We start from the raw sequence: 144,179 nt of genomic DNA on the forward strand, positions 1-144,179 counted from the left end.
GTATGAAGGACTATGAGTAGAGTTGAGCGATACCATCCGATACTTCAAAATATCGGATCGGAATGGATCGGCCGATCTTTAAAAAAAAGTATCGGTATCGCCGATGCCGATACCGGAAGTCCCATTCAAGTCTATGAGACTTCCGGTATCGGAATTGGAAAAACCCTTTCCTGCCCTTGTACAGCCTCTCGGGGTCTTACGGGCCTTCCGGGGGTCTCCGCCGGCCTGCCGGGGGTCTGTGCCGGCCTGCCGGTGGGCTGTGCGGACTGCCCGGGGTCTGTGCACCCTGTGGGGGTCTGTACCGGCCTGCCGAGGGGCTGTGCCGGCCTGCCGGGGGGCTGTGCTGATGTCCGGGGTCTGTGCAGGCATCGTCCGATGGGACTACAAGTCCCATCGGGCGATGCCTGCTACCATGACAGTGATTGACACATTAGCCAATGATGGGACAGTAGTAGTCCCATCATCCGGCTAATGTGTTAAATGTAAAAAAAAAAAAAAAAATACTACATACATACATACTACATGCATGCTACATACATACTACATGCTACATACATAGTACATATATACTACATGCATGCTACATACATGCTACATGCTACATACATAGTACATATATACTAAATGCATGCTACATACATACTACATACATACTACATACTACATATATACTACATGCATGCTACATACATGCTACATGCTACATACATACTACATACATACTACATATATACTACATGCATGCTACATACATACTACATACATACTACATGCTACATACATACTACATACATACTACATACATCCTACATATATGCATCATACATACTACATGCTACATACATACTACATACTACATATATGCATCATGCATACTACATGCTACATACATACTACATACATACTACATGCATGCTACATACATACTACATATATACTACATGCATGCTACATACATACTACATGCTACATACATACTACATACATACTACATGCATGCTACATACATACTACATACATGCTACATACATACTACATGCTACATATATACTACATACATACTACATATATACTACATGCATGCTACATACATACTACATGCTACATACATACTACATACATACTACATGCATGCTACATACATACTACATACATACTACATGCATGCTACATACATACTACATGCTACATATATACTACATACATACTACATACATACTACATATATACTACATGCATGCTACATACATACTACATGCTACATGCATGCTACATACATACTACATGCATGCTACATGCATACTACATGCTACATACATACTACATACATACTACATGCATGCTACATACAATACATTCACATGTTATATGTACTGTATGTCTATGTATGTATTGTATGAATGTATTGTATGTAGTATGTATGTAGTATATATGTGGTATGTATGTAGCATGTAGTATGTATGTAGTATGTATGTAGCATGCATGTATCATGCAGTATGTATGTAGCATGCATGTAGTATATATGTAGTATGTATGTAGCATGTAGTATGTATGTAGTATGTATGTAGTATGTATGTGGTATGTATGTAGCATGTAGCATGCATGTAGTATGTATGTAGTATATATGTGGTATGTATGTAGCATGTAGTATGTATGTAGCATGCAGTATGTATGTAGCATGCATGTAGTATATATGTAGTATGTATGTAGCATATATGTAGTATGTATGTAGTATGTATGTAGCATGCATGTAGTATATATGTAGTATGTATGTAGCATATATGTAGTATGTATGTAGCATGTAGTATATATGTAGTATGCATGTTGCATGCATGTAGTATATATGTAGTATGCATGTTGCATGCATGTAGTATATATGTAGTATGTATGTTGCATGTAGTATATATGCAGTATGTATGTTGCATGTAGTATATATGTAGTATGCATGTTGCATGCATGTAGTATATACGTAGTATGTATGTTGCATGTAGTATATATGTAGTATGTATGTTGCATGTAGTATATATGTAGTATGAATGTAGCACGTATGTAGTATGTAGTATGAATGTAGCATGTATGTAGTATGCATGTTGTATGTATGTAGCATGTAATTTTTTTATTTTTTTTTTACATTCAACACATTAGCCGGATGATGGGACTACTACTGTCCCATCATTGGCTAATGTGTCAATCACTGTCATGGTAGCAGGCATCGCCCGATGGGACTTGTAGTCCCATCGGACGATGCCTGCACAGACCCCCGAAGCCTGCACAGCCCCCCGGCAGGCCGGCACAGCCCCCCGGAGCATGCACAGCCCCCCAGCAGGCCGGCACAGCCCACCGGAGCCTGCACAGCCCCCCTGGCAGGCCAGCACAGCCCCCCGGCAGGCCGGCACAGACCACCGGAGCCTGCACAGACCTCCTGGCAGGCCGGCACAGCCCCCCGAAAGGCCCGTACAGACCCCAGAGAGGCTGTACAAGGGAAAAACAGGATTTTTCTTATTCCGATACCGGAAGTCCCATAGACTTGAATGGGACTTCCGGTATCGGAATCGGCGATACCGATACTTTTTTTTAAGATAGGCCGATCCATTCCGATCCGATACTTTGAAGTATCGGACGGTATCGCTCAACTCTAGTCCTGAACTCAGCGCATGTAACTACAACCAAAATGCTTCTGTGTGATGTGCAATATGTCAGCATTTGGGGCCCCATTTTAAACTTTGCCTTGGGCCCCACTTTGCTTAAAACCGGCCCTGATAGCGCTGACTACAATTGTCATCATTGTCACCTAGTCTTTGTGACCGGTCTGCAAACCCTGTCTTATGAGGAAAGGTTGCAGGATTTAGGAATGTTTAGTTTGCAAAAGAGAAGACTGAGAGGAGACTTAATAGCTGTCTACAAATATCTAAAGGGCTGTCACATTGTAGAAGGATCAACTTTATTCTCATTTGCACAAGGAAAGACTAGAAGCAATGGGATGAAACTGAATGGGAGGAGACACAGATTAGATATTAGAAAAAACTTTTTGACAGTTAGAGTGATCAATGAGTGGAACAGGCTGCCACGAGAAGTGGTGAGTTCTCCTTCAATGGAAGTCTTCAAACAGAGGCTGGACAGACATCTGACTGGGATGATTTAGCGAATCCTGCTTTGAGCAGGGGGTTGGACCAGATGGCCCAGGAGGTCCCTTCCAACTCTACGATTCTATGATTCTATGATTCTATGATCAGCATTTAGGTCCGCTGTCAGGCAAGGCCGTGAGGATGGTTACAGCTGCCGGTCTGTATACTCAGAGCAGTGAATGAATCGTCGTCACCCCCACCTCCATTACTGAATACCGAATACTCGCTGGGAGAATAAAGTTAATTTTCTCCCTGCTGCATTCGGCTACTTGCGGGCCTATCTGCAGTTTAAGAGTGTTATTGCTGGTGACAGTTTCCATTTAAAATATCATGACAGAAAAATTTCTATCATGATATTTTAACTGCACTGATGTCTTTGTACTCATTCACACCGAGGATAAAGTATTTTCTGTGATTGTGAAGCTGGACTCCCTCTACTACTTAGGAGTTGTCCCTGCTTTTTGGTGCCCTACCTTTTTAAACCATATTCTTTTTTTCTCTTGAGACTCTGCTTGCAGCTGCTGCATTCCTTGGGGTCAGAAGAAAGGTATATCTTTATATGTGAATTTGATCTAAAATGTTACACAGTACTTTAGCGGAAATATTTGAAAATGTTACTGATGGTTTTTCTGTAAGGTTCTAAAACAATACTCCCTCATATAATGTACAGTTGTTGCATTGATCTGGTATAGAGGTGGATAGAGCAAGCTTGAAGGCACATTGTCAGCAAGAACTTGGCACTTTCTGGAATCATAGAAGTTGCAGGGCAGATGAATTGTAACCCAGCAGTAATAGAAGCAAGTAGAGTTGAGCGACTTTTGTTTTTTTATGGTCGAGTTTCGTTTCGTGAAACCCGACTTTTCCAAAAGTCGGGTCGAGCAAGATCGGCCGATTATAGGGAAAAGTCGGGGTCATCCCGAAACACGAAACCCAATGTAAGTCAATGGGGAATAAAAGTCGGCAGGTCGGCAGTGAGAGGAGGACAGGAAACACACCTACAGTGCTCATTTGAATGCCAAAAGCATCAATTCTTCTTACTTAAGCTGGTCAACCTTAATTAACTTCATAATACAAGTTACGCACTGAAAAAAGGGGGTTATTTGGCTAAAGTTGTGGGGGGGTAGGGCTGGCTCCAGGTTTTCATGTGCCCTGGGCGAAAGAGCGCCCCTTTAACACATACCACAACTCATCATGCTCCGATACGGCAGAGAAATAGCGGTATAGTACAATGAAAAATACTTCACTTTTTACATCTCATGACGAGGCCCATCTATTTCTCCATACAGAGTCATTGGTCCCATATAATGTTTGAAACAGTATATGATGAGCTCCACATAATGCTACAGTATATGTTGGTCCCCATGGATGAAGCTCCACTGTCTTATGGGCCCAAATAATGTTCCAAACATAATGGGCCCCATTTCTAATGCTCTAGTGTATAATGGGCCCTGTAAATGCTGCTCCAATGTCTGATGTCCACCTTTGGAATGTTCCAGTGTATGGTGGGCCCCATCTATCATTCTCCAGAGTATAGTGCTCCCCAAAAATTGCTGTCCCAACATTGAAAACAATCAAATAAGTCTCCTCGCTAGGGAATCCCTGTACTAGTCTGGACTCCTCGTCGTCCCCATCTTCCATCTCACTACACAGTATTTCAACCTTGCAAGTGCTGTGATCCTGAGCAAGCAGGGGGGGCCCACTCATTGGCGACGGCACTGGCACAGGGCCCATGATAGTACGGTGGTGTGTCTGATGGCGGGTGGGCCGAACCTGCACTTTCATCTGCAGCTTCCTCTTTGTCACCGTGTAAGATGGAACTATATATGGGAAGGGTAACCTGAGTTTCATCAGGGTCAGATTCAGGCCGGGTAGCGTGCGAGGGGAATGTAGTGGTCTGGGTCAATGTACCAGCAGATTCATCGAGCAGTGGCTGGGCATCAGTGCACTTGTGTCGCCCCCAGGAGTACGGTCGCCACAGTGGCATTACCTTCCTCCTAGGGAGTGTGATGTCATGCTTGGGAGCAACGAAGGATCTCTCTAGCAGGTTAACTGATTGGGCGGCGTTATTCCCACGAGTCATGACCCTCCAAACAGCGTTCATGAAGGCAAAGTGTTTGTTTTACGTGGGCAGTATGGTTGCAAAGCTGAACCTTAAAGGAATGTCCAGAAGGGCACCACCTGAAGTGGAGCCTACGGCGTAATTTGACTCAACACGGGCAACCTCAACCATGCCAGCTACAGAACAGATGCACACATTGCAAGCTTAATTCCGTTAACGAACGAGACTCCGTCATGCCCCGCGGTCCGAGTCCGGCTTACTAGAGGGACACGTGAGGCTCTGGCTCATGAGATTGGCCAATAACTTGTGTGTCATGCCCTTACATGTCCGTGGCTGCATGTGCGCTACACTGAAAAGGCCAGCGTTTGTCGCTTACAGGTGCAGATAACCCGCTGAACAACGTTAGTGATGGGGATCACTGATTACAATTATTACTCGCGAACGATGATTTCCCAGTAAGTGCAGGTCAACCGCAGTTCCGGAATTAGGCCTAACCATCATTCCTGAAAAAAATGAAAAACTTATGTGTGCAAACCACAGGTGCTGTAGCTTGCTTAACAGCTCGCCAGCCGTTCTCACGCCCAGTATGGGTTACACGTGATTGCACAAAGGTGAGAAAGGGTACCGTATCCCCGGATAACATGTATGGATAGCGGACACATTCAAAAGATATGTCTATACATCAGGAGGCAGGCTCAGACGGTGTCAGGCACAGTATGGCTTGCAAGTGATTGCACAAAGGTGAGAAAGGGTACCGTATCCCCGGATAACATGTATGGATAGCGTACACATTAAAAAGATAAGTCTATACATCAGGAGGCAGGCTCAGACGGTGTCAGGCACATTATGGATTTGACAGCCCAGACTACACAGCGGAGGAGCAGGGAGAGGTAAAGATTGCAAATGCTGGGGCCCTGCCCAAGCAAGGGGGGCCCACTCGTGGGCGTCGGTACTGGCACTGGGCCCCTCATAGTACGGCGGTGTGTCTGACGGCGGGTGTGCACAACCACTGTCAGAGACACTTGATTGCACTATGAGGGACCCTGTGCCAGTGCCCGTGCCCAAGAGTCGGCCTACCCACCTGTCCAGGGCAACGGCACTCGCACGGTGTCGTGCGCTAGGTGGTGACCCCGGCCATGGGGGGGGAGGCAGCACAGTTAGGGAGTTTTAGAAAGTGGCATATGTTGATGTTGGACATTCAGCTGATGCAAAAGGCGAAATAGGTCAAGTCCCAGGAAGAAGTGGACCAAAGCAAGCCATTTTTCTGTCACCCTATGTGTCATCAGGGGAAGGTGGGACAAAATCCTTGGAAACCCATGCATGGTTCATTTTAATGAAGGTTAGATCATCCACATTTTGGGTTGACAGACGGGTCCTTTTTTCTGTCAGGATTGATCCAGCTGCACTGAAGACTCTTTCCGATAGCACACTTGCAGCTGGGCAAGCGAGCTCCTGTAAGGCATATTGTGCCAATTCAGGCCAGGTGTCCAGTTTAGCAGCCCAACAGTCAAAGGGGAATGACCTGTGTGGGAGAACATCGATATGGGAGGAAAAGTAGTTTGTAACCATAGTTGACAACTGCTGTCTCCTGTCACTTTCCATCGATGCTGTATTACCAGTTGTGTGAGCGGTACTTGAAAAATCAGTCCACAACATTGTCATGAAACCCCTGTCTCCAATGCCACTTATGCTGTGTGCACCATGAACACCTCTGCCAAGCTGCCCCCAGCCCGTACGGCTCGTGTGAGAACCATCACCGCTGCTGTGTGCTGGGAATGCCTCAAGCAACCGATTTACCAGAGTTGCTTGTTTATTAGCCAATATTAGGTCAAGGTTCACCTGTGGCATGATGTTTTGCAATTTGCCTTTATAGCGTGGATCCAGGATGCTGGCCAACCAGTAGTCGTCATCATTCATCATTTTGGCAATGCGGGGGTCCCTTTTTAGGATCCGCAAGGCATAATCTGACATGTGGGCCAATGTTCCCGGTGTCAATGATGCACTGCGAGTGCTGGTTGGAGGAGCACTTTCTGGCAAATCCACATCCCTCCAGTCACGCACAAACCCTGTACCAGACCTTGCCACGCCAACATTTTCACTTGCCCCACGAGATGCATCCTCCTCCTCTAAGTAATCATCCCCATCATCATCCTCCTCCTCCTCTTCTTCCTCCAACTCGTCCAGGAGAGGTCCCTGAGCAGACAATGGCTGAATGTCATCAAGGATTCCCTCCACCTCTTCCTCCTCGTCAACATTGGCTGCAGACGCCTGCTCCTTAAGGTGCGTCAAAGTTTGCATGAGCAGACGCATAAGTGGGATGCTCATGCTTAGGATGGCGTCGTCTGCGCTTACCAGCCGTGTGCATTCCTCAAAACACTGAAGGACTTTACAGAGGTCTTTCAGCTTCGACCACTGCACACCTGTCAACTCCATGTCTGCTCTCAAAGTGCCTGGCCGTGTATCCTCCCACAAATGCATTATGGCCTGCCTCTGCTCGCACAGCCTCTCCACCATGTGCAGGGTGGAGTTCCACCTTGTTGCAATGTCGATAATGAGGCAGTGGTTGGGAAGGTGGAGCAATCACTGCAGCTTCTGCATACGAACGGAGTGTACAGGCGACCGGCGGATGTGCGCGCACAGTCTTCGCACCTTCTGGAGCAGGGCTGTTAACTCCGGATAATTTTTGAGGAAGCACTGCACCACCAGGTTCAAGGTGTGAGCCAAGCAAGGTATGTGGCTGAGTTTTGAAAGGGCTATGGCTGCCACAAAATTACGGCCGTTATCACTAACTACCTTGCCTGCCTCAAGATGTACACTGCCCAGCCATGACTCAGTTTGTCGCTTCAAGTACTCGGCCAGCACCTCGGCGGTGTGTCTGTCGCCCAAACACATCATCTGCAACACAGCCTGCTGACGCTTTCCACTAGCTGCTCGATAGGGGGACACCTCGTGTGCAACAGTGGCAGCTGCAGATGGAGTGCTCGTACGACTGCGCTCTGTGGACGAGCTTTCGCTTCTGGAGGAGGAGGAGGAGGGTGGAACGCCTACAGCCAACTGTTTCCTATACCGTGGGCTAGGCAGCACTGTCCCACCACCGCTGTCCCCTGTGGACCCTGCATCCACCACATTAACCCAGAGCACAGTGATGGACACGTAACGGCCCTGGCCATGCCGACTGGACCATGCATCAGTTGTGAGGTGCACCTTTCCACTCACTGACTGCTTGAGTGCATGGAAAATGCGGTCTTTCACATGATGGTGGAGGGCTGGGATGGCTTTGCGAGAGAAGAAGTGGCGACTGGGTAGGTCATAGCGTGGTACTGCATAGGCCATGAGTTCGCGGAAAGCTGCGCTTTCCACCAACCGATAGGGCATCATCTCAAACGAGATTAGTTTGGCAATGTGGGCGTTCAAACCCAGTGTACGCGGATGAGAGACTGAGTACTTTCTTGACCTACTCATAGTGTCTGGGAGGGTGAGCTGGACTTGAGAGCTGCATATGGTGGAAGTAGCGGTGGACAGGGCGGACTGAGAGAGGGTTGATGATGGTGATGGAGTTGGTGTTCTTTCTGATGGCCTAGATTCAGTATTTCGTTGATATAACAGTGGGATTCCCTGACTGCTGTGGCCTTGCAACGACACCTCAACATTTGCTGCTGTGCTAACCGGTGGGCTTACAGTGGGGGAAACAATGTAGCGTTGCTGACTACCTTCTTTGTGATCAGTTGCACATGTGGCACTTGAGGTTTGTTGTGTCCACGCTTGCAAGTGCATGCTGGTTAAATGTCTAAGCATGCAACTGGTATTCAAATTTTTCAGATTTTTCCCTCGGCTAAAGGTCTTTGCGCACTTTTTACAGATAACGTTGGCCTGATCATGAGGATTTTGTTCAAAAAAGTGCCACACTGCACTCTTCCTACTTCGGCAGACATTTTGCGGCCTAGCACGCTGTGATGTTTTGACCCTCTGGACAAGCTGTCCAGCAACTCTTTTGATTTTTGGAACCTGTCTTTGGAGTGCTCCGGGACTGCCAGATAACAGCTGTTGCGATGTTTATGTCTGCTGTGGATGCTCCTCATCTGAGCTATTGGAAGCAGCACCCTCTTCCCCCAATGGATGCCAATCTGGGTCAACAACTGGGTCATCCATCACCTCCTCTTCAATGTCATGTGCACCTTCCTCTGTTGTCACCGTGTATGGTGTATAGTGTGCGGGAAGGGGCACCTGAGTCTCATCAGGGTCAGAATCTGGCTCTGCACACTGCGAGGACAATGTAGTGCTCTGAGTGAATGTACCAGCAGAATCATATATCAGCGGCTGTGCATCAGTGCACTCCATGTCAGATTCATCTTGGCCTGGGTAATTCACCATTTCTCTTGATAATCCAGGCATGGTATGTGAAAACAGCTCCATGGAGTAATCAGTAGTATGGCCTGCGTCATCCTTCAATCTTGGTTGTGGTGAAGGACACAAGGAAAGGTGTGGTTCATGAACATGAGCCTCCAATGACGACTCAGTGCTTTTACTTTTTACAACTTCAGAAGAGGAGGCGATAGAGCTGGAGGCTGAGTCAGCAATGTAAGACAAAACTTTTTCCCGATGCTCTGGCGTTAAAAGCGGTTTGCCAACTCCTAGAAAACTAAGCCTTCGAAGCCTTATGGAGCCAAACGATGACGCAGGCTCAACACCTCCTGCATTCGGTCCTATTTTGCTTTTGCCACTACCATCAGATCCACCACCAACACCATCATTACCAGCTGCCAACCCCCGCCCAATTCCACGGCCTCTTCCACCAGCCTTCCTTATTTTTGGTAGAAATGTAGACAAAATCCTACAAATTATATAGTAATGTAAAACAAGGTACAAGGTGTCTATAGGACAGGGGAGATTTAGATTTTCTGCAGACACTTGTGGACACTGGACACTTGGATTGTGTGAGGCCCACTGAATATCACAGTGCTATGTCACAGGCTCGATGGCACAGGTGTGAAAAAAGTAACTACAGGATAAGGGAGATTTTGAATTTCTGCAGACACTTGTGGACACTGGACACTTGGATTGTGTGAGGCCCACTGATTATCACAGTGCTATGTCACAGGCTCGATGGCACAGGTGTGAAAAAAGTGACTACAGGATAAGGGAGATTTTGAATTTCTGGGAGATTTTGAATTTCTGCAGACACTTGTGGACACTGGACACTTGGATTGTGTGAGGCCCACTGAATATCACAGCGCTATGTCACAGGCTCGATGGCACAGGTGTGAAAAAAGTGACTACAGGATAAGGGAGATTTTGAATTTCTGGGAGATTTTGAATTTCTGCAGACACTTGTGGACACTGGACACTTGGATTGTGTGAGGCCCACTGAATATCACAGCGCTATGTCACAGGTTCGATGGCACAGGTGTGAAAAAAGTGACTACAGGATAAGGGAGATTATAAATTTCTGCAGACACTTGTGGACACTGGACACTTCGATTGTGTGAGGCCCACTGAATATCACAGCGCTATGTCACAGGCTCGATGGCACAGGTGTGAAAAAAGTGACTACAGGATAAGGGAGATTTTGAATTTCTGCAGACACTTGTGGACACTGGACACTTTTGGATTGTGTGAGGCCCAATGAATATCAGAGCGCTATGTCACAGGCTCGATGCAGCAGGTGTGAAAAAAGTGACTACAGGATAAGGGAGATTTTGAATTTCTGCAGACACTTGTGGACACTGGACACTTTTGGATTGTGTGAGGCCCAATGAATATCAGAGCGCTATGTCACAGGCTCGATGCAGCAGGTGTGAAAAAAGTGACTACAGGATAAGGGAGATTTTGAATTTCTGCAGACACTGGACACTTTTGGATTGTGTGAGGCCCAATGAATATCAGAGCGCTATGTCACAGGCTCGATGCAGCAGGTGTGAAAAAAGTGACTACAGGATAAGGGAGATTTTGAATTTCTGCGGACACTTGTGGACACTGGACACTTTTGGATTGTGTGAGGCCCACTGAATATCAGAGCGCTATGTCACAGGCTCGATGGCACAGGTGTGAAAAAAGTGAATTGTAGAATTGGGCAGAATAGGAATCTCCCTAGAGTGTAGGTCTGTAAGAACGGAACAAGTCCTCCACTTATCCTTCCACAGTGACACACAGATAGCTTCACTGTGGCTGTGATAACAGCCGTTACACGGTACTGTGTGAGGAGCGTACACCACTGTATGGTGTGAATAAATGCACGCTCAGTACCTTAGCAGGACAAAAAAAAAATTGGGATTGCTTTTAAAAAAGCAGTTTGCAGAGCAGTGGGGAAACAGCAATGCAGCTGTCAGGAAGCCTTAGAAGGCAGCCTAACAACCAACACCGCTGATCCACCACAATATAGCCTCCCCTTGCACTGCACACACAGTGACTGGTGTGTTGCACAGGCAAAATCGCTAGCAGCAGAAGCAGTTTTTTTGTCTTCTTCCCTGCCTAACGCTCTCCCTACAGAATCAGCAACCTCTCCCTATGCTAAGATCGGCAGAAGTAAGATGGCGGTCGGCGTGCACGCCCTTTTATAACCCCTGTGACGCCCACCAAAGCAAGCCAATCACTTGCATGCCCTTCTGAAAGATGGTGGCGACCCCTGCCTATGTCATCACGTTGCCCACAGTGTCCGTGGATCCTGATTGGCTGAAAAAGAGCGCTAAACAAACTTTTGAAACGCTACTTTGGCGCGTAAGTCGCCGACCTCGTGGCTGACCTCATCCTAGGGTCGGGTTTCGTTTCATGAAACCCGACTTTGCCAAAAGTCGGCGACTTTTGAAATTGTTCGACCCGTTTCGCTCAATTCTAGAAGCAAGTATAAAAAATATGGACAGAAGGTGGAGCAGACCAAACATAAAAGCTCAATCCTAATACTCAGGTGTGTGTCAATGGGCTTTACATAGGACTGGTAAATGATGTCATGGATCCATGGTGAACAACCTGCAAAACCCAACATGGAGCACAACAGAGTGCAAAGATTCCAGGAGAAGGCAGAGAAGCCAGGAAACCCGGGACAGGTATACCCCCTTAGAGCCCCTCCAAGATGACTCAGTGACAGCAGAAAGAGAATGCTTAGTATGATATCTATTGAGCATGATTGGGGCATCTATGACCTCTTTAGGCACCCAGCACCTATTCTCAGCACAAGTAATTTCACAGTCCAGAACTTGCCTGAATTTATGCTCCTTAATTGGATCAGAAGTAAGAGCAAGGACTGTTTTGACTGATGAAGAGGACCTGTTGGAGGGACCTGTTGAAGGTCATAACACGACCTGCAGATGGAGTGTTGGAAAATTAAGGAAGAAGCAAGGATACATTCAGGTTTGGAAATGATATCTGTGGAAGTTTCTGTGAACACAGAAGAACTGTAAGAAATTAATATAGGCATGAGTAATTTATTTTTAGTGTAGGAAAGCATTAATTCGAGGGTGATACCTGGCTCCTTGTCTAGGGTGTGAAGTTCTCCCTGTTTCACCTTTAGTTTGGAGCAATTTGTGCAATTATGATCCCATTCACCACAATACAAAGTCTGCCAGTAAGGAGACAGGATCTTTCAGCTGAAGATAATCTGTTCCGGTCAATGGCCAGGGTTTCCAATTTAGCCATTCTGGAAGGAGATTTTGAAGATGTTTCGGAATGTGAGACATGGGAATCAAGTGTTTTTTCTTCTGACCGTTCTTTAAAATGCAAGTCCACTGAGGTGGCACAGAAAATCAAGTCATCAAGGGGGAACAGTAAATCTCTACCAGCAAGTTCATCATTGGTCCAACTGGATAAACCAGCATAAAAAACAACCAGGAGAGTGTCATTGTTCCATTTAAATTAAACAGACTGGTTTCAGAACTGGATGGCATAATGTTCCACAGAGCTAGTCCCCTGTCTGATCCCCAGCAGAAAATCTGCAGTGGAGTAGAAACAGCCCAGTTTATCAAACGCTTTATGGAAGGCAGAGAAAAGATGGTAGAGAAAGTATCATGGGGTCATCCCACTCCCAAAAGCACATACCAAAGCGTCACAAGGCAGCAAAAAAAATATATGTCACTTTGGACAGGTAAAAAAATACTGCTGAGGACCTAATTAAAAATGTACAGTGCTTTGGTTGATACAGCCTAAGCAGGTCTTAATGTAGTCATCAAAACGTGCAGGAGTGGGCAAATATGGAGATGTCTCTCGGGCATAATGATGCATGTAAGTATTAGGCTGTTGCAGATGTTGAGAAGCTGGTAGAAAAATTGTGGAAATCTGGGAGAGTGTGTCTACACAGGTTGTGAGGGTATGTGCACACGATAAGTAAGCACTGAGGGTTGTGCGCTGGGTACTTCTGCGGCTCACCTGAAGAGATGGACATGCTGCGTGTCTTTCCAGACCAAGTCTATTTATCTTGCAGAGACGCCAGCCTCCGCAAGATAAATTTCACCCGTACACTGTATTGGACTCGATGAATCCGCACGGTTTAGTGAACACATGTGGATTCTTGCGATCAATATCCGGTATGTGCTGCATCCAAAGTGCTGCCAATTACTGAACGAGTGCACATACTCTGAAATCCCGCACAGCCCCAACAATTTCACAATAATTTATGACTTGCATCACCAGTCCAGACATAGTCTGGAGATTCTATTAAAGCTTACCAGGTCCTCAAGCCGCAGGTGTGGATGGGCACAGAGACCCCAGGCATTGATGCAGCAAGTTCGAGGGCATAAGGGCAACAAGGACTTGTAACTCTGTAATTTCAGGAACCGCATTATTAGTGAAGTGCAACCCAGTAGAAATCAAAGAAAGTAAACACAGTATGGACAGAAGGTGGAGAACATAAAGGTCTTGAAACTCAATCCTAAGACTCAGGTGTTTGGGTCAATGGGCCTTAACCCTTTGTCATTCAATGACGGATATAACCAACACTGGACGCCTCCTCCATCATCGGAGCCCTCACCATTTCCGGAACATCACAGCTGATCTGATCAGCTGTCATGTGCCCCTAAAAGCCACAGGTGGAATCACGATCCACCCGCGGCTGTTAACATGATAAATGCCGTTGTCAAACTCTGACAGCGGCATTTAACATGCATGCGCAGGAAACACGTCTTTAATGCCACCCATTGGTGCCCATGTAACATGACCGTGGGTTTCCAATGTGTTGGCATGACAACTCAGTGTCTGCAGGAGACCCCTGTGATTGTCATAACCGGATAGCTATGAGCGCCGCCCAGCGGTCAGCGCTCATGGCAAGTGAGAATGTCTGCTACATACAGCAGGGCTGCTCTATGTAGCACAAGATACCGGATGATCGCAGCTTCAAGTCTCCCATGGAGACTATTAAAACTAGTAAAAAGTAAAAAAATGCTTTTAAAAATATAAAAAAATAAAAAATATAAAAGTTCAAATCACCCCCACATTCGCCCCATTCAAAATAAAACAATTAAAAAAATCCTATAAACATATATTTGCTATCATCGCATTTAGAATCGCCCAATCTATCAATATATAAAAATAATTAATCTGATCGGTAAATGGCGTAGCGAGAAAAAAATCAAAACGCCAGAATTAAGGTTTTTTTGGTCGCTGCAACATTGCAATGAAATGCCATAATGGGCAATCAAAAGATCATATTGACATCAAAATGGTATCAATGAAAATGTCAGATTGGGATGCAAAAAAATTAGCCCTCACCCAGTCCAAGATGCAGATGCTACTGGTCTCGGAAAATGGCAATTTTTTTTTTTTTTTTTTTTTTTTACAAACTTTGGATTTTTTTCACCTCTTAAATAAAAAAAAAAGTACAACTCGCTCCACAAAAAACAAGCCCACACATGGCCATATTGATGGAAAAATAAAAAAGTTATGGTTATGGGAAGAAGGGGAGCAAAAAATAGAAACACAAAAATGGAAATACTCCTGGTCCTTAAGGGGTTAAATTGGTCAAGAGAGATGATATCATGAATTCACAATTGGCAACTTGCAAAAAACTACATGGGTCACAATAGAGGGCAGTGAACCTAGACAAAGGGAGAGGAGCCTTGGATACCAGAAACAGGTGAGTAACAGTTTGATAATTACTAACGTAGGTATATTAATAAAAAATGCAAGATTGCTAAGCTATTGATTAATTTATCTAAGGAAAAAGGCTGATATGATCAACTGGATGCCTGAGGTAATCCATGTCTTCAATGATATAATAATGGACCACCCCTCAGGGCCAGGGGTTACTCAGGAAGGGCGGGTCAGGCTCTTTTAAAGTGGAAGTGTCACGGTGGTAGTAGTGACCCGGTCTGTGGCCCTGGGTGTCCAGTGTAGATGGAAGTTCAATGAGGGGGAAGATGGTAGGATAATTATAGGGAAAGGGGAATCGTGACACCACCAGTAGTATTCAGCTAGGGTAGCCGACGCTGCTATACAGACCCTCTGGAATGGTGGTATGGCAGCAGAGATGGTGTAGCTCTCCACGGGCAGAGCTGTTTCCCAGGGCAGCTAGGATGTTGCTTGTGAGTTGGTGACTGTGATGTTATGTGCGATGTTAAGCAAGTGGGACGCGAATGACACAAATGACATAGTGAGGTGCAGTTTCACGGCTTTTGCTCACACTTGACCTGTGCGCTCAGGTGTCCCACTTAGCACTGTGTCCTCCGGGTAAGGGGTCCAGCCAACTCCCAGTTAATTTGGGAAACACCGTTCTAGGACTTCCTTTTGTGTTTTCCTCTCTTTCTGGTTGCCTCCCTGTGCTGGTCTTTCCTTTCCTCTCGCCTAGCACCTCCACAACAGTGTCCCTAAGCCAGCAGCCTTTGACCTTGCCAGACGACGTGGGTCAGACCCTGAGATCCTCTACCTTGTCACCTTTTCAGGGAATTGATGTGGATGTGGCTGAAGTACTTGCAGTCACCTCAACCTCCGGCTTGCCAGCTGAGTCTGTCTACTTCTCCACTGGGCTCAGGGGCCGATACCCTCACTGTGACCTAGTCCTTCCAAACTGGATTGGGCCTCATGGGTGGCTACTGCACGTCCAGTGCCCCTCAGGACTCCTTCTGTTCTCTCTAAGCTCCCTTTTAGTTCTTCTTCCTTAACTCAGGTTCTGACTCCTCTTACTCCTTCGCTGTCCCGTCACCAACTGACAACTTTCTGGAAAGAGCTATCTACCTCAGGACTAGCTCCTCCCACTCACTCTCTGATTGGATACACTCCTTGTCACACCATCTCCTTAACTCCTCCCTGTTCTCTACCTTTCCCCACTGACTCCCCAACACCCTTTCCTAGCCAGCCTGGGATGAGGCCAACCTTCCAAAGGGTACACCCAGATGCCCTGACTGAACTAGCGTGTGTTGGGTGCAAGTGTTGAAGTCCCAGGTGGTGCTCCCTCCTTACCTGAGCGTGGGATACCACACCTCTGGATGAGGTGCAGTACCTCTGTGGTGACCAGACCCTCAAGGGCGCCACAAGAACACTGAAGCTTTCAGAGCGAAACGCGCACTGGGTGTGGTGGGCACCTTGATACCTACACATGGAGGTAAATATGCATTGCCTCATTTGATTTTTTTGATATACTGCCTGAATCTAGTATCACCACTGGGTTTTATAGCAGGTAATTTATGACACTCTTTCTGTCAATTAGTTGTCCCTGTTATTTGCAGAGGTTTATCTTATGTTTTGTCCACTTGGGTATTGTATTATGTTTACAGCACATGCAGTTTAATAATATATCTATTACTATATGAATAAATTATTTGTATAGATACTTTACTCTTGTAGGGATTTAGGCATTTGATACACTCATAACACTAGTATGTTGTTTTGCTAGATCCAGGTGTTCCCACCTTTTTTCTTGTCCTTGTGTTCCATGTAACCCCTCTTGTGCTTTTTCTGTGGAGATGCATTTATGACTATGACTGTATATTTTAATATATTGAAATAAATATATATATTTTTTAGTTCATCTTAGAAGTGTTGTTCTATTTGGTGTGTTTCTCATGTCTTCAATGAGTTAAAAAAAACATTTTTCAACGAACCCTGTATTGGTTCAGCCCGATCTAGAACATCCTTTCATTGCGGGGGTAGATGCCACTGAGGTTAGTGTAGGACCAGTGCTATCACAAGGTAACCCATCTCCATCTCTTACACAACTTAGTCCTTAGGCCGGGGTCACACTTGCGAGTGCAATGCGAGAAACTCGTGAGTCTCTAGCATCAATACCCGGCACTCGGACCGGAGCATTCAGCTGCATAGAAATACATGCAGCCGCACACTCCGGTCCTGAGTGCCAGCGGCAATGCCGGGTGTTGATGCGAGAGACTCGCGCGAGTTTCTCGCATTGCACTTGCAAGTGTGACCCTGTCCTTACACTTTCTTTTCACAAAAATTTTCATCTGCTGAGAGGAATATATACATCATTAATCCTGAATTATCAACTTTCTCGTAGGTACTAGACATAAAGTCATGCTTATCACTAAACACAAAAAGAAATTACTTCTCTAAAATTCACCAAAAAACTGAACACAAGGCAATATAGATATGATTAATTATTTTATAGGTTTCATTTTGTGGTAACATTTATATCTGGTGGAAAAAATTGTTAAAGCTGATGCTGGTGCTAAGATTTGAATGGCTTTGTTAATGCCCTTCCAGTAGTTCTCTATTGCAGGGCACGACCAAAATATATGTGATAGAGTGCCTTTAAATTTTTGGCTTCTCCAGGACCAATGAGTTTCGCTCAGGCCCAAGTAGTACAGGTTTTCTAGTGTTTTGTACTGTCTAGAGAGAATTTTAAAAGCATTTTCTAATAGGAGTACACACTGGGAAAAACCAAGCAAATTTTTTAAAATTGAGCGAAACTCTTGTGGAGATTGAAATATTTTTAATTTAGCTTCCCAAGAGGAGAGATATAATGGTTTAAAATGCATTTTAAGGTGAATGGTGAATGAGATTAGCATATATCTTGGAGATTATCTTAGGAATCGGAGATTGTAATTTTAACAGAAAGTCCACCCACTGCCAGTATGGCGTTGGTCTAGGAAGAAGTTTGGCTTTTGCAACGATATGTTGGAGGTGTTGCTTTGGGAGAAAGTCAAGTGGACGGCTCCGCACTATTGTTATGCATTGTTCCGCACACAAAGTCTGTTTGTTTACTAGATGCGAAGTTGGCCATAGATTATAGTCATCCTGGTAGTTAGGATCTAATAAGCACGGAAGAACCTTAATTGGAATATTGTCTAAAAAGTAGCAGTTGGGGGGCAATTTAGTATAAGAGACCATCTAACTGGTAAAGTAGTTGCTGTGATCTCATCTATTTTGTCAGCTTTTGGGTGCTTGCGGTCCAAAGTAATTTTGAGGCTTCGCTTACTAGCAGGGTCAATTCTAAATTTATGGCAAGGTTCTTTGTGGCCCCTTTGGACAGCTTTATCTATCTAGCTAGATGAATGGCCTGATAGTATATAAATAGGTCAGGTAGACCTACATCCTTCGGGAGGGTGAGAGTTTTGTAAGGTAATCTGGGCTTCTTGTATTTCCATACGTATCTAGAGATGAGTCTTCTAAAAGAGAGAAAGAAGGAGCTAGGAAGTCATATGGGTACCATGTTCATGACGTAGAAAATCTTTGGGAAAATGTAGGATTTGATGATATTGATTTTACCCAACCACGACAGGAATCGGAAGTCATATGACTTAATCAGATTACATAATTTTTCCAATAAGGGAGGGAAGTTGTGATGATACATTGAGTGGGGCTCGTTAGTGACAAATATGCCCAGATATTTAAGTTTTTCCGATGGCTAGTGAAAAGGGGTCTCTACTTTAAGTTTAGAGATATCCGAACATGCGGCAGTAATGTTTAAGGCCTCGGATTTTTTCATATTAATTTTAAAGTTGGAGAGTATTCCGAATTCTGAAAAAATATCCAAAAGTTTTGAGAGGGCTGTGGTGGGTTTGGAGATCAGCAACATGAGGTCATCAGCAAAGGCGGCTGTTTTAATTTCTAGAGGTTCCATAGATAGACCTTTTATGTCCTCGTTTTGCCTGATTTTTTGAATCAGGGTCTCCATTACTAGGATGAAAAGGGTTGGGGAAAGGGGGCAGCCCTATCTTGTCCCATTACCTATCCCAAAGGAGGCTGAGAGTTTGCCATTAACCCTGACCTTGGCAGTTGGTCCTGTGTAAAGTGTCATGATGACCTCTATGAAGGGGGGCGGAAAGGTGAATTTTTGTAAAGCACAGACCATGTAGTTCCAACCAATTCTGTCAAAAGCCTTTTCAGCATCTGTGGACAGAATGGTTAGAGTTTTCTTTGAGTGCTTTACATAGGATATAGCTTGAAATAGTTTTGTGGAATTATCCTTCCCCTTTTTCCCTTTCACGTAGCCTACTTAGTCAGGGGTACTAGTTTCTCTAGAACTATATTGACTCTAGATGCCAGTATTTTGGCCCATAGTTTCATGTCAGCATTGAGCAATGAAATCGCAATGAAGTTGCAGCAATGGCTTTCGTCTTTACCTTCCTTTGGGATGACGGTAATGAATGCTTCTAATGCCTGTGGAGTGGGGGTGGCACCAGCAAGAAATGAATTGAAATGGTCTACCAAATAGGGAATTAGAAGATTAGAAAATTTTTTGTAATAGATTATTGGAAACCCGTCAGGGCCCGGAGCTTTCACATTCAGAATAGATTGAAAGGTATATTTAAATTAACTGACTGTCACTTTAGAAAGAAGTGTCAAACAATCAGTTGGGTTTATTGTCGGTAGGGCAAAGGCTTGCATTCTATCAGAGGCATTCGTGCTATTTTTCATAGGGTCAGGAAGAGCTACAGTTGTGGCCAAAAGTATTGACACCCCTGCAATTCTGTCAGATAATACTCAGTTTCTTCCAGAAAATGATTGCAAACACAAATTCTTTGGTATTATTATCTTCATTTAATTTGTCTTAAATGAAAAAACACAAAAAGAATTGTCGTAAAGTGAAATTGGATATAACTTCACACCAAACATAAAAAAGAGGGTGGACAAACCTATTGGCACTGTTTGAATAATCATGTGATGCTTCTCTAATTTGTGTAATTAACAGCACCTGTAACTTACCTGTGGCACCTAACAGGTGTTGGCAATAACTAAATCACACTTGCAGCCAGTTGACATGGATTAAAGTTGACTCAATCTCTGTCTTGTGTCCTTGTGTGTACCACATTGAGCATGGAGAAAAGAAAGAAGACCAAAGAACTGTCTGAGGACTTGAGAAACCAAATTGTGAGGAAGCATGAGCCATCTCAAGTCTACAAGTCTATCTCCAAAGACCTGAATGTTCCTGTGTCTACCGTGCGCAGTGTCATCAAGAAGTTTAAAGCCCATGGCACTGTGGCTAACCTCCCTAGATGTGGACGGAAAATAAAAATTGACAAGAGATTTCAACGCAAGATTGTGCGGATGTTGGATAAAGAACCTCGACTAACATCCAAACAAGTTCAAGCTGCCATGCAGTCCGAGGGTACAACAGTGTCAACCCGTACTATCCGTCGGCATCTGAATGAAAAGGGACTGTATGGTAGGAGACCCAGGAAGACACCACTTCTTACCCCGAGACATAAAAAAGTCATGCTGGAGTTTGCCAAAACTTACCTGAAAAAGCCTAAAACGTTTTGGAAGAATGTTCTCTGGTCAGATGAGACAAAAGTAGAGCTTTTTGGGCAAAGGCATCAACATAGAGTTTACAGGAGGAAAAAAGAGGCATTCAAAGAAAAGAACACGGTCCCTACAGTCAAACATGGCGGAGGTTCCCTGATGTTTTGGGGTTGCTTTGCTGCCTCTGGCACTGGACTGCTTGACCGTATGCATGGCATTATGAAGTCAGAAGACTACCAACAAATTTTGCAGCATAATGTAGGGCCCAGTGTGAGAAAGCTGGGTCTTCCAGCAGGACAATGACCCAAAACACACTTCAAAAAGCACTAGAAAATGGTTTGAGAGAAAGCACTGGAGACTTCTAAGGTGGCCAGCAATGAGTCCAGACCTGAATCCCATAGAACACCTGTGGAGAGATCTAAAAATGGCAGTTTGGAGAAGGCAAATATCAGGGACCTGGAGCAGTTTGCCAAAGAAGAATGGTCTAAAATTCCAGCAGAGCATTGTAAGAAACTCTTTGATGGTTACCGGAAGTGGTTGGTCGCAGTTATTTTGGCTAAAGGTTGTGCAACCAAGTATTAGGCTGAGGGTGCCAATACTTTTGTCTGGCCAATTTTTGGAGTTTTGTGTGAAATGATCAATGTTTTGCTTTTTGCTTCATTCTATTTTGTGTTTTTTCATTTAAGATAAATTAAATGAAGATAATAATACCAAAGAATTTGTGTTTGCAATAATTTTCAGGAAGAAACTGAGTATTATCTGACAGAATTGCAGGGGTGTCAATACTTTTGGTCACAACTGTAGATTATACATCTCTTCATAATATTGCTGAAACGTCTTGGTGATATCATCAGAACTAACCACTCTCCTATTCAAGCTAGTATAGATATGTTTTATGAAGTTTCTTTCCTTTTGTTTCTTTAGAAACTGTGAAGTAAGCTTACAGCCCTTGTTACCATGCAAGTAGAATCTATGTCTGCTTCGCAATTACAATTTGGCAGAATTAACATTAAGCAGATCCTTTAATTTGTTACGGAGAGAGGCAAGTTCCTCAAGGACTGACCGGAACCCTGTGGTCTTATGGAGGTGCTACGTCACGTTGATTTGGTGGGGAATAGAGTGAATTTCCTTCTCTCTTTGTTTTCTTATATGGGAGCTTCATGCGATAAGTTCACCTCGAAGGACGCCTTGTGTGTTTTCCATATAATTGGTGTGACCCTATCCTCAGTAATGTTTTCACCAAAGAATCTAGATATGGAGACTTCTAGAACCTCAATGTTCCTAGAGTTTTCAAGCAAGGATTTGTTTAAATGCCACACCATGGTGGGGCAGGGTAGTGTGATGTAACCTCCATATAGAGGGCCATGGTCTGAAATCATAATTGAGTCAATATGGGTAGCTTTTATTAAGGGAAGAGCTCGTGATTGAACAAAGAGATAATCTATTATGTGGTATGTATCATGAGGGGGAGAATAAAAGGTATAATCTTTAGTTGTAGGATGAGCAATTTGCCAAGGATCCAGTAAGTTGAGGGAGCCTAATATGTTCATAAGTCACCACTAGTGTTGAGCGATACCATCCGATATCGTGAAATATCGGATTGGATCGGACCGATACCCAAAAAGTATCGGATATCGCCGATTCCGATACCGGAAACCAATGCAAGTCAATGGGACAAAAATATCGGAATGAAAATAAACCCTTTCTTTCCTTGTAGGTTAATTCTACATGAAGGAAAACAGCTAAGAATAATGTAGAATGTATTGGGGGAGGTGGAGGAGACATTAAAGGCATAGAGGTTTAGCCCAATCAAATGGAATAGCAGGAATTATTTTTTTTTGTTAAGACGTTCGGAGTTAAAAAGATATTGACTATGTTAACCTTTTTTAGATTTTGTCAGATATGCATGTTTCACTACTTCTATGCTCTTCACCTTCTTTTTACTTCTCCCACACTTTCTACTTCATGATCCTCAGCAGCAGTAGCATCTTTTTAATCATCGTCTTCTTCACCTTATTCATCTTTTTCTTCACCTTCTTCCTATTATTCTTTTTTTACTTTCTTCATATTCTTCTTATTCAACTATTATTCTTCTTCATATTCTACTTCTTCATCTTCTTCCTATTCTTCTTCTTCATCATATTCTTATTTGTGACAGGCATTCCTGTAGTTGTTATCTATAAAAGTTTGAAGCTTACACCTTCCGTTCTGCCTGTCACAAACGATTTACAACAGGATTTGTCCGCGTTCAGTTTGGCCTGCAGCAGCAGGCATTTTCCAGGGGCACCACGAGGAGGAACGGACTAACCCCCATACACTGCTTAGTCTTCTTCTGCTTATAATTTAGATAATATCTTTTGCTCTGATTTTTAGTCTTATGCTTAATTTTCTTCTGCTTTTTGTTCTTCTGCTTCTTGGTCTTCTGCTTCTTGGTCTTCTGTCCCTTGTTGTTCTGTATCTTGGTGGTTGTCTTCATGTTCTTTTTCCTCTTGGTCATCTTCTTCAGGGTCATCTTTTTGGTCTTCTTCGGGGTGGACTTCAGGGTCGTCGTCTTCAGGGTCATCGTCTTCTTCGGGGTCGTCGTCTTCTTCGGGGTGGTCTTCAGGGTTGTCGTTTTCAGGGTTGTCGTCAGGGAGATCCAGAGTGATTACCAAAAACCAATTTAAAAAGCTTGAACTTAGAAATGTAGCAGAAGGTACAAGAAGGCTGAGGAACTGCTGAGAATCAGCTGACAGTACTGGAACTCGGATGGGTAGCAGAAGGAACAAGCGCCACTGGCACTACCGAGGACCAGCTGATGGTACTGGAACCCGGTTACTAAGCAGGAGGTACCTGTACCAAGGACCAGCAGATGTTGCAGGAACTCGGAAACTGAGAAGGAGGCACCTAAGCCAAAGGCACTGCCGAAAACCAGCTGATGGTACTGGAACCCGGAGGGGTAGCAAAAGGAACAAGAGCCAATGGCACTACCGAGAACCAGCTGAAGGTACTGGAACCCGGTTACTAAGCAGGAGGTATCTGTGCTAGAAAGCACTACCAAGGACCAGTAGACAGTGATGGAACTCGGATACCGAGAAGGAGGCACCTAAGCCAAAGGCACTGCCGAGAACCAGCTGACGGTGCTGGAACCCGGATGGGTAGATGAAGGAACAAGAGCCAATGGTACTACCGAGGACCAGCTGACGGTGCTGGAACCTGGAGGGGTAGCAGAATGAACAAGAGCCAATGGCACTACCGAGGACCAGCTGATGGTACTGGAACCCGGTTACTAAGCAGGAGGTACCTGTGCTAGAAAGCACTACCAAGGACCAGCAGACGTTGCTGGAACTCGGATACCGAGAAGGCGGCACCTTAGCCAAAGGCACTACTGAGAACCAGCTGATGGTGCTGGAACCCGGATGGGTAGCAGAAGGTGCCCATGAAAAACAAAGTTGCAAGGCGGCGAGCCCGCCACAGTTACCGAAACCCACTATTCTACAGTGGGTGCTTGTCCTATTGGCACTACGGAACCAGCCTTTATTGCCAGATCCCGCAGCCCACATAGGAAGCACCTAAACTGCAGGCACCATAGTGTCGGCCTACCCGACTGCAACACGACAGGACAACGTATTGGTGGAAAAGTGATGTTGACACTACCCGGAAACAACTGGCGTGCTGGAACCAGGCTTGGCAGGAGGGCATACCCATGCCAAAGACACTGCCGAGAACCAGCTGACGGTGCGGGAACCCAGATGGGTAGCAGAAGGAACAAGAGCCAATGGAACTACCGAGGACCAGCTGACGGTGCTGGTACACGGTTACTTAGCAGGAGGTACCTGTGCTAGAAAGCACTACCAAGGACCTGCAGACGTTGCTGGAACTCGGATACCAAGAAGGAGGCACCTAAGCCAAAGGCACTGCCGAGAACCAGCTGATGGTACTGGAACCCGGAGGGGTAGCAGAAGGTACCCATGAAAAACAAAGTTGCAAGGCCGTGAGCCGGCCGCAATTACCGAAACCCACAGTCCTACAGGGGGTGCTTGTCCTATTGGCACTATGGAACCAGCCTTTATTGCCCGTCCCGCAGCCCACATTGGAAGCACCTAAACTGCAGGCACCATAGAGTCATCTAACCCGACCGCAACACGACAGGACAAAGTTTTGGAGGCAAAGTGACAATGACACTACCCGGAAACAGCTGGCATGCTGGAACCAGGCTTGGCAGGAGGGAGTACCCGTGCCAAAGACACTGCCGAGGACCAGCTGACGGTGCTGGAACCCGGATGGGTAGCAGAAGGAACAAGAGCCAATGGAACTACCGAGGACCAGCTGACGGTGCTGGAACCCGGTTACTAAGCATGAGGCACCTGTGCTAGAAAGCACTACCAAGGACCAGCAGACATTGCTCGAACTTGGATACCGAGAAGGAGGCACCTAAGCCAAAGGCACTGCCGAGAACCAGCTGACGGTACTGGAGCCCGGAGGGGTAGCAGAAGGTACCTCAGAAGAACAAAGTTGGAAGGCCGTGAGTCGGCCACAGTTACCGAAACCCACAGTCCTACAGGGGGTGCTTGTCCTATTGGCACTACGGAGCCAGCCTTTATTGCCAGATCCCGCAGCTCACATAGGAAGCACCTAAACTGCAGGCACCATAGAGTTGGCTAACCCGACCGCAACACGACAGGACAAAGTTTTGGAGGCAAAGTGACAATGACACTACCCGGAAACAGCTGGCGTGCTGGAACCAGGCTGGGCAGGAGGGAGTACCCGTGCCAAAGACACTGCGGAGAACCAGCTGAGGGTGCTGGCACCCGGATGGGTAGCAGAATGAACAAGAGCCAATGGAACTACCGAGGACCAGCTGACGGTGCTGGAACCTGGTTACTAAGCAGGAGGTACCTGTGCTAGAAAGCACTGCAAAGGACCAGCAGACGTTGCTGGAACTCGGATACCGCGAACGAGGCACCTAAGCCAAAGGCACTACCGAGAACCAGCTGATGGTACTGGAACCCGGAGGGGTAGCAGAAGGTACCCATGAAAAACAAAGTTGCAAGGCCGTGAGCCGGCCGCAGTTACCGAAACCCACAGTCCTACAGGGGGTGCTAGTCCTATTGGCACTCCGGAACAAGCCTTTATTGCCAGATCCCGCAGCCCACATATTAAGCACGTACAGTCATATGTAAAAGTTTAGGCACCCCTATTAATGTTAACCTTTTTTCTTTATAACAATTTTGTTTTTTGCAACAGGTATTTCAGTTTCATATATCTAATAACTGATGGACTCAGTTATATTTCTGGATTCAAATGAGGTTTATTGTGCTAACAGAAAATGTGCAATCTGCATTTAAACAAAATTTGACCGGTGCAAAAGTATGGGCACCCTTATCATTTTCTTGATTTGAACACTCCTAACTACTTTTTACTGACTTCCTGAAGAACTAAATTGGTTTTGTAACCTCATTGAGCTTTGAACTTCATAGCCAGGTGTATCAAATCATGAGAAAAGGTTTTTAAAGTGGCCACTTGCAAGTAGTTCTCCTATTTGATTCTCCTATGAAGAGTGGCATCATGGGCTCCTCAAAACAACTCTCAAATGATCTGAAAACAAAGATTATTCAACATAGCTTTTCAGGGGAAGGATACAAAAAGTTGTCTCAGAGATTTAACCTGTCAGTTTCCACTGTGAGGAACATAGTAAGGAAATGGAAGAACACAGGTACAGTTCTTGTTAAGCCCAGAAGTGGCAGGCCAAGAAAAATATCCGAAAGGCAGAGAAGAAGAATGGTGAGAACAGTCAAGGACAATCCACAGACCACCTCCAAAGACCTGCAGCATCATCTTGCTGCAGATGGTGTCACTGTGCATCGGTCAACAATACAGCGCATGCATAACGCCTTTTTGTATGACCAAACAACTCAATCTTTGTTTCATCAGTCCACAGGACCTTCTTCCAAAATGTATCTGGCTTGTCCCAATGTGCTTTTGCATACCTCAGGCGACTCTGTTTGTGGCGTGCTTGCAGAAACGGCTTCTTTCGCATCACTCTCCCATACAGCTTCTCCTTGTGCAAAGTGCGCTGTATTGTTGACCGATGCACAGTGACACCATCTGCAGCAAGATGATGCTGCAGGTCTTTGGAGGTGGTCTGTGGATTGTCCTTGACTGTTCTCACCATTCTTCTTCTCTGCCTTTCTGATATTTTTCTTGGCCTGCCACTTCTGGGCTTAACAAGAACTGTACCTGTGTTCTTCCATTTCCTTACTATATTCCTCACAGTGGAAACTGACAGGTTAAATCTCTGAGACAACTTTTTGTATCCTTCCCCTGAAAAGCTATGTTGAATAATCTTTGTTTTCAGATCATTTGAGAGTTGTTTTGAGGAGCCCATGATGCCACTCTTCATAGGAGAATCAAATAGGAGAACTACTTGCAAGTGGCCACCTTAAGGCCACCTTAAATACCTTTTCTCATGATTTGATACACCTGGCTATGAAGTTCAAAGCTCAATGAGGTTACAAAACCAATTTAGTGCTTCAGGAAGTCAGTAAAAAGTAGTTAGGAGTGTTCAAATCAAGAAAATGATAAGGGTGCCCATACTTTTGCACCGGTCAAATTTTGTTTAAATGCAGATTGCACATTTTCTGTTAGTACAATAAACCTCATTTGAATCCAGAAATACAACTGAGTCCATCAGTTATTAGATATATGAAACTGAAATAGCTGTTGCAAAAACCAAAATTGTTATAAAGAAAAAAGGTTAACATTAATAGGGGTGCCCAAACTTTTACATATGACTGTAAACTGCAGGCACCATAGAGTCGGCTAACCCGACCCCAATATGACAGGACAAAGTTTTGGAGGCAAAGTGACGTTGACACTACCCGCAAACAGCTGGCGTGCTGGAGCAAGGCTGGGAAGGAGGGAGTACCCATGCCAAAGACACTGCCAGGAACCAGCTGGTGGTGCTGGAACCCAGGGTAAATACTACAAACAGAAGGGAGACAGAGGCCTAATTGGAGCAAGTTTAAAATCTGTAGTTGGGTGAGTGTGGACAAAGCAGGAGAAATTGCCGGACACACAGCTGGGGATCAGCTGACATTACTGAATCCCAATAACACTGGAGCATATGTTGACTTTGCAGATTGCACTTCTGAGCAGCAACTGGCATTGTTGGAGCCCAGGGTCAATCAGGGTGTAGGCTGAGGCCTAATTGGAGCAAGTTTAATATCTGATGTTGTGTGAATGTGGACGGAGCAGGAGATATTGCCGGACACACAGCAGGGGAGCAGTTGACGTTACTAAACCCCACTAAAACAGGAGCTAGTGTTTTTCTCTGTGAAGACGGCACTTCTGAGAGCAACTGGCAGTGTTGGAGCCCAGGGTCAATCAGGGTTTAGACTGAGGCCTAATTGGGGCAAGTTTAATATCTGATGTTGTGTGAATGTGGAGGGAGCAGGAGATATTGCCGGACACACAGCAGGGGAGCAGCTGACATTACTGAACCCCACTAACACAGGAGCTAGTGTTTTTCTCTGTGCTGACGGCACTTCTGAGCAGCAACTGGCAGTGTTGGAGCCCAGGGTCAATCCGGGTGTAGGCTGAGGCCTAATTGGAGCAAGTTTAATATCTGATGTGTGAATGTGGAGGGAGCAGGAGATATTGCCGGGCACACAGCAGGGGAGCAGCTGGCGTTACTGAACCCCACTAACACAGGAGCTAGTGTTTTTCTCTGTGCAGACGGCACTTCTGAGCAGCAACTGGTGGTGTTGGAGCCCAGGGTAAATCAGGGTGTAGGCTGAGGCTTAATTGGAGCAAGTTTAATATCTGATGTTGTGTGAATGTGGACGGAGCAGGAGATAGTGCCGGACACACAGCAGGGGAGCAGCTGACGTTACTGAACCCCACTAACACAGGAGCTAGTGTTTTTCTCTGTGCAGACGGCACTTCTGAGCAGCAACTGGCGGTGTTGGAGCCCAGGGTAAATCAGGGTGTAGGCTAAGGCCTAATTTCAGCAAGTTTAATATCTGTTGCAGACTACTACTGATTTTAAACGTGCTCCAATTAGGCCTCTGGCTCCACTCTGTTTCTAGTATTGACCCTGGGCTCCAACACCGCCAGTTGCTGCTCAGAAGTGCCATCTGTACAGTCAACACTTGCTCCTGTGTTAATGGTGTTCAGTAACGTCTGCTGGTCCCCTGCTGTGTGTCCGGCAATTTCTCCTGCTCTGTCCACATTACAACTACTAGTAGTTGAAATACTTACCTCTCCCTGCTCCACCGCCATGACGTCTTCCGCGTTTCCTGACAGTGATATTCTGATCAGAGAGCGCAATGACATCACGTCTGTACGCCCAGACTAGTACAGAGATTCCCTAGCGAGGAGACTTATTTGATGAGACTTATTTAATTGTTTTCAATGTTGGGGCAGCAATTTTTTGGGAGCACTATACTCTGGAGAATGATATATGGAGCCCACCATACACTGGAGTATTCCAAGGGTGGACATCAGACACTGGAGCAGCATTTACAGGGCCCATTATACACTAGAGCATTAGAAATGGGGCCCATTATATATAGAGCATTATTTGGGCCCATAAGACAGTGCAGCTTAATCCATGGGGACCAACATATACTGTAGCATTATGTGGAGCTCATCATATACTGTTTCAAACATTACATGGGACCAATGATTCTGTATGGTGAAATATATGGGCCTCATTACTCTGTATAGCGCACTATGCGGTGGCCATAATACTGTATGGAGCAAGATACTGTCCGTTTTCGGAGCTTTTGGAGAATTTAAAATGGATATCAGTCATGAGATGTAAAAAGTGAAGTATTTTTCATTGTACTATACCGCTATTTCTCTGCCGTATCAGAGCATCATGAGTTGTGGTATGTGTTAAAGGGGCGCTCTTTGGCCCAGGGCACATGAAAAACTGAAGCCAGCCCTACCCCCCCACAAATTTAGCCAAATAACCCCCATTTTTCAGTGCGTAACTAGTATTATGAAGTAAATTAAGGTTGAAAAGCTTCAGTAATAAGATTTGATGTTTTTGGCATTCAAAAGGGCACTGTAGGTGTGTTTCCTGGCCTCCACTCCCTGCCGACTTCGCTTCCCCATTGATTTGCAATGGGTTTCGTGTTTCAGTCGGCCTTCGACTTTTCACAAAAAACGGCCAATTTCGTTCGACCCGCCTTTTGCGAAAGTCGGGTTTCATGAAACCCGACTCGACCCAAAAAAAGGCAAAGTCGCTCAACTCTAGTGGGGAATATTAAAAGAAGCCTAGCATGCACCTTGCTCACGGCAGAGTAATAAAAATCACATCGCTGCATAGGGCACGAAACTGACGTTCTGACCCATAACTTTCACGGTTCTAGCACCCCCAGAAATTGAGAAATGAATTACTTCTAAATAGTATGTCATAACTAATGCATGTTTGGTTTTGAATTATTATATTCAATGAACTACAAAAAATGATACCATGTGCTTGTCAATACGAGTTACCCTTGGTGAGATATAATCATTAGAAGTTTTTAGTTAGATTGCAACTTAGAGAAATGGGTCCTGACCCTCTCCAGACTGCCCCTTTTGTGATGTAACCGACCCTAGGCTATAAGATATCACTCCCATTAAATTCTTCAGTTGAGCTGCAGAGTTCATGCTGAAAGGACCCACCAGATGAGTGGCAACTTGTGGCTGGCTGCCCTTCCTGTTGTGAGTTCATTCTCTGGTTCACCAGTTGTGAGTTCTCCTTTCAGACTCCCTCTGGTGGTAACAGGAGGTAGAGAGGCTGATTTGATTGGTGGAAATCTGCCACCTGAGAATGAGGATGACGATTGGATCTCAGGAGTCTCAGACTGGATTTAAGACAGCCAACGCCCTATTCAGTTGCTGGTGATTCCTTCTGGCTTGTCAGCTCTTGGTTTTCAGCTCTGTTCCAGTCATCTAAAGCTAAGTTTTTCTGCTAATGTTCACACTTGATTTTGTTGGTCTATTCAGTTTTTTGGTGTGGTCAGCCAGCCCCTGCTGGGGGCTGCTGAATTTCCACTCTTATTTATCAGTATTTTGCCAATTGGCTTTTTGTCCCTTACAAGTTCGGTCTCTTTTTGCTCTGTCTCAGAATATTTCAGAGTGCTGATATAGTGGGAGAAGTCTAGTGACTTCAAGGTTAATTTTGCTATCAGAAGTGTTGGACATGATTTCTGTTTGACCTGGCCAAGGTACAGGCCATTTATGATTGGGTTCAGCCTACTTCTTTGAAGGCCCTCCAGAAGATTTTGGGTTTTGCTAATTTCTATCGTAAATTTATAGGTAATTTTTCTGGTATTGTCAAAACACTGACTGATCTGACCAAGAAGGGCGCTGATGTGCTGAATTGGTCTCCTGAGGCTATCTCAGCATTTCAGGAGCTTAAGCAGAGATTTACTTCAGCTCCAGTTTTACGGCAACCTGATGTCTCACTTCCATTTCAGGTGGAGGTATATGCTTCTGAGATTGGTGCAGGAGCTGTTTTGTCCCAAAAAGACCCTGCGACTTCTAAGATGAATCCCTGTGCCTTCTTTTCTCGAAAGTTCTCCCCATCTGAACACAACTATGACATGGGGAATCGGGAGTTGTTGGCCATGAAGTGGGCATTTGAGGAGTGGAGACATTGGTTGGAGGGAGCTAGACATCAAGTTGTGGTCCTCACCGATCACAGGAATTTGATTTATCTGGAGTCGGCCAAACGCTTGAATCCTAGACAGGCTAGATGGGCCTTGTTTTTCATGTGTTTTAATTTTGTGGTCTCTTTTCTTCCGGGCACTAAGAATATTAAGGCAGACGCCCTTTCTAGGAGTTTCTTTGCCGATTCTCTTAGTGTGACCGAGCCTACTACCATCCTCGGTGAGGGGGTAGTTCTTTCTGCCATTTCGCATGATTTGAGACGCGCCCTGGAGAAATTTCAGGAGGATAAACCTGTGCGTTGCCCTATGGGAAAATTGTATGTTCCTGACCAGTGGAAAAAGAGAGTGATGTCTGAAATTCATTGCTCCGCATTGGCTGGTCATCCAGGTATTTTTGGTACCAGAGATTTGGTGAGTCGGTCCTTTTGGTGGCCTGCTTTATCTCGTGACGTCAGGAATTTTGTACAGTCCTGTGGGACTTGTTCTCGGTCTAAACCCTGTTCTCATTCTAGTGATTTGCTGATGCCCTTGCCGGTGCCCAAGAGGCCATGGGCCCATATCTCAATGGATTTTATTTCTGATCTTCCTGTCTCTCAGAGAATGACCGTTATCTGGGTGATTTGTGATAGATTTTCGAAGATGGTCCATCTTGTACCACTCCCAAAGTTGCCATCTTCCGCTGAGTTGGTGCCCTTGTTTTTACAACAGGTGGTTCGGTTGCATGGGATTCCTGAGAATATTGTGTCCGACAAAGGAGTCCAGTTTGTTTCCAGATTCTGGAAAGCCTTTTGTTCCAATCTGGGAATTCAGTTATCCTTCTCCTCCGCGTTTCATCCCCAGACCAATGGACAGACTGAGAGAACAAACCAGACCTTGGAGTCTTATTTGAGATGTTTTATATCTGCTGATCAGGATGATTGGGTCTCATTTTTGCCCTTGGCCGAATTCGCACTGAACAATAGAGCTAGTTCTGCCACTTTGATGTCATCCTTTTTCTGTAATTTTGGGTTTCATCCTCGATTCTCTTCAAGGCAAGTGGAATCTTCGTCCTGCCCAGGTGTGGACACTGTGGTTAAGAGAATGCAGCAGATATGGGACCAAGTGGTGGATAAGTTGTCACTCTCTCAGGAAAAGGCCCAGCGATTTTCCAACCGGCATAGGACCATTGGACCCCGGTTTAAAGTGGGTGATATGGTTTGGTTGTCGTCTGAGAATATTCCTATGAAGGTTGCATCTCCTAAATTTAAGCCAAGATTTATTGGTCCTTATAAGATTTTGGAAATTCTTAATCCTGTTTCATTTCGATTGGCTCTTCCAGTTACGTTCAAGATCCATAACGTATTTCACAAATCTCTGTTGAAGAGGTTTGTTGAGCCAGTGGTTCCTATGGCAGCACCTCCTGACCCTGTGTTGTTTGAAGGCAATGTGGAATATGAGGTAGAGAAAATATTGGATTCTCGTTTGGTTAGACGGAGACTCCAGTATTTGGTCAAATGGAAGGGTTATGGTCAGGAGGATAATTCTTCGGTCTCTGCCTCCAATATTCATGCCAATAGATTGGTTTGTGCCTTTCACCGGGCCCATCCTGATCGGCCTGATGGCGTGGATGAGGGTTCGGTGACCCCTCCTCAAGGGGGGGTACTGTTGTGAGTTCATTCTCTGGTTCACCAGTTGTGAGTTCTCCTTCCAGACTCATTCTGGTGGTAACATGAGGTAGAGAGGCTGATTTGATCGGTGGAAATCTGCCACCTGAGGGTGAGGATGACGATTGAATCTCAGGAGTCTCAGATTGGATTTAAGACAGCCAACGCCCTATTCAGTTGCTGGTGATTCCTTCTGGCTTGTCAGCTCTTGGTTTTCACCTCTGTTCCAGTCATCGAAAGCTAAGTTTTTCTGCTAATGTTCACTGTTATGATTGAGTCACCGTAGGAGGCAAAAACAGAAATGCTAGCTAAGTCCAGAAAACCAGAGAAGTTGGCAGCTATCGGATTGTAGACCCCTGAACCTATCAACACAACTAGCAGTAGCCGTGGGGGGTTCCTACAATGCCCTAGACCCCTCGATCACAGCCGGAGAATTAAATAGGCCTAAAGAAAGAAAGTGGAAATCTAAACTGCCCCAGAGCAGACCCCAAAGCAAAAGGCAGCCCCCAACATATAATGACGGTGAAGCAAGATGAAAACACTAACACAGACAGAAAGATAGACTGAGCAAAGACGGGGCCCAAGCTAACTAGATAGAAAAGGACAGGAAGGCTGCTGTCTGCAATCCGTGAAAAACCCTATGAAAATAAGAGCCAACAGACTGACAGTGAAAAAGGACCTGAAGACGCTAGGCTTCAAAAAAGTTATGTCAGTACTCAGGAATATTCTGAAGACAGAGCTACACGCAAAAGGAGATTCAGCTCACCCCAGCAGGGAATGGCAGAATACAGAAAAGCAAGGAAAACAAAACAAAACATAAATGATAACAGGCAAAGCAGAAAACTTAGCTTTAGAGAAGCAGGAATCAGACTGGTGTCCTAGAAGTCCACAGAGAAATCACCCACAGGGCAGAAGGGCGTCGGCAGCCTTATATCCAGTCCGTGACTCCACTCAGCCAGTCATCCTCATTAGGCTCAGGTGTCTGATAATCAGGCTCATTACCTTCCTTTACCAGAATAGGGAGTTCACCAGACCTCAGTGACGAAGGGGAAAATGAACTCACAACAGTACCTCCCCCTTGAGGAGGGGTCACCGAACCCTCAACCACGCCACCAGGGCGATCAGGGTGAGCCCGATGAAAGGCACGCACCAATCTTTTGGCATGAATATCAGAGGCAGAGACCCAGGAATTATCCTCCTGACCATAACCCTTCCACTTAACCAAATACTGGAGTCTCCGTCTAGCCAGACGGGAATCCAGTATTTTCTCTACCTCATATTCCATGTTACCTTCAACCAATACAGGGTCTGGAGGTGCCACCCCAGGAACAACTGGTTCAACAAACCTCTTCAACAAGGACTTATGGAACACATTATGGATTTTAAATGTGACAGGAAGAGCCAAACGAAAAGAGACCGGATTAATAATCTCCAAAATCTTGTAAGGTCCAATAAATCTAAGCTTAAACTTACGAGAAGCCACCTTCATAGCAATATTTTTTGATGATAACCACACCATATCACCAATCTTAAACTGTGGGCCAATGGTCCTATGTCGATTGGAAAACCGCTGGAACTTTTCCTGGGAGAGAGATAACGTATCCACCACTTGGTCCCAGATCTGGTGCATTCTCTCCACCACAGTGTCAACACCTGGGCAGGCAGAAGGCTCCACCTGCCCTGAAGAAAATCGAGGATGAAACCCAAAGTTACAAAAAAAAGGTGACATCAAAGTGGCAGAACTAGCTCTATTATTTAAAGCAAATTCGGCCAAGGGCAAAAATGAAACCCAATCATCCTGATCAGCGGAAATAAAACATCTCAAATACGACTCCAAGGTCTGGTTTGTTCTCTCTGTCTGCCCATTGGTCTGAGGGTGAAAAGCAGAGGAGAAGGACAACTGAATTCCCAGCTTGGAACAGAAAGTCCTCCGAAATCTAGACACAAACTGAACTCCTCTGTCAGATACAATGTTCTCAGGAATCCCGTGTAAGCGAACCACCTGTTGCAAAAACAGGGGCACCAACTCAGAGGAAGATGGCAACTTAGGGAGTGGTACAAGATGAACCATCTTAGAGAACCTATCACAAATCACCCAAATAACAGTCATCCTTTGAGAGACCGGCATATCAGAGATGAAATCCATTGAAATATGGGTCCATGGCCTCCTGGGGACCGGCAAAGGCATCAACAACCCACTAGAGCGAGAACAAGATTTAGACCGGGAGCAAGTCCCACAGGACTGCACAAAATTCCTGACATCATGAGACAAGGTGGGCCACCAAAAAGAGTGTACCTTGGCCGGGTCCATTTCAATAGTTGACGGAGACAAAATAAATCCCAAAAATGAAATCCTCTGTACTCCAAAAAGGCATTTCGATCCTTTGACATACAGGGAATTCTCCCTCAAGATCCGGAACACAGTCCGAATATGTTCCACATGAGAATCCCAAACCTTGGAGAAGATCAAAATATCATCCAGATAGATAATCAAAAATTTATCGACAAAGTCTCGGAAAATATCGTTCATGAAGCACTGGAAGACAGAAGGGGCATTAGTGAGCCCAAAAGGCATCACCAGGTACTCAAAATGTCCCTCCAGAGTATTAAACGCCGTCTTCCATTCATCCCCCTGCTTAATGCGGATAAGATTATACGCCCCCCTGAGGTCAAGCTTGGTAAACCAGCAAGCACCTCTAACTCTAGAGAATAGATCCAAAATCAGGGGTAACGGATACTGATATTTAATAGTAATTTTATTGAGGGCACGATAATCAATACAGGGCCTTAAAGAACCATCCTATTTGGCCACAAAAAAAAACCCGGCACCTAAGGGTGAAGAGGATGGTCTAATATGACCCTTCTCCAACGCCTCCTTAATATAGGACCGCATAGCCTCGTGCTCGGGTACAGATAAATTGAAGAGCCGACCCTTGGGAAATTTACACCCCGGGCTAGTTCAATTGCACAGTCATAACTCCTATGAGGAGGCAAGGACGCAGACTCATTCTCACTAAATACATCATAAAAGTCCGCCAAATAGTCAGGAACATCATACGACTGAGGAGAGGTGGAAAAAACCGGAGCCTCACTAAAGGCACACCCACAACCCCAACTCACCACAGACACAGATTTCCAATCCAAAACTGGATTATGAATTTGCAACCAGGGAAACCCCAGAACAACGGCATCATGCAGACCATGCAACACCAAAAATCTGCAATTTTCTTGATGGTCTGGGGCGACCCGCATGACCACCTGGGTCCAAAACTGAGGTTTATTTTTAGCCAAAGGAGTAGCGTCAATCCCCCTCAAAGGGATAGGCGTCTGCAGAGGTGTCATCGGAAATCCACAGCGTTTAGCAAAATCCAAGTCCATTAGGTTTAGCGCTGCTCCCGAATCCACAAAAGCCTTGGCGGAAAATGTGGACAGGGAGCAGATCAGAGTAATTGCCAGAAGAAACTTAGGTTGAACAAAAGGCAGCCCCCCACATATAATGACGGTGAAGCAAGAAGAAAGAACAAAACACAGACAGAAAGATAGACTGAGCAAAGATGGGGCCCACGCTAGCTTAGATAGGAAAGGACAGGAAGGCTGCTGTCTGCAATCCGTGAAAAACCCTATGAAAATAAGAGCCAACAAACTGACAGTAAAAAGGCCCTGAAGACGCTAGGCTTCAAAAAAGCTATGTCAGTACTCAGGAATATTCTGAAGACAGAGCTACAGGCAAAAGGAGATTCAGCTCACCCCAGCAGGGAATGGCAGAATACAGAAAAGCAAGAAAAACAAAAACAAAACATAAATGCTAACAGGCAAAGCAGAAAACTTAGCTTTAGAGGAGCAGGAATCAGACTGGTGTCCTAGAAGTCCACAGAGAAATCACCCGCAGGGCAGAAGGGCGTCGGCAGCCTTATTTCCAGTCCGTGACTCCACTCAGCCAGTCATGCTCATTAGGCTCAGGTGCCTGATAATCAGGCTCATTACCTTCCTTTACCAGAATAGGGAGTTCACCAGACCTCAGTGACGAAGGGGAAAATGAACTCACATCAGTTCACACTTGATTTTGTTGGTCTATTCAGTTTTTTGGTGTGGTCAGCCAGCCCGTGCTTGGGGCTGTGCTGAATTTCCACTCTTATTTATCAGTATTTTGCCAATTGGCTTTTTGTCCCTTACTAGTTCGGTCTCTTTTTGCTCTGTCTCAGAATATTTCAGAGTGCTGATATAGTGGGAGAAGTCTAGTGACTTCAGGGTTGATTTTGCTATCAGAAGTGTTGGACATGATTTTTGTAGGGTTTTTTGCAGGTTGCAGACAGTGTCTTTTCTTTCCTTTCCTGTCTAGTTAGTTTGGGCCCCATCATTTGCTCAGCCTATTTTCCTGCCTGTGTTTGTGCCTTCATCTTGTTTCACCATCAATACATGTGTGGGGGCTATCTATTCCTTTGGGGTCTGCTCTGGGACAGATAGTTCTCCCTTTTCTTGCTTTAGGCTTATTTAGTCCTCTGGCCGTGATGAGGCATCTAGGAACATCGTAGGCACGCTCCATGGCTACTGCTAGTTGTGTTGTAAGATCAGGGATCTGCAATCTGCATAGTTACCAATCTCTCTTGTTTTCTGTGACTTAGCTTGTTGTGCTTTTTTCTCCTCGGTGACCCATTCATAACACCTTCCCCCGGCCTCATAGCTTGCCTGAAGACCATTAAGCAACTGTAAGTGTTGATCTATGTTAATCCCATGTTATTTTATATTTGCAATGTACATATCTGATGTCTCAACTTTGTAAGATCGTTTTATCTTTGTAATCACTGCCCCACTTTGGGGAATAAATCGTAAACTTATTAGTCTGTCTTCATGCTCTAAGAAACGAACTTAAGCGCCTGTAAGATAATTACGCTACTGATTGGGTTGGCTTTGAACCCCCCTATTACGTCTATAACTTAAGCAGAGAAATCTGGAGCTGGTGGCGGCGTGGTGTGTTTTGGTTGGTTGGGCTAGCTTGCAGTGACGGAAGGGTGTTATATGCTGATTAGGTGGCTGTGGCCAAAGCATTGATAATTCCCTCACTGCAGCGGCCTGATCGCCCATGCACAACAAGCAGTCCATCCGGCGACTAATTATCCTAGGTGCAGTTCCCTGACTGACCTGAGGATAAGGGGGAGCACTGGAGAGCTGCGATTTCCAAAGTGGAACTGAGAAAGTGGGATATACATAAATCCCCGCAGTTCGTGGAAGGTTGCTAGCAGTGGTGGGGCATCCAAAATAACCCCCTGCGATAAATTGTTAGGGCAAGACTAGCTTGCTGTTTATTGTCACATGGTGCCAGCAGTGGGATAACTAAGATAAGCCCCCACTGTGCCTGTGATAGCCATGTGTCAGCAGTGCATCGCATCCCTCCATCCACTGACATACCGGTGTCAGCGGCTGGATCATGACAAACCTCCAATCAACAGGGGGAGCAGACAGGGGCACATTGATAATCTCACCCCTTGGTTGCTGCAGGATATCTTGTTGTAGAGAGGCTTCTGCGCTCGAGCCCACAACAGCAGGCGAACGTCGTTGCAGGACAGTTGTTGGCAGACCTCCAGGACGGGAAGCATCAATGGCATTGTTTTCTTCCATAGCCGGGCTCGTCGCTGCTTGAAGAAAGGCAGATGAAGGTGTTCCCTGGGCCACTGTAGCTCTTTTACGGCTACAGCGGCTAGATGTTCCGGATGTGCCTCTACTCACTGACGACTCATCGAATGCTCCGCCCCACTGCATCACTGCAGCGCCGCCGGCCATATCCGATGACGCTGGAAAGATGCACTGTTGACCCCGCCGGAGATCTCAAGATGGGCTCGTCACACTCCGGCGTGATGACTTCTGGCTCCTGCTGCACACATCCTGTGTGCGGGCCGACACTCTGGACAATGTCAGCGGTGTCAAGAAAGCAACGCTGGCTTGCAGATTCCTCCCAGAGCTTCTGCTTGAACTCGGTGGCGCTGGAGATGATCAGAACCGGAGAGGAAAGAGCAGGGATCGTGGCGCAGGAGCCGCCAAAACCTCCATAGCGGAGACAGGTTCTATAGCTGGTCTCATAGCCAGGCAGCTCCGTAACCAGTCCACACCATCCTCACCTTCAGCCCTCTAAAGTAATTCCTGTAGCAGTGATTCCATCAGGTGTTCTTATGATCTTGAGTCTTCTGAGGAAAATGCTGTAATGTCTCATAAAACAGCTGATTTATACCCAAAAATTCTTCTTGCTCATATGCTGACAGCCAATCAGAATTTCAAAAAAGAGCGGGAAGCCAAACCAGTCAAAACCAGATATAACCTGCTCTTGCTATGAACAGCTTACCAAGAATTCTTAAACTCTTTAATTTCCGTTATATTTTACTCTGAATATCATGTGTAATATCATGCCTAAAAAATGTATGGGGGCTGTGTTATCATGTGACCCCCCCTCGTATTCACTAAGGGTAGGGCGTTCAGTGAGTTAGAGTCAGATATCTTGAGTTATTCCAGCCTGGGAGCACGTTGGTGCCCAGGCCACGTCCCCAACAGGTCCTTATTTTAACCTAGAATATAGTTGTGTCCTTTGTTTCCCTAGACCTGGTTTTGACTTTGGGCCATATTCTGAACATCCGACCTGCCTGACATTTCACATGACTGCATATATTACATTTTTTATCCTGCCAAACATACGCGCACACACACACATTAATGTATTAGATGTCTTTGAGCTATACCATAAAAAATCATGACATTCTGGATAAGAAAATACAGATACTTACTCACACTTACTCCTTCCCTAGTCTTTTTACTGCAACCAATTTTGTCTTTCACACATGCCTTCAGATAGGAAAGACTGCTCTTTGGTTGACACTGTTTTTATAGAGGCAATTATCGGCTGGCAGTATTTTATGGGGGCACTCTAAGGGCAAGATTTTTATGGGGGCATAGTCTGGCTGGCATAATTTATGAGATAGTCTTCGGCTAACATTAATAATAGGGCACTCTGTGAGTGCTACTGTACCAATTTTAATGGCAATGCTGTGAGTAATATAATCCAACTGCCAATTTATTTATCTATTTATTAATTTATCTGATCTAAAGAAGTTATTCTGCTATCATAATTTATCATCAGTCCACCGGTAGATGATAAGTTTCTGATTACTGAGTATCCCATTATTAGGTCTCAATGACCTGGAGAATAGATGTGCTAAGTAGTAATGAGCGAGTATACTCGTTGCTCGGGTTTTCCTGAGCATGCTCGGGTGTCCTCCAAGTATTTTGGCGTGCTCAGAGATTTAGTTTTCATCACCTTAGGCTACTTTAACACTAGCGTTTTCTGGCGGACGTCACAATGCGTCGTTTTGTGAAAAAAACGCATCCTGCAAAATCTCCCATAGGATGCGTTTTTTCCCCATAGACTTGTATTGGCGACGCATCGCAACGGATTGTCACGCGTCGTGTACATCGTGCAACGGTTGCGTCGGAATTTGGTGGCCCGTCGTCTGGAAAAAACATTGATTGTAACGTTTTTTGTCTGCGTCGGGAAAACGTGTTGTGATGCATCCTGCGGCATGCATCGTTGGCTAGAATGGAAGCCTATGGGCGCAGGATCCGTCGTGACCCGTCGTATGATGGAATGCAGTGCTGCAATACGTTTTTTTACACTGAGCATGCTCAGAATCAGGATTTTGTAGTCAATTCACCAGACACCCCCAAATCTATATAAACCTGGCCTGGGCCTTCATCCCCAAATGTGCCAGCAAGAAGTCTGAAGTGTTATGATTGAGTCACCGTAGGAGGCAAAAATAGAAATGCTAGCTAAGTCCAGAAAACCAGAGAAGTTGGCAGCTATCGGATTGCAGACCCCTGAACCTATCAACACAACTAGCAGTAGCCGTGGGGGGCTCCTACGATGCCCTAGGCCCCTCGATCACAGCCGGAGGACTACATAGCCTAAAGACAGAAAGGGAAATCTAAACTGCCCCAGAGCAGACCCCAAAGCAAAAGGCAGCCCCCCACATATAATGACGGTGAAGCAAGAAGAAAGAACAAAACACAGACAGAAAGATAGACTGAGCAAAGATGGGGCCCACGCTAGCTTAGATAGGAAAGGACAGGAAGGCTGCTGTCTGCAATCCGTGAAAAACCCTATGAAAATAAGAGCCAACAAACTGACAGTAAAAAGGCCCTGAAGACGCTAGGCTTCAAAAAAGCTATGTCAGTACTCAGGAATATTCTGAAGACAGAGCTACAGGAGATTCAGCTCACCCCAGCAGGGAATGGCAGAATCCAGAAAAGCAAGGAAAACAAAACACTAATGCAAAAAGGCAAAGCAGAAATCTTAGCTCTAGATGAGCAGGAATCAGACTGGTTTCCTAGAAGTCCACAGAGAAATCACCCGCAGGCCAGAAGGGCGTCGGCAGCCTTATATCCAGTCATTAACTCCACTCAGCCAGTCATCATCATCAGCCCCAGGTGTTTGACAATCAGGCTCACTACCTTTCTTCACCAGAAGAGGGAGTTCCTCGGGCCTCAGTTGTGAAGGGGAAAATGAACTCACAACAGTACCTCCCCCTTGAGGAGGGGTCACCGAACCCTCAACCACGCCACCAAGGCGATCAGGGTGAGCCCGATGAAAGGCATGCACCAATCTTTTGGCATGAATATCAGAGGCAGAGACCCAGGAATTATCCTCCTGACCATAACCCTTCCACTTAACCAAATACTGGAGTCTCCGTCTAGCCAGACGGGAATCCAGTACTTTCTCTACCTCATATTCCATGTTACCTTCAACCAATACAGGGTCTGGAGGTGCAACCCCCGGAACAACAGGTTCAACAAACCTCTTCAACAAAGATTTATGGAACACATTATGGATTTTAAATGTGACAGGAAGAGCCAAACAAAAGGAGACCGGATTAATAATCTCCAAAATCTTGTAAGGTCCAAAAAATCTAGGCTTAAACTTAGGAGAAGCCACCTTCATAGCAATATTTTTTGATGATAACCACACCACATCACCAACCTTAAATTGGGGACCAATGGTCCTATGTCGGTTGGAAAACCGCTGGGCCTTTTCTTGGGAGAGAGATAACTTATCCACCACTTGGTCCCAGATCAGGTGCATTCTTTCCACCACAGTGTCAACCCCTGGGCAGGCAGAGGGCTCCTCCTGCCCTGAAGAAAATCGAGGATGAAACCCAAAGTTACAAAAAAAAGGTGACATCAAAGTGGCAGAACTAGCTCTATTATTTAAAGCAAATTCGGCCAAGGGCAAAAATGAAACCCAATCATCCTGATCAGCAGAAATAAAACATCTCAAATATGACTCCAAGGTCTGGTTTGTTCTCTCTGTCTGCCCATTGGTCTGAGGGTGAAAAGCAGAGGAGAAGGACAACTGAATTCCGAGCTTGGAACAGAAAGTTCTCCAAAATCTAGACACAAACTGGACTCCTCTGTCAGATATAATGTTCTCAGGAATCCCGTGCAAGCGAACCACCTGTTGTAAAAACAGGGGCACCAATTCAGAGGAAGACGGCAACTTAGGGAGTGGTACAAGATGAACCATCTTAGAGAACCTATCACAAATCACCCAAATAACAGTCATCCTTTGAGAGACAGGCATATCAGAGATTAAATCCATTGAAATATGGGTCCATGGCCTCTTGGGGACAGGCAAAGGCATCAACAACCCACTAGAGCGAGAACACGATTTAGACCAGGAGCACGTCCCACAGGACTGCACAAAATTCCTGACATCACGAGACAAGGAGGGCTACCAAAAAGACCGACTCATCAGATCTCTAGTACCAAAAATACCTGGATGACCAGCCAAAGCAGAGCAATGAACTTCAGACATCACTCTCTTCTTCCACTGGTCAAGAACATACAACTTTCCACTGGGACAACGCTCAGGTTTGTCCTCCTGGAACTCTTCCAGAGCACGTCTCAAATCGGGCGAGATGACAGAAAGAACTACCCCTTCGCCTAAGATGGTAGCAGGCTTGGTCACCACAGGAGAATCAGCAAAGAAGCTCCTAGAGAGGGCGTCAGCCTTGACATTCTTAGTTCCAGGAAGAAAAGAAACCACAAAATCAAAACGTGTAAAAAACAAGGCCCACCTAGCCTGTCTAGGGTTCAAGCGCTTCGCCGACTCTAGGTAAATCAAATTCTTGTGGTCAGTGAGGACCACGACTTGATGCTTAGCTCCCTCCAACCAATGTCTCCACTCCTCAAATGCCCATTTCATGGCTAACAGTTCCCGATTCCCCACATCATAGTTACGTTCAGATGGAGAGAACTTTCGGGAAAAGAAAGCACAGGGATTCATTTTAGATGTTACAGGATGCTTTTGGGACAAAACAGCTCCTGCACCAATCTCAGAAGCATCCACCTCTACCTGGAACGGAAGTGAGACATCAGGTTGCCGCAAAACCGGGGAGGAGGTGAATCTTCGCTTCAGCTCCTGAGAGGAAGAAACAGCCTCCCGAGACCAATTTAACACATCAGCACCCTTCTTAGTCAAATCAGTCAATGGCTTGGCAATACTAGAAAATTTTGCTATAAATTTCCGATAAAAATTAGCAAAACCCAAAAACTTCTGGAGGGCCTTCAAAGAAGTGGGCTGAACCCAATCGTAAATGGCCTGTACCTTGGCCGGGTCCATTTCAATAGTTGACGGGGACAAAATAAATCCCAAAAAAGAAATTCTCTGTACTCCAAAAAGGCATTCAGATCCTTTGACATACAGGGAATTCTCCCTCAAGATCCGGAACACAGTCCGAATATGTTCCACATGAGAATCCCAATCCTTGGAGAAGATCAAAATATCATCCAGATAGATAATCAAAAATTTATCGACAAAATCTCGGAAAATATCGTTCATGAAGCACTGGAAGACAGAAGGGGCATTAGTGAGCCCAAAAGGCATCACCAGGTACTCAAAATGTCCCTCCGGAGTATTAAACGCCGTCTTCCATTCATCCCCCTGCTTAATGCGAATAAGATTATACGCCCCCCTGAGGTCAAGCTTGGTAAACCAGCAAGCACCTTTAACTCTGGAGAATAGATCAGAAATCAGGGGTAACGGATACTGATATTTGACAGTAATTTTGTTGAGAGCACGATAATCAATACAAGGTTTTAATGATCCATCCTTTTTGGCCACAAAAAAAAAAAAAAGGCACCTAAGGGTGACGAGGATGGTCTAATATGACCCTTCTCCAATGCCTCCTTAATATAGGATCGCATAGCCTCGTGCTCGAGTACAGATAAATTGAAGAGCCGACCCTTGTGAAATTTACACCCCGGGCTCAGTTCAATAGCACAGTCATAACTCCTATGAGGAGGCAGAGACGCAGACTCATTCTCACTAAATACATCATAAAAGTCCGCCAAATAATCAGGAACATCATGCGACTGAGGAGAGGTGGAAAACACCGGAGCCTCACTAAAGGCACACCGACAACCCCAACTCACCACAGACACAGATTTCCAATCCAAAACTGGATTATGAATTTGTAACCAGGGAAACCCCAGAACAATAGTATCATGCAGATTATGCAACACCAAAAACCTGCAATTTTCTTGATGGTCTGGGGCGACCCGCATTACCACCTGGGTCCAAAACTGAGGTTTATTTTTAGCCAAAGGAGTAGCATCAATCCCCCTCAAAGGGATAGGCGTCTGCAGAGGTGTCATCGGAAATCCACAACGTTTAGCAAAATCCAAGTCCATTAGGTTTAGAGCTGCTCCCGAATCCACAAAAGCCTTGGCGGAAAATGTGGACAGGGAGCAGATCAGAGTAATAGCCAGAAGAAACTTAGGTTGAACACCACCAACAGAAAACGTGTGTGCAAAGCGTTTCTCACGTTTAGGACAGACAGAAATAATATGCGAGGCATCTCCACAGAAAAAACACAACTTATTATGCCTTCTGAACTCCTGACGCTGCTCTCTGGAAAAAACTCTATCACATTGCATAGGTTCAGACATCTGTTCAACAGGTGGCAACACCTCTCGTGCAGCTCTGCGTTCGCGTAAACGCCGATCAACCTGAATGGCTAAAGACTTAGAATCGTCAAGACCAGAGGGAACAGGAAATCCCACCATAGTATCTTTTATGGCTTCTGACAACCCCTTCCGAAAGAGAGCAGCCAAGGCATTATCATTCCAGGTAGTAAGTACTGCCCACTTTCGGAATTTTTGACAGTACAATTCTGCAGAATCACGACCCTGGTTCAATGCCAGCAGGGTCTTTTCAGCCTGATCAATGGCATTAGGTTCGTCATACAACAACCCCAAGGCCTGAAAAAATGCGTTCACATTAGTCAGAATAGGATCATCTGGTTTCAAAGAAAACGCCCAATCCTGGGGATCGCCACGCAGCAAAGAGATGACAATTTTAACCTGCTGCGCGGAGCTCCCTGACGAGTTAGGCTTCAAGGCAAAAAATAATTTACAATTATTTTTGAAATTCAAAAATTTAGACCGATCCCAAAAAAATACATCAGGTGTAGGAATCTTTGGTTCAGCAGCAAGTGAATGAGCAAGGTAGGCGGAAATTCCCCGCACTTCCGCAGCGAGCTGCTCCACACGATCAGACAATTGCTTTATCTCCATTGAGAGAAAAAAAAAAATTCCCCCAACGGCCTCAGAGATATAGAGGAAAAAATATACACACTTTTTTTTTTTTTTTATACAATTCTTTCCTGCTATTGAGTACCCTAGAATCTGCGGTATGGCGGGTGACTCTGTTATGATTGAGTCACCGTAGGAGGCAAAAATAGAAATGCTAGCTAAGTCCAGAAAACCAGAGAAGTTGGCAGCTATCGGATTGCAGACCCCTGAACCTATAAACACAACTAGCAGTAGCCGTGGGGGGCTCCTACGATGCCCTAGGCCCCTCGATCACAGCCGGAGGACTACATAGCCTAACAACAGAAAGGGAAATCTAAACTGCCCCAGAGCAGACCCCAAAGCAAAAGGCAGCCCCCCACATATAATGACGGTGAAGCAAGAAGAAAGAACAAAACACAGACAGAAAGATAGACTGAGCAAAGATGGGGCCCACGCTAGCTTAGATAGGAAAGGACAGGAAGGCTGCTGTCTGCAATCCGTGAAAAACCCTATGAAAATAAGAGCCAACAAACTGACAGTAAAAAGGCCCTGAAGACGCTAGGCTTCAAAAAAGCTGTCAGTACTCAGGAATATTCTGAAGACAGAGCAACAGGAGATTCAGCTCACCCCAGCAGGGAATGGCAGAATCCAGAAAAGCAAGGAAAACAAAACACTAATGCAAAAAGGCAAAGCAGAAATCTTAGCTTTAGATGAGCAGGAATCAGACTGGTTTCCTAGAAGTCCACAGAGAAATCACCCGCAGGCCAGAAGGGCGTCAGCAGCCTTATATCCAGTCATTAACTCCACTCAGCCTGTCATCATCATCAGCCCCAGGTGTTTGACAATCAGGCTCACTACCTTTCTTCACCAGAAGAGGGAGTTCCTCGGGCCTCAGTAGTGAAGGGGAAAATGAACTCACAACACTGAAGACTGCATCCAGCCCACATCCAGCCAGCATTCAACCAGCATCCAGCCAGCATTCAACCAGCATCCAGCCAGCCAGCGTCCAGGCAGCCAGCGTCCAGGCAGCCAGCACCAGCTTCTATAAATCCTAGCCAGAGGCCTGACTGTGCTGCCAGAAGCCAGCATCACGCTACAGCCTTCCAGCCAGTGTGAGTACAGCCATTTTTCATACGTCTGTGTGCATGTCTGTGTGCGTGTGCATGTGTTTATGTCTGTATGACGTACTGAATACAGCCAGAGCTAAACCTGAATACAGCCAGCGTCCTGCCAGCGTCCTGCACCAGCCAGCGTCCTGCCAGAGTCCAGCTGCAACCTGAGGCCTGCCACTGTGAAGCCAGCCAGCGTGCAGCTCCAGCCTGGGGCCTGCCAGCATCCAGACAGTGGGACTCCTGCCATCTTTGCGTGTGTCTGTGGGTGCATGCGTGTGTGTGTGTGCATGTCTGTGTGCATCTTTGTGTTTTGGTCTGCCTGTGTGCTTTTGTGCATCTGTGTGTGTTTGCATAGCCTGTGTGCTTTTGTGTGTGTGCATCTGTGTGTGCTTTTGTGTGTGTGTGCGTTATGCCTGCGCCTGTGTTATGTCTGCGCCTGTGTGCTTTTGTGCGTGTGCATTCGTTGTGCATGCACCTGTGTGCTTTCGTGCATGCGTGCGTGCGTCTGGGTGATTGCGGGTGCATGCGTCCGTGCAACTGGGTGAGTGCACGTGCATTTTTTTTTTTAATGTGATGTATTTACCAAGTAGTGTGGTCTGTGCAGCATGTGGTTTCAGTGTGTGAGCGTGTGTCTTACGTGTGTTTGGTTTTTTCTTTAAATTTTTTGTTTTTGTTTTTTTGTTGAAACCATTTCCAGTTGATGTACTTGTATTTAAAATAATGAGCATTTTAGCTCCTAATTGTGATGGTAAAAAAAAAAAGAAAATTAAAAAAGAATTAATAAAAATTTTCTTAAAAATGTCCGTAGTATCATTTCACAAACGTAAATTTTAACCTGGTGTATGTACAAATGGCCACACATGCAATACTGAGTTGGTTGAGGGTTTATTTTTTAAGAAAAAAGTTAATAGAAAATTTTTAAAGGGTTTATTTTTTTCTTTAGTAATTTTTAAAGGGATATTTTAAAATCACATATGTGGTCAATACATTTTCACATGGTGTTTAGGCCTTTCAATTTTAAAGGTTTTTTTTTATTTTTTATTTTTTTGTTTGGGTGGGTGGAAAAGGTTTCACAGCTTACACATACTATTGAAGTAGGTAATCCTGCTCACACTGGTGTGACTTGGGTCTATTTGTTTTTGGGTTTGTTTCTCAAAACTGTTGGTGTTGGCCTGCATGAACATTGCTCACATAATTGGAACAGGGTGGTTATTAAATCTTTCAGATTACCTAGTTTATGGGGTGGGTCTAACTATAAATTCTTTTTACTTACAGAGCCACCAGGGACCACCACGACTGCACACACAGCACGCCACTTTCCAGATGTAAGTTTTGAAGACCCCAATCTGCCAATTCAATGTGTATAGCAGATTACAAGTGTCTTTTTACTTACAGAGCCACCAGGGACCACTTTGCAAGAATGTCCTCTTCGGAGAGCCCTCCTCCAGAGTGACAGCGTGTAGCGGTAAGTTAAAAAAATTTTAGTTTTTGGTGTCATAGTTAAAATTTCTGTTAATCACTATATGCATTAATTATGTTTGCTCAGGAAGCTGAAGCAGCCGAGGGCCTCTCAGAAGGGGACGAGATGGGTGTAGAAATACAAGGAGCGGGCGCACAGAGTGTAAGTTGTGGCGAAACCGTTGCTTCACACATCGCAGTGCACCCAACACAAAACAGATCATCATACATCACTGTACATATACAACATATGCCTACATCAAAGATAATTCTTTTTCTTTTGTTTTAGTCTGCTGCACATTCTGGCCAACGCCATGAAGGTCCTCCCAGCCGCTCCCAGAGTCGGCGTCATCATCGCTGCAGCGGTAAGCCAGCATTGAGTTATTTTTTTTTCTTTTTTTCCTCTTGGTAGTTTTGGGTTTCAGTGTACTAATTATGCATTTATTTTTTTTCTTTTCACAGCCTTCACAGCATGCTCCCGACTCAGATGGTGAGGACGGCGGCCTTGATGTGGACCACCTAATCGAGGAGGTCCGCGAGCGGGAGCCGCTGTGGAATATGCTGATACACATGTGACCCGTCGGCTCTGGAAGGAAGTATGCCAAAATCTTTTGCCGAGGTGGGAGGACCTTCAGCCAAGGCAGCAAACTCAAGAATGTGAGTATTCACTTTTCAGTAATGTTTAGAGCTGAATGGAATGTATTGTAATTAACCCTTTTTTTAATTTCATTCTTGTCTTCACAGGTGAAAGGGTTAGGAAGCGGTGGCGATCACTCAGGGATCGCTTCAAGAGGGAGTTTAACCAGGAGATGCAGGTCCCGAGTGGCTCAGCAGGACGGAGAAGGACTCGGTATAAATACAGCCGTGCCCTGTCCTTCCTCAGGGAAACAATGCTGAGTAGAACGTAAGTATTCAACAGCCCATTGAATAAATCACCATGTTTACCTGTCTAACTTTTTTGGTTTCAGTCAGGGCTTTTTCCTATCAATATATTGTTTTTTTTCCTATTTCACAGCACCGTCTGCAGCCATCGGGCGCCTGCATCTACCTTGGAACCCTCTGGAGCGATCTCTCAGGAGTCCGCCACCAAGGGCCACGTCGGTAGACCCAACCCCTCTGACCCCTCGTCTGACCCTTCCGGTACCTCTGCCTCATCCACTTCCGCCAGCACTGGAGCATCATTGCAGCATTCGTTACTTGAAGCTGCTGGTCAAGACTTGGCATTCCCTTTACCAAACCCCTCTGATCCTGCCACCTCAAGACCACCATTAGGTTCGTTGAGGCAGCGACAGAGGGGTCCGGAAAGGAGCTATGCTCCTGAGTTCATGCATCTGAATGCATCCTTCCAAAGCTCTTTCAAAATTTTGGGAGAGCAAGTGACTGCTGGGTTCAACATGGTGCAAACACGCATCAGTGAACACAGCAGTCGCTTGGATAGGCTGCATTCAGATGCAAGTCAATCTCCAAACAACCTTTTTTATCAATCCTTGCTCAGGAGCATGGAAAAGCTAACTCTTGACCAGCAGATGCGGGTAATGCAAGCCAGCCATGCTGCTCTAGTGCAGGTCATGTCCGAAGCCCCTCCAACACCCACACATCCCCACACAGCCACTACAACTTTCCCAGCCCAGGCCCAATTCCCACCCCAGGCCCAATACCAAACACAGGCCCAATACCAAACACAGTCCCAATACCCTACCCAGTCCAAATTCCCATCACGGCCCCAAATCCCAGCATCTTCCCCAATGTTTTCTTCCTTGTCCAGCTTTCCTTCCCCATTTAGTATTCCACCTACCCCAACACCACCCCCCCGCTAAGCCTCCTGTTCCCCCCCCTTCCACTACACCCCAACCCAGTAGGCTTTCCCCACCTATCGACGTGGTCCAACCTGCCAGTCCCTCCGCTAGTATCTCCACCCCACACTTTACTGACCTATGAAAGTTGTTTTCATTGTTAAAAAAAGACTATTATTATGTTAAAAATATTTTTCAAAAAATTTAAAAACATAAAAAAAGTTGTAACACAAAAAGTTTTATTCGAAAAAAATATGACAAGGTTTTGAAGAAAAATTTCAAAAAAATTTAAATAAAATGTATTTTTTTTAAACTCTATTATTTGTTTCAGTGCCTTCATTTAGGTAAGCTGGTATGGTAGCAAACAAAGGTAAAAACAAATTACACACCACACGTTAAAAGGTATAACAAATTTGGTTTATTACCAAAAATATCAAACTTTTGGAAACTAATTAATAAAACTTGGTGTCAATAAAAACACTTTGTACAGAAACATAAATCACCAAGACATGAAATAAAGATCTCACACTATGTTGTCTTGCCAAGGAACCCTGCCTACAGGTGACACAAAATACTGTGCAAAGTGATCCCTCATTCTGGAAACAGAACCTGCGGAGCGAACAGAGCTGCTTTGGTAATCCCACAAGGTTGTTTCTGAGCCTTCATCATCCACGGAAACAGGCTCCTTGGAAAGTACAAAGTTATGCAGCACCACACAGGCCTTGACAACCTCATCCACTGTTTGTGTGTGCAGTATTATGGCAGTTAACAGAACTCGCCACTTTGCGGCTAAAATTCCAAAAGCACACTCCACCACTCGTCTGGCTCGAGTTAAGCGGTAATTGAAGACTCTTTTGGTTCTGGTCAAGTCTCTGCTTGCATATGGTTTTAGTAAGTGTGGTGACAACTGGAATGCCTCAAAACCAACACAGACATATGGCATAGATGGTCCAGTTGTTCCCGGGAGTGGTCTGGCTGGTGGAAAATCATACGTATCTCCATACAAACAACGGCCCATCGGAGAAGTTTTGAAGATTTGCGAGTCGTTGAACCGGCCATAGGCTCCAATGTCCACAGCCAGGAATTTACAGTTGGCATCTGCTATGGCCATGAGTACTATAGAAAAGTACTTCTTGTAGTTGCAATACGGATGTGTTTGCCATCTAAGGCACCCAAGCAATTTGGGAATTGGCACCGTTTCTCAAAAAGTTCTGCACTTGTCAGCCAGATGTCCTTTGTCGGTTGTGGAATGTACTCCTGATGCAAGGTATCCCATATAGCCAGACAGGTCTCTTTCACAATTACGGAAATTGTAGATATTCCAAGGTGTAACTGGTAATGTAGTGAAGTTAGGGATTCTCCTGTAGCCAGGAAGCTGTGAAAACCAAAGAAAAATGTTAGTAAAAATTGCAAAGACCAACATAACATTTTTTAGCAATTTACACAACTTTTGTGACGTAACAGCGATCTCACCAGCGAGATCGCTGTGTGTGACAGCGATCAGCGAGCGGCACCCCTGCCGGTATCGCTGATCGCTGGAAGAAACCTCTGGACATTTCTTTGGTCGCTGGTCTCCCGCTGGCCTGCACGCATCGCTGTGTGTGACAGGCGGGAGATCAGCGATCAGCTGTAAAAAATAAAAAAAAATAAAAAATATAGTTATTCTCACCTTCCGACGTTCCGTTCAGCCATCCTGCCTCTCTCCACGCTCCGGTCCCAGTGATCCTTTGCATGAATGACCGCGAGACTTTGTTATCCCTCGAGACCGTGACATCTCGTGGTCATTCTCGCAAAGGATCACTGGGACCGGAGCGTGGAGAGAGGCAGGATGGCTGAACAGGACGTCGGAAGGTGAGAATAACTATATTTTTTTCATTTTGATTCTATTTTTTTACAGGGATGGCCAGCGATGCCGGGCGCTCGGCATCGCTGTGCTGATCGCTGGTGAAGCTGTCTGTGTGACAGCTCACCAGCGATCACATAGCGACTTACTAGCGATCCTGACACCTTGATATCGGTGTCGGGATCGCTGGTAAGTCGCTTAGTGTGACGGGGCCCTTAGAGAAATGTGCAATTATAATATATCTACAAACAGCCAAAAGCAGTTCTGAACAAATGCATAATTTACAAAGCTAATGACACTCTTATCTGACCACTAATTACACAAATAGTGACATTCATTGATTAGAACCTTGTATTTTTCTTTAAACTCACTCTAGAGCCTGGATTCTCTAAAATAAGAAAGGCAAAGAAGATCTGAATGAAGCTATGGTTATTATTATGTACAACTGCATGTTGTCTCTATACAGTACTATATTTCAAAAGTATTTTTTATTATTGTTGGCAGCAGATTATTCAGGATACTTTCCTACAGTGTGGCAACAGAGCTTCTTTGTTCAGGAACAATCAGGAACAATATATGATTAGCTTAATAGATCTCGAATAAATCATTTGTGTGTCTCCATCTATGCAGCATCTACAACAGGCAGCTTCTCTCAGATACAGACTCAGGAAAACAGGAAATGCTCTACCTGTGTGAGCCTCTGGGAGTTTTTTTTTGTTCTAACTTTATGAACAGCATACAGATTTAGGAACTAAACACTCAGACAGTAATGGAGTTGTTGCACCAAACATATTCCAACTCCATCAATCAACAACTACTTATCCTGTTTGTCCCATTGCGGTTCTGAAGTCCACAAACTTGATAATGGCTTGCCCTTGATAATGGCTTTGTCATACTATCAGCTATCATTTTGTCAGACTCGCAATAAACAAACTCAAGTACACCACGTTCCACTAAGTCACGTAAGTGGTGATGTTTTACATCAATGTGCTTAGTCCTTGCACTAATCTTCTCACTGTTGTCAAGATTAATGCATCCTTGGTTGTCCTCATCGATAACTGTTGGTTGAGCTAATGGTTTGCCAAAATCTTCTGAATTTTTTTTTCAACCAAATTACTTCTTGACTTGCATAAGCAGCAGACAAATATTCTGCTTCTGTAGAATCTAGTGCTACTGACACTTGTTTTCTGCTGAACCATGAAACTGAAATTTCTCCTAACTTGAACAAGTAACCACTTGTTGATTTCCGATCACTTGAATCTCCAGCCCAGTCTGCATCCACAAAACCTTTGAGAGTGAGATCTCCTGATGCAGATATCTTAAGATTTAGCCTGAGAGTTTCTTTAAGATATTGAAGAATTCTCTTAATTGCATTCTAGTCTCTTTGGCATGGCTTGCTTATATGTTGGCATAGAATTCCAACTGTGGCTGTGATATCCGGATGAGTTTTGGTTGCTATGTACAGAAGCACCCCCACTGCTTGTCTGTAACTCTCGTTGTTAGGTAGCAGATCTTCTCCTAATGACTTTAAGTAGGACGGATCCATTGGTGTTGACACACCTTTGGCTTCTCACATTCCATATTGGTTTCGGCTTGCGGAAATTTTAGAACTTTCGCTGAGAAGAAAACTCCCATCTTCCTCTCTCTGGATTTGGATTCCCAAATAGTATGTCACATTTCCAAGGTCCTTAGTCTCAAAGTGCTGGTAGAGAATTTCACCTAGCTTTGCAATTTCTTTTTCATTGTGGTAGCTCACTAAGCTCACATGTCTGGAGTTGGTAAAGGGACTCCATCTCCTCATTAGCGACATTTATCCACTACTGCTACTCGCGGATAGGCAGTTTTTGCATCTCTTGCCATGACTGTCTCTCTGGTTCAGGAAGTGTTCTGACCATATAGAAAGGCGTCCAGCTGGGACACCTTCGTTTGGCCTTTCTGATCTCCTGACTGGAGGTTGACTTGGTTCTTCTGTGTCTTCTTTGGTGGCTTCAGAGCTTATCTACACTTCAGTTTTTTCCTTTTGGCATCTGGGTTTGGGGATTGAGATTCTTGTTCTCACTTCGTAAGTTGAATAACTGGTGTAACTTCATGGAATTTGAGAGATACTGAGTTTTCAACAATCACTACATCTCTGCTGATTGTTACTGTGTTGGTCTCTGGGTACAGGATTCTGTATCCCTTTTGAGTTTCTCTATAGCCTACAAGGACTCCTTGCTCCCAACTTGGAATGTTTTTCTTTTGGGACATACATAAATGTTTTGCTTCCAAATATCCTGAGGTGCTTCAGGTTATGCTTCTCGCAGTTCCATAGCTCATATGAATTTTTATTTGTGGCTTTACATGGCACTCTGTTTTGAAGATAGCAAGCTGTCATGATGGCTTCTCCCCAATACGTTGTAGGTAGATTCGCATCAAACAATGTACTTCTTCCACTTTCACAGATAGTACTGTTCTTTCTCTCTGCATTGCCATTTTGTTCTGGATTGTATTGAATAGTAGTCTGGAACATGATTCCATCCTTTTTCAAAATTGTTTGCCCCTTACCACTTGTATATTCGGTTCTATTATCTGCACGCAAGGCTTTTGGCATTCTTCCAAATTTGTAAAACACTACAGCAAAATATTCTTCAAGTTTCTGTGGAACTTCATCTATATTGTTAAGCAGGTAGGTGACTTTATAACTGAAGTAGTCATCAATAAATGTGAGAAAATATATCTTCTTGCTAGAAGTTTGAACACTCATTGGACCATATAAAACTGTATGTATCTGATCAAGTGGCTGTTCAGAGCTAGTAGTGCTTATTTTAGGAAAGGATTTTCTGGACATTTTCCCTTTAAGACAGCAAGAGCACTTCATCATTTCACTACTGTGGCGCCCCTGAGGCTCAGTCGCCACAGAGGTACTGCACCTCCTCCTGAGGTGTGGTGTCCCACCATCCAGGTAAGGTGGAGACTCCTGACCACGCTCCAACACCTGCACCCCACACCACAAAGAAGTGTAGCAAAGCACCTTCGGCGGCTCCCTGCTTGGAGTATAGGAAAGCACCCATCGGTGGCTCCCTGCTTGGAACACGAAACGTGCTGGGAGGTGGGTGGAGTTAGATTACATTTCAAGGAGCGGGAAGAGTTTAAGTGAGGCAGTCAGTAGTTGGTTGGAGAGCGAGAGAGAAGAAGATCCCTAGACAGAGGGATAGATGGATGGAAGTGCTGCAGCAGATCCCAGTGACCTGGGTTTGCTGGTATGGGAAAGGGAGAGAGAGAGCGCAACATAGACTGAAAGCCTGACTCTCCATAGAAAGAAAGGATTAGTACGGAATGTGAGGAGTAAAAGAGAACAGAGGAAGTGGGTGAGAAGAGAACCCTTCCAAGATGTTCTAAGTGCAAGGCCGGGGCCCGGTCCCCGAGGTTGTATGGATACTAATGGTCCTGCAGCAGACACCGGAGGAATAGAAGTAGTGACCACTTTATTTCCACCCAAGACTCGGGGGCACAACAGGAAATGGATAGTGAGCCGGGACTTAGTAGCAGAGAGTCCCCGAAGCAGGCTACAGCTGTCTGCCGTACAAGTAGAGTTCATAGGAACATCAGACAAGAGGAACTCCAGTGTAACTCAGTACTAGGAGTACTTCACCTAAAGGCGCTATAAGAGAAGACGTTCAGAAAGGCACAAGTTGGCGGAGTGTTGAAAAGGAGTATTCCATCTGGCCTGGGGGTTGACTGAGTCCCAGACCCGGAGAACACGGCACGGAAGCAGGCACCTGTTTGTACAACAGACTGTGAGTAAAGCTTTGGAACTACATGCTCTGGTGTCCCCCACTTATTCCGGTGTCAACCTGCCCGACACTGCTACATCCCCTACGCCTGACACTACACCATCTAAGTGTTGCTACATCCACCCTGCCCTGGGACTACAGCCCTGCCTGTGGAGGGCTATACCATCACTGCTGCACAACACCATCTGTCCCAGAGGAACTGTCTGCAGCGTCGGCTTAACATCTACTTTGCCGAACACCACAGGTGGCGTCACGACTTATTCATTGAAACTGAATATTTACAATAGGCGCCCAGGGCCAGGGGCCGGGTCACAGCTACCGTGACAACTCCCATTGAGATTTTCCCGGGCCCGGTACCGAGTACCCCACAGCCCTGGGTGTGAGGGCGTCCCACTACACTGGTTGATTTCAATACCATTTGAAAGTTGAGCTAGCTTCTGTCAGGAAAACCGCACTGCACTTGCTCACTGAGCCAGTACGCGTGTCCTGAGTTGAACAAACTATGCTGAAAGATACTTGTGCAGCGGGGCTGCAGCGGTGGAGATGCGTGCTTCAGGTAAACAGGACCTGAAGCACGTGACTGCTGGGGAGTGCCTGGGGGCAGAGACAAGTCCCGGAGCTCCGGAAAGCGGGGCTTGGGCTAGAGATGCCCAGAGAGTTGTCAGACTGGCGCGGGTCTAAGCCACGAGATGGCACGGCACAGGAGGGGCAAGACAGGGATATGGTCAGTCACAAAGCAGAGTCTGGAAACCTGAGATAGCAGCGCGGTACAGACAGGAGCAATGAAACAGAAGGTAAGGGACAGGCAAAGGTTATAACAGAGAGGCAAGGGTCAGGAACTAATTGGAGGTCAAAAGTATCACTGACAGCTGACAGAGCCCATATGAGGCTATTTAAAGCCCTCCCAGAACCAGAGAGAGGCCAAAAGCATTAACCCCTGCAGCACTAAACCACAATTCACATACAGATCATGACAGAACCCCCTCTTAATGGAGGGGCAACTGGACCCCCAGGCTTCTCAGGATGTCTGGCATGAAACGCCCAAAACAAATGATCAGCGTTTACAGACTGGGCCAGGACCCGCAACTGATCCTCTGGACCATACCCCTTCCAGTGTACCAGATACTGCAAGGTGCGGCGTACCAGACGAGAATCCACAATGTGTCCGACCTTATATTCCATGTGACCCTCCACCAACACTGGGGGAATAGCCGACACAGAACCTTCCTCAACAGATCCCCAAGATTTTAAAAGGGATTTGTGTAACACATTGGAAATCTTAAATGAGGCTGGGAGATGTAACCTATAGGCTACAGGATTGACTATCTCCACAATTTCGTATGGACGAATGATTTTTGGCACCAATTTGGCTGATGGAACCTTGTGCTTAATATTCCGCGTGGAGAGACAAACCTTCTCACCAACCTGAAAAGTATGACCTGAGACCCTCTTCTTGTCTGCAAAAACTTATACATCCCCTGAGACTTGAAGATGTTATGACAGACCTCAGCCCACAGATTTTTTAAACGCTGTACAGACTCCTCCACCACAGCACAACCAGAGTCCAAATGAGAAAATTCCCCAAGCTGTGGATTAAATCCATAGTTCAACAGGAAAGGAGACATACCAGTGGACTGACCCAAACGACTGTTAAAAGTGAACTCAGCCAAAGGCAATGCATCACACCACTCATCCTGCCTAGTAGAGGCCAAACACTAAAGAATTTGCTCCAGGGACTGATGTTGCGTTCAGTCTGACCATTACTCTCAGGGTGATAGGCAGAAGAAAAGGACAATGTAATATCCAATTTTTTTACAGAATGCCCTCCAGAACTTAGCCACAAACTGCACACCTCTGTCAAACACCACATTCATGGATACCCCATGCAGACTGACCACGTGTTGCACAAACAGCTTGGACAAGGTTTCAGCGGAGGATAATGCGGACAAGGATCCAAAATGAGCTCGCTTAGAAAACGTGTCCACCACCCATATCGCGGTATTATCCCGGAAGGAGGGAGATTGGTGATAAAATCCATGGACAAGTGAGTCCATGGTCTATCAGGAACTGGCAAAGGCACCAATTCCCCATCTGGTCGGCAATGAGAGTTCTTAGAACGGGCACAAACCTCACATGCAGATACTAATTTTTTGACATCTTTACCCAATGAGGGCCACCAAAAAACCCTTGCCACAGCCTCCCTGGCAGAAATCCCAGGATGTGCACTCAACATAGACCCATGAAACTCTTGAAGAAGCCTAGAACGAATTGCTCTGGGACAAACAATTTACCGCCGGATTAGAAGCAGGAGCAAGAGTCTATAAAATCTCTCGCTCCAGCGATACATCAGCCACCACCACCCCAGGTGGAAGAATGGAGGATTGTGGTTCGGGGGGAGACACAGAATCAAAACTTCGAGATAATGCATCAGCTTTGACATTTTTGGAGCCAGGACGAAAAGTAATGGAAAACTGAAACCGGGAAAAAAAAGCGACCAGCGGGCCTGTCTGGGAGATAATCTTTTAGCAGACTCAATATAGGGTAAGTTTTTATGATCAGCAATCACAGTGATAAGATGGCCCACCCCTTCAAAAAAAAAATGCCTCCATTCTTCAAATGCCAATTTGACCCCAAGAAGTTCTCCATTGCCCACATCATAATTTCTCTTGGCTGAAGAGAAGTTCTTGGAAAAGAAGGCACATGGCTTGAGATTGGTCAAAGTGGCAGGTCCCTGGGACAACACTGCTCCCACCCCCACCTTAGAAGCATCCAACTCCACACTAAAAGGTTAAGACGGATCCGGCTGCACCAATATCGGAGCGGACATAAAACACCTTTTCAACTTCAAAAAGGGTTCTATGGCAGACACAGACCAATTTTTTTTATATCCGCATCCTTGTGAGTAAGATCAGTAAATTGCTTGACCACCTGTGAAAAACCCCCAATAAATTTTCTATAGTAATTGGTGAATCCCAAGAAGCTCTGGGGCCCTATAAGGTCCTAGGGTTAAACTCAGTCAACAATAGCCTGCACCTTCTTGAGATCCATGAGAAACCCCTCACTGGACACAATCAGGCCTAGAAAAGACAACTACTGTACAAAAAATGAACATTTCTCCAATTGAGCAAACAGTTGATTTTCCCTGAGTCTTTGGAGAACTGTATGTAAATGCTGCAGATTTGAATGACTATCAGGGGAGTAAACCAAAATGTCATCAAGGTAGATAACAACAAAACGACCAATAAGATAAGAAAACACTACATTAATAAAATTTTGAATTAAAGCAGGAGCATTAGTAAGACCAAAAGGCTTAACAAGGTTTTCAAAGAGCCCCTGAGATGTGAGAAGCGCAGTTTTCCATTCGTCCCCCTCCCGAACCCTTATCAGATTATAGGCTCCATGATGATCTATCTTGGAGAACTATTTGGCTCCGGACAACTGGTTACATAAAACTGAAATAAGGGGAAGAGGGTACGTGTTTCTCACAGAAATTCTGTTAAGTTCCCAAAAGTCGAGGCAAGGACATAAACCGCCATCTTTTTCTTTACAAAGAAAAACCCCACTGCCACAGGAGAGATAGAGGGATATATATGCCTCTTGCGGAGACTTTCCACATTATACTCCTTCATTGCTAAGTGTTCAGGGCTGGACAAATTAAACAGACGGGCTTTAGGCAATTTAGTCCCAGGAATCAATTCAATGGTGCGATCAAGGGGTCTATGTGGCAGTAAGACCACAGCCTCGCTTTCAGAGAACACGTCTTCAAAGTCTTTTAGGTACTCCGGAATACCCTCCAGTCCGACAGACAACGCAGAAACAGATTTAACAGATTGAGACAATAATGCAAATTGGCAACATAGACTGACACAGTTCGGACTTCATCAAACAAATTCCCTAGATTCCGAATCGATGACTGGGTTTTGGCATTCCCAACACCAACACAGGAGGTTGATTTTCCAAAACAAAACAGCTTAATCTTTCAGCATGAGCTGGGCCCACCTTGAGTGAAAAGATCTCAGAGACATAGAGAATCCCTTCTTTGGTGAGGGGAGAGAAGTCAATGGCCAGAATTTTAACCGGAGTCTCAAGCCTAATTGTCCCTATCTTGCATTGAGATATCAAACAAGAGCAAATCAAATTGATGGATGAACTGCAATCAACAAAAGCCATAGAAAACAAAGGACATCATAATCCCTCTCAGCTGAAGAGAACTTCTTGGAAAAGAAGGCACATGGCTTGAGATTGGTCAAAGTGGCAGGTCCCTGAGACAACACTGCTCCCACCCCCACCTTAGAAGCATCCAACTCCACAATAAAAGGTTAAGACGGATCCAGCTGCACCAATATAGGAGCTGACATAAAACACCTTTTCAATGTCAAAAAGGATTCTTTGGCAGACACAGACCAATTTTTTATTTCCGCACCCTTTAGAGCAAGATCAGTAAACTGCTTGACCACCTGTGAAAAAGCCCCAATAAATTTTCTATAGTAATTGGTGACTCCCAAGAAGTGCTGGGGCCCCTTAAGGTCCCGGGGTTAAACCCAGTCAACAATAGCCTGCACCTTCTTGGGATCCATGTGAAACCCCTCACTGGACACAATCAGCCAAAAAAGCCAAAGAAAACAGGACAACCGTCCACCAGCAATTTCACCTGCAACAGAATTTTCTAGAGTAAGGAAAAATGTACCTCAGTGTCTGGGTAGCCTCCTCGAAAACAACCCAGACCTAGTCATTTCCCGATGTCCTGCCTGATGAAGGACAGAAGGGACATTCCTTCTTCCAGAATCCCGATTCTTTGCAATAAAATCACAGCTGCTTCTCATGGTGGCGTCTCCTCTCCTTCTCCTTATACAAGATAGCACCCACTTCCATGGACTCAGCTGTGGACAGTGTTTCACTCTTGGTGGAGTATAATGGGGTTTCCAGCTACATCACCTCTCTAGCATGCAGCCTACGGTCCATACGGACAGCCTGAGTCATGGCGTCCTCCAGGGAATCAGGTGGGAGATGTAATGCCAGGGCATCCTTCAAGCGTTCAGACAGTAATCTGCGGAACAACCCCCTGAGGGCGGCGGCGTCCCAAGAAACTTCAGCAGCCCAACATCTGAACTCGGAACAAAACCACTCGGCTGAGTGCTTTCCCCTGATAAACACTCATAACCATGTCCTCAGCCAGACACACACGATCAGGTTCATCATAGATATGCCCGAGGGCCTCAAAAAATGCATCCTCCAACATTCTCTCAAGAGCCGTGGGAGGAAGAGAAAAATCCCCGACCTGAGGGGCTTCCCTTAATAGAGAAATAATGACCCCCACCCTCTGACTTTCATTGCCTGAAGAACGGGGTCTTAACGAGAAGAAAAGTTTACACCCTTACCTGAAGACTGATTTTTTTTTATCCCCAGAAAAGCTGTCTGGCAACTTAAAAGGAGGTTCAGCAAGAGGTCGGCCATGAGGTCACCAACTTGAGCGCCAAAGTCGCTTTTTCCACAGTCCTTCCAGCGCCTATTTTCAGCCAATCATGAAGGACGCACACTGTGGGCAACGCGATTACATCGGCAGCGGCCCCCACCATGTTAGAGATGTTAGAGAAGGGCATCCAAGTGATTGGCTGGCTTTGTGTGGCGTCACAGTGCCTATAAAAGGCCGTGACCGCCGACAACCATCTTACTTCTGCCGATCGTAGCATAGGGAGAGGTTGCTGCTGATCGTTCTCAATAGGGAGAGTGTTTAGGCAGGGAAAAAGTAAAAATAAATTGCTTGTGCTGATAGCGAATGTCACTGTGAAACACAACTGTATAGTGTGCAGTGACAGGGGAGGATAAATTTGTGAGCAGCAGCTCTGGTGATTATTAGGCTGCCTTATAAGGCTCCCTGATAGCTGCATTGCTGTTTGCACACTGCTGTGCAGAGTGCTTTTTTAAAAGCAAAAATATTTTTATTCCTTTTTTCTGCACAGTTACCAATCCTTCATTTTTTCACACTTTTTTGTGCAGCAGCACTGTTGGTGATTAGGCTGCCTTATAGGCTCCCTGATAGCTGCATTGCTGTTTGCACACTGCTGTGCAGACTGCTTTTTTAAAAGCAAAAATCCTTTTATTCCTTTTTTTCTGCACAGTAGATACTGAGCGTACATTTTTTCACACACCGTACAGAGGTGTACGCTCCTCACACACTACCGTGTACCGGCTGGTATCACGGACAAATACATGCTATATGTGTGTGACTCCGTAAAAAAAATATATGGAGATTAACTTTTATCCATACATACACCGTACAGAGGTGTCCGATTATCAAACAGTATCGGATATCTGTTGTTCTTATTACTGTCACATCTACACAGAGTCAGCGTGTGTGTGTGACATTCAGAAAATACATATACGGAGATTGAGAGTTTCACCAACAACGTACACAGCTGTACACCTCTGATACAGTACCGCATATCTGCTTGTTGGATTACGGTGAAATACATACTGGGTGAGTGTTTGTGACTCACAAAATATATGCGGAGGATTCACTTCTTACATACACCTTACACAGCTGTACGCTACTCATACTGTACCAGTTCTCTGCTGGTATTTTTGGTACATTTTCCCAAACATGAGGAAGTCTGGTGGAAGAGGCCGCGGATGTGGGCAGGGGAGCGCAGTTGGTATTGATGGTGGTGGTGCATCGGCTGGTTCTGGAAAAAGCACAATAGCAGCTAAGGCAGGAGGTGTTGAGCCTGCATCATCGTCTGACACAAGAAGGCCTTTAACGTTCCCTTTTCTGGGAGTAGGTAAACCGCTTTTAAAGCCGAACATCAGGAGCAGGTTTTGGCTTACATTGCCGAAACAGCCCCCAGCACTATTGCCTCCTCTTCTGAAGTTTTAAAAACTGCAAGCACAGAGTCGTCAGTGCAGGCTTCTGGTCAGGAACAAGACCTTTCATTGTGTCCTTCACCCACACCAAAAGTGAAGGATGTTGCAGCACACACTTCAGATTACTCCATGGAGCTCTTTTCACATACCATTCCTGGGTTATCAAGTCAAATCCTGATGCCCCAGTCCATGATGATTCTGACATGGAGTGCACTGATGCACAGCCACTGCTAGACGAATCTGCAGGTACATTCACCCACAGCATTACATTACCCTTGCAGTCTACTGAGCCCGAATCAGACACTGATGAAACACAGTGCCCCTTCCCGCATACTATACCACCTTACACAGTGACACCGAGGAAGATACAGAGGATGGTGCAGATGTCATTGAAGATGAGGTCATGGATGACCCAGTTGTTGACCCGGATTGGCATCCATTGGGAGAAGAGGATGCTGGTGACAATAGGTCAGAAAAGGAGAAGGATCCGGAGCAGGCATCATCGCAGCAGCGGTAATCCGGCAGGCCCGTAGCTGTCAAAAAACTTGGCAAGAAAGCTAAAAGAGTTGCAGGACAGCTTGGCCAGATGGTAAAATTAGCACAGCGTGCAAGCATTGAAAATTTGTACCATAGTATGAAGAAGTGCAGTGTGGCACTTTTTTGAATAAAATCCTACTGATGACGCAAAGGTTATCTGTAAGAAGTGCTGAAGGACCTTTAGCAGAGGGAAAAATCTAAGAAATTTGAATATCAGTTGCATGCTTAGACATTTAACCAACATGCACTTGCAAGCGTGGACGGACTACAAAAGCTCAGGTAGCACATGTGCACCTGCTCCGACTCAAGTTAGCCATCAACGCTCCATCGCTTCCCCCACTGTAAGGCCACCTCTAAGCACACCACCATCAAGAAATGTTGAGGTGTCGTCGCTAGGCCAAACCAGTCACGCAAACACAATATTTTTGCGAGGAAACACCGAATCTAGGCCATCAACACCCTCACCATCACCAACCCCTTCTCAGTCCGTCATGTCCAATGCTAGTTCCCCCATATGCAGCTCTCAAGTCCAGCTCACCCTACCAGACACTCTGAGCAGGACAAGAAAGTATTCATCCTCTCATCCGTGTACACTGGCTTTGAATGCCTACATTGCCAAACTGATCTCATTAGAGATGATGCTCTTCCGTTTGGTAGAAAGCGAAGCTTTCCAAGAGCTCATGGCCTACGCTGTCCAACGCTATGATCTACCCAGTCGGCACTTCTTTTCTCGAAAAGCCATCCCTGCCCTCCACCGGCATGTGAAAGACCGCATTGTACAAAAACTAAAACAATCAGTGAGTGGAAAGGTGCACCTCACAACAGATGCATGGACCAGTAGGCATGACCAGGGCTGTTATGTGTCCATCAGTGCGCACTGGGTTAATGTGTTGAATGCAGGCTCCACAGGGGACAGCGGTGGTGGAACAGTGCTGCCTAGCCCACGGTATAGGAAACAGTTGGGTGTAGGCGTTCAACCCTCCTCTTCCAGAAGTGAAAGCTCGTTGACAGAGCGCAGTCGCACAAGCACTCCATCCACATCTGTCAGTGTTGCACACGAGGTGTCCCACTATTGAACAGCTAGTGGTAAGTGGCAGCAGGCTGTTTTAAAAATGATGTGTTTGGGCGACAGTAGACACACCGCGGAGGTACTGGCTGAGTACTTGCATGAACAAACTGAGTCATGGCTGGGCAGTCTACATCTTGAGCCAGGCAAGGTAGTCAGTGATAATGGGTGGAATTTTGTTGCAGCCATAGCCCTTTCAAAACTCACACACATACCTTGCCTGGCTCACACCTTGAACCTGGTGGTGCAGTGCTTCCTAAATAATTATCGGGAGTTAACAGCCTTGCACCATAAGGTGAGAAGACTGTGCTCGCACATCCGTCGCTCAAACGTCCACTCCAGTCATATGCAGAAGCTGCAGCGATCACTCAACCTCCCGAAGCACCGTCTAATCAAAGACGTTGCTACAAGATGGAACTCCACCATGCACATGGTTGAGAGGCTGTGCGAACAGAGGCAGGCTGTAATGCATTTGTGGGAGGATACACAGGCAGGCAGTTTGAGGGCAGACACGGAATTGTCGGGTGTGCAGTGGTCAAAGCTGAAAGACCTCTGTAAAGTCCTTCAGTGTTTTGAGGAATGCACACGGCTGGTAAGCGCAGATGACGGCATAATAAGCATGAGCATTAGTGTTAAGCGATACCTTCTGATATCGGCAAATATCGGATCAGATTGGATTGGACCGATACCCCAAAAATATCGGGTATCGCCGATTCCGATACCGGAAACCCATGCAAGTCAATGGGGCACAAATATCGGAAAGAAAATAAACCCTTTCTTTACTTGCACATCCAGTTCGGGAGGGAGGGGGGAGTGTGGGCGGTGCATGGGCGGAGACTGTGCATGTGTGTGTGTGCAGGCGGGGTCTGTACGGGCCTCTCGGGCGTCTGTGCAGGCCTGCTGGGGGTCTGTGTGTGCTGCCGAGCGCCTGTGTGGGCCTGCAGGGGGTCTGTGCGGGCCTGCCGGGGGTTGTGTGTGTGTGTGTGTGCAGGCATTGTCCGATGGGACTAAAAGTCCCATTGGGCTATGCCTGCTACAATGACAGTGATTGACACATTAGCCAATGATGGGACAGTAGTAGTCCCATCATTCGGCTAATGTGCTGAAAGAAAAAAAAACAAAAAAAAAACAAAACATACATACTACATATATACAACATTCATACAACATACATGTATGCTACATACATACTTCATATATACTACATACATACATACTACATATATACTACATACATACTACATATATGCTACATTCATGCAACATACATACATACTTCATACATACAACATAATACATACATACTACATTCATACAACATACATACATACTACATTCATACAACATACATACTACATACTTACTTCATATATACTACATTCATACAACACTCATACAACATACATACTACATATATACTACATTAATACAACATACACACATACTACATACTACATTCATACAACATACATACCTACTACATACTACATATATGCAACATACATACTACATACATACTGCATATATACTACATTCATACAAAATACATACATACTACATACATACAACATACATAGTACATATTACATACATAAAACATGCTACAGATATACAACATGCATACTGCATACTACATACAATACATTCAAACATTGATACAATACATACATATAGACATAACGTACATAGAACATAGAGTACATACTCACCTTCACTTGTCACTTTAATCCCCGAAGCCAGTGTCATCTGTAAAAAATATTAAAATAAACAACCAATATACTCCCTGATCCGCAGAAATCCAGTGTGTTTTGCACTCCAAAGTGACCAGACAGATCCTGATAGGCAGTGAGGACCAACTGTTGTGAGTTCATTTTCCCCTTCGTCACTGGGGTCTGGTGAACTCCCTATTCTGGTAAAGGAAGGTAATGAGCCTGATTATCAGGCACCTGAGTCTAATGAGGATGACTGGCTGAGTGGAGTCACGGACTGGATATAAGGCTGCCGACGCCCTTCTGCCCTGCGGGTGATTTCTCTGTGGACTTCTAGGACACCAGTCTGATTCCTGCTCCTCTAAAGCTAAGTTTTCTGTTTTGCCTGTTAGCTTTTTGTTTTGTTTTTTGTTTTCCTTGCTTTTCAGTATTCTGCCATTCCCTGCTGGGGTGAGCTGAATCGCCTTTTGCCTGTAGCTCTGTCTTCAGTATATTCCTGAGTACTGACATAGCTTTTTTGAAGCCTAACGTCTTCAGGGCCTTTTTCACTGTCAGTCTGTTGGCCCTTATTTTCATAAGGTTTTTCACGGATTGCAGACAGCAGCCTTCCTGTCCTTTTCTATCTAGTTAGCTTGGGCCCCTCTTTGCTCAGTCTATCTTTCTGTCTGTGTTAGTATTTTCATCTTGCTTCACCGTCATTATATGTTGGGGGCTGCCTATTGCTTTGGGGTCTGCTCTGGGGCAGTTTAGATTTCCCCTTTCTTTCTTTAGGCCTATTTAATTCTCCGGCTGTGATCGAGGGGTCTAGGGCATCATAGGAACCCCCCACGGCCACTGCTAGTTGTGTTGATAGGTTCAGGGGTCTGCAATCCGATAGCTGCCAACTTCTCTGGATTTCTGGACCTAGCTAGCATTTCTGTTTTTGCCTCCTACGGTGACTCAATCATAACAGAATCACCCGCCATACCGCGAATCCTAGGGTACTCAATAGCAGGAAAGAATTGTGTTTAAAAAAAAAAAAAAAAAAAAGTGTGTGTATATTCTTTCCTCTATATCTCTGAGGCCGTAGGGGGAATTTTTTTTTTTCTCTCTCAATGGAGATAAAGCAATTGTCTGATCGTGTGAAGCAGCTCGCTGCGGATGTGCGGGGAATTTCCGCCTACCTTGCTCGTTCGCATGCTGTTGAACCAAAGATCCCTACACCTGATGTATTTTTTGGGGATCGATCTAAATTTTTGAGTTTAAAAAATAATTGTAAATTATTTTTTGCCTTGAAGCCTAACTCGTCAGGGAGCTCCGCGCAGCAGGTTAAAATTGTCATCTCTTTGCTGCGTGGCGATCCCCAGGATTGGGCGTTTTCTTTGAAACCAGATGATCCTATTCTGACTAATGTGAACGCATTCTTTCAAGCTTTGGGGTTGTTGTATGACGAACCTAATGCTATTGATCAGGCTGAAAAGACCCTGTTGGCATTGAACCAGGGTCGAGATTCTGCAGAGTTGAACTGTCAAAAGTTCCAAAAGTGGGCGGTCCTTACTACCTGGAATGATAATGCCTTGGCTGCTCTCTTTCGGAAGGGTTTGTCAGAAGCCGTAAAAGATACCATGGTGGGATTTCCTGTTCCCTCTGGTCTGGACGATTCTATGTCATTAGCCATTCAGGTTGATCGGCGTTTACGTGAACGCAGGATTGCATGAGAGGTGTTGCCACCGGTTGAACAGACGTCTGAACCTATGCAATGTGATAGAGTTTTGTCTAAGGCGCAACGTCAGGAGTTCAGAAGGCGTAATAAGCTGTGTTTTTTCAGTGGAGATGCCTCGCATATTATTTCTGTTTGTCCTAAACGAGAGAAACGCTTTGCACACACGTTTTCTGTTGGTGGTGTTCAACCTAAGTTTCTTCTGGCAATTACTCTGATCTGCTCCCTGTCCACATTTTCCGCCAAGGCTTTTGTGGATTCGGGAGCAGCGCTAAACCTAATGGACTTGGATTTTGCTAAACGTTGTGGATTTCCAGTGACACCTCTGCAGACGCCTATACCTTTGAAGGGGATTGATGCTGCTCCTTTGGCAAAAAATAAACCTCAGTTTTGGACCCAGGTGGTCATGCGGGTCGCCCCAGACCATCAAGAAAATTGCAGATTTTTGGTATTGCATGGTCTGCATGATGCCGTTGTTCTGGGGTTTCCCTGGTTGCAAATTCATAATCCAGTTTTGGATTGGAAATCTGTGTCTGTGGTGAGTTGGGGTTGTCGGTGTGCCTTTAGTGAGGCTCCGGTTTTTTCCACCTCTCCTCAGTCACATGATGTTCCTGACTATTTGGCGGACTTTTATGATGTATTTAGTGAGAATGAGTCTGCGTCCTTGCCTCCTCATAAGAGTTATGACTGTGCAATTGAACTAAGCCCGGGGTGTAAATTTCACAAGGGTCGGCTCTTCAATTTATCTGTACCCGAGCACGAGGCTATGCGGTCCTATATTAAGGAGGCGTTGGAGAAGGGTCATATTAGACCATCCTCGTCACCCTTAGGTGCCGGTTTTTTTTTTGTGGCCAAAAAGGATGGTTCTTTAAGGCCTTGTATTGATTATTGTGCCCTCAATAAAATTACTATTAAATATCAGTATCCGTTACCCCTGATTTCGGATCTATTCTCTAGAGTTAGAGGTGCTTGCTGGTTTACCAAGCTTGACCTCAGGGGGGCGTATAATTATCCGCATTAAGCAGGGGGATGAATGGAAGATGGCGTTAAATACTCCGGAGGGACATTTTGAGTACCTGGTGATGCCTTTTGGGCTCACTAATGCCCCTTCTGTCTTCCAGTGCTTCATGAACGATATTTTCCGAGACTTTGTCGATAAATTTTTGATTATCTATCTGGATGATATTTTGATCTTCTCCAAGGATTGGGATCCTCATGTGGAACATATTCGGACTGTGTTCCGGATCTTGAGGGAGAATTCCCTGTATGTCAAAGGATCGAAATGCCTTTTTGGAGTACAGAGGATTTCATTTTTGGGATTTATTTTGTCTCCGTCAACTATTGAAATGGACCCAGCCAAGGTACAGGCCATTTATGATTGGGTTCAGCCCACTTCTTTGAAGGCCCTCCAGAAGTTTTTGGGTTTTGCTAATTTTTATCGGAAATTTATAGCAAAATTTTCTAGTATTGCCAAGCCATTGACTGATCTGACTAAGAAGGGTGCTGATGTGTTGAATTGATCTCCTGAGGCTGTTGCTTCCTTTCAGGAGCTGAAGCGAAGATTTACCTCCTCCCCGGTTTTGCGGCAACCTGATGTCTCACTCCCGTTCCAGGTAGAGGTGGATGCTTCTGAGATTGGTGCAGGAGCTGTTTTGTCCCAAAAGGATCCTGTAACATCTAAAATGAATCCCTGTGCTTTCTTTTCCCGAAAGTTCTCTCCATCTGAACGCAACTATGATGTGGGGAATCGGGAACTGTTGTCCATGAAATGGGCATTTGAGGAGTGGAGACATTGGTTGGAGGGAGCTAAACATCAAGTTGTGGTCCTCACTGACCACAAGAATTTGATTTACCTAGAGTCGGCTAAACGCTTGAACCCTAGACAGGCTAAGTGGGCCTTGTTCTTTACACGTTTTGATTTTGTGGTCTCTTTTCTTCCTGGAACTAAGAATGTCAAGGCAGACGCCCTCTCTAGGAGTTTCTTTGCTGATTCTCCTGTGGTGACCAAGCCTGCTACCATCTTAGGCGAAGGGGTAGTTCTTTCTGCTATCTCGCCCGATTTGAGACTTGCTCTGCAAGAGTTCCAGGAGGACAAACCTGAGCGTTGTCCCAGTGGAAAGTTGTATGTTCCTGACCAGTGGAAGAAGAGAGTGATGTCTGAAGTTCATTGCTCTGCATTGGCTGGTCATCCAGGTATTTTTGGTACTAGAGATCTGGTGAGTCGCTCTTTTTGGTGGCCCACCTTGTCTCATGATGTCAGGAATTTTGTGCAGTCCTGTGGGACTTGCTCCCGGTCTAAATCTTGTTCTCGCTCTAGTGGGTTGTTGATGCCTTTGCCGGTCCCCAGGAGGCCATGGACCCATATTTCAATGGATTTCATCTCTGATATGCTGGTCTCTCAAAGAATGACTGTTATTTGGGTGATTTGTGATAGGTTCTCTAAGATGGTTCATCTTGTACCACTCCCTAAGTTGCCATCTGCCTCTGAGTTGGTGCCCCTGTTTTTGCAACAGGTGGCTCGCTTACACGGGATTCCTGAGAACATTGTATCTGACAGAGGAGTTCAGTTTGTGTCTAGATTTTGGAGGACTTTCTGTTCCAAGCTGGGAATTCAGTTGTCCTTCTCCTCTGCTTTTCACCCGCAGACCAATGGGCAGACAGAGAGAACAAACCAGACCTTGGAGTCGTATTTGAGATGTTTTATTTCCGCTGATCAGGATGATTGGGTTTCATTTTTGCCCTTGGCCGAATTTGCTTTAAATAATAGAGCTAGTTCTGCCACTTTGATGTCACCTTTTTTTTGTAACTTTGGGTTTCATCCTCGATTTTCTTCAGGGCAGGTGGAGCCTTCTGCCTGCCCAGGTGTTGACACTGTGGTGGAGAGAATGCACCAGATCTGGGACCAAGTGGTGGATAAGTTATCTCTCTCCCAGGAAAAGGCCCAGCGGTTTTCCAATCGACATAGGACCAGTGGTCCCCAGTTTAAGATTGGTGATATGGTGTGGTTATCATCAAAAAATATTGCTATGAAGGTGGCTTCTCCTAAGTTTAAGCCTAGATTTATTGGACCTTACAAGATTTTGGAGATTATTAATTCAGTCTCTTTTCGTTTGGCTCTTCCTGTCACATTAAAATCCATAATGTGTTCCATAAGTCCTTGTTGAAGAGGTTTGTTGAACCAGTTGTTCCTGGGGTGGCACCTCCAGACCCTGTATTGGTTGAAGGTAACATGGAATATGAGGTAGAGAAAATACTGGTTTCCCGTCTGGCTAGACGGAGACACCAGTATTTGGTTACGTGGAAGGGTTATGGTCTGGAGGATAATTCCTGGGTCTCTGAATCTGATATTCATGCCAAAAGATTGGTGCGTGCATTTCATCGGGCTCACCCTGATTGCCCTGGTGGCGTGGCTGAGGGTTCGGTGACCCCTCCTCAAGGGGGAGGTACTGTTGTGAGTTCATTTTCCCCTTCGTCACTGGGGTCTGGTGAACTCCCTATTCTGGTAAAGGAAGGTAATGAGCCTGATTATCAGACACCTGAGTCTAATGAGGATGACTGGCTGAGTGGAGTCATGGACTGGATATAAGGCTGCCGACGCCCTTCTGCCCTGCGGGTGATTTCTCTGTGGACTTCTAGGACACCAGTCTGATTCCTGCTCCTCTAAAGCTAAGTTTTCTGTTTTGCCTGTTAGCTTTTTGTTTTGTTTTTTGTTTTCCTTGCTTTTCTGTATTCTGCCATTCCCTGCTGGGGTGAGCTGAATAGCCTTTTGCCTGTAGCTCTGTCTTCAGTATATTCCTGAGTACTGACATAGCTTTTTTGAAGCCTAACGTCTTCAGGGCCTTTTTTACTGTCAGTCTGTTGGCTCTTATTTTCATAGGGTTTTTCACGGATTGCAGACAGCAGCCTTCCTGTCCTTTTCTATCTAGTTAGCTTGGGCCCCTCTTTGCTCAGTCTATCTTTCTGTCTGTGTTAGTATTTTCATCTTGCTTCACCGTCATTATATGTTGGGGGCTGCCTATTGCTTTGGGGTCTGCTCTGGGGCAGTTTAGATTTCCCCTTTCTTTCTTTAGGCCTATTTAATTCTCCGGCTGTGATCGAGGGGTCTAGGGCATCGTATGAACCCCCCACGGCTACTGCTAGTTGTGTTGATAGGTTCAGGGGTCTGCAATCTGCCAACTTCTCTGGCTTTCTGGACCTAGCTAGCATTTCTGTTTTTGCCTCCTACGGTGACTCAATCATAACAACCAACCATGTCTACAGCTCTCCCTGTGGTCAAAATTTGATGGAGTCGAGTTACGGTGATGGGATCGACGCAACTGCGATACAGCAACCCTTTCTTCACTAATTTGCATTTTAGCTGTATCCACAGTTAAAGTTAATGAGGGTCAGCATCGCCTCTGCAAATTCTCCCGGGAGGTTTTCCCGTGATTACAAATTCAAAAACATCTAAAATCACTCAACTTTACATCTGTACTTTTATCCACCTACCTTCCTCTAGCGGAGAGTCTGGACTGGCAGACTGACACTGAAATATGAACGAAGATTTCAAACATTGTACACTGGTGTACATTTCGAATACATTTCCCTTTTTCTCATTTTTATATTCGGGTGTAATCCATACTGAGCCTGTGAGAGTTTGTATCTTACTCTGTTAAAATATAAGGAGATTTAAAATGACACAAACACTGTATGCAGCTGACCGATTGTAAAACATTACCCTTTTTCAAGTTTTTATATTCTTGTGTAATCCATACTGAGCCTGTTAACGTCTGTCTGTAACTCCAGAAATATATTTGTAGATTTAAGATTAACACAACACTGTATACAGCTGTACGCTTGTGATACCTTACCCATTTACTGCTTTTTATATAGTGGTCTAATCCATACTGGGCCAGTGAGAGTCTGTTTCTGACTCTGGAAATATCTACAGAGATTTACAATTACCCCAACACTGTATGCAGCTGTACACTTCTGATCCATTATCCTTTTACTGCTTTTTATATTGATTAGTCCATACTGACTCTGAGAGCGTCTGTATCTGCCTCCTGAAAAAAATAATGAGATTTATAATGTTTAAACAATACTATATGTACCTCGTGTCTGGTGATACAGTAACCTTTTTATACTTTTTATATTCTTGGCTAATGCATACTGGGACTGAGAGCGTCTGTGTCTGCCTCATAAAATGTCTACGGAGATGTTGAATGTTTAAACTATACTATATATACCTTGTATCTGGTGATACTGTACCTTTTTTCAACTTGTTACATTATTGTCAAATCCATACTGAGAGTGTGAGCATATGTGTCTGCCTCCTGAAATACATACGGAAATTTTTTTGTTTTTTAAGTAGACTATATATACTTTTTATCTGTTGATCCAGTACCCTTTGTGCCCAAAATTCATCCTCCACCCACCACTCAAAGTGCAACATTGACACCTGGAACATTGGCACACGTGTGATTATTTCTTGCAGATTTTCTTATATTATGGTGTAATCCATACTGAGCCTGTGAGAGGCTGTGTGTTACTCTTGAAATATATATATGTAGATCGCCAAATGACCCCAACACTGTATACAGCAGTACGCTTGGGATCCATTCCCCTTTTACTGCTTTTTAAATTGTTGTGTAATCCATACTGGGCCTCAGAGCGTCTGTGTCTGCCTCCTGAAATAAATACGGAGATTTTGAGTGTTGAAACTATACTATATATACCTTTGATCTGGTGATACTGTACCCTTTTTCTACTTTTTAGTTTGTTGTCGAATCCATACTGGCCATGACAGCGTCTGTGTCTGCCTCCTCAAATATATACGTAGATTTATAATGTTGAAACTATACAATATATCCCTGTTATCTGGTGTTAAACTGAAACGCCACGCAGGGCCGGGGGTTTCTCAGCACCGGGCCTTTCAGGCTCATTTAAGGGGGAAGTATGTCATGGTGGTGATTGGGACCAGGTCCGTGGCCCTGGGTGTCCAATAAAGAAAATGACAGTTCAGATGAGGAGGTAGATGGTATGATAATTAATTTGGAAAAGGGGGATCGTGACTAGTGTTGAGCGATACCATCCGATATAGAGAAATATCGGATCGGATTGGATCGGCCCGATACCCAAAAAGTATCGGATATCGCCGATTCCGATACCGGAAGTCCCATTCAAGTCAATGGGACAGATATATTGGAAATAAAAAAACCCTTTTCTTTCCTTGCACATGCAGTTCGGGAGGGGGGAAGAGTGTGGGCGGTGTGTGGGCAGACACTGGGCGTGTCTGTGTGTGCAGGCGGGGTCTCTACAGGCCTGCCAGGGGTCGGTACAGGCCTGCTGAGGGCCTGTGCCAGCTGCCGGGGGTCTGTACAGGCCTGCAGGGGGCCTATGCCGGCTTCCAGGGGTCTGTGCTGGCTGTCGGGGGTCTGTACGGGCCTGCCGGGGGACTGTGCCGGCTGTCGGGGGTCTGTACGGGCCTGCCGGGGGCCTGTGCCGGCTGTCGGGGGTCTGTACGGGCCTGCCAGGGGCCTGTGCCGGCTGTCGGGGGTCTGTACGGACCTGCCGGGGGCTTATGCTGGCTGTCGGGGGTCTGTACAGGCCCGACAGGGGCCTGTGCCGGCTGTCGGGGGTCTGTGCCGGGTGTCGGGGCTCTGTACGGGCCTGCCGGGGGCCTGTGCCGGCTGTCGGGGGTCTGTATGGGCCTGCTGGGGGCCTGTGCCGGCTGTCGGGGGTCTGTACGGGCCTGCCAGGGGCCTGTGCCGGCTGTCGGGGGTCTGTACGGACCTGCCGGGGGCTTATGCTGGCTGTCGGGGGTCTGTACAGGCCCGCCAGGGGCCTGTGCCGGCTGTCGGGGGTCTGTGCCGGGTGTCGGGGCTCTGTACGGGCCTGCCGGGGGCCTGTGCCGGCTGCCGGGGGTTTGTGCGGGCCTGCTGGGGGTCTTGTGTGTGCAGGCATCGTCCGATGGGACTACAAGTCCCATCGGGCGATGCCTGCTACAATGACAGCGATTGACACATTAGCCAATGATGGGACAGTAGTAGTCCCATCATCCGGCTAATGTGTTGAATGTAAAAAAACAAAAAAAAAAATACATACTACATAGATACTACATTCATACAACATATATACATACTACATATATACAACATACTTACATACATACAACATACTACATACATACTTCATATATACTACATCCATACTACATATATAATACATATTTACAACATTCATACAACATACATACTACATATATACAACATTCATACTTCATATATACTACATTCATACAACATATATACAACATACATACATACAACATTCATACAACATACTACATACATACTTCATATATACTACATCCATACTACATATATAATGCATATATACAACATTCATACAACATACATACTACATATATACAACATTCATACAACATACATACTACATTCATACAAAATACATACATACAACATATATGCAAAATTCACACAACATACGTACATACTACATACATACTTTATATACTACATTCATACAACATACATACATACTACATATATGCTACAATCATTCAACATACATACATACTACATACATACTACATTCATACAACATGCATACATACTACATTCATACAACATACATACATACTACATATATACAACATACATACAACATACTACATATATACAACATTGATACAAAATACATACTACATATATGCAAAATTCACACAACATACGTACATACTACATACATACTGTACTTCATATATACTACATACATACTACATACATACTACATACATACTACATACATACTACATTCATACTACATACATTCATAATACATGTATGAAAGTATTGTATGTAGTATGTATGTTGTATGTAGTATGTATGTTGTATGTCTGTAGCATGTTGTATGTATGTAGTATGTATGTATGTTGTATGAATGTAGTATTTATGTAGTATGTATGTATGAATGTAGCATATATGTAGTATGTATGTAGTATGTATGTATTGTAAGGATTCTACTCGCTTAGGTGCAGTGAGAGACAAACATGAGGCACGTTCCTTTAAAATTTCACAGGGTTTATTACTCCATAAACCATAGACAGCACATAAACAGTCCTTAGCTGGGCTGTGTTCCCTCAGGTCCTGAGCACACAGGCCAGGGCAATGTCCAGAGCAGCGCTCTATCTGCAGCCGCAGACACAGGAAGGCTTCTCCTTCCTTGGAACACAGACCACTTTCTGTAGTGTCCCACCTGGACACATGGAAGTCTGTCCACACTCTGACAGACTCCCTCCCAGTCTCTCTCACATGTGCTAAACACCTCAATTACATAGCCCTGTAACCACACCCATAGGAGAGGTATGGATCACATGAGCTGGTCACATGGTCAGGAATTCACCACAGGTCCTGAACATACACATATCTTCAGGCAAAACGGAGTACAGTCCGCACCCAGTGCACTAAATGACATCTTTAGTGCTCATGTACACTATAGGCAAAATACTCCGGGTTGCATCGCAGGGAGCATTCCTCCATGTGACATATCTCCCATTAACCACGTGATCACCTGTCACACCACAGTATGTTGTATGAATGTAGTATATATGAAGTATGTATGTAGTATGTATGTTTGTTGCATGAATGTTTATATATGTAGTATGTATGTAGTATGTATGTTTTTTTTTTTTTTTTTACATTCAACACATTAGCCAGATGATGGGACTACTACTGTCCCAACATTGGCTAATGTGTCAATCACTGTCATTGTAGCAGGCATAGCCCGATGGGACTTGCAGTCCCATCAGACGATGCCTGCACACACAAGACCCCCAGCAGGCCCGCACAGGCCCCCGGCAGGCCCGTACAGACCCCCAACAGCCGACACAGACCCCCGGCAGGCCCGCACAGACCACCGGTAGCCGGCACAGGCCCCCGGCAGGCCCATACAGACCCCCGACAGCCGGCAGAGGCCCACGACTGGCCCGTACAGACCCCCGACAGTCGGCACAGACCCCCGGCAGGCCCGCACAGACCACCGGCAGCTGGCACAGGCCCCCGGCAGGCCCGTACAGACCCCCGACAGCCGGCACAGGTCCCCAGCAGACTCGTACAGACCCCCGGCAGCGGGCACAGGCCCCCGGCAGGCCCCTACAGACCCCTGACAGCCAGCACAGGCCCCTGGCAGGCCCGTACAGACCCCAGACAGCCAGCACAGGCCCCCGGCAGGCCCGTACAGACCCCCAACAGCCGGCACAGGCCCCCGGCAGCCCCGTACTGATCCCCGACAGCCAGCACAGGCTCCCGGCAGGCCCTTACAGACCCCCGACAGCTGGCACACATCCCCGGCAGGCCCGTATAGACCCCCGACAGCCGGCACAGGCCACCGGCAGGCCCGTACAGACCCCCCGCAGTCGGCACAGACCGCGCATCATGATGCGCTCAGACCGCGCATCATGATGACATCATTTCAGCAGCCAATCACAGCCACAACAGTGGCTCATTGCATTATGGGGACTTCCGATTCCAGTATCCGATATTGAAAAAATATCGGTACTCGGTATCGGAATTCCGATACAGCGAATATCGGCCGATACCCGATATTTGAAGTATAGGAATGCTCAACACTAATCGTGACGCCACCCGTGGTACTCGGCTAGGGTAGCCGGCGCTGCAATGCAGATCCTTTGTGCCGGTGTTAAAGCAGACAAGATGTTGAAGCTCTCCACGGGCAGAGCTGTATCCCAGGGCAGTTGAAATGGTGTTTGTGAGCCATTGACGGTGATGGTGAGGGTAGTGTGTGTAGCAGGCGAGTTGTAAAAGCCACCAAGGATGCAGTTGGGTGCAGTTTCTGAGTTTTTCCTCAAAAGATTTGTGCACAATATGACCCGATTGGTACTGTGTCATCCGAGGGAGGGGTCCGGCAAACTCAAAGGTAAATCAGGAACACCTGTTCAAGACTCCTCCTTGTGTATCCTTTCTAGGCCGTGTCTCTGCGCTGATCTTTCCCTTCCTTCCTGCTGTGGGCCTTCGCAAACAGTGTCCCAAGTCGGCAGCCACGGATCACACCAGGCGACATGGGTCATGCTCTGGGGTCTTTATGCCAACTGCTGCCTTTTTGAGTATTGAATGCGGCTGCGACTGTGGCACTTAAAGTTACCTCAGCCTCCGTCTTTCTAGCTGAGCCCTGTAGTTCTCCACTACCTTCAGGAGCCACCTTCCCAAACAAGGCCTGGTCCTTCCTTCTCCAGAAAAGGGCTTCACAGGTGGCTTATTGCACTTCCCGTGCCCCAAGGACCCCTTCCTTCCAGTCTAGGAGCTTGGACAAGATTTTTCTCTCTTCTCTGACCCTCAGCCCTCTGACAGCAATCCTGCTCTTACTCTGTCCTGTCACAGACTGACAACTCTCTAGAAAGATCCATTTACCTAAGACTAGCTCCACCCATCAACTGTCAGCTTGCTCTCTCTGATTGGATGCCCACAATCACTCCACTACCTAAGCTCCTCCCACTGTACCTACCTTCCACACTAACCCCCAACACCCTTTCCTAGTCAGTCTGAGATGAGGCATCCTCCCTCCGGGTACACACAGAATGCACTGACTAACATGTATGTGTGTTGAGTGCAGGGTTAGGAGTCCTGAGTGGTGATCCCTCCTTATCTGAGGGTGGGATACCACACCTTTGGATGAGGTGCAGTTACTCTGTGGTGACCGTACCCTCTGGGGTGCCATAGTACCCTTTCTCAACTTTCTATATTGTTGTCGGATCCATACTGGGCCTGAGAGCGTCTGTGTTTGCCTCCTGAAATGTATACGGAGATTCAGTATGTTTAAACTATACTATATATACCTTGTATCTAGTGATACTGTACCCTTTTGCAAATTTTAGATTACTGCCTAATCCATACTGAACCTGTGACCATCTGTGTCTGACTCATGAAATATATACAGAGATTTACAATTATCCCTTGACTGTATAGAGCTGTCCACTTCTGAAACAGTACCATATATCTGCTGGTATTTTTAGTCCATTTTCACAAAAATTATTATGTATGGTGGAAAAGGCCGCGGAAGTGAGTGTGGGGGGACCAGCTGGTACTGATGGTGGTGGTGGTGCATCTGCTGGTATTGCCAAAAGCACAATAGCAGCTAAGGCAGGAGATGTTGTGCCTGTGTCATCAGCTGGCACAAGAAGGCCTTTAAGGCTCCCTTTTCTGGGAGTAGGTAAACTGCTTTTAAAGCCGGAGCATCAGGAACTGGTTTTGCCTTACATTGCCAAAAAAGCCTCCAACTCTATCGCCTCCTCTTCGGAAGTTTAAAAAAATGCAAGCACTGAGTCGTCAGTGCAGGCTTCTGGTCAGGAACCACCCCTTTCCTTGTCTCCTTCACCCCCACTAAAAGTGAAGGATACGACAGCCCACACTTCAGTTTACTCCATGGAGCTCTTTTCACAGGCTATGCCTGTGTTATCAAGTGAAAATCTGAATTTCCCAGTCCAACATGAATTGAAGATGGAGTGCACTGATGCACAGCCACTGCTAGATGATTTTGCTGGTACATTGACCCACAGCACTACATTCCCCTCACACTCTACAGAGCCAGAATGTGACACTGATGAAACTCAGGTGCCCCTTCCTGCATACTATACCACCTTACACGGTGACACAGAGGAAGGTGCATATGAAAGTGCTGGTTCCCTGAGCAGGTGGGGGGGTCCTACTCGTGGGCGACGGCAGTGGCACAGGGCCCCTCATAGTGCGCAAAAGTGTCTCTGCCGGTGTGAGGGCCCACTCGCCATCAGACATACCGTCGTACTCTGAGGGGCCCTCTGCCAGTGCTGTCGCCCACGAGTGGGCCCCCCATGCTTGCTCAGGGCCACAGCACTTGCAATACTTACCTCTCCCTACTCCACATCTGTGACATCTTCCGCCTTTCCTGACAGTGACATTCAGGTTACAGAGTGCGATTACATCATGTCTGTATGCCCTCTACTGAAACAGTAAGTGCAGAGAGCTTTAAAATGGCAATGCTGAGGAGTCCAGAGTAGAGCAGTGCCCAGAGACGAGAGGTTTTTAATTTTTTTATATGTTGGTAGCATTTTTTGGGGAGCAATATACACTGGAGAATGATATATGGGGCCCACCATACACTGGAGCATCATCCATTTGGCCCATCATATACTGAAGCATTCCAAATGGGGGACATCAGAAACTGGAGCAGCATTTACGGGGCCCATTATACTCTGGAGCATTAGAAATGGGGCCCATTATATATGGAGCATTATTTGGGCCCATAACACACTGGAGCATCGTCCATGGGGACCATCATATACTGGAGCATTCCAAATGGGGGACATCAGACACTGGAGCAGCATTTACGGGGCCCATTATACACTGGAGCATTAGAAATGCTATTATATATGGAGCATTATTTGGGCCCATAAGACAGTGGAGCATCATCCATGGGGACCAACATACACTGTAGCATTATGTGGAGCTCATCATATACTGTATGAAACATTATATGGGACCAATTATTCTGTATGGAGAAATATATGGGGCTCATTATTCTGTATGGTGCACTAGGTGGTGGCCATAATACTGTATGGAGTAATATACTGTCTGTTTGAGCTATTGTAGAATTTAAAATAGATATCAGTCATGTCATGTAAGCAGTGAAGTATTTTTCATTGTACAATACCTATATTTCTGTGCCGTATCGAAGCATTATGAATTGTGGTATGTGTTAAAATTGCGCACTGACACTCTTTGGCCCAGGGCTCAAGAAAACCTGGCGGCAGCCCTACCCCCACAACTTTAGCCAAATAACCCCCATTTTACAATGCGTAACTATTATTATAAAGTAAATTAAGGTTGCCAAACTTAAGTAATAAGAATTGATGTTGTTGGCCTTGAAATGGGCACTGTAGGTGTGTTTACTGTCCTAACTCTGAATGTAAGATATAGCCAGGGTCTCTAGCCAGAAATCATGTAAAAAAAAAAACCCTAAAACTTTAATATTAAAAGAACCCAAGAGGGTCACACCACGAAGTGAACACATCAAAAACAACAAAAGTGCCCAAAAAATAAATATAAAATAAGATTGGGATTTCCTAGGAGTCCCTGATGCAATCTAATACTCACACCTTCCTTGCCGCGGAGGTTGGCACCCTAGGGGGAGATCATCGTAGGTATGCTCCACGGCCACTGCTAGTTGTGTGAATAGGATCAGGGGTCTGCAATCCACTTAGTTACCAACCTCTCTGGCTTAGCTGGGCTTGCTCGCCTCCTCGGTGACCCAATCATAACAGAATCACCAGCCTAACTGTAGACTCTAGGGTACTCTAAAGTAGGGGCTGCAGGATGAGATTTTTTTTCTTTTCTGTTTCTAAATGGAGACTAAGCAATTGTTTGATCGTGTTGAGCAGCTCGCTGCTGAAGTGCGGGGAATTTCTGCCTATCTCGCTCAATCATCTGCTGTTGAACTAAAAATCCCTACTCCTGATGTGTTTATGTGTTTTCTGGGGATTGGTCTAAATTTTTGAATTTTAAGAATAATTGTAAACTATTTTTTGCTTTGAAACCTAACTCATCGGGGAGCTCTGTGCAGCAGGTTAGGATAGTCATCTCCCTGCTGCGTGGAGATCCTATTCTGGCTAATGTGGGTGCATTTTTTCAAGCCTTGAGGTTGTTGTATGATGAACCTAATGATTAATCAAGCTGAGAAAACCTTATTGGTATTGAACCAGGGTCAGGATTCTGCAGACTTATATTGTCAAAAATTCCAAAAGTGGGCAGTCGTTGCTAAATGGAATGGCGATGCTTTAGCAGCTCTCTTTCGGAAGGGTTTGGCAGAAACCGTAAAAGATGTTATGGTGGGATTTCCTGTTCCTTCTGGTCAAGATGACTCTATGTCATTGGCCATTCAAGTTGATCGGCGTTTACGTGAACGTAAAACTACACGAGAGGCGTTTCCGCCTTTCGAACGAACGTCTGAACCCATGCCATGTAATAGGGTTTTGTCTAGGGCGCAATGTCAAGAGTTTAGAAGGCGTAATAAGCTGTGATTTTTCTGTGGGGATGCCTCTCATACTATTTCTGTCTGCCCTAAAAGATAAAAGAGTTTTGCTCACACATTTGCTGTGGGCAGTGTACAGCCTAAGTTCCTATTGGCAATTACCCTGCTCTGCTCCTTGTCTACATTTTCCGCTAAGGCTTTTGTAGATTCAGGAGCAGCTTTGAATATGATGGATTTAGACTTTTCTAAATGTTGTGGTTTTCCTATGATACCCCTGTGGACTCCTATCCCTTTGAGGGGTATTCATGCTACTCCTTTGGTGGAGAATAAACCCCAGTTTTGGACCCAGGTGATAATGCGGGTCGCCCCGGACCACCACGAAAATTATAAATTTTTGGTGTTGCACAATTTGCATGATACTACTGTTCTGGGTTTTCCTTGGTTGCAGACTCAAAATCCTGTTTTGTTTTGGAAATCTTTCTCTTGTGAGTTGGGGTTGTCAATGTGTTCTTAGTGACACACCTATTTTCTCCACCTCTCCCCAGTCTCAAGATATTCCTGACTATTTGGCTGATTTTTCTGATGTATTTTGTGAGAGTAAGTCTGCATCTTTGACTCCTCATAGGAGTTATGACTGTGCAATTGAGCTAATGCCTGGGTGTAAATTTCCCAAGGGTCAGCTTTTCAACTTATAGGTACCCGAACATGATGCTATGCGATCTTATATCAAGGAGTCATTGGAGAAGGGTCATATTAGACCATCCTCTTCACCTTTAGGTGCTGGGTTTTTTGTGGCCAAGAAAGATGGTTCATTAAGGCCATGTATTGACTATCGTTCCCTTAGCAAGATCACTGTTAAATATCAGTATCCGTTACCCCTGATTTCTGATTTATTTTCCAGAGTTAAAAGTGCCTGCTGGCTTACCAAGCTTGACCTCAGAGGGGCGTATAATCTTATTCGCATCAAGCACGGGGATGAATGGAAGATGGCTTTTAATACTCCGGAGGGAAATTTTGAGTACCTGGTGATGCGTTTTGGGCTCACTAATGCCCCTTCTGTCTTCCAATCTTTTATGAATGATATTTTCCGGGACTTTGTGTATAAGTTTTTGATCATTTATCTGGATGATGTTTTGATCTTTTCCAGTGATTGGGATTCTCATGTGGAACATGTCAGGACTGTGTTCTGGATTTTGAGGGAAAATTCTCTGTATGTTAAGAGATCAAAGAGCCTCTTTGGTGTACAGAGGATTTCATTTTTGGGATTAATTTTGTCTCCGTCTGCTATTGAAATGGACCCGGCCAAGATGCAGGCCATATATGATTGGGTTCAGCCCACTTCTCTGAAGGCTCTCCAGAAGTTTTTGGGTTTTGCTAATTTCTACTTTAAATTTATAAGTAATTTTTCTGGTAATGTTAAACCACTGACTGATCTGACCAAAAATGGCACTGATGTGGTGAATTGGTCTCCAGAGGCAGTCTCGGCATTTCAGGAGCTTAAGCGGAGATTCACTTCTGCTCCGGTTCTACGGCAACCTGATGTCTCACTCCCATTTCAAGTGAAGGTAGATGCTTCTGAGATTCGTGCAGGAGCCGTTTTGTCCCCAAAAATTCCTGTGCCTTCTTTTCTCGAAAATTCTCCCCATCTGAACTTAACTATGACGTGGGGAATCGGGAATTGTTGGCCATGAAATGGGCATTTGAAGAGTGGAGACATTGGATGGAGGGAGCTAGACATCAAGTTGTGGTCCTCACCGACCACAAGAATTTGATTTATCTAGAACTAGCTGAAGAGCCCGGCGCTGCCCGGGCATAGTAACTAACTGTGGTTAGTTATAGAAAATTATAATTATGCTCCATCCCATAGTCCCATGCCCATATACCCATCATACATATCCACTATCCCATAGGCCTGTGCCCATATACCCATCATACATATCCTCCATCCCATAGTCGAGTGCCCATATACCCATCATACATCCTTCATCTCATAGTCCCATGCCCATATTCCCATCATACATATCCTCCATCCCATAGTCCCGTGCCTATATACCCATCATACATATCCTCCATCCCATAGTCCCGTGCCCATATACCCATCATGCATATCCTCCATCCCATAGTCGAGTGTCCATATACCTATCATACATCCTTCATCTCATAGTCCCATGCCCATATACCCATCATACATATCCTCCATCCCATAGTCCCGTGCCTATATACCCATCATACATATCCTCCATCCCATAGTCCCGTGCCCATATACCCATTATACATATCCGCCATCCCATAGTCCCATGCCCATATACCCATCATACATATCCTCCATCCCATAGTCCCGTGCCCATATACCCATCATACATATCCGCCATCCCATAGTCCCGTGCCCATATACCCGTCATACATATCCTCCATCCCATAGTCCAGTGCCCATATACCCATCACACATCCTCCATCCCATAGTCAACCATTATGACATCATAATGAGCGGCGACAGGGCTTGCAACCTATGATGACATCAGCGTCGCCATGGCAACCATTGTGACATCATAATGAGGGGCGGGGCTTGATACGCACACACTTTCCCCAGTATGCAAATAGGGGCATTATGACATCATAATGAGGGGCGGGGTTTGACGTGCACACACTTTTTCCCCAGTATGTAGATAGGGGCAAAATTGTTTGGTGAATTGGAATGCGCGGGGTTAAAATTTCACCTCACAACATAGCTTAGGACGCTCTCGGGGTCCAGACATGTGACTTTGCCAAATTTTGTGGCTGTAGCTGCGACGGTGCGGATGCCCATACACACACACATACATACACACACATACATACATACATACACACTTTGAGCTTTATATATTAGATCAGCCAAACGCCTGAATCCTAGACAGGCTAGGTGGGCCTTGTTTTTCACGCGTTTTAATTTTGTGGACTCTTTTCTTCCGGGCACTAAGAATGTTAAGGCGGATAGGAGTTTCTTTGCAGATTCTCTTAATGTGACCGAGCCTACTACTACTCTAAATGAGGGTGTAGTTCTTTCCTCCATCTCACCCGAATTGAGACGTGCCCTGGAGGAATTTCAGGAGGACAAACCTGAATGTTGCCCTATGGGAAAATTTTATGTCCCTGACCAGTGGAGGAAGAGAGTAATGTCTGAAATTCACTGCTCCGCGTTGTCTGGTCATCCAGGTATTTTTGGTACCAGAGATTTGGTGAGTCGTTTTTTTTTGTGGCCTGCCTTATGTTGTGATTTCAGGAATTTTGTGCAGTCCTGTGGGATTTGTTCTCGGTCCAAGCCCTGTTCTTGTTCTATTGAGTTGTTAATGCCCTACCGGTGCCCAGAAGGCCATGGACCCATATCTCAATGGATTTTGTTTCCGATCTTCCTGTCTCTCAGAGAATGACTGTTATCTGGGTGATTTGTGATAGATTTTCTAAGATGATCCATCTTGTACCACTCCCAAAGTTGCCATCTTCTTCTGCGTTGGTGCCCTAGTTTTTACAACAGGTGGTTTGGTTGCACGGGATTCCTGAGAACATTGTGTCGGACAGAGGAGTTCAGTTTGTTTCCAGATTTTGGAGAGTTTTTTGTTCCAAACTGGGAATTCAGTTATCTTTCTCCTCTGCATTTCATCCTCAGACCAATGGGCAGACTGAGAGAACAAACCAGACTTTGGAGTCCTATTTGAGATGCTTCATATCTGCAGATCAGAATGACTGGGTCTAATTTTTGCCCTTGGCCGAATTCGCGCTAAACAATAGAGCTAGTTCTGCCACTTTGATGTCACCCTTTTTCTGTAACTTTGGGTTTCATCCTTGATTTTCTTCAGGGCAGGTGGAATCTTCGACCTGCCCAAGTGTGGACACTGTGGTAGAAAGAATGCAGCAGATTTGGGACCAAGTGGTGGATAAGTTGTCCCACTCTCAGGAAAAAGCCCAATGGTTTTCCAACCGGCATAGGACCATTGGTCCCCGGTTTAAAGTGGGTGATATGGTTTGGTTGTCTTCAAAGAATATTCCCATGAAGGTTGCGTCTCCAAAATTCAAGCCAAGATTCATTGGACCTTATAAGATTTTGGAGATCCTTAATCTTGTTTCTTTCCGATTGGCTCTTCCAGTTACTTTTAAGATCCATAACGTGTTTCATAAATCTTTGTTGAAGAGGTTTGTGAATCCAGTAGTTCCTATGGCGGCGCCTCCTGACCCTGTATTGGTTGAAGGCAATTTGGAATATGAGGTAGAGAAAATATTGGATTCTCATTTGGCTAGACGGAGACTCCAGTACTTGGTCAAATGGAAGGGTTATGGCCAGGAGGAAAATTCTTGGGTCTCTGCTTCTGACATTCATGCCGAAAGATTGGTTCGTGCTTTTCACCGGGCCCATCCTGATCGGCCTGGTGGCATGGATGAGGGTTCGGTGACCACTCCTCAAGGGGGGGTACTGTTGTGAATTCCCTTTCTGGCCTCCCTCTGGTTATTACTGAAGGTAGTGGAGCTGGTCAGATTGACAGAGGGGTTGCGAGTTCTCTTTCTGGGCTCCCTCTGGTTTTTACTGGAGGTAATGGAGCTGATCTGATTAACAGAGGCTTGCCACCTGATAATGAGGACGACGGTTGGAGATCTGGGGTTTCAGATTGGGATTTAAGACAGCCGACTCCCTCTATCCCTGCTGGTGATTTTCTTCTTGCCTCCTGAGGTCTGATGTTTCCAGCTCAGTCCCTGCATGTTCAGCTAAGTGTTCATTTGCTATTCTGCTTGCATTGGATCTGGTTTTGTCTGTCTCAGTTTTGTGTGGGTCAGCCAGCTCCGGCTGGGGCTGTGCTGAATCACCGTCCATATGTTACTGCTTGTGCCAGTATGTTTTTGTCCCTTATTAGATTGGCCTCTTTTTGCTCTGCTTTCACAATATACCAGAGTGCTGATATAGTGGGTGAAGTCGTGCGAGTTCAGTGTTTTTTGCATCAGACGTGTTGGACTTTTTGCAGGGTTTTTTGTGTGATTGCAGACAGCGTCTTTCCTTTCCTGTCCTGTCTAGTCAGGGTGCGCCCCATCATTTGCTCAGTCTATTTTCCTACCTGCATTTGTGTTTTCATCTTGTCTCACCGACAATATATGTTTGGGGGCTATCTATTCCTTTGGGGTCTGCTCTGGGGCACTTTAGATTTCCCCTTTCTTGCTTTAGGCTTAGTTAGCTGTGCTGAGGCGTCTAGGATCATCGTAGGTATGCTCCACGGCTACTGCTAGTTGTGTGGATAGGATCAGGGGTCTGCAATCTGCTTAGTTACCAACCTCTCTGGTTTTCTGTGGCTTAGCTTGGGCTTGCTCTCCTCCTCGGTGACCCAATCATAACATTATCCCCTTCAGCACTAAACCAGAATTCACATACAGATCATGATACTGCTTCTGGGTCTCTGTGCCAAAGGCGTCTATGCTATAAATGGATACAGTTCTTATGTAGATCTTGTCCAGCACTGTACACTTTTTCTTTGCATATTAGCTGGTAAAATTCATCTTGGATTTTTCCTTCTGCAAGAGAGAGACCCTTATTTGAGATGATGCAGCTTTTATCTTTAAAAGTAACTACATTCCACTTTTTTGGGAGCTTCTTTACTGACAGGAGATTGTTTTCAATGTTGTGAACATAGAAAACATCCTTTATTGGGATCTTTGTGCTGAGGAAACTGGACAGTGTAGGTAGCATCTCCTATTCCTTCTGAAGTCATATAGTGACCATTAGCTAAGATGACCTTTTCTGACTTGCTTTCATTAAGATCAGTGAAGAAATCCTTGTTATTTGTCATATGGCTGCTTGCACCAGAATCTATACACCATATATGCTTTGCAGATGGGCCTGTACTGGCATTAAATGCAGCTTCAACACATGCAGTATCTTCCTTTACAGATGTTTTAACCCTTTGATGACTGTTCTGCTTTTTAAGCTGACTCATTCTTGCTTTCCAAATTCTGCAGTCTGCTTTAAGGTGGCCAGGCTTTTTACAGACAAAACATTAATGAGTTTCTCTCAGATTGCTCTTATATTTAGGGAAATCCTGAGTCTTTAATGCTGTTTCTGCTCTGGAAGTTCTGGTTAGTGAGACTTTGCACTGAGAACGTGACAGGATTGCTGCTAGTGGACATCTTCTCTGTTGCTCTGTGCTACTTTTGCTCTGGGCTTCTGTTGCTGTATTACTCTGGGGTTCTGGGTCATTCTGGGCCCATAACCTGTTGGCAGCTGATAATTCAGGATACTCTCCAAGCGTGTGACAACAGAGATTTTTTATTAAGGAACAATCAGGAACAATATATGATAAGTTTAATAGATCAGGAATAAATCATTTGTGAGTCTCTATATGTGCATCATCTACAGCAGGCTGCTTCTCTTAACACAGACACAGGAAAACAGGAAATATAGTCACATGCTCTCCCTGTGTGAGCATCTGGGAGTTTTTTTTTGTCCTAACTTTATGAATAGTATACAAATCTAGCAACTCAACACTCAAAGACAGGAATGGAGTTGTTGCACCAAATATAGTCCAACAATTACAGTATACTTTTATAAAGTAGCAGCAAATCAAACATGACATGATTTTTATTAATTTATATGGAATCAAAAAGAAATTGTAATCTTACAGAGGTAAAGTAGAACCTAATACACTTTTATAAGTGCCAATCATGTGCCATATGTCCTACAGATAAAGTCTAAATCAACTTGAAGATAAATATGAATACATCCCTGTTTCTTGACTCAGTCCTGTTTCTTCGGTATTAGATGAACCATTTCCTGTTTGAGACCTTTTTTTTACCAAGTCTTTAAAAATAGTCAGTGTGTAAGCTGTTAAGGAAAGAGGGATAAAGAGGACATTATATTGGTGTCAACTGTGCAGGTCCAAAAGGGTCCACTTTCACTTCCAAAGCAACAAACAGCTTCTGTCACAGACACAAAGAAATGGTTCATACATATTTTTTTTGTACAAGGGCCTTCTTTTTTCTGCCTCTGCAAAAGGGAAAAACTATGCTGCATGGGAGATCAGGTATGTGATCAGGTATGCATGTGATTATTTTGATATCTTTTCATAAAGTTTATACTTTGTGAGTATGGTTAAATACTCTTTAGCACAACATTACTGCACTAATCAAAGTCCCATTGTTTTGATTTAGGTTTGAGCTGCATTGCAACTTTTTATAGCACAACTGTTTTATTCTAACTATTTAGTTACAGCTGCAGTTCAAAGCAATGCATTGAGTTGTATACTATTGGGTGGACTGAAGCTGCTTAATAGGTAAAATCGATCAGTCACATTGTAGCCCAGACCTAGGCCCGAGTGGCGCGACCTTAAAGTTTATCTCTAATCTCTTTGGAAGTTATTCTGGGCTCTTCAGTTGCCATTCGAATTGTCTATCCCTCCAATTTGTGACTAATTTAATATCTTTTGTCAGTTTCAAGTTATTTTACTGACCATTGTGTATATTTCTTACTATAACTTGAGAATACCAACAATTGCGTCAATTTCTGTATAAATAAAACACACCAAGGCCATATGGAATGAAAAGCCTACATCTTTTCCCACAATTAATATCTGATTTAGTCAGCCATCAAGTACCTCCAACAGCCAAGAGTGGATCTGAGATCTACCTGCATCTGTTAACCAGTTAAATGCAGCTGTCAATCACTTAACAAGCGCAGACAAGAAGCTCGTGATTGGCGCCCTTTTCATGTGATCGCAAAGCGCTGATGGGTTGTCATGACAACCAGGGGTTTGCTGAAGACCACTGTACTTGTTGTCATGATCCTCCACTCAGTTCATAGGAGTTCTTGATTTCTACTGAAGCACTGCAATGTATGGCACAGGTGATCAGACGATCGCAGCTTCAAGTATACTAAGGTGACTATTAAATAAAGTAAAAAAGTTTTAAAAAATATAAGAAAGAGAGATACAAAAGTTCAATTTACCCCCCTTTTACCCAAGTAAAAATAAAAATTTTAAAAAATAAAATTATACATATTTAGTATCACCACTAGGGTTGAGCGATACCTTCCGATATCGGGAAGTATCGGATCGGATTGGATCGGACCGATACCACAAAAAGTATCGGGTATCGCCGATTCCGATACCGGAAACCAATGCAAGTCAATGGGACAGAAATATCGGAATTAAAATAAACCCTTTCTTTCCTTGTAGGTTAATTCTACATGAAGAAAAACAACAAAGAATAATGTAGAATGTATTGGGGGAGGTGGAGGACACATTAAAGGCATTGAGTTTTAGCCCAATCAAATGGAATAGCAGGAAAAAATTATTTTTAAAGATGTTCGGACTTACAAAGATATTGACTATGTAAACCTTTTGTATATTTTGCTAGATATGTATGTTTCACTACTTCCATGCTCTTCACCTTCTTTTTTACTTCTCCCACACTTTCTCCTTCATCATCCTCAGCAGCAGCATCTTTTTCATCAACTTCTTCTTCACCTTATTCATCTTCTTCTTCACCTTCTTCCTATTATTCTTTTTTTTTACTTTCTTCATCTTCTTCCTATTATTCTTTTTTTGTACATTCTTCATATTCTTCTTATTCATCTTCTTCCTATTCTTCTTGTTCATCATATTCTTATTTGTGACAGGCATTCCTGTAGTTGTTATCTAGAAAAGTTTGAAGATTACACCTTCCGTTCTGCCTGTCACAAAAGATTTACAACAGGAATTGTCCGCATTCAGTTTGGCTTGCAGCATCAGCAGGCATTTTCCAGGGGCACCACGAGGAGGAACAGACTCACCCCCATACACTGCTTAGTCTTCTTGTGCTTATATTTTAGATAATATCTTTTGCTCTGATTTTAAGTCTTATACTTAATGTTCTTCTGCTTTTGGTCCTTCTGCTTTTTATTCTTCTGCTTCTTGGTCTTCTGTCTCTTGTTGTTCTGCATCTTGGTGGTTGTCTTCATGTTCTTTGTCCTCTTGGTCATCTTCTTCAGGGTCATCTTTTTGGTCTTCTTCGGTGTGGCCTTCAGGGTCGTCGTCTTCAGGGTCGTCATCAGGGAGATCCAGAGTAAGAAACAAAAACCATTTCCACAAGCATGAACTTTGAAAAGTAGCAGAAGGTACAAGAAGGCTGAGGAACTGCCGAGAACCAGCTGACGGTACCGGAACCCGAATGGGCAGCAGAAGGAACAAGAGCCAATGGCACAACCGTGGACCAGCTGATGGTGCTGGAACATGGTTACTAAGCAGGAGGTACCTGTGCTACAAAGCACTACCAAGGACCTGCAGACGTTGCTGGAACTCGGATACCGAGAAGGAGGCACCTAGGCCAAAGGCACTGCCGAGAACCAGCTGACGGTACTGGAACCCGGATGGGTAGCAGAAGGAACAAGAGCAAATGGAACTAGCGATGACCAGCTGACGGTGCTGGAACCCGGTGGGGCAGCAGAAGGAACAAGAACCAATGGCACAACTGTGGACCAGCTGACGGTGCTGGAACCCGGTTACTAAGCAGGAGGTACCTGTGCTAGAAAGCACTACCAAGGACCAGCAGACATTGCTGGAACTCGGATACCAAGAAGGAGGCACCAAGGCCAAAGGCACTGCTGAGAACCAGCTGACGGTCCTGGAACCCGGATGGGTAGCAGAAGCTACCCATGAAAAACAAAGTAGCAAGGCCGCGAGCCAGCCGCAGTTACCGAAACCCACAGTCTTACAGGGGGTGCTTGTCCTCTTGACACTACTGAACCAGCCTTTATTACCAGAACCCGCAGCCCACATAGGAAGCACCTAAACTGCAGGCACCATAGACTTGGCTAACCCAAACGCTACACAACAGGGCATCGTATTGGTGGCAAAGTGACGTTGACACTACCCGGAAACAGCAGGCGTGCTGGAACAAGGCTGGGCAGGAGGGAGTACCCATGCCAAGACACTGCCGAGAACCAGCTGACGGTGCTGGAACCCGGATGTGTAGCAAAAGCTACAAGAGTCAATGGAACTACCGAGAACCAGCTGACGGTGCTGGAACCCAGAGTGGCAGCAGAAGTAACAAGAGCCAATGGCACAACCGTGGACCAGCTGACGGTGCTGGAACAAGGTTACTAAGCAGGAGGTACCTGTGCTAGAAAGCACTACCAAGGACCAGCAGACGTTGCTGGAACTCGGATACCAAGAAGAAGGCACCTAGGCCAAAGGCACTGCCGAGAACCAGCTGACAGTGCTGGAACCCGGATGGGTAGCAGAAGCTACAAGAGTCAATGGAACTACCAAGAACCAGCTGACAGTGCTAGAACCCAGAGTGGCAGCAGAAGGAACAAGAGCCAATGGCACAACCTTGGACCAGCTGACGGTGCTGGAACACGGTTACCAAGCAGGAGGTACCTGTGCTACAAAGCACTACCAAGGACCAGCAGACGTTGCTGGAACTCGGATACCGAGAAGGAGGCACCAAGGCCAAAGGTACTGCCGAGAACCAGCTGACGGTGCTGGAACCCGGATGGGTAGCAGAAGCTACCCATGAAAAACAAAGTTGCAAGGCCGTTAGCCAACAGCAGTTACCGAAACCCACAGTCCTACAGTGGGTGCTTGTCCTATTGGCACTACGGAACCAGCCTTTATTACCAGAACCTGCAGCCCACATAGGAAGCACCTAAACTGCAGGCACCATAGACTTGGCTAACCCGACCACAACACGACAGGACAACGTAATGATGGCAAAGTGACGTTGACACTACCCGGAAACAGCAGGCGTGCTTGAACCAGGCTGGGCAGGAGGGAGTACCCGTGCCAAAGACACTTCTGAGCAACAACTGGCTGTGTTGAAGCCCAGGAACAATAATGCTGTAGGCTGAGGCCTAATTTCATCAAGTTTAATATCGGTTGTAGACTACTACTGATTTTAACCGTGCTCCAATTAGGCCTCTGGCTCCACTCTGTCTCTAGTATTTCCCCTCGCCTCCAACACCGGCAGTTGCTGCTCAGAAGTGGCATCTGCACAATCAACACTTGTTCCTGTGTAACTGGGGTTCAGTAACGTCAGCTGATCCCCTGATGTGTGTCCGCCAATGTCTCCTGCTCTGCCCACATTCCCACTACTAGTAATGGGAATGTGGACCGAGTAGAAGACATTGCCGGACACACATCAGGGGATCAACTGATGTTACTGAGCCCCAGTAACACAGGAACAAGTGTTGATTGTGCAGACGCCACTTCTGAGCAGCAACTGCGGGTGTTGGAGGCCAGGGGAAATAATAGAGACAGTGGAGCCAGAGGCCTAATTAGAGCACAGTTAAAAATCAGTAGTAGTGTGAATGTGGAGGCAGCAGGAGACTTTGCCATCCACACAACAGGGGAGCAGCTGGCATTAATGAACCCCACTGACACAGGAGCTAGTGTTTTTCTCTGTGCGGACGGCACTTCCAAGCGACAACTGGCTGTGTTGAAGCCCAGGATCAATCATGCAGCAGGCTGAGGCCTACTTAGAGCAAGTTTCAGATTGGATGTAGTTTGATTGTGGAGGCAGCAGGAGACTTTGCCGTCCACACAGCAGGGGAGCAGATGGCGTTACTGAACCCCACTGACACAGGAGCTAGTGTTTTTCTCTGTGCGGACGGCACTTCCGAGCGACAACTGGCTGTGTTGAAGCTCAGGATCAATCATGCAGCAGGCTGAGGCCTACTTGGAGCAAGTTTTAGATCGGATGTAGTTTGAATGTGCCTCTGAACCCCACTGACACAGGAGCTAGTGTGTTGCTCTGTGAAGATGGCACTTCTGAACACCAACTGGCAGTGTTGGAGCCCAGGAGCAAGCATGGAGCAGGCTGAGGCCTGATGTTTTTTGAATGTGGAGGCAGCAGGAGACTTTGCTGTCCATATAGCAGGGGAACAGCTGACGTTATTGAATCCCACTAACACAGGAGCTAGTGTTTTGCTCTGTGAAGACGGCACTTCTGAACAACTGGCGGTGTTGGAGCCCAGGAACAATCAGGGTGTAGGCTGAGGCCTACTAGGAGCAAGTTTAATATCTGAGGGTGTGTGATTTTGGAGGCAGCAGGAGACTTTGCCGTACACACAGCAGGGGATCAGCTGATGTTACTGAACCCCACTTACACAGGAACAATTGTGTTTTTCTGTGCATACAGCACTTCTGAGCAACAACTGGCGGTGTTGGAGCCCAGGAACAATCAGGGTTTAGGCTGAGGCCTACTAGGGGCAAGTTTAATATCTGAGGAAGTGTGATTTTGGAGGCAGCAGGAGACATTGCCGTACACACAGCAGGGGATCAGCTGACGTTACTGAACCCCACTTACACAGGAATGATTGTGTTTTTCTGTGCATACAGCATTTCTGAGCAACAACTGGCGGTGTTGGAGCCCAGGAACAATCATGGAGTAGGCTGAGGCCTACTAGGAGCAAGTTTAATATCTGAGGGAGTGTGATTTTGGAGGCAGCAGGAGACTTTGCCGTACACAGAGCAGTGGATCAGCTGACGTTACCGAACCCCACTTACACAGGAACGATTGTGTTATTCTGTGCATACAGCACTTCTGAGCAACAACTGGCAGAGTTAGAGCGCAGGAACAATCAGGGTGTAGGCTGAGGCCTACTAGGAGCAAGTTTAATATCTGAGGGAGTGTGATTTTGGAGGCAGCAGGAGACTTTGCCGTACACACAGCAGGGGATCAGCTGACGTTACTGAACCCCACTTACACAGTAACGATTGTGTTTTTCTGTGCATACAGCACTTCTGAGCAACTGGCGGTGTTGGAGCCCAGGAACAATCAGGGTGTAGGCTGAGGCCTACTAGGAGCAAGTTTAATATCTGAGGGAGTGTGACTTTGGAGTCAGCAGGAGACTTTGCCGTACACACCCCAGGGGATCAGCAGACGTTACTGAACCCCACCTACAAAGGAACGATTGTGTTTTTCTGTGCATACAGCACTTCTGAGCAACAACTGGCGGTGTTGGAGCCCAGGAACAATCATGGAGTAGGCTTAGGCCTACTAGGAGCAAGTTTAATATCTGAGGGAGTGTGATTTTGAAGGCAGCAGGAGATATTGCCGTACACACAGCAGGGGAACAGCTGACGTTACTGAACCCCACTTACACAGGAACAATTGTGTTTTTCTATGCATACAGCACTTCTGAGCAACAACTGGCGGTGTTGGAACCCAGGAACAATCAGGGTGTAGGCTGAGGCCTGCTAGGAGCAAGTTTAATATCTGAGGGAGTGTGATTTTGGAGGCAGCAGGAGATATTGCCATACACACAGCAGGGGAAAAGCTGACGTTACTGAACCCCACTTACACAGGAACGAGTGTTTTGTTCTGTACATAAAGCACTTCTGAGCAACAACTGGCAGTGTTGGAGCCCAGGGATTACAGTTCAGGTGGTAGAAACATGAACACAACAGGAGACCTGGATACTTTTGCCAGCCAATTATTTATTCTGGTAGAGGACTGGCAAATTCCGGGGAGATCCAGGCCTTGTTCATTTTCAGAAAAGTAAGCCGGTCAACGTTATCGGAGGATAGTCGCGTGCGACGGTCTGTTAGTACACCACCTGTGGCACTAAAGACGCGTTCCGATAATACACTGGCAGCAGGGCAAGCCAGCACCTCCAATGCATACTGGCTAAGCTCCGGCCATGTATCTAGCTTAGAGACCCAAAACTTGAAGGGGGAAGAGCCGTCAGGGAGTACACTGACAGGGCAAGACATGTAGTCTGTCACCATCTGACAGAAACGTTGCCTCCTGCTGACTGGAGCCGTCAGTGATGGTGTAGCCATTTTTGGCGGGCACACAAAACTTTGCCACATTTGGGCCATACTGGTCTTGCCTTGTGCTGCGGCGCTGCCTCTGCTCCCTCTTAGTGCAGAGCTCCTCCACTGCCTCGACGCACAGAGCTGCTTTGAAAAGCACTAGCAGCACTGCTCTCGGGTGGAATGGAGAACATGATGGACTGCACCAGTGTGTCTTGGTACTCCCGCATTTTGCGCTCCCGGTTCAACGATGTTATGAGGCTTTGTAAGTTGTCCCAGTAGCAAGGATCTAGGAGGGTGTACACCCAATAATAAGCCGTGTGGAGAATGTGGGCGATGCGGCGGTCGTTTCTCAGGCACAGCAGCATGAAATCAACCATGTGCTGAAGACACCCAACTGGCCAAGAAACGCTGTCCCCTGCTAGAGGCGTCATCTCTGCCTGCTCTGCATCACCCCACCCTCGCTGTACATACTGACTACTAGAGCCTTGTGTACCTACCTCCTCTGGAGAGATGTCTTCCTCCTCCATTGACTCCTCCTCATCCTCCTCACAAAGTGTCCCCTGCCTATGCCTTTGTGAGGAACCACGTTGCGCAGACTGTCCAGAAGCAGATGGCATTTGTGACTCCTCATCCTCCACCTCTTCCAATACCTCGTCCCTTAGTGCTTCCATTGATTTTTGAAGCAGGCAGATAAGGGAGACAGTCATGCTGACTAGTGCATCATCTGCACTCGCCATCCACGTGGAATCATCGAAGGCATGCAAAACTTGGCAGATGTCCTTCATAGTGGCCCACTCTGTGGTGCTGAAGTGTGATCGGCGCACAGTGCGACTTGTTTGCGCCTGATGCAGCTGGTACTCCATTACTGCTGCCTGCTGCTCACCCAACCGCTCCAACATATGTAACGTTGAATTCCACCTGGTGGGGAGGTCACATATGATGCATTGTTCCGGAAGGCGGAATCAGCGTTGCAGAGCTGCAATGCGCGATCTTGCCACGCTGGAACGCCGCAAGTGAGCGCACTCTATGCGGACCTTGTGCAGCAGTGCATCAAGATCCGGATAGTCCCTCAGAAAGCTCTGCACGACCAAGTTGAGCACATGTGCCAGACAAGGTATGTGAGTGAGGTTGCCTAGGCCAAGAACTGCCACCAGATTTCGGCCATTGTCACACACTACCAAGCCTGGCTGGAGATTCGCTGGCACAAACCACACGTCACCCTCCTGCTTAATGGCATTCCAGACATCCTGCTCTGTGTGGCTTCGATTCCCCAAAGAAATTAATTTCAGTACGGCCTGTTGACGTTTGGCGATGGCTGTGCTCATATCGGTCGTAACAGGCTCCTGCTGCGCTGATTCTGCGGAACTTGAGTATGAGGAGGAGTCAATGTGTAAAGACTGGCTTCCTGCAATCCTTGGAGTTGGCAGAACATGTACAGTGCCACTCTCCAGATCTGTACCCGGCTCCACAACATTAACCCAATGGGCAGTGAGAGAAAGGTATCGTCCCTGTCCATGGGTACTGGTCCACGCATCGGTGGTCAGGTGGACCTTGCTACTGAGGGCATTTAGTAGCGCATGTTTTATTTTTCCCTCCACATGCTTTTGCAGGGCAGGGACGGCTTGACTGCTGAAATAAAAGCGGCTGGGCACGTTGTATTGTGGGACTGCCAATGCCATGAAGTTCCGGAAGGTGTCAGTCTTCACCAGCCTGAATGAGAGCATTTCAAGGGCCAGTAGTTTGGCAATGCCAGCATTCAAAGCCTGTGCTCGGGGATGATTTGCCGAGTATGGCCGCCTTTTCTCCTATGCCTGTGCTACCGTTGGCTGTAGAGTGGCCTGGGAGTGTGAGGATGAGTGGGAACGTGGTGCTGTGGGTGGAATGGCACTGGTCTCTGGACAACAGTGCTAGAGGTTCTTCCATGGCGATCCTGTGAGGAAACCGAACCAGCTGTGTGTGAGCTGGAGGAAGAGGCACCAACACGAGCTGAAGAGGTGGTAGGTAGTGCTGTAGGTTGGCCTACGTCTTCAGTGTGTCTCTGTAACTCCAACACATGCTTGGCCCGCACATGTTTCCATATATTTGTGATATTGAGGTTGCTGGCACTTTTCCCTCTTTTGACTTTCTGATGACACAGCTTGCATTTGACTAAGCAAATGTCATCTGCAACTGTGTAAAAAAAGGTCCACGCACTGCAAGTCCTGGGAGCGCCCGTTATGTGTTTTGGAAGAGGAGTGCTCCTAACGGGTGCCGAAGTGGAGGCTACAGGCAACCAAGTCTGCTCCCTCTCCCTCCACTTTTGGCCATTTGGGGAATCTCTTCCTCAGAGCTGCTCCCACCACCTTCCTGTTCCTCACGTCATGATGGGTCAAGGACCTCATCATCTACCCTCCCCTCTGCAAACACCTGCTTCTCCTGGGTAGTCTCGCCAGCACTGTACGCACCAGAAAGTGGCACCTGAGTCTCATCATCTGATGCGTACTGAAGTGTACTGCCCATAGGCACTGGCCCACCCACCTCTTCAGATTCAGAGGGACAAAGCAGTTGCGCATCACTGCATACTCCCTCTTCTTCACATTGTAGAATGCTGCTTGGCTGGCCCCCTCTTTCCAAGCCAACAGATTCAGAGAACAGAAGTAGAGAATGAGATGGCTCCTGTCCAGGGCTCTCTGACTGCCTGAGCAATTTGGCAGGTGGTGAAGAGACAGATGGTTGCTCTTCAGTGCTCTGACCCTGAGAGGATGTGGAAGTCATTGACGTGGATGCATTCGCTGCCATCCATCTGACAACGGCTTCAATTTGTTCATCCCGCAGCAGTGGGGTACGGCGAGGTCCCACAAAGCTGCGCCTAAAGGACTGTTGCCTGCTAAGACTGGGGGATGCTGGGTCACTGGTGCCCGCTGCAGGCACAGAATCCCCACATCCTCTCCCTGCTGAATCCCCACGTCCTCTCCCTGCTGTAACTCTACGCCCACGACCACATGCCTTACTCCCTGCCTTCTTCATCTTGGTAGACTGATAAAGATAGGCAGAAAAGTAAAAAAGGGGAGCTTAGTGTGCTTATTCCTGGACAGCTGCTAACAGGTATAAGAAACACTAATATTATAAAGTGTGTAGACTACACTTTAATATAAGCTACTGTGGCCTACAAAACTGTAAAGTGGAGTGTTTGGTGAACTTTTTTTCCTTTTTTTTTCTAAAAAAAAATTAGGATGTGACAGATGTGAAAGGGATAATATCACAAACTTTTTGGAGCTATTACAATGTAGGAAGCAAACCTACAATGCAATAGATGAGGCTCTAAAAAATAGGGTAATACTAATCTGACTGGGCCTGCAGGACACAAGCCAGCAAAAAGGCTCCTCTATCTACTCCTATATAGTGTTTGCAACCAACCAATGTTGATGGATACGGATGGAAGCACACTAATGTAGGAGAAAAATATCAGGAAAAATGAGCTGCAAAAAATCAAAAAAAGGACAACATATGAGGCAGTGACGCACGCTGAGCAGACTACAACCAGACGTGGCTGCAGAACACACTACAACGTGAGCTGCACTCACACACAGAGACCTCTCAGACAGCTAAGAACAGTGCAGATTACTTGGCACTAGCACTGAAAGGCTGCAGAGAGGCTCCGCTGTCTACTAATAGTGTTTGCAACCAACATATATGGATACAGATGGAAGCACACTATATAGAATTTCTGAAAAATAAGCAGCAATAAAAGAAAAATATGTATGAGGCAGTAACGCATGCTGGGCAGCCTATACAACCAGATGTGGCTGAAGGACACACTCCACAGCGTGAGCTGCACTCACACAGCCCTTGCAGACAGCTGTGAACAGCGCTGCTAGGCAAAAGAAAGCTACAGTGGTGGATTATGTAGCCTGGGTAAAGCACTAGATTATTTTGACAATCGCTATCTCTAACTGTCCCTCACAGTCTTCAACAGCAGCCTGTCCCTAACTGAATTCACAGCAGAGTGAACCAGAAATGGCGGCTGCGGTGGCTTTTATAGTTCATCATGACATCATTTCAGCAGCCAATCACAGCCATGCCATTAGTTAACATGCCTACATGCCTAACAGGATGTGCCCAGACTTCTGAAGATTCCCATTGGCTGAATCAAAGAAAACTTGCGCATAGCATTATGGGAACTTCCGATTCCGGTATCCGATATGCTAAAAGTATCGGAACTCAGTATCGGAATTCCGATACCGCTAATATCGGCCTATACCCGATATTTGCGGTATCGGAATGCTCAACTCTAATCACCACATTCAAAAATGTCTATCAAAATATAAAATAAACATCACCTCAGTGAGCAAAAAATTAGCCCTCATACAGCCCCAGATCCCGAAAAATGAGAATATTATGGATCTCTGAATATGGTGAGAAAAGCGAAAAAAAAAATTGACATATTTCTGAAATTTTTGTCACCTCTGAAATTAAAAAAACTGTGCATGTTTGGTATCTGCATACTCGTACTGACCACAGTTCACTGTGAGAAGTCTCTTATGGTGATCTGCTGTGAGTTCACTAAGTTTAGCGTTACACCATGAAACTTCTCACAGTGCTAGCAGTGATCTCGCTGAGGTGACCACAGTTGATCTGCCTGGCTCACACCAATGTAAGCTGGGAACACAGCCTCAGTGACCTGCGGTAACCTTCACAGCATAGCCACTAGTCACTGACTTTGTGCCCACAGCAGCTCGTTCTCCTGTGGTCTTCTGCCTGGACGGTCGCATCTTGGCACTGTCCAGTTCGAAAACCAATTATCATAGACATGGATTTCAGTATGGGACAGTATGTCAGACAGGTGAAGGATATTGTTGTTTTTTCCTTTCTTTTTTTTTTTACTGGAGCTTCAATTAAATGGGCTTATGGTGGATATTTTTGCTGTTTTTTATTTTCTGTTAATTAAAGGGTACCAAAGCTTCAATGGAATGGGTGTAAGGTGAGCATAACTGTGTTTGTTATATGTAAATAAATTAGTAAAATGTTATGTATTTTTATTTAAAATAAAGGACTTTATTCTTTGTGTTTTTTACTGACAATATGACTATGGAGTTAGTAATTGATAAACCTTTTATATATGCCTATCCATTACAAACTGCTGGCCTTGATGTCACCTGAAATTAAAAAGGTGATATCAACCTCACAAATATGAACCCCACTTGCCACTGCCAAAGGCAAGTGGGAAGTGACAGATGAAGTGCCAGAATTGTAGTAGATGTGCCTCTTCTGGGGTGGCTGTGGGCTGCTATTTTTAGGCTGGGGGGGGTAAATATCTTTGGCCCCTTATCAGCCTGATAATACCCGCCACCATCTGTGTGTTTTAGCTTGGATGCTTGTCAAAAATGGGGGAACCAAACGACATGATTAAAACTTATTTATTTAAATAATTTAAAAAATGGCTTGCATATTCTTGATAATGAGTCATGATAAAGCTGACAGCTGAGGGTTGCAGCCCACAGCTGTCAGTTTTGCCATGCTGCTTATCAAAAACCAAAAGTCTCCACATCATTTTTTAATTCATTTTTCTATAGCCCAGGTGACGGTGATGAATACTCCCATAAGCCACTCCTGCTCAAGCTGTTATTAGCATCAGCAGGTGTAGGTTGATGGGAATAGTACTCACATCAGCCGATACCTCTGTGTCCAAAGTTAACCTTTTTACCTTTGGTCACAGCTGCTGGTGCTATTCCCAGCGGTAATGATCTTACCACAAATCAGAGCCGCTGAGTCATGCAGATGATAGCGTGGGAAACACTTAATGTTCGGGGTGTTGAAACCAAGCAACATGTGACTAAGGACAGGATCACACTACCGTGTGTGATGCGAGAAACTCGCACGAGTCTCTCACATGAACACCCGTCACTGCCGCTGGCACTCAGGACCGGAGCTGTGGCTGCATGTATTTCTCTGCAGCCGCGGCTCCAGTCCTGAGTGCTGGCACTAGCGCCGTGTGTTGATGGAAGAGACTCGTGCGAGTTTCGCGCATCAAACATGGGCAGAGTGCTCAGTCAGAAAGCTAGCATACAAATTACAGAAAACTGATGCCACATCAAGAATTAGTCTGAATAGGTGCATACCAAAAAGCAGCTTTCATATAAAAATGAGGAAATGGTTGCACTCAGTTGCGTTAAGGCATATTAATGTGAAATACAAGAAGTGTGAATAGCATAATGGCTTTTTAAATTTAGGAATAACACATGAGAATTTGTATGCAAACTTTCTGACTGAGCACTCTGCCTTTCACCATGCTTGGATTTTAATTCCATTCAATCACATTTGGTTCCGATCTTCCTATAAATACAGGCTTTACCAAGTTATTAGCCATAGGTAAGTGTTCACACGAGGCAGTCAGGTCAGGGACCCGTTCAATGAAATCACCTTGACGTTGGTGAATGGGCTCACATTTTTTTGCCAAATTTTGTGCTAAGTATCTCGTGCTATTCCTAAATTTCAAAAGCCATTACGCTATTCACACTTCTTGCATTTCACATTGATATGCCTTAATGCAACTGAGTGCAACCATTTCCTCATTTTGATATCGATCCTGTGCTGTGGCGTGCTGAGCTGTCGGTGCTTTGATTGACAGCTCGGTTGACCTATCTGACTGGATGTTGCAGAGATTTCCACAGGTGCTCCATGTTCTTGGAAATTGCCTTACTATATAGGTGAGCTGTCTGACCCAGATCATTGCCAGTCATAAGCTTGTTGTAAGCTTGTGCTCTCTGGTGTGTTTGCCTGTACCCTGTGCTGTAAATTCTGATCTTCTTCTGCTGCTGACCTTTGGACCGTGTTCAGACTACCTGTTTGTTATTGCCCCCTTGCATCTGATTTTCCGTTGCTGACCTTTGGACTGTGTTTAGACTACCCGTTTGTTATTGCCCTTTTGCTTATCCGCTATTTCTCTGGTATTCTGACCCTGGCATGTGACCTGACTTACAATTTAGTATTTTCTCTTTGTTTACTATGTGATATTTTGATATTGACCCTGGAGTGTCTGACTGCACTGATTCTGTCATGGTTAGGACATGGTTAATGCCCTGTTTTCTCAGGGTTAATTTTGCTGGCCTCCCTTTGGATCTGGGAGGGGTATTTATACTCACTCCAGACTAGGATTCCCTGTCAGCTATACTGTTATTCTGGCTGTGTGTCTGACCCCCCTGGTGTGCGTGTACACTGCATTGCTTGTTTGCTTCCCGTGTATGACCCAGTCTGTCCCTTCACTCTGTTCTCTGTCTCACATTTGGTACTATTGTCTTCTCCGGTCCTGACCTCCTGGCTTGGCTATTGCTACTTTGTTACAGTTTGTCCCTATTGTACCGTCTATTGCCCGTTCTGGTTTTCTGATCTATTGCTACGTCCTGACTATCCGATCTGTCTAACCCTTTGGTACTGTCATGCTATTTTGTGTTTTGACCCCGGCTTGATCATGTTTATGCCCCTTGGTAACTTTGTCCGGTAGTTACCTTTCTAGGAGTTTTCCTATAGCTCCTAGCTCTCTGAAGTTTAGGCCACGCCCCCAGCAGTCACGTGCTTCAGGTCTTGCTAGTCTGAAGCACGCATCTTCACCGCTGCTGCCCCGCTCCACAGGTATCTCTGAGCACAGTTTGTTTTACTCTGGACACGCGCACTGGCTCAGTGAGCAAGTGCGGTGTGGTGTTCCTCACAGATTCACAGCTAGCCATTGGTTGTGACTAGCGTCACAAGAAGTAGGGATAGGGTAAAAAGTGTCAGGGAGATCAGTCCTGAACTGGCACAAATTAGTAAATATGCCTGTTTGGCTGATATTAGGAATGCAAGCCCATCACTACAGCAGGATGTTGCTACTGGCAACTAGGAAAATGACTAGAGTAGGAAGGAAGAAAATAGGAATGTAGCAAAGGCCAGAGAAATGTTAGTGGTAGGGAACTCTATAATTAGACGTACAGTGCCAAAATGGTGATTGCCAAACAGTGTGTTATCTGCAGGGTGCTCTTGTTCGGCATATTGCGGATCAGATAGACAGATTGTAGGGTGGGGCTGTGGAAAACCAGAGGTCGATGTATACATTGGTACCAATGAAAAAGTTAGATGGAGGTGGAAGGTAATTAAAAATGATTACCGTGAACTAGAAGAAAAGTTGAAAGTCAGGACTTCCAAGGTGGTGTGTTTCAGTATTACTGCCAGTGCCATGAGCGTCACTAGAAAGACAGCGCAAACTTAGAGAGATAAATAAATGGCTTAGAAATTGGTAGGATTTAGGTTCACTGAGAATCTGGCTGACTTTTCTGTCAGCTACAGGATCTACAGTAGGGATGGGCTGCACTTCAATGGGGAGGGTGCAGCTGTACTTTGGGGGAAAAATGGTAAGACGGATGGAGGAGCTTTTAAACTACTATCTCGGGAGAGGGAAGGCTGTTGTGCTAAAAACGAGATAGATCGATTAGACAGAGAGAATAAGATGGTAGGGGTTAATGAGAATTTAAGGAGAGCTGGGATATGCAAGGAAAGTAGGGAGGTGAATAGGTATGATAAATGTACTAATGGTATTAAATGTCTGCTGGCAAATGCAAAAGTCTTGCAAACAAATTTAATGAATTGGAGACTCTCATATCAGCCACAGATTATGATGTGGTGGGTATGGAAACCTGGCTGGACAAAAGTCATGACTTGGTGACAAATGTATATAGCTACTCTTGCATTTAGAATGGACAGGAAAGACAAAAAAGCTGGAGCGGTGTGTATTTTCAGCAAATTCAATTTAAGACCTAAGGCACTGAGAAAGCCACCTGCCTGCAGGACCCGGAATGCCCCCGCGGCCATCTTGGATCCAGGGGCCTGCAGGAAGGAGGCCCTCGGAACAACGCGAGCAAATCGCGTTGTTCCGAGGGGCTCAGGGAAGCATGCAGGGAGCCCCCTCCCTGTCTGATGCTTCCCTATGCTCCCGATACACTGCAATCAATTCATATCCAGCCACTGCAGTTGCTGCTCAGCACAGATGTCGGTCCCAGCATCTTGCTCAGGCTCATGATATATGTTTGGTTACTGCTGGCGTTCCAGCCAAGTCTATGGTAATCAGTGATATACAGGTGCAGCCTTGCACTCTGGAGTCTAAGTCCAGAGATCACCTTACTGAGCATGTCCGTGTTGTGGAATCTTCTCATTGGTGGTCGGACGTTAGCTGCTCTGGTGATGGAGCAGCTCCAGAATAGTCCGTGGACAATGCCTTGACCGAATGGGCATGAGTGTTTGGGGTGGAGCCTAGCATATAAAAGGCTCTAAGCCGTGCACGCGGGTGCGCTAGTGACATTTATGTTTGGTGTGTTTGGGTGGATACTCTTCCACTCTGTCTGCAAGTTTGTGTGTGTCTGTCTATGCTCAAAGACTGTACATGTTGGCAGGCAGGTAACACACCTATGCGGTTTTGTACCCATGGCTCAATGCCTGAGTCTCTAGTCTGCTACATGATTAGGGTGCCGGTCAGGCACAAGTTCATTAGCATCAGGACTGGGATAACTAGCTGCTTAGCTTAGTATCTGTTCCATTCTTGTGTGTGGTTAGCACAGTTCAGTTACAGAGCAAGCTCAACCTCTATGTTGTACTTCTTTATGAAGGCAACAGGGTATTGTACCTAGTATCATAAGAGTTGTTTCTTCATTCATGTGTGTGGTTAGCACAGTTTAGTTGCCGAGCTAGCATAATCCACGTGCTAACTTCCCTGTGATGTTAACAGGGCATAGTACTTAGCATATTTAGTGCATTACCTCTCTGTGAAGTAACAGAGCTTGATACACAGTGTTCTGATTCTACTGTGTGACATTAACACAGTGTGTTTAAGGTGAGTGAACGCTTGCTGCTTTGTTCCGTCATCTTTCTGACTAGCAGCAGGTTACATCTCTGCACGGTGGACCCCGGGATTGTACTTTATTTTATATTTTTTATTTAGTGCAATCCGCCAACTCTAGCAATATGTCACTCAATATAAACTTCACATAGTTTACCAATTCACTATGACCTCAACAAAAATAATGCATGATAATATCACAATAATGTGCACATAGTGATTTAGGCAAGAAAAGGCTATAAAAAGGGAAGGTAGGACTATTGAGAGGGCATTGTCTACGGAAAGTGTCAGGTCTGTTCCTTACCCTTCCACAGGGAAAATGATCGCATAAAATGATTGCATAATGGTTCTTGCAAACCTGCACTTTCAATCAATATAGGCATATCCATAGTCTAAATAACTGGGTGGAATGGTATTCCGAGGCACTTAGCGACACTAAGTGTGCACTGAGCCCCTTCACTAACACATTACAATAAAGCTGTTTTTGGGACAACAGTGGAACAAATTAAAAAAACAGTATTCATTTTAGCACCATCTTGTAGAAGGCTATGTGGTTAGTTTTGGTCAGTATTTTACATCACTATTTGTAAGCCAAAATCAGAACTGAGTGAAAAATACATAAATGGTTAATGTGCTTCTATTATACTTTTAATCTGATTGTTCCACTCCTGAATTTGGCTTACAAATACTGATGTAAAATACTGACCAAATACTGAATGTGTGAGCGTAGCTTAACTATCATTATGCCTTGTACCTCTAGTTTTTAGGATCAGTGTAACAATTTTGTCAGAAAGAAGAGATGTACTTAAATTACAGAAACACACAGTCAAGTTAATCATTTTAACCCCTTTCTGCCATCCGACGTACTATCCCGTCCATGGGACCTGGGCCCCTATGCCCATGGACGGGATAGTACGTCGGCGCGATAAGCGGCGCCCACGTGGTGAGCGCCGCTGATCGCGGCCGGGTGTCAGCTGATAATCACAGCTGACACCCGGCACAATGTGTCAGGGGCGGTCACGGACCGCCCCCGACACGTTAACCCCTTGCACACCGCGATCAAACACGATCGCGGTGTACCGGGGGTTAAAGGGAAGCATCGGCAGGGAGGGGGCTCCCTCCGTGCTTCCCTGAGCCCCCCACGGCAGCGCAATGTGCAGCGCTGCTGTGGGGGACTCCTTTCCTCAAGGCCCCCGAATCCAAGATGGCGACGGGGGCCTTCGGGGGCCTGCAGGAAGCTGGCTTCCTCAGTGCCTGCAATGCGCAGGCATGAGGAAGCCTTCTGCAGTGCCTGTGTCAGATCGCTGATCTGTCACAGTGATCTGTGATGTGACAGATCAGCGATCTGTCACAGGACAGTGATGTCCCACCTGGGACTATTTAATAAAGTAAAAAAAAAAATAAAAAAAAGTGTAAAAATAATTTTAAAAAAAATCGCCAAATATATTAGAAAAAAAAAAAAAAATATTCCCCCAATAAATCCATTTTTTGGAAATAATAATAAAAAAAAACAATAAAAGTACACATATTAGGTATCGCCGCGTCTGAAACGACCCACCCTATAAAACTGTCCCATTAGTTAACCCCTTTAGCGAACCCCTTAAAAAATAAAAATAAAAAACGAAGCAAAAAATAATGATTTATTATCATACCGCCAAACAAAAAGTGTAATAACGCGCGATCAAAAAGAAGCATATAAATATCCATGGTACCGCTGAAAACATCATCTTGTCCTGCAAAAAACGAGCCACCACACAGCATCATCAGCGAAAAAATAAAAAAGTTATAGCTCGCTGAATAAAGCGATGCAAAAATAATTATTTTTTATATAAAATAGTTTTCATTGCATAAAACCGACAAAAACATAAAAAAAGACCTAAATGAGGTATCGCTGTAACCGTACTGACCCGAAGAATAAAACCGCTTTATCAATTTTACCACACGCGGAACGGTGTAAACGCACCCCCCCAAAAGAAATACATGAAACGCTGGTTTTTGTTCATTCTGCGTCCCAAAAATCGGAATAAAAAGCGATCAAAAAATTTCACGTGCCCGAAAAGGGTACCAATAAAAACGTCAACTCGTCCCACAAAAAATAAGACCTTACATGACTTAGTGGGTCAAAATACGGAAAAATTATAGCTCTCAATATGTGGTGATGCAAAAACTATTTTTACAATAAAAAGCGTCTTTTAGCGTGCGACAGCCGCCAAGCATAAAAACCGCCATAAATAGTAAATCAAACCCCCCGTTATCACCCCCTTAGTTAGGGAAAAATAATAAAATAAAAAAAATGTATTTATTTCCATTTTTCCATTAGGGTTAGGGCTAGGGGTGTGTTGGGGTAGGGTTAGGGCTAAGGTTAGGGTTAGGGTAGGGTTAGGGTTAGGGCTAGGGCTAGGGTTAGGGTTAGGGCTAGGGTTAGGGCTAGGGTTAGGGCTAGGGGCGTGTTGGGGTTCGGGTTGGAGTTAGAATTGGGGGTTTCCACTGTTTGGGCACATCAGGGGCTCTCCAAATGCAACATGGCGTCTGATCTCAATTCCAGCCAATTCTGAGTTGAAAAAGTCAAATGGTGCTCCTTCCCTTCCAAGCTCTGCTATGCGCCCAAACAGTGTTTTACCCCCACATGTAGGGTATCAGCCTACTCAGGACAAATTGCAAAACAATTTTTGGGGTCCAATTTCTCCTGTTACCCTTAGGAAAATAAAAAATTGGGGGCAAAAATATCATTTTTGTGGAAAAAAATGATTTTTTTATTTTCACGTCCGAGTGTTATAAACTTCTGTGAAGCACTTGGGGGGTTCAAAGTGCTCACCACACATCTAGATAAGTTCCGTGGGGGGTCTCGTTTCCAAAATGGGGTCACTTGTGGGGGTTTCCACTGTTTAGGTACATTAGGGGCTCTCCAAAGGCAACATGACACCCGCAGACCATTCCATCAAAGTCTGCATTCCAAAACGTCACTACTTCCCTTCCGAGCCCTGACGTGTGTCCATACAGTAGTTTTATCCCACATATGGGGTGTCAGCGTACTCAGGACAAATTGGACAACAACTTTTGGGGTTCAATTTCTCATGTTACCCTTGGAAAAATAAAAAAATTGGGGACTAATTGATCATGTTTGTGGAAAAAATACGATTTTTTTATTTTCATGCCCTGGCATTATAAACTTCTGTGAAGCCCTTGGAGGTTCAAAGTGCTCACCACACATCTAGATAAGTTCCTTGGGGGGTCTAGTTTACAAAATGGTGTCACTTGTGGGGGGTTTCCACTGTTTAAGTACATTAGGGGCTCTCCAAAGGCAACATGACACCCGCAGACCATTCCATCAAAGTCTGCATTCCAAAACGTCACTACTTCCCTTCCGAGCCCCGACGTGTGCCCATACAGTAGTTTTCTCCCACATATGGGGTATCAGCATACTCAGGACAAATTGGACAACAACTTTTGGGGTCCAATTTCTCCTGGTACCCTTGGGAAAATAAAAAAAATGGTGACTAAAAGATCATGTTTGTGGAAAAAATACGAATTTTTTATTTTCACGCCCGGGCGTTGTAAACTTCTGTGAAGCACTGGGGGGTTCAAAGTGCTCACCACACATCTAGATAAGTTCCTTGGGGGGTCTAGTTTACAAAATGGTGTCTTTTGTGGGGGGTTTCCACTGTTTAGGTACATTAGGGGCTCTCCAAAGGCAACATGACACCCGCAGACCATTCCATCAAAGTCTGCATTCCAAAACGTCACTACTTCCCTTCCGAACCCCGACGTGTGCCCATACAGTAGTTTTCTCCCACATATGGGGTATCAGCATACTCAGGACAAATTGGACAACAACTTTTGTGGTCCAATTTCTCCTGGTACCCTTGGGAAAATAAAAAAATGGTGACTAAAAGATCATGTTTGTGGAAAAAATACAAATTTTTTATTTTCACGCCCGGGCGTTGTAAACTTCTGTGAAGCACTGGGGGGTTCAAAGTGCTCACCACACATCTAGATAAGTTCCTTGGGGGGTCTAGTTTACAAAATGGTGTCATTTGTGGGGGGTTTCCACTGTTTAGGTACATTAGGGGCTCTCCAAAGGCAACATGACACCCGCAGACCATTCCATCAAAGTCTGCATTCCAAAACGTCACTACTTCCCTTCCGAGCCCCGACGTGTGCCCATACAGTAGTTTTCTCCCACATATGGGGTATCAGCATACTCAGGACAAATTGGACAACAACTTTTGGGGTCCAATTTCTCCTGGTACCATTGGGAAAATAAAAAAATGGTGACTAAAAGATCATGTTTGTGGAAAAAATACAAATTTTTTATTTTCACGCCCGGGCGTTGTAAACTTCTGTGAAGCACTGGGGGTTCAAAGTGCTCACCACACATCTAGATAAGTTCCTTGGGGGGTCTAGTTTACAAAATGGTGTCATTTGTGGGGGTTTCCACTGTTTAGGTACATTAGGGGCTCTCCAAAGGCAACATGACACCCGCAGACCATTCCATCAAAGTCTGCATTCCAAAACGTCACTACTTCCCTTCCGAGCCCCGACGTGTGCCCATACAGTAGTTTTCTCCCACATATGGGGTATCAGCATACTCAGGACAAATTGGACAACAACTTTTGCGGTCCAATTTCTCCTGGTACCCTTGGGAAAATAAAAAAATGGTGACTAAAAGATCATGTTTGTGGAAAAAATACGAATTTTTAATTTTCACGCCCGGGTGTTGTAAACTTCTGTGAAGCACTGGGGGGGTCAAAGTGCTCACCACACATCTAAATAAGTTCCTTAGGGGGTCTAGTTTCCAAAATGGTGTCATTTGTGGGGGGTTCCACTGTTTTGGTACATCAGGAGTTTTCCAAACGCGACATGGTGTCCGATCTCAATTCCAGCCAAAAACGTCAAATGGCGCTGCTTCCCTTCCGAGCTCTGCCATGCGCCCAAATAGTGGTTTACCCCCACATGTGGGGTATCAGCGTACTCAGGAGAAATTGCACAATAACTTATAGGGTCCTGTTACCCTTGGAAAAATAAGAATTGAGGGTGAAAAGATCATTTTTGTGGAAAAAATATGATTTTTTAATTGTATGGCTTTATGTTATAAACTTTTGTGAAGCCCATGGGGGTTCAAAGTTCTCACCACACATCTAGATAAGTTCCTTGGGGGTCTAGTTTCCAAAATGGTGTCATTTGTGGGGGTTTCCACTGTTTTGGTACATCAGGAGTTTTCCAAACGCGACATGGTGTCCGATCTCAATTCCAGCCAAAAATGTCAAATGGCGCTGCTTCCCTTCCGAGCTCTGCCATGCGCCCAAATAGTGGTTTACCCCCACATGTGGGGTATCAGCGTACTCAGGACAAATTGCACAATAACTTTTAGGGTCCTGTTACCCTTGGGAAAATAAAAATTGGGGTGAAAAGATCATTTTTGTGGAAAAAATATGATTTTTTAATTGTACCTCTGTACGTTATAAACTTCTGTAAAGCCCTTGTGGGTTCAAAGTTCTCACCACATATCTAGATAAGTTCCTTGGGGGGTCTAGTTTCCAAAATGGGGTCACTTGTAGGGGGTTTCCACTGTTTAGGTACATCAGGGACTCTCCAAACGTGACATGGCGTCCAATCTGAATTCCAGCCAATTTTGCATTGAAAAAGTCGCTCCTTCCATTCTGAGCTCTGCCATGCGCCGAAACAGTCGTTCCCCCCCACATATCAGGTATTTGCGTACTCAGGACAAATTGCACAATAACTTTTGCAGTTCAATTTCTCCTGTTACCCTTGGTAAAATAAAAAAAATTGAACCTGAAGTATTTTTTTATGAAAAAAAGTTAGATGTTCATTTTTTTTTAAATATTCAAAAAAATTCCTGTGACGCACCTAAAGGGTTAATAAACTTCTTGAATGTGGTTTTGAGCACCATAAGGGGTGCAGTTTTTAGAATGGTGTCACTTTTGGGTATTTTCTATCATATAGACCCCTCAAAGTGGCTTCAAATGTGATGTGGTCCTAAAAATAAAATGGTGTTGTAAAAATGAGAAATCGCTGGTCAACTTTTAACCCTTATAACTTCCTAACAAAAAAAAATTTTGGTTCCAAAATTGTGCTGATGTAAAGTAAATATGTGGAAAATGTTAGGTATCAAGTTTTTTGTGTGCCGTATCTCTATGATTTAAGGGCATAAAAATTCAAAGTTGGAAAATTGCGAAATTTTCAAAATTTTCGCCAAATTTCCGTTTTTTTCACAAATAAACGCAAGTTATTTGAATGAAATTTTACCACTAACATGAAGTACAATATGTCACGAGAAAACAATGTCATAATCACCGGGATCCATGGAAGCGTTCCAGAGTTATGACCTCATAAATGTACAGTGGTCAGAATTGTAAAAATTGGCCCGGTCATGAACGTGCAAACCACCCTTGGGGGTGAAGGGGTTAATAGCAAAAAAATAATAAAAATTGGCAATAGAATAAGAGCAAGGCAATCAGAACCATACAAAAAAGGATGTAAAAAAAAACAAAAAAACTAAGAGCTGAGGAAATTGCTAGAAGATTTGTTATTTCTTGTCTTAAGAAAATTGCTAGCAAATTCTTTAGGGTAAAGCAGTAACTTATTTAATGTGTTACAATTATGTTCAAGTAGAAAAGGGACAGGACTGTAAATTTACCTCCTCATGAGAGCTGAACGATTAAGGCTTCCAGTTAACCTTTTGACAAATACAAGAAGGTAACTCATTATGTTCTCATTATACTATATATAGAGATCTATATCAAATCTGCTGAATTAAACATTCCTGAAGTTGCTTCTTTGGCATCTGTTTCTGCTGTGCGATTTTAAATACAGTATATAATATTACATTCCATGTATCCATTAAACTGTGAAATTAAAATAACACTGGTCCAAGGTTTTCCTAAATGTAGACTTACATTTAAAGCCTTAAGTGTAAGTTTAACTTATAATTATTACTAGCTGAAGAGCCCGGCGCTGCCCAGGCATAGTAACTAACTGTGGTTAGTTATAACAAATTATAATTATCCTCCATCCCATAGTCCCATGCCCATATACTCATCACACATGCTCAATCCCATAGTCCCATGCTCATATACCCATCACACATATTCGCCATCCCATAGTTCCGTGCCCATATACCCATCATACATATCCTCCATCCCATAGTCCAGTGCCCGTATACCCATCACACATCCTCCATCCCATAGTCAACCACTATGACATCATAATGAGCAGCGGGGCTTGCAACCTATGATGACATCAGCGTCGCCATGGCAACCATTGTAACATCATAATGAGGGGCGGGGCTTGATACGCACACACTGTTTCCCCAGTATGTAGATAGGGGCATTATGACATCATAATGAGGGGCTGGGCTTGACGTGCACACACTTTTTCCCCAGTAGGTAGACAGGAGCAAAATTGTTTGGTGAATTGGAATGCGTGGGGTTAAAATTTTGCCTCACAACATGGCTTAGGACGCTCTCGGGGTCCAGACGTGTGACTGTGCCAAATTTTGTGGCCGTAGCTGCGACGGTGCGGATGCCTATCCCGGACATACACACATACACACATACATACATACATACATACATACACACTTTGAGCTTTATATATTAGATATACTAGAGGTGTGCCCACCCAATGCTATCACATCGGTTGGGCAGTGTGTGTGTGTGGGGTGTGTGTCCCGCCGCTGCCTGCCCACCCACCTCTGTTCAGTCACAGCCGGCAGGAAAGACGGTGGTTTGCGGCCTGTGCTGGAGATGGGGGGCGACATCACCAGAGTGCCCCTTCACCCCATCTCCAGCACATGCCGCAAGCCGCGGTCTTTCCTGCCAGCTGTGACTGCACAGAGGTGGTTGGGCAGGCAGCGTTGGGATCTGGTGACTGTAGTCAGACGGCGGCGGGCCCTGGTGGGGATCTGGCGGTGGGTCCTGGCAGCGGGTCCAGCGGCAGGTTCCAGCAGCTGGTTCAGTGGCAGCTGGGGGTCCGACGTGGGCATCCCGGTGGTGTCCCACTGGTGGTACTGTGGAAGGGCCTGGTACCACCACCGGGTGCCATATTGGAATAACTTGGGTAATCCAATATGGCGGTTGGCGTACTTTTGGTCGGCGTGGTGAATTATGGGATTTAAGGACATCCAGACAGAAGTGGATGACGGACAATTTAAGGCAAATATATTAGATGTGTGTATATGTGAGTCCATGTGTGTGTGTATATGTGAATCCATGTGTGTGTGTACATGTGAGTACATGTGTGTATATGTGAGTACTTGTGTGTGTATATGTGAGTACGTGTGTGTGTATATGTGAGTGTGTGTGTATATGTGAGTACGTGTGTGTGTGTATGTGAGTACATGTGTGTGAGAGTACGTGTGTGTACATGTGTGTGTGCACACACGTGTGTATGTGTACATGTGTGTGTACATGTGTGTGTGTACATGTGTGTGTGAGTACACGTGTGTGCGAGTACATGTGTTTGTACATGTGTGTATGAGTACATGTGTGTGTGTGTGTGTGTGAGTATGTGTGTGTGTGTCTCTCCTGCTGGCTGTGACTGCACAGAGGGGGGTGGGCAGGCAGCGGCGGGGGTCCGGCGGCAGGGGTCCTGGTGGTGCCCCGCTGGTGGTACTGTGGAAGGGTCTGGTACTACCAGCGGGTGCCATATTGGAATACCCATCACTTGGGTATTACAATATGGCGGTCAGCGTACCTCCGGTATGGCGCCATGGATTGTGGGATTCGAGGACATCCAGACGGAAGTAGATGATGTACAATTTAAGGCAATTATTATACCAAATACATACAGCCATAGCTCAAAGTGTTGGCACCCTTAAAATTATTCCAGAAAATTTAAGTATTTCTCTTAGAAAATAATTACAGTTGCACATGTTTTGTCATACACATGTTTATTTCCTTTCTGTGTATTGGAACAACACAAAAATGCCTTTTTGTCATCTAGAGAGAGCAATATAGAAGGAATTTTTTGCTTTTCCACATGGGAAATTAAATTTAGTACTCTTCTTGTGCTGTCAGAGGCTTGCCTCCCTTTAATGAATCCAACTTGGTCTGAATGTATTAAGAAGGGCATAATTTGGAGTAACCTTTCTGAGATTATTTTAGCGTAAATCTTGATGTTCTTATTTAAGAGGGTTATAGACCTGTAACTTGGGCTTACTTCTGGATCATTATTTGATTTTGGAATAACCACTACAGTGGCCTGTAAGGATTCCTTTTGGAATTTACCTTCATTGATGGCTGTATTAACATACACATTAGGGGATCTAAAAGATGGTGTCTAAAAATGTTATAATATTCATTAGGTATACGGTCTGGTCCAGGTGATTTACTTTCCTTTAATGCGTTTATAGCTTTGTCAGTTTCATATGTTGAAATCGGGATGTTTAACAATGATAATTCATTTGTATTTAGTTGTGGGAGATTAATTCTAGAAAGAAATTTGTGTATTTCTATAGATTTTGGTTGAATTGTTTTTCTATCATCCTTTAAATTTTATAAGGCAGAGCAAAAACCCTCAAATTGTTCAGCAATTTCTTGCGGATGTGTATATTTATCTCCATCATTTTTAATAGAAGAGACTCTAGTTTTCATACGCTGTTTTTTGACCTTGTTGGTCTTTAGTCTAGACAGTTTGTTATGGGACATATAATAATTACGCTTAATGAAGTTCATAAGTTTATCATAGCCATCTAAAATAATGGATTTTAGTTCTGCTCTAAGGTGGAGTATAATAGAATGAGAGTTCTCTGTGGGGTTTTCTATCTGTTTTTCTACTTCTACTGCAATCCTTTGTGAAATTTCTTGTATTTTTTCTGCAGTTTTCCTTTTATGCTGAGAATTTAACTGTATAAGGATCCCTCTGAGAACTGGTTTGTGAGCGTTCCAGATGGTAATTGGGGAAATATAATATATACTATTTTCTAAAAAGTACAATTAGTGGCTTTTTCAATCTTTTCTTTATATTCCGGAGAATAAAGAAAAGGAGTTGCATCTCCATAATTTAGAATAGTTGTTCAAAGAAGTAGGCCTCAAAACTAATCTCACAAGAACGTGGTATGAATACGAAATAGTGTCAATTTTTATTATTTTTGAATCTTTGAAGGGTGTTATTATTTGTCAAAATCAACACAATTCTAAATCAATAATAATAACAATAATTCTAGAAAAAGTTTTGTGCTTATCTGAGTAATAAGTATACTCCCTTGAAGAAGAATTGAGACACCTAAATGCATCAAACAACTGCTGTTTTATCAACCCGTTTTCAATGTAAACATTTTGTTCCTTTACGAAGCGGAAGTATCTTTACTCTAGTCATGTATTATATTAAAATCTCCAAAAATAAGTAAGTGACCTTTTTTGTTTACGTACTTTTTTCATTAATTTATTTAAAAATTAAATTTGACCTCTGTTGGGAGCTTAGATGTTGACTAACATGTAGGTTGTTGTATTGATATTACATATAAGAATATGGTATCTTCTGTTGTCATCAATTAAATTAATTGAAAATTTACAGAATTTTTAATTGCGATGAGCACACCAGCTTTTTTCTTCTCAGACGAGGATTTAAATATATGAGGGAAATCCCTGTGAGAGAATTCTGGTGGGTTGTTCTGTGCAAATTTGGTTTCCTGATATGCTATTATATCAGAGTTGGATCTTTTTTCTTCTTTTCAAACGGAATACCTCTTGAAAGAGCTATTAAGGCCTTTCACATTCAATGTCAAAATTTTTAGCGTCATAATTACACATATTGAAATGCTGTTGGTGAGCCAGAAATATTCAAGTACATTGGTTATTAATATTTAGGCAATAAAACCAGTGAATAAAAATGTTACATTTCACAAAATTTTTTGAATTGTTTGAATTGTTAATGTTACAATTCAGAAACATGGAAATACCAAAAAGAAAAAAATAAATACTGGGTTCCCCCAGACGATCTGATGAAGAGGACGAGGGCAGCATAACTCGGGCTCTCAAGTACCTTTTCCAGATGTTGGGGGTAAAGAAAAGTTTGGCAGACTCTGCCCATGAGTCCTGGAATGAGGACACAAAGAATTAAGACTTTGGTAGAACACCTTCCCAAGATGTCACTTGAGGGGTTCCGGGTTCCTTTTTCGATAGGGATTGCGGTCATAACCAGGAATGTTATAGATTTAAAAAAAATACCAACCATCATCAGGATCAAGTATTGGATGAGATTTCCCATTGGAAAATACATTACCGTATATACTCGTGTATAAGCTGACCAGTGTATAAGCCAACCCTCTAATTTTGCCACAAAAACTGGGAAAACTTATTGACTCGAGTATAAGCCTAGGGTGAAAAATGCAGCAGCTACTGGTAAATTTCAAAAATAAAAATAGATACTAATAAAAGTAAACTGGTGGCCCCATAAGTTGCTCCATATTAATATACGCCCCATATAATGCTGCACAAAGGTTAATGGTGGCCCATAACATGCTCCATGTTAATATATATGCCCCATATAGTGCTTCACAAAGGTTATTTGTGGCCCATAACATTCTCCATGTTAATATATATGCTCCATATAATGCTGTTGGTGCTGCTGCTATTAAAAAAAATGACATATTCACCTCTCATCAGCTGCCCACTGTTCCTCAGCATTGCCGGCTCTCTACAGGACCCGGGAGACTGAGAGGTGAATATGGCATGGCTGGCTCACCCTCCCCCAGTTCTACTCACCCTCTGGGTGTCTGCATATCCGGCTCTGCTACATCTCAGTCCCGGATGTCTGCATCTCCCTTCCTGTGTTCTTAGTGTGCGGTCACATGGTATTGCTCATTAAAGTCATGAATATGCGGCTCCACCCCTATTGGAAGAAGACAGGAAGGGAGATGCAGACAGCCGGGACTGAGATATAGCTGAGCTGGATATACAGACGCCGGGAGGATGAGTATCATGTCTCCTGCTCCCCCTCCCTTGCTGGCTTTCAGGTGTATGACTCGTGTATAAGCCGAAATGGTCTTTTTCAGCCCAAAAAAGGGGCTGAAAAACTCGGCTTATACACAAGTACGAGTATATACGGTAATTTTAGGGAGGAAACCACTTTTGTAGACAATGTTATTAGCTCTCAGGATGGTGGCAATACCTGCAAATGATTTTATTGCGTTTAAGGTCTCTTTAGAAAAATCTGGAAACACTTTGATGTTTTCATATGGAGGAGGCAAATTCTTATGCTTCCTAAGATAATCTAATAGTCTGTCTTTTGTTTGAAAGAAATGAAGTTTAACAATCACTTCCCTTGGGACCTCTTTTGGGAGAAAAGTAGGTTTTTGCAACCTGTGAGCCCTATCTCTGGTCAGATCAATGATAGAGGAAGTTGGTAGAGCCTTATGAATTAGATCTTGGATATATGGAGCAAGATCTGCAGGAGAAACATTTTCTGGAACACCTCTAAACTTGAGGCTACATCTTCTGTTACGATCCTCCAAGTCTGTGAGTTTTGCCTTTAGTGCTTTAACCTCATATTTTAACAGGCAATGATCTGTCTTCAGTGTATTCTGTTTGGTGGCTATAGACTCAACTTTTTTGTCCGTGGCTGTAATTTTTGTATTCATTGTTTCTAATTGGGTACATATAACCACGAATTTGTTGTCGATATTCAGATTTACTTGCTGAATAGAATATGTCAGAAGATCTGACAAATATTTTACAGATGCTAAAAGACTCTGTTTTTCCCACTGAGAGGGAAGGTTGATGGATATCATTATTTATGATTACAACCATAATACATTTTATAGGAGAGGATAAGTTTGCAGTCTCCAGGGAGTGCTGAGAGTACAGCCATGGGAGGTTTGTATAAATTAAAAGGTCCACTGCAGCTCCAGCCGTGTTCCCCCAAGAGAGGAAAAAAAAGAGGTTGCTGATGATTACGGTCAAAGAAGCGCTCAGGACACAGTGTCAATGGTTATTTTCTTTATTCCACAATGCGTTTTGACGGTCAGACGCTGTCTTCATCAGGTGGTAAGATAATTATCACAACAGGAAGGGGTATTTAAAACTAGATCAACCAATGAGATTGATTACCACGAAAGATCAGAGCAGGACACCTCCACTTCAATTTTTCTAGAATATAATGCATTTATAAAAGAAGGTTAATCCTCAAGTATTCTTAATAAAAATGAATTTAAATTTTTAAATATTTCTCGGCTTAAATTCCCCTTTTTTATTTTTTACCGAAAATTCACAAAGACCCTTCTAATCCCCCATGCCGACCTATACTTTCCGTTATTGATTCTATCACCAGTAATTTATCACATTGCACTGCTCTTTTCCTCCAGAAGTATGTTATAAATTTGGACTCCTATCTCAAAGATTCATCTCACCTCATTGACCTCTGCTGTGAACTCATTTTCTGGTCTGCCTCTGGTTTCTGGTGAGTGAGCTGGTTGTGCTGACAGAGGAGTTGTGAGTTCTCTTTCTGGGCTCCCTCTGGTGGTGGCAGGAGGTAGTGAAGCTGATCTAATTAACAGAGACCTGCCACCTGATAATGAAGAAGAGGAGTGGACATCTGGAGTCTCAAACTGGATTTAAGACAGCCGACTCCCTATTCCCATGCTGGTGATTTTTTCCTGCTTCCTGAGGTCTTAGTTTCCTGTTCAGTTCCTGCCATCTCAAGCTAAGTTGTCATTGCTAATGTTCACATTTGATTTGGTTTGGTCTATTCAGTTTTTTGTGTGGTCAGCCAGCTCCGACTGGGGCTGTGCTGAATTTCCAGTCTTATTTCACTGTATGTGCCAGTTTGCTTTTTGTCCCTTATTAGATTGGCCTCTTTTTGCTCTGTTCTCAGAATATGCCAGAGTGCTGATATAGTGGGAGAAGTCTAGAGACTTCAGGGTATTTTTTGCTATCAGAAGTGTTGGACATTTTTGCAGGGTTTTTTAGCATGATTGCAGACAGTATCTTTCCTTTCCTGTCCTTTCTAGCTAGTGTGGGCTCCATCGTTTGCTCAGCCTATTTTCCTACCTATGTTCGTGTTTTCATCTTGTCTCACCGTCAATACATGCGTGGGGGCTGTCTATTCCTTTGGGTTCTGCTCTGAGGCAGTTTTAGATTTTCCCTTTTCTTGCTTTAGGCTTATTTAGTCCTCCGGCTGTGACGAGGTGTTTAGAATCATCGTAGGTACGCTCCACGTCTACTGTTAGTTGTGTGGTCAGGATCAGGGGTCTGCAATCCGCATAGTTACCAACCTCTCTGGTTTTCTGTGACTTGGTTAGGTCTTGTTTTCCTCCTCGGTGACCCATTCATAACAGACCACCTTCAAACATTATCTTGCGTTCCCAACTGCATTCTTTTCACTATGGATATCCATGCCCTTTATACAAATATATCTCATGATCTTGGTTTGGAGGCAATTAATCAATATCTTTCAACCAGTGAACAATTACCACAATCGCAGAAAGTTTTTTTTAAAAAAATGCTATTTTGATAATCCTAAACATTAATGTGTTCTCCTTTGAATATTTTTTCTATTGCCAGTTAAAAGGCTGCGCCATGGGGACAAGATTCGCCCCCCCAGTTATGCAAATCTTTTTATGGGGGCATTTGAATCCATCTTCATCATGCAGTCTACTCTGGCGATGGGTAAGATAGCCCTACATCGTCGATTCATAGACGATTTATTCATAATCTGGACTGGTTCTCATGAATAGGCCTCTGAATTTGTTCAAACACCGAATGTCAATTCTAGGAGCCTCACTTTCTCAGCTCAAATGTCCAATAAGGTCATACAATTTCTTTCTCCACTTCTACACATTTTAAAAATGTGGATGTTAATAGTTATTTGAGTTTCAACAGTGGTCACTTCCCTATATGGATACTTAATATTCCATACAGCCAGTACTGGAGAATCAGAAAAAATTGCACAAGGGATAATGATTTTTTTAATGAAGCTAATATTCTTAAGGAATGCTTCCGACACAGAGGCTATCCAAAGAAATTGATTCATGATGCTTTTTCCAATGCTAAAGTGTTCTCTCAGAAAGACTATCAATAAAATTAAAAACAATATATCTAATAACTCCAAAATTTCTGAAATCGGTAAGTGCAATTTTGCTACCACTTTTAATCAGTCCCATACAATTATTCATGACCTTCTTATAAAATATTGGTTTATCTTGAAGGGTGAGCCCATCCTTTCAAGACACATTCCTACCCAGCCGAGAACAATTTTTAGAAAAAAATGTACGCTTCGCAATTTGGTTGCTCCCAGTAATACCACTCTTAGTCCCCCTCCGTCTTCCATAACTCAGGTAGATCAAAATCCAGGTTGTTTTGCATGCAGAACCACTAAATGCCTCTGTTGTGTGTCCATTACACAGGGGTGTGCACTCAGCTATAGTGTGAGCTTTTTGACACTATTCCAAAAAACCCTCAGGGGTCAAATGTTGTACACAGCCTAGACAGTATCCCACATAAAGTCAATTAAAACATAACCTTTGATGAACCTTTAAAAGGACATAACACACAAAAACATTACAAAAAAGTGCTCATGTGAACCAGTGCTCAATAAAAATGCACGCACGGTTGAACAAACACTGTCAGAATATTCGGAATGGTTTTCTACTACACAGTTTATCAAAACATTTTTCCAATATGCACCAGAAAGACCCAAGCTCACCATTACTGACCAAATACCAAAGAATGTTCCTGATTGTTGCATGAGTTTAATTAACAGAGAGAGTTTTTGGATATTTAAATTAGTCACACTGGCTCCCAAAGGTTTGAACCTTACTATTGAAAATGTGGCCAAATAATATTTTTTTTTATTTTCATTTTATACTCTTTACATGTTTTAATTGTTTTTATTACAATTATTCTGTTTTAATTACTTTTAATTACTCTTAATATTTTTTGTATTTCACAACTTTTTACTCCATTTTACATTTCTTTAATTGTATTACTGATTGTGATTGGTAGATTGTTTCTGCACTCTCATTGGTTGATCTAGCTTTAAATACCCCTTCCTGTTGTGATTATTATCTTGCCACCTGATGAAGACAGCGTCTGACCGTCGAAACGCGTTGTGGAATAAAGAAAATAACCTTTGACACTGTGATGATCAGCAACCTGTAATACATTTTATATCCTTGAATCTTGTGCCAGTCATTACACTGGCTACCTATTCGCTACAGGGTTCAGTGTAAACTCATCTCTCTCACCCACAAAGCTCTCCACAGTTCTGCATCGCCTTATATCTCCTCTCTCATCTCTATCTATCGCCCTACACGTGCCCTCCATTCTATAAATGACCTAAGACTAACATCCCCATAATCCGAACCTCGCACCTCCGTCTCCAAGACTTCTCTCGTGCTGCGCCAGCTCTCTGGAATGCACTTCCCCAGATGATCAGACTGACACCTAGCCCCGACCTATTCAAGCGCGCTTTGAAAACCCATCTCTTCAAACAAGCCTACCACATCAACTACTCAGTAAACTAACTTTGCCCTGTTCCCTCCTTCCAAATATTATTCTGAATCTGCACCCAACTGTTCATCTGTCTCCACACCCTCCATGCACACGATAACTGCACTTGATACTTGACTATTGCACTTAAACACACAGGCTGATGACTGGATCATGCAGCTTTATATGAAAATCCCTATTTATTACAATTGCTAGACCTGAATTAACAAGCACTTCTCACCTACTGTGTCCCCCCCATTTCCTTGTAGATTGTAAGCTTGCGAGCAGGGACCTCACTCCTAATGTCATTGTTTGAATTGTCTTAACTTGTATTGAATTTATTGTCTGTACATGTCCACGCTTAATTGTAAAGTGCTGCAGAATATGTTGGCGCTATATAAATAAAAATTATTATTATTATTATTATTATTATTATTATAGTACAACCTTCCAAAAGAGGAAATATGTAACTTTTTAAAACTAAGGAAATACGAGTATATTAAGGGGAAATTCTCTCTCCCCATATCTCTTCCAAGTGTTATCATATCTCTTCTGGAAAATTCCTTAGTAACTACTATTTGGAATACTAAAAATCTGTATACATTCTTCAATACTGACGGAACTATTGAAAAATAAAACACATGGATAAGTGGGAAGAATATATGTTATTTGCCTGAGTCATGGAAATAAACAATTGAAATAACATACAAATCAAATGTAAATGCTAATATTCATAATAATAATTTTAAAATCTTATCTCGTTGGTTCTATACATCTATCTGACTAAAGCAGATTTTTGAGGATGGATCAGACTTTTGCTGGAAGAACTGAACTTAAAAAGCTAACATATTACATATATTTTAGTCATGTCCTGCAATAATCGACCTGTGGAAAGAAGTAGCTAATTTGTTGAGCAATATTAACTACTCTGTAGTTGAATTGTCTCCTCAACAGGGGACGAAGCTACAGCAGGTAGCAATACGCGTTGGGATGGTTGGGATCATTCATGCGGCTCTGTGTTAAGTACTTGGTGAGTATGCTGCACCTTATTCTTTTGTATATTCAATTGATACTCTTGGGTGATATAAGAAGTCACAGCAGCATTGCATGTTAGGCTGGGATCCTTAGTCCTTTTTTTAATGAGACATTTATTATGCTGACATGTATATTAATAGGGTTCTCTGTTTTATTTTATGTGAGACCCTTAATGTGATTATATTGTTACTATGTACCAATTTTATGGAATAACATATTTAATATATATTTTTTTGAATTTGGTCAGTAAATAATGAAAGGCACCATGTGTATTGTCTGGTGACTTTCAGTAATATTTTACCTGCATATGGTACTATGAATCCTTATAGCCTTCTTGTTTTCTTTTTAGTGTTTTTAATGTTTTAATCATGTATGTGCACTATTCTTTGTTACCAATAAAGCCTTTTTCACGTATATACCAGTAGAGTGCAACATTATTGTGCTTTCTTTCTTTCTTTTTCCATTTACACAAGAAAGGAGTCCCACAGGATAGGTCCCAGCAACGAGAATTGCCTTATCATGTCTGCCGGGTACTCATGAATTGGACAATTTATGTGTTAAGTACTCTCAAATTTTCATATTTTCTAGAGCAGTTATGCAATTTAAATTTCATATTTTTTCATATTTGCTACTTTATTTTGTTAGCTTGCTGTTTGAAGTATGTTTGCGATCACTGTCCTGCTGGAAGTCACATGATCTAGGAGTAAACCCATCTTTCTGACACTAGGCATTACATTACGACCCATAATCCTTTGGTAATTTTCAGATTTCATGATACCTTGTACAAGGCACCCAGTACCCGAGGCAGCAAACCAATCCCAAAACATATTTGAACCTCCACAATATTTGACTGTAGGAACTATTTTCTTTTATTTGTAGGCCTTATTCTGTTTCTGATAAAAAGTGGAATGATGTGTTTTACCAAAAAGCTCTATCTTGGTCCCATCTCTACACAAGACTCTCCCAGAAGGTGTCATGATCCAATTCTTGGAGCCGTGTCAGCTTCTGGATTAACGCATGTAAACCTTTTTTTTTTTCCTTCAAGCCTTTGGCTTAAGGTTAGTTTTGCCCCCGGTGGCCACGGGTGTCATTGCATCCTAATAGTTGCTCTGGTTACCTTTTGCCCCCTGTGGCCACAAGTGTCATTGCACTTGATGTTTTCTTTGCTTTGCCTTTTGCCCCCGGTGGTCACTGGAGTTATAGCAGCTTTTGCCCCTGATCATTTGACCATTCCCTTTTCCTATATAGGGTCACATGGTCTATGAGCAGGTGTTGGTGATAGCGTCTTTTTGGGATTCCAACCACGGTGAAGGGAGCAGCTGGCTGAGAGGTGAAGCCACTGCAGAAACCTGGTGAAGATAGCAGCTGGCTTGAAGGTTGGAGCCACTGCTGAAACTGGTGTTGAACTCTGCCCGGTGTCCGCAGCAGAGTGAGATGGTGAAGGTGGCAGCTGGCTCTGAGGTGTCAAGCCACTGCGAAAAGTTAATCCGGTGATGCACTCTGCTGCCTGGTGCTGCAGCAGAGCAAGATAAGTGTTTTTGGTGTTTCCCCTGTTTGTATTTTTCCCCTGGTGTGTATTAGTACAGCGATGGGGCCAGTGCCTTCACCACCCAGTTCCCTAGCAAGGGATAGGTGTAGGGTGTGCTAGGGTGACAGGTATCCGGCTCAGCGACAGGTGAGGAGCCTGTATAGGGAATATTAGGAGTGTGAGGGACACTGACGCAGGGGAGTGCAGAAGGCCTCGAAGTCCCCGTTTTCTATCGCAGGGCCCACCGTTGTAACTGTTTCCCCTTCCCCTGTGTCTTGTTGTTTTAGTTACCGGCCTGCGGGTCATGTCACACAGGACAGTTACACGTGTCAGTTTTGTTGTTTTAGTTACCGACCTGCGGGTCGTGTCACACAGGACGGGTCCACATGACAGAAGGATTTTGACTTACATATTGGTAAACTATAGTCCAGCATTTTTATTCCTTTGTTTCAGCAGTGGGGTCCTTCTGAGTTTCCTGAGATATAGTTTCATCTCATTCAAATGTCAACAGATAGTTCGCGCTGACACTGATTCACCCTGAACCTGCAGTACAGCTTGAATTTCTTTGAAACTGGATTGAGGCTGCTTATCCACCATCTGAACTATTACGCATTGCATCCTTTCATCATTTTTTCTCTGCCAACCATGTCCAGGGAGATTAACTATTGTGCCATGGGTTGTAAACATCTTTATAATGTTGAGCACCATTGATAAAAGAACATCTAGACCTCTGAAGATGGACTTGTAACCTTGAGATTGTTGATATTTTTCCACAATTTTGGTTTCCAGTCCTCAGACAGTTCTCTTGTCCTTCTGTTCTATATGCTTATTGTTGCACACATAGACACACAATGCAAATATTAAGTTAACTTCTCCCCTTTTTATCTGGTTTCAGGTGTGATTTTCATATTGCTCACACCTGTTACTTACCATAGATGAGCTTGAATGAGCATCATGTGCTTGAAACAAAGTTATGTACCCACAATTTTGGAAAGGTGTCAACAGTTTTGACCGGACCATTTTTGGGGTTAAGTGTGAAGTGATGTCCAATTTGCCTTTTTTCCTCAGTTTGTTTGTGTGGTTCTAATACACACAAAGGAAATAAACATGTGTATAACCAAACATGTGTAATTGCAATAATTTTCTGGGAGAAAATACTTCATTTTCTGGAACAATTTCAATGGAACCAACACTTTTGGGCCATGACTGTATATATAGCTCTGTATATGTGCAAGGCTTCTTATGATTATGGAACCACTTGTCATTTCCAATTCTTAATATTTTGAGTCTAATGGCACTCATTAAAGCAAATGCAGGAATAATAATGTAAAATCTGTTTGGCTTTTATATTGTTATAATTGTACTCCTCATGTTTTACTATGCAGTTTTTTTTTGGTTCACATCGTGATCATCAATATCAATTTGAACCTTTATAGCTAAACATACTTGCTTATTCTTCTGCAGATTTAAAACTTCTAATAGATAAAAGCACCTTCAACGTAATTTTGATTCTATATGGACCCTATTTAAACGCGGAGCTATAAAATTATACCTTGAGGTGATGAATGAACTTGTAAAAGAAGTCTTGAGAATGCTGAAAGATAAAAGGCTGTTCCCATGTCTTCAATATATTGTCAAGGTCAGGTGAGCAGAGAAATAGAGGTCTTGATCTTTGCCACCTGTCACCTGCCTTTTACCTCATCATATCCAATAAAAAAAGCATATCAATCCAGTACTGGGTCAAGGCAATATTCGGTGAACTTAGCAATTAATCATTTTGATTGACAGCTGTCCAATTAATTTCAACATGCGTAGAGACAGAACAATAGATATTTATTTTAGCCAAATTTCTTTCACATGCTTTAAAGTAAAGCATTTATTTAAACTAGTAAGCTTTGGTTGTGTCCTGGACGACTTTAAGCAAAATCTATTTTTAGCAAAAATCAATAACTGTATAACACATTTCATACAAATCATATTTTACATCACTGCCACACCTGCAGTGTATATATAGATCCTGATTCAGCATACACGATTTTAATACTTGTACTGCCAATATCCATCACAGACATTGACACTCTCTGCAGAGATATAATGCTACAATATGTAAGTTTGGGATACCAGAATTGCCCACCTGGAACCAATGTCCCAAAAAAGGGGATTAAAAATGGGCAGGACGTGTTGATAGAGTGTCTCTGCAAGTGAGTTGGGCAAGATGTGTAGCAAACATGAATAAAATTAGTGAGACTGCAAGATTGAGAGCCTCTGGCATTAAAGAGTTCCTGCTCACCCTCAGAGGCATAATTTTTACCAGCTTCTGAGTGATGGTCACATAACCAGAATATGTCTTAGGCTGGGATCACACTACCATGTGTAATGCGAGAAACTCGCACTTGTCTCTCGCATCAACACTTGGCGCTGCCGCCAGCACTCAGGACTGGAGTTTTGGCTGCATGCTGCTGCCGGGTATTGATGTGAGCGACTTGTGCGAGTTTCTCGCATCACACACGGTAGAGTGATCCAGGCCTTACTGAAAGGTCCTTGCAACATGAATATCGGCTGTGTTGTGGAGAGCACTACCCCATCAGAAGTGTGAAGAAGCCAGAAGAGGAGACCAAGTAGTGAGCAATGCTCCGTCCAACAACAAAATCTTGATGCTACATAAGGCCACCAATTCACAAAATGAGACACTCCTCAGCATCCCTGTCAGTGGCTATACACTACTTTATTAAAGGGAATATCCGGTACTTTACAGAAAACAAAAAATACATCTAGGCACTAACATGTAGGTAATTGCAGCTTGCCTGTCTGTTGTGTCCAGCGCCATTCTTCCCTGGCACATAGTGGTCACAGACCTCTCCTATAAGGGATTTAGAAACCTCTGATGACATCACGTCTACATAGTGGAGGCTTCTTTTCCAAGCTGCTCTGTAGACAAGGCGGGATTTCCGAGGTCATTCTGATTGACAGCCAGAATCCTCGGCAGGAGAAGTCTGTGACTGCTCTGCTGGGGAAGAACAGTGCCATGCACAACAAGCAGGTAAGTTGAAACTACCTGCCTAATAATGCTTAGAAACATTTTAGTTTTTTTGAAAAGTCCCAGACACCATCTTTAAGGAGACCTTTAATGTTGGATGTGCACCATCCCCTACCTTTAATATCTCTTGTGACAAGTGGAAACAAGGCTAAGACAGAGCTTAAATGTCAAATTATATCACAAGTAAGAGTTTTTTTGTGAAGATCTTGCATTGCTGTTTAGGTACGTATAGTCGCAAATCCAGGTACACATAAATGAGTTTGAGGTTTTTTATGTGTCTACGTATTTTATAGCATAAACACTTCTTTCTCAGTTTTTTTTTGCCCACAAAAACCTCTCTTATGTAAAATCTTGGGTCAAATGACCTGCTGACCTGCAGCAGCTGGGATTTCATGCTCTAAAATCGTTGTGTGAACACAACCTCATCAGGTTAGCATAACCTTTATTTTATTCCTTTGTGACATAATTTCAAATTTCTAGGGAGCAGAGAAAAGTGCAATAGGTTCTTATCTGGTTAGACAATCTCTTTAATTGTAACAAGTTGATTTCTATTGTGTCTCCATATCGATCACATGGAATCACACTGAATCTATAATGCAAGCAATGAACATCGGAGTTTGCTGTGTCTGCTATAAAAATATATTTGAGACTGTTCTCTTCACAGGCACCTTCTGCTCCATCCATGCAAAGTGTGGTCCATTAATTTAAACATAACGAAATCAGGAGCACCTGCTATCTAGCACATGTAACCTCAGGAAAATCCAAGACTTGGTTCATTTTGCTTAATCTGCCAAGTAATTGGGCCATTGTCTTAGTAAAGAGAACTGTCAAAGTATGTAGGAGATTGTTTCCTGTTACTGCCATTTAGACGGAAAGATATTGCTTCTAGTTCCTGCGACAATAAGAAATAAGTCAGCTTATATTCTTGCTCCAATTCTCAGACATGAAAAAACTCTAATCAAGCATTAAAAAAATCAAAAATTGTCAAAATGCAGATTTTTTGCAATTCGCTTCTGCTTGGATTCAGAAAAATCAAAGCCACTGGTTGCCATTTTGCTAAACTAAAAGAAAGGCCATCAAAGGATTAAAAACAATAAAAAATTTCTTAGGCTAAGTGCCCACGTTGCAGAAATGCTGCGGAAATGTCCACAGCATTTCCGCAATTCCCTGCCGCGGTTAAAACGTATGCGGAATTCGCATGTGTTTTCCCGCAAAACACAAGTGTTTTGCAAGCGTTTTAGCTTGCAGAATGCTTGCGCTTTCCAAGCGATTTGAAGCATCGCTTGGAAAAGTGATTGACAGGTTGGTCACACTTGTCAAGCACAATGCTTGACAAGTGTGACCAACTTTTACTATTGATGCTGCTTATGCAGCATCAATAGTAAAAGATAGAATGTTAAAAATAATAAAAAAGATAAACAATATGGTTATTTCCACCTTCCGACGGCCCCCAATGTCCTTAGCGGTGCTCTCGGTGCATTCCGTTCCCAGGGATGCTTTGCGTGAAGGATTTTTGTGACGTCACGCTCACGAAACCGTGACATCATCTCAGGTGATTCGCGCAATGCAACCCTGGGAACAGAAGATGCTGGCAGCATGGCTGAGAGGCGGGAGGACTCCGGGGGCCATCAGAAGGTGAGTATATCACTATTTTTTCTTTTAATTCTATTTTTTACAGGAATTTGGTACCCAGGGCATGGAGGAGAGTCTCCTCTCCTCTAGACCCTGGGTACCATCCGCACATGAAGCGCTCACTTTAAGCATGGTGGGCATAGCCACATGCGTAAAGTGAGCGTTTCAATGCAATCCTATGTGGAGGAATCGTCACAATTCCGCAGAAATAATGAACATGCTGCGGATTTTACCGCTATGCGATTCCGCAGCAGGAAAATCCACAGCATGTACAGAGCAACTGCGGAATCCCATAGGATTGCGAGGGAATGTGTTTTTGAAGCGTGGGAAAAACGCGGCGGAAACGCTTAAAAAACACAACGTGGGCACACAGCCTTATACTAACAAAACTAACAAAACTGCTCACCCTTCCGGACCCTCCCCTCCCCACTGTCACCCATCCGGTCCTCGTCGCTTCATCTTATCACCACTGTGAGAGTGTGTTTCCGTGCATGCATATGTAAGGCCACGGCTTACGCTGTGACATCATGATGACATTATCTTACATGCAGAATCGTTCAATAAAAAGAAACATGCCATAACATAGGGATCACCATAAAATATAACAATGCTTTAGTGGTACAAAAGAGTCACAAACAAAACTTAAAAACATTTAAAAGTCAAAAACACATCATACAACAACCCAAAATAGTAGATGCAAAGATGTATTGTAAAATAACTTATAACCAAAGGGTTAGTAGGATGCATACCCATATGATCAGCATCTGGTGTATATATTTATTTTTTTACTCATTTATATAGCTCAATTAATTCCACAACGCTTTACAGACATTATTGGCACTGTCCCCGATGGGGCTGACAATCTAAATTCCCTATCAGTATGTCTTTGGAATGTGGGAGGAAACCAGAGCACCCGGAAGAAACCCACGCAAACACGGGGAGAACATACAATCTCCTTGCAGATGTTGTCCTTGGTGGGATTTAAACACAGCACCCCTGTGCTGCAAGGCTGCAATGCTAACCACTGAGCCACCGTGCTGTGGTTATGTACATCATCAATACATATCATGGTGTATATGATGCCAAAGAATGTACAAACTGGAATTACACTTAGGATACTCCCAAAATGAGCACAATGTAAAATAACATAATAGAGCTAAATATGAAACTGCCCACACACATATGAAAAGCACAATTTGAATAAAAGTGCTGGAAACAAATAACATAAATGTAAACATAAATAAAATATGTATGTAGCATCTCTAACTCAATATGAGACACAACACCTTCTGAATGACTCAAAAAATATAAAAAAAAAATAAATACAATCAGTCACATTCCAGAGCATATAATGGTCAGAAAACAGCAATAAACATTCTCACCAATAAATCATATCTGCTGCAAAACCAAAAGTTGTCAGATGGATAAGGCAAGGAGAGGTGCCCAATGCATGTCACCACAAAAGCGGTTTCTTCAGGGGAATTAATTTAAGCTTTATGCATGTCACCACAAAAGCGGTTTCTTCAGTGGAATTAATTTGAGCTTTATTGTACCAATAAAGCATTGTTATATTTTTTTAGTAATCCCTGTGTTATGTCATGTTTCTTTTTCTTGAATGATTCAGCTTTTTTTTTTCCATGCTACAGGCTACTCCCAGTTATCTGGTGGTGCCTCCTGTTTCTCCTTGTATTATCTTACATGCAATTTACATGCACTTTCAGAAAAAATGTCCTGGGCCTCATCAGAGCTAAAAGTCCTGGCTTAGCTTAACCCCTTTACTCTCAAGGGTGGTTTGCACATTAATGACCAGGCCAATTTTTACAATTCTGACTACTGTCCCTTTATGAGGTAATAACTCTGGAACGCTTCCATCGATCCCAGTGATTCTGCCATTGTTTTTCTCGTGACATATTGTACTTCATGTTAGTGGCAAAATTTCATTGATATAACTTGCGTTTATTCATGGAAAAAATGGAAATTTGATGAAAATTTTGAAAATTTAGCAATTTTCCAACTTTGAATTTTCATGCCCTTAAATCACAGAGTTATGGCACACAAAATACTTAATAAGTACCCTATATACTCATGTATAAGCTGACCCGAGTATAAGCCAACCCCCCTAATTTTGCCACAAAAAACTGGGAAAACATTGACTCACGTATAAGCCTAGAGTGGAAAATGCAGCAGCTACTGGTAAATTTTAAAAAATAAAAATAGATACCAATAAAAGTAAAATTAATTGAGACATCAGTAGGTTAAATGTTTTTGAATATCCATATTGAATCAGGAACCCCATATAATGCCTCATACAGTTCATGCTCCATAGAATAAAATGCCCCATATCCTGCTCCATAAAGGTTAGGGCTCCATCGATTATGCTCCATATGCTGCCCATAAGATGCTCCATAGATTATGCCCTATATGCTGCCCCCTATAGATGCTCCATAGATCATGCCCCCATAAGATGCTCCATAGAATATGCCTGGTGCTGAGCCTCCCAAGGTCGAGTTTATCCTCTCTCTCTCCCAGTGATGAAGGCAATATCTCAGTACATTCAGGAGAATCTGGCAAGAGGATTCATTAGGAAGTCAGTGTCACCTGCAAGGGCGAGGTTCTTCTTCGCACAGAAGAACGGGGAGCTATGTCTATGCACAGACTACAGGGGTCTTATTGCCATCACCGTTAAGAATAAGTACCCTCTGCACCTGGTATCGGAGCTTTTGATAGGTTGCGGGGAGCGAGAGTTTATACTAAGCTTGATCTGCGGGGTGCCTACAACCTGATTCACATCCGTGAGGGGGACGAATGGAAGACGGCATTTAACACCAGGGATGGACACTATGAATACCTGGTGATGCCCTTCGGGCTTTGTAATGCTCCGGCTATCTTCCAAGACATCTTCCGGGATATGCTCACCACCTTGGTTGTAGTCTATCTGGATGATATTCTCATCTACTCTCCAGATATAGACTCCCACCGGAGTGATGTTTGCAAAGTCTTCGACCTCCTACGGGCAAACTCCCTCTACGCTAAGTTGGAGAAGTGTGTGTTTGAGCAGGAGTCCTTGCCTTTCCTGGGCTAAATCATCTCTGCCCAGGGATTGGCCATGGATCCTGCCAAGCTACAGGCGGTGATCGATTGGCAGGAGCCTCATTCCCTTAAAGCCGTGCAGCTTTTTTGGGGGATTTATCAACTACTACCGCCAATTCATTCCCCACTTCTCAACTTGGGTAGCTCCCTTGGCTGCCCTCACCAAGAAGGGAGCAAATCCTAAATTGTGGTCGGAGGAGGTCTCCAAAGCTTTCCTCTCTATTAAGTCTCACTTTGCTAGCGCTCCCATTTTACATTGCCCGATGTGGATAAATCATTTATTGAGGAGGTGGATGCCTCATCCGTCGGTGCTGGAGCTGTCCTGTTCCAAAGGATACTCAAGGTCAGAAGCATCCTTGCTTCTTCGTTTCTAAGACTTCACCAGCGGAGAGGAACTATTCCATCGGGGACAGGGAGTTGCTAGCCATGAAGTTGGCCTTTTCAGAATGGAGACACCTCCTGGAGGGGGCTTGCCATCCCTTCCAAGTCTGCACCGACCACAAAAATCTGGTGTACCTACACCCCGCCCAGCGGTTAAATTCTTGCCAGGCTAGATGGTCCTTGTTCTTCTCCCAGTTCCACTTCACCCTCCACTTTCTTTCCCCGGAGAAGAACATTCGTGTCGACGCTCTCTCCCACTCTGTAGTGTCATCAGAGGAGGAGGATCCTCTGTTAATTGTCCCTTCAGAGAGTCTGAGAACTGTGGCCCCGGTTTCGCTAGAGTCTGTGCCCCCTGGCAAAACTTTTGTTCCATCTAATCTGTGACCGGAGGTTCTCTCTTGGGCTCACTTGTCCAGGGTGGGTGGACACTTTGGGACCAAGAAGACATCTTAGCTCCTGGTGAAGATATACTGGTGGCCGCATATGGCCCTTGACGTCGGAGACAATATTCGGGCGTGTGTCTCCTGCGCCAAGAATCGGTCTCCTCGGCAACTGCCTGCTGGGTCACTTTACCCTCTGCCAGTGGCAGATAGGCCCTGGGAGATGGTCGGGTTGGATTTTGTGGTGGGCTTACCCAAGTCTCGTGGTTGCACCATTATTTGCGTAGTCACTGACCATTTTTCCAAAATGGTGCACTTGATGCCTCTTCTTCGGGTGCCTTCTGCACGGGCCTTGGCAGCGTTGTTCATCAGGCACGTTTTCCACCTACCCGGCATGTCTGACAAAATTGTCAGTGACCGGGGTCCCCAGTTTGTGTCTCGGTTTTGAAGAGAGCTTTGTCGTCTCCTCAGCATTGAGCTGAATCTCTCTTCAGCTTACCACCCCGAGACGAATGGGTTGGTAGAGAGGGCCAACCAGATCCTAGTCACATATTTGCGACATTTTGTTTTGGCCAGGCAGGATGACTGGGCGTCTTTGCTACCGTGGGCAGAGTTTGCGCTAAACAATGCCGTAGCAGACTCCACTGGATAAACCCCATTCCTCCTCAACCATGGCCAGCATCCGTGGGTTCCTGTGCCGATGCCCGTGTCTTCCACCAACTCTAGGGTGGCATACTGGGCAGTGGAGGCATGTGACATTTGGAACCGCACACAGGATGCCATCCGGGCCTCCAAGGAGAGAATGAGGGTTTCCGCCAATGCTCATCGGTGCCCTACTCCGACCTTTGCTCCTGGCGACCTAGTGTCGCTCTCTGCCCATAATATCAGGCTGCGGGTTGAGTCTACTAAGTTTGCGCCTCGCTTTATAGGTCCCTTCAAGGTCCTGGAACAGGTTAACCCTGTGGTATACAGCTTAGCTCTTCCACCACGCCTCAGTATCACCGACACCTTTCATGCAGGGCTGCCACTAGTAATTTTGGGGCCCCATACTGGCAAAATTTATGTGACCCCCTCGAGACTCTGCCCAGGCTCCACCCCCTGTTCCTCCTTCACCCTAGTGCCACCTCCACCATGTGAGCCTTTTAAAGTCTCTCTGCCCTTTCTTGGAAAAACTCCACTTCTGCACCACGCGCTCAGCAATCACACATTAAAGGGAATCCGTCACCTCATTTTTGCCCTATGAGATGCGACCACTGCCATCAGGGGCTTATCTACAGCATTTTGTATTACTGTAGATAAGCCCCTGATGTAACCTGACAGATAAGAAAAACGAGTTAGATTATACTCACCCGGGGGTCCGGTCGGATGGGTGATGCGATCCGGTCCGGCGCCTTCTATCTTCCAGCGATGATGTCCTCTTCCTTAATTCTGCCACAGTTCCTGCACAGGTGTACTATTTCTGCCCTATTGAGGCCAGAGTAAAGTACTGCAGTGCGCAGGTGCCAGACCTCTGACCTTTTCCGGCGCCTGCGCATTGCAGTACTCTGCTCTGCCCTCAAAAGGGCAGATATAGTATGCCTGCGCATGAGCCACTGCAGAAGTAAAGAGGAGGATGTCACCGCTACAAGATGGGAGGATCCGGACCGGACCTATGGATTCTATCCATAGCCCTCTGGAAGGTTGCTGGAGCTCCCTGCAGGCCAAACGGCATCCGGACATACTGGAAGCACCCGTCTGGTGTGGAGAATGCTGTCTTCTCCTTGGCTTCCTGTGCCATTTGGATCTGCCAGTATCCCTTTGTCAGATCCAAAGTAGTTATGTACCTGGCAGGTCCAAGTCTCTCGATGAGCTCATCAACACGTGGCATGGGATAAGCATCGAACTTGGAGACCTCATTCAGCTTCCGGTAATCGTTGCAGAGCCTCCATTCACCATCAGGTTTTTGGACCAGGACAATCGGGCTCGAACAGCCGCTCTTGGATTCCTCAATGATCCTGAGTTTCAACATGCGCTGCACCTCCTTGGAGATTACCTCTTGCCGGGCCTCAGGAATATGATATGGTTTCATGTTCACCAGCACATGTGGCTCAGTCAGAACTTCGTGCTCCACCACCTTCGTGCACCCTGGCAACTCTGAGAACAGGTCCCTGTTTTTCTGGAGTAACTCCCGGCACTGCTGTTTCTGGGCCTTCGATAACGTCTCCGCTATGGTAACCGCTCCAACCTCCCCTTCTAGGTTGCCCAGCAAGCACGGAGTTACCGCTGGCTCTCTATCTTGCCACGGCTTGATGAGGTTGACATGGTAAACCTGGTATGGCTTTCGTCTTTCGGTTTGGTGGATCTGGTAGTTTACATCTCCCAGCTTCTCCACCACCTCATATGGCCCTTGCCACTTGGCCAAGAACTTACTCTCCACCGTCGGGATTAGCACGAGAACTCGGTCTCCCGGATTGAACCGCCTCACTCTGGCTGACCGGTTGTAGACCCTGGCCTGAGCCTCTTGTGCCTGGCAGAGATGTTCTTTAACAATGGGCATCACCTTCGCAACCCTCTGCTGCATCAGTGCCACATGCTCCATGACGCTTCTGTGGGGCGTGACTTCAGCTTCCCAGGTTTCCTTGGCTATATCTAGGAGACCTCACGGATGCTGGCCGTACAGAAGCTCGAAGGGTGAGAACCCCATGGAGGCCTGGGGAACTTCACGGATAGAAAACAGTGAATACGGTAAGAGACAATCCCAGTCTCTACCATCTTTCTCTATGACTTTTCTCAGCATGCTCTTCAGTGTCTTGTTAAACCTCTCAACAAGGCCATCTGACTGCGGATGGTACACTGAAGTCCTCAACTGGGAGATTTGCAAGACTCTGCACAATTCCCTCATCACCTTGCTCATAAAAGGTGTCCCCTGGTCAGTCAGGATCTCCTTCAGCAAACCCGTCCGGGAAAACACATGGACCAGCTCGCGGGCTATACTCTTCGCGGAGGAGTTTCTCAGAGGAATGGCCTCAGGATAGCGTGTGGCATAGTCCAGGATGACAAATATATACTGATGGCCCCGAGCTGATTTAACTAAGGGACTGATCAAGTCCATGGCAATTCTCTTAAATGGCACCTCAATAATGGGCAGTGGCACAAGAGGGTTCCGAAAATGAGATGTGGGGGCAGTTAACTGACATGTCGGGCAGGACCTGCAATAGTTTGCTATTTCCCGTTGACACCCAGGGCAATAGAACCTCTGTACAATCCGTTCCTGCATTTTTTCCACCCTCAGGTGTCCCCCCAAGATGTGTGAATGGGCCATGTCCAACACTTGCCGTCTATAGGGGCCTGGTACTATTAACTGCTCTACCACCTCCTTCCTTATTTTCGTGACCCGGTAAAACAATTCCCCACTCAACATAAAATAGGGAAACCTTGTGTCTGCTCCCGGCTCTTGTGCAACTCCATTAATGATGGTGACATTGTTAAAGGCTTCCCTCAGCGTGGGGTCCCTATGTTGGGCAGTCCCAAAATTCTCCCCGGCCACCCCTAACTCCAGGTTGTCAGGGACAAGGGACCCTTCCTCTTCATCCCCAACATGGACGCATAAAGGAAACCCATCTGCCTCTGGTGGTGGCGATACCTCGTTGGGGTGGATTGTTTCCCTGCTCTTGCTAGCACACTCAGAACTCTTCCCCCACAAAACCCAAAACAGACAGAAATCCCAGCAAATAATTATAGGATGCAACAAGTCTCGAACAACGCCAGCTTCATGCGACTCGGTGCCATGTGCCATTTCAATATTCACCCTAGCCATAGGGTAGTCCTTTGCATGGCCATGTATGCACCGAACGCCAATCTTTTTACCCGGGAGTAGGTTGAGAGGAAAACTGGCCCTCACAAGGGTCACCAAGCTCACAGAGTCCAGAAGCGCCATTACTGTTCGACCATTCACCTTCAAGGGACACGCTTATGGCCCCTCGTTAGGTGGCGAGTTCACACTGCAAGCTGGATAGGCGTAGAATGAACTACGGCATCCCATGCTGCAGTCCATCTGCTCGGTGGTCTGGGAACAACGGGCAGCTATATGTCCTGGCCTGTGACACTTCCAGCAAATAATATCACCCGAGGGGACCTTGGGCACTGCCTCCCCAGCCCCTTTTGACCTTGGACGCACAACCTCTTTTTGGGACTCCGCCCCCTGCTGGGACCCCCAGTCCGGAATGGGCTGCTTCCCCAAGGAACCTTCCATCCCCTGGTATTTCTCAGCCAGCCCAACCAGTTCATCGGCATTTTGGGGATCGCCCTAGGCAACCCAAGTCTGTAGGGGTCTCGGCACGGCATGCACAAACCGATCCATCACCACTCGCTCTACCATCTGCGCAGGCGTAGAAGACTCGGGCTGCAGCCATTTCTGGACCAGGTGTAACAGGTCGAACATTTGGGAGCGAGGCGGTTTGTCCCGGTGATAGGCCCAGCGGTGAACTCGCTGTGCCCTGATAGTCATTGTCACCCCCAAACATGCGAGAATCTCGGAATTTAGCTTGGGATACTCCTTGGCATCCAACAGGGTCCAGGGGAGACTAGTGGGGACTGGGGGCCAGCATCCAACAGGGCCCAGGGAGAGGCTAGTGGGGACTGTGGGCCCTCATCCAACAGGGCCCAGGGCCAGGGGGAGGCTAGTGGGGACAGGGGCCAGCATCCAACAGGGCCCTGGGGAGGCTAGTGAGGACTGGGGCCTGGGGGCCCTTGTCTAACAGCCAGGGCCAAGGGGGCGGCTAGTGGGGACTGGAGGCCCTCATCCAACAGGGCCCAGATGATGCTGGTGGGGACTGGGGCCTGGGGGCCCTCGTCTAACAGCCAGGGCCCAGGGGGAGGCAGTGGGGACTGGAGGCCCTCATCCAACAGGGCCCAGGGGAGGCAAGTGGGGACTGGGGCCTGGGGGCCCTCGTCTAACAGCCAGGGCCCAGGGAGAGGCTAGTGGGGACTGGAGGCCCTCATCTAACAGGGCCCAGGGGAGGCTAGTGGGGACTGGGGCCTGGGGGCCCTTGTCTAACAGCCAGGGCCCAGGGGGAGGCTAGTGGGGACTGGGGCTTGGGGGCCCTCGTCTAACAGCCAGGGCCCAGGGGGAGGCTAGTGGGGACAGGAGGCCCTCATCTAACAGGGCCCAGGGCAGCGTGTGACATCAGGAGTCCCATGATGCACAGGGCCAGCCGCAGGAAATTAAAGGCACAGTGACCTTTTATGTTTGCCAGATACATTAACAATGATGTGGTTTATCTTTAAAACACCACAGTGTTTTAATGCATCCGGCATTCATATACAGGGGTCCAGGCCCGATGAGGAGAAGCAAAGAGATGGGGGCCCGCTGCCCGAGTGCGCACCGGGCGGACGGGCCCCCCTTTTTGCTTCTAATCAACGGGCCCCATACAGCAATAAGGACAGAAATGTCCTGATGGCAGCCATGCTTTCATGTGTCCCTCCTAAAACCCGTTCACATGTCCCGGTTTTCCGAGTCATCTGCTGGGACATCGGGCTCATCTACGGACGATTATGAGGTGAATGCCATTGTCGGGTGCAAGGTGGTATGAGGTAAAAAGTTCTATCTAGTGGACAGGAGGGGTTATGGCTAGTGTTGAGCATTCCGATACCGCAAATATCGGGTATCGGCCGATATTCGCGGTATCGGAATCCGATACTGAGTTCCGATACTTTTTGCATATTGAATACCGTAATCGGAAGTTTCCATAATGCTATGAGCCAGCTTGATTTGATTCAGCCAATGAGGAATCCTCAGAAGTGTGGGCACATGCTGTTAGGCATGTAGGCATGTTAACTAATGGCATGGCTGTGATTGGCTGCTGAAATGATGTCATGATGCACTATAAAAGCCACAGCCGCCATTTAGGGTTCACTCTGCTGTGAATTCAGTTAGGGACAGGCTGCTGTTCAAGACTCTGTGGGACAGTTAGAGATAGCGATTTTCAAAAGAATATTGTGCTTTACCCAGGCTACATTATCAATCACTGTAGCTTTCTTTTGCCTTGCAGCACTGTTCACAGCTGTCTGCAAGGTCTGTGTGAGTGCAGCTCACGCTGTAGTGTGTCCTGCAGCCACCTCTGGTTGTAGGCCGCTCAGCATGCGTCACTGCCTCATACATATTTATTTTTGTTTTATTGCTGCTAATTTTTCATTAATTCTCCTATTAGTGTGCATCCATCTGTATCCATCTACATTGGTTGCAAACACTATAGGAGTAGACAATGGAGCCTTTCTGGAGCCTTTCAGTGCTAGTGCCCAGTTCTCTGCACTGTTCATGGCTGTCTGTGAGGTCTCTCTGTGTGAGTGCAGCTCACGTTGTCATGTGTTCTTCAGCCACCTCTGGTTGTAGTCCGCTCAGCGTGCGTCACTGCCTCATACATAGTCCTTTTTTTTGTTTTATTGCAGCTCATTTTTCCTGATTTTTTTCCTCCTATTAGTGTGCTTCCATTCATATCCACCTACATTGGTTGGTTGCAAACACTATATAGGAGTAGATAGAGGAGCCTTTTTGCTGGCTTGTGCCCTGCAGCCGCAGCCAGATTATTATTAGCCTATTTTTTGGAGCCTCATCTATTGCATTGTAGGTTACCTTCCTGCATTGTAATAGCTCCAAAAGGTTTGTGATACTATTGCTTTCACATCTTTGGTCACATCCTTTTTGTTTTTTTGAAAAAAAAAAAACACGTAAATAAAGTTCGCCAAACACTCCACTTGACAGTTGTGTAGGCCACATTAGCTCATATTAAAGTGTAGTCCACACACTTTATAAAATTAGTGTTTCTTATACCTGTTAGCAGCTGTTCAGGAATAAGCACATTAAGCCCCCCTTTGTACTTTTGTGCCTATCTTTATCAGTCTACCAAGATGAAGAAGGCAGGGAGTAAGGCACGTGGTCATGGACGTGGAGTTTCAGCAGGGAGAGGATGTGGGGATTCTGTGCCTGCTGCAGGCACCAGTGACTCAGCATCCCCCAGTTTTACCAGGCAACAGTCCTTTATGCGCAGCTTTGTAGGACCTCGCCGTACCCCACTGCTGCAGGCAGGAGGAACAAATTGAAGCCGTTGTCGGATGGATGGCAGCTAACGCATCGACTTCAATCACTTCCACATCCTCTCAGGGCCAGAGCACTGAAGAGCAACAATCTGTCTCTTCACCACCTGCCAAATTGCCCAGGCAGTCAGAGAGCCCTGGACAGGAGCCATCTCATTCTCTACTTCTGTTCTCTGAATCTGTTGGCTTGGAAAGAGGGGGCCAGCCAAGCAGCATTCTAGAATGTGAAGAAGAGGGAGTATGCAATGATGCGCAACTGCTTTGTCCCTCTGAATCTGAAGAGGCGGGTGGGCCAGTGCCTATGGTCAGCACACCTCAGTATGCATCAGATGATGAGACTCAGGTGCCACTTTCTGGTGCGTACTTTGCTGGCGAGACTACCCAGAAGAAGCAGGTGTTTGAAGAGGGGAGTGTAGATGATGAAGTCCTTGACCCATCATGGCGTGAGGAACAGGAAGGTGGTGGGAGCAGCTCTGAGGAAGAGATTCCCCGAAAGGCCAAAATAGGAGGGAGAGGGAGGGGGCAGACTTGGTTGCCTGTAGCCTCCACTTCGGCACCCGTTAGGAGCATTCCTCTTCCAAAACCCAAAACGGGCACTCCCAGGACTTGCAGTGCGTGGTCCTTTTTTGACACAGTTGCAGAAGACATTTGCTTTGTCACATGCAAGCTGTGTAATCAGAAAGTCAAAAGAGGGAAAAGTGTCAGCAACCTGAATACCACAAATATGTGGAAACATGTGTGGACCAAGCATGTGGTGGAGTTACAAAGACACACTGAAGATGTAGGCCAACCTACAGCACCACCTACCACCTCTTCAGCTCGTGTTGTAGACTCTTCCTCCAGCACACACAGCTGGTTCAGCTTCCTCACAGGTACGCCATGGAAGAACCTTTGGCATTGTTGTCCAGAGACCCAGTGACATTCCACCCACAGCACCACGTTCCCTGTCATCCTCATACTCCCAGGCCACTCTACAGCCATCGGTAGCAGTCATAGGAGAAAAGGCAGCCATACTCGGCAAACCATCCCCGAGCACAGGCTCTGAATGCTGGCATAGCAAAACTACTAGCCCTTGAAATGCTCTCATTCAGGCTGGTGGAGACTGACACCTTCCGTAACTTCATGGCATTGGCAGTCCCACAATACACCGTGCCCAGCCGCTTTTATTTCAGCAGGCAAGCCGTCCCTGCCCTGCAAAAGCATGTGGAGGGAAAAATTAAACATGCGCTACTAAACGCCGTCAGTAGCAAGGTCCACCTGACCACCGATGCGTGGACCAGTAACCATGGACAGGGACGATACCTTTCCCTCACTGCCCATTGGGTCAATGTTGTGGATCCGGGTACAGATCTTGAGAGTGGCGCTGTACGTGTTCTGCCAACTCCAAGGATTGCAGGAATCCAGTCTGTACACATTGGCTCCTCCTCATACTCCAGTTACTCTGAATCAGCTCTGCAGGAGCCTGTTACGACCGTTATGAGCACAGCCGTGGCCAAATGTCAACAGGCCATACTGAAATTAATTTATTTGGGGAATCAAAGCCACACAGCGCAGGAGCTCTGGAATGCCATCAAGCAGGAGAGCGATGTGTGGTTTGTGCCTGCGAATCTCCAGCCAGGCTTGGTAGTGTGTGACAATGGCCGAAATCTGGTGGCAGTTCTGTGCCTAGGCAACCTCACTCACATCCCATGTCTGGCACATGTGCTCAACTTGGTCATGCAGAGCTTTCTGAAGGACTATCCAGATCTTGATGCACTGCTGCACAAGGTCCGCATAGAGTGCGCTCACTTGCGGCGTTCCAGCATGGCAAGATCACGCATTGCAGCTCTGCAGCGCTGATTCCGCCTTCCGGAACATCGCATCATATGTGACCTACCCACCAGGTGGAATTCAACGTTACATATGTTGGAGCGGTTGGGTGAGCAGCAGGCAGCAGTAATGGAGTACCAGCTGCATCAGGCGTAAACAAGTCACACTGTGCGCCAGTCACACTTCAGCACCACTGAGTGGGCCAATATGAAGGACATCTGCCACGTTTTGCGTGCCTTCGATGATTCCATGCGGATGGCGAGAGCAGATGATGCACTAGTCAGCATGACTGTCCCCCTTATCTGCCTGCTTCAAAAAACACTACAAGCACTAAGGGAGGAGGTTTTGGAAGAGGTGGAGGATGAGGAGTCACAAATGCCATCTGCTTCTGGACAGTCTGCGCAACGTGGTTCCTCACAAAGGCCTAGGCAGGGGACACTTTGTGAGGAGGATGAGGAGGAGTCAATGGAGGAGGAAGACATCTCTCCAGAGGAGGGAGGTACACAGTGCTCTAGTAGTCAGTATGAACAGCGAGGGTGGGGTGATGTAGAGCAGGCAGAGATGACGCCTCAAGAAGGGGACAGCGTTTCTTGGGCAGTTGGGAGTCTGCAGCACATGGTTGATTTCCTGCTGCAGTGCCTGAGAAACGGCCGCCGCATCGCCCACATTCTCAACATGGCTGATTATTGGGTGTACACCCTCCTAGATCCTCGCTACCGGGACAACTTACAAAGCCTCATAACACCGTTGAACCGGGAGCGTAAAATGCGGGAGTACGAGTACCAAGACACACTGGTGCATTCCATCATGTTCTCCATTCCACCCGAGAGCAGTGCTGCTAGTGCTTTACAAAGCAGCTCTGTGCGTCGAGGCAGTGGAGGAAGCTCTGCACAAAGAGGGAGCAGAGGCAGCGCCTCAGCATAAGGCAAGACCAGTATGGCCCAAATGTGGAAAAGTTTGTGTGCCGGCCACAAATGTCTACACCATCACATACGGCTCCAGTCAGCAGGAGACAACGTTTCCATCAGATGGTGACAGACTACATGTCTTGCCCTGTCAGTGTACTCCCAGACGGCTCTTCCCCCTTCAAGTTTTGGGTCTCTAAGCTGGATACATGGCCAGAGCTTAGCCAGTATGCATTGGAGGTGCTGCCTTGCCCTGCTGCTAGTGTATTATCAGAACGCGTCTTTAGTGCCGCAGGTGGTGTACTAACAGACCGTCGCGCTCGACTATCCTTCGATAACGTTGACTGTCTTACTTTTCTGAAAATGAACAAGGCCTGGATCTCGCCGGAATTTGCCAGTCCTCTTCCAGAATAAATAATTGGTTGTTAACAGTATCCAGGTCTCCTGTTGTGCTCATGTTTCTAGCACCTGAACTGTAATCCCTGGGCTCCAACACCGCCAGTTCATGCTCAGAAGTGCCGTCTGCAAAGAGAAAAACACTAGCTCCTGTGTTAGTGGGGTTCAGTAATGCCAGCTGCTCCCCTGCTGTGTGTCTGGCAATATCTCCTGCTCCCTCCACATTCAAACTACGTCAGATTTTACACTTGCTCCAAGTAGGCCTCAGCCTACTCCATGATTGACCCTGGGCTCCAACACTGCCAGTTGCTGCTCAGAAGTGCCATCTGCACAGAGAAAAACACTAGCTCCTGTGTTAGTGGGGTTCACTAACGCCAGCTGCTCCCCTGCTGTGTGTCCTTCAATGTCTCCTGCTGCCTCCACATTCAAACTACATCAGATTTTACACTTGCTCCAAGTAGGCCTCAGCCTACTCCATGATTAACCCTGGGCTCCAACACTGCCAGTTGATGCTCAGAAGTGCCGTCTGCACAGAGAAAAACACTAGCTCCTGTGTTAGTGGGGTTCAGTAACGCCAATTGCTCCCCTGCTGTGTGTCCGGCAAAGTCTCCTGCTCCCTCCACATTCAAACTACATCAGATTTTACACTTGCTCCTAGTAGGCCTCAGCCTACTCCATGAATGACCCTGGGCTCCAACACCGCCAGTTGTTGCTCAGAAGTACCGTCTGCACAGAGAAAAACACTAGCTCCTGTGTTAGTGGTGTTCAATAACGCCAGTTGCTCCCCTGCTGTGTGTCCGGCAATATCTCCTGCTCCCTCCACATTCAAACTACATCAGATTTTACACTTGCTCCAAGTAGGCCTCAGCCTAAACCCTGATTGACCCTGGGCTCCAACATCGCCAGTTGCTGCTCAGACATGTCGTCTGCACAGAGAAAAACACATGCTCCAGTGTTAGTGGGGTTCAGTAATGCCAGCTGCTCCCCTGATGTGTGTCTGGCAATGTCTACTGCTGCCTCCACATTCACACTACTACTGATTTCAAACTTGCTCCAATTAGGCCTCTGGCTCCAACATCACCAGTTGCTGCTCAGAAGTGCTGTCTGCACAGTCAACATATGCTCCAGTGTTATTGGGGTTCAGAAATGTCATCTGATCCCCAGCTGTGTGTCCGGCAATTTCTCCTGCTCTGTCCACACTCACACAACTACAGATTTTAAACTAGCTACAATTAGGCCTCTGTCTCCACTCTGTTCGTAGTATTTTCCCTGGGTTCCAGCACCGCCAGCTGTTTCCCGGCA

The 144,179-nt window shown here is 45.2% G+C and overlaps 1 pseudogene; it reads right to left on the reverse strand.

Moving 5' to 3' along the window:
- Positions 1-50,512: 50,512 nt before the first annotated feature.
- On the reverse strand, positions 50,513-117,916 carry LOC141088945 (uncharacterized; annotated as a pseudogene).
- Between the last annotated feature and the right edge of the window lie 26,263 nt (positions 117,917-144,179).

Source organism: Dendrobates tinctorius, unplaced genomic scaffold (assembly GCF_039654945.1).
Source record: "Dendrobates tinctorius isolate UK_male_01 unplaced genomic scaffold, ASM3965494v1 ptg000007l, whole genome shotgun sequence".
NCBI lineage: Eukaryota > Metazoa > Chordata > Amphibia > Anura > Dendrobatidae > Dendrobates > Dendrobates tinctorius.